Here is a 118364-nt window from a genome sequence, read left to right on the forward strand (position 1 = left end):
GCTTCATATCTGCCACACTGTAGGTGCAATTTGTGTTCACTGGTAATAGCTACCATTTATTTGATACATTTTAGGGCCAAATACCACTTAACTTCCACTGTTTCCTTTAAACAAATCCTCACAATCACCCTCTGAGGGGATTTTCCTCCTTTAAAGAATGGCCTCATTGTATTTTTTTTTTTAATGACACCTGATCATCATCAAAATCAAGCCAGACAGAAAATTAGAGAACTCACCCAGGATGTACGTGAAATTGGAGCGATCCCAACAATACACGGATGCAGGAATAAGGATGAAGAGACAGCAGGGAAAGAACGATTCCGTGCGTTCCTTTGTTAAAGCGAAGTTTAACATTTTCTTTGCGATGAACCAAGAGAGAAGAATCTCAAGTGAAGCCATAGGGATTGCTGAAGTTGAATTAAAAATTTTCTTTCCACAAGAGGGACTAATGCTTTAAAGCACTGGTACTCAGAGTGCAGTTCCTGGACTGCCAGCATCTGCATTTCTTGACGAATCAGAAACTCTAGGTGGGACCCTGCAATCTGCTTTAACAGGCCTTCCAGGCAATTCTGATGTCCAGTCAGGTTTGCCACCAAGGCTCTGGAGGATGTGACTGAGGGTGTCCTAAGTCTCAGATCATGGATGGGAAGTCAAAAGGGAATGAAGTTAAGTGGGAAACCTTCTCATCCGTCCTTGGTCCACAGCTCCTTAGCCTGCAGGTCAAGGCCACCTCCTGGCTCTCCCTCAAGCTGCAGCCTCTGGCTCCTGTGGCCTCAGGTTCCCCTGTCTCAGGGCCCTGCTGCTTTTGCTGATAAGGTGAGAGGATTCGGTGTCTCAGCCAGCAAACACCTGCTGCCCCTTATCTTAAACTCCTCTCTGAAAAGCCTGAAACCCTATCTTCAGCTGAGACTAATAATAAAACCAAACAGCCACTGTGCAGACTGGCCTTCCTCCCCTGGGATTTTTGGAGGGTGTTGAGGAGGAGAAGTGGCCTTTTCTAGCCAAGGCTGGTCTTTGTGGATGGATCTAGATTCCCCTGGCACTGGAACTAGTCACCAGCCTCTGAGTGAGTTGGAGAAAACGAACCTGGGCTCTGGGATGGGGATGGATATATAACATCCCTTTCTCACTCTGGGCCTGCTTCTCATCTGCAAAATGGGATTTTAGGACTCTGGCCTTTAGGGCCTATAATAAGGAATCCAAATAAAGTTTAGCACCCATAAATAACCAGTGTGTTTGGCCATACCAGTGGGGACCACCTGAATGTTAATCCTTCATATTTTGTGGTGCAACAGTTTGGTACGTGTCCTTCCAACCTTTTCCCCCTGTGCATTCATTACACACACATTTTGCATTATACCTTTTCACAACAGGGCCTCGGAGGCTGCCTTTCTGCCTATGACATACCCAGTTTGGATGTCAGCATTTATTCAATGTCCCCACCATCCATGGACATGAATGATTCTACTTTTTTGCCCTTAACAATGTTGAAATAAACTCCTTGGAGCACCCAACTCTGCAGATGCTTCAAAGCCAGTCCTCCAGTGACTAGGAATGAGTCTCACTAGGGTGAGAGGGGCCTGTGGTTCTGTTTGGGATCAAGGCTGCTTGTTTTCCAAGTGGAGGGTTCAGTCAAGGATGACAGCTTGGTGCTGAAAGGACCCCTTGGGCTCCTTGTTTTAAGTGATTCCCCCCTCACCCTCATCCAGACTTAAAAGCCAAGGTCCCAGATCCCTAATCCAAAAAAGCATGAAGTTGTTGGAGGGGCACCTGGCTGCCTTGGTTGGTGGAGCATGCAACTCTTGATCTCGGGGTTATAAGTTCAAGTCCTATTTTGGGTATAGGGATTGCTTAAAAATCTTACAAAAATGAAATTGTTGGAAATAAGAGTTCAGATGGCCAAGAGACATGCCTGTTTGGCCTCATCTTCCCAGTGTTTCTCCTTAAATCCCCAAATGCAGAGCACTTTGAAAATTGCCCCCAATCCACCCCTGTCATTTTTCAGATAGGAAAAGATACAGGTTCCAGAAGCAAGCACTCCCCCAAGATCATCCAGCAGGGCCGAGATGGGCAGAGCCCAGGCCTCGCTTCACACGGTGCATTTTCCCTTGCTGCTGACCTGAGCTGAGGGGCTGCAGATAGGACCCATCTCCCCAGGTGGGCTTGTCCAGGCCCTTGAAGGGGCCTGAGGAAAATGACTGTCATCCTTGGAAGGTGGGCAAGTAGCTGAGGCCTCAAATTCATGGCCTCCATTGCGAGGCATGGACCTTCCTTAACCACAGGCCCACACAAAGGCACTCCAAGAAAGGTCCAGGCAAGGAAATGCCGAAGGATGGCCAGTCGGGAAGGGGCCCTGAGGTCAGCTTGGTGGCCTGCCATTGAACGGGTGGGGGCAATCACTGGAAAGCCCCTTTTTCAGCCCACAGCCTGTATGTCCAGTTTCAAACTCGCATGGGAACTCCACAGGGCCAACTCTTGGGCTAAAGGTAGAGCTACTTCCCACCTTCCACTAAGGAGCCACGGTTCAGGGCACAGATTCAAATTCTGGCACTTCCAGTGTATGTGCCTTAGACAAACTACTTAGCCTACCTGTGCCTCACTTTTCTCATCTGTAAAATGGTCATAGTAAATAAATTAGTGTCTGTAAAATGTTTACAAGGGTGCCTGGCATACAAAGCTGCGTTAAGTGTGATCTCTACTGTGGTGGTTGTTGAGACTGACAGGGCCAGTTACTGCTCCTTTATCTCCACACCCACAGCCTGAGTGGAAACTGCACTTCCCACCTGGAGAGGGACATTCCCCGACTGCACAAAGTAGTGAGGGCAGCCGTGATTTCTCCGCAAGCCCTTCCCCACATGCCCAGCAGAGGGCACTATTCATCAGAACCGCAGACCGTCCCGAGCGCCTTCCACTCTGGCGACTGAGGGCAAAGTCTACAGGAAGGGAATCTGAGGGCGGAACGGTCTCCCTGGCTGGCACGCACCTTGCAACGGGAGTCTGCCGTGCGCCAGGAAATGCCTTGGACATTTTGGTGACGATAGTGGAGGCAGCGGCAGTCAGTATTGGGCAGTGACTGGCCCTGCCTTTCACGTGGGTGGAGTCAGTTACCTGCATTCTTCCACCAACAGTCCTAACAGGTTTTATGCTTCCCTTTGTAAGAGGAAATTGAGAGTAAAGAGAGTAAAGGCCATATACAGACAATGAATGACCGAGGCAGTTTTGGGGTCCAGGTTTCCTTGATTCCCAGGTATGAGCTCTTTTTACTATTAAGAATAAAAACTCCAAGGCACCTGCCTGGCTGAGTTGGTGAAGCTTGCAACTTTTTTTTTAAATTGCTTTTAATGTTTTTATTTATTTTTGAGAGACAGAATGAGAAGGGGTAGGGCAGAGGGAGAGGGAGACACAGAATCTGAAGCAGTCTTCAGTCTCTGAGCTGTCAGCACAGAGCCCAACGTGGGCCCTAACTCATGAACTGGGAAATCGTGACCCGAGCTGACGCTCAACTGACTGAGCCACCCAGGCCCCTGGAGCTCGCAACTTTTGATCTTGGGGTTGTAAGTTCAGGCCCTGCTTTGGATGTAGAGATTACTTAAAATCTTTATTTCTTTCGAGAGAGAGCTCACATGCAAGCTGGGAAGGAGCAGAGCGAGAAGGAGAGAGAATCCCAAGTAGGCTCCATGCTGTCCACACAGAGACCAATGCAGGGCTCAACCTCAAGAACAGTGAGATCATGACCTGAACAGAAATGAAGAGTCAGATGCCTAACAGACTGAGCCATCCAGGTGCCCCTAAAATCTTAATTAAAAAAAAAAAAAAGGAATAAAAATTCCAGCTATGATGGGAGTGTGGGTGCTGACAGGTAGTGAGAGAGGGACTTCATATAAGGCATAGGGTCCCCCATGCAAGGCAGAGTTGACCCTACCTGACCCTGAGATTCTGAGGCCCTGACACTGAAAAGCCACAGCATTTCCAACCACTTCTGGGGTCCCCCTGATTATGTGGGGCATTGCCCTATATCTTTTTCATTGGTTCACTTAACTATTTATTGAACATGTATTCTGTACCAGGCACTGTTCTAGGTGCTGGAGATACAGAAATGCAGAAAATATTCACAATCCCAGCCCTTAATATACTGGGGACTTTGGGTGAAATTGTGGATAAGGCTCACATACCATATGAGTTGACTCAAACTGTTAAAAGATATTCTATCTTCGTGCTGGAACAAGCATGGCTTCACAGCTATCTGGAAGGCCAGGTTTTAATCTGGTTCTTCACACATCCAGAGTACTGGGCCAGAATGTGGCTTCACAGGCAGAGTTAGCCCCCAGCCCAGGAGCAAAGGTCAATCTACTTTTCTACCCACCTCATGCTCCATCCACACCATGACATTCCTGTGTGTGTACCGCAGCCCATGCATCCAAGCTTTGTCTACTGATCCCCCACAGACAGCCTTCCATCCCCTGAGCCTGGGAATATGTACCTGGGCTATGCTGGCTGCCCTCTGGACAGACCTGGTGAAGGCCTAGGGCTATTTGGTCAGGGAAAGGTCCCGATGGCAAGGGAGGGGACCCGGGTGCTAGCAGTCACAACTCCTTGGCCTCATGGAAGGAGCTGGAGGGCCAGAGCAGGGCCTTCTAGAGCACAGTGCAGAGGCCCTTTCTGCCCAGTCTAGGGGCAATCCTGCCAACATTCAATGGGAGACATACCATAAATAAGATAAATCAGTAAAATACATGGTACAATGAAAGGTGAAGCTATAGAAGAGAAAGCTGGGATCGGGTGCAGGAGGGATGGGGCTGGGGGCGGGGCTCAGTTCTAATAGTCCGGGAAGTCCTCGCTGAGAAGGGAGCATTTGAGCAGAGTGGAGGGTACTGGGGAGCAAGTATGCAGGTATGTTTGGATAAAAGGAACAACAAATGCAGTGGCCCTGAGGCAGGAGTGTGCTGGGTGGGATTCAGCAGGGAGGCCAGTGTGCCTGGAGCAGAGCAGGAGTCAAAGGGCAGTGGGAGGTGAGGTCAGATGCGTGGCCCAGGGTTCCCAGTTCTGGACCGCTGCCTCTACTCCAGGGCTGGAGGCTAAGTCTAAGAAGCCCTGGAAAAAGGCCTGACTCAGCAACCCGGGTTCTCTCCCAGAGCTGGTGAAACCTGATTCCTCCTCTGCTCCATCCACAGCCGCTGAGGAGGCAGCAGCCAGGACCTGTCCAGGCCTGCGGGCAGCTGCAGAGCTGGCAGGCAGGAGCTGCGAGATTCTTCTCTCAGTGGGTGGGGGAGCCTGTCAGAAAGGGTCCTCAAAGTCCAGTGGGGCAGAGTCCTGGTGAAGAGTGAAGCCCCTAGAGGGCACAGAATGGGTGTGAGTCACCTGAGGGTGTGACCTCTCTAGGCCTCAGGTTCCTCAGACGGCCCTCTCTCTCAGGGCTGAAAAGAGGCTGCTGGGAGGTAACACTTGGAAAGCACTCAGCGCTCTGCCTCGTGTTCAGTTAGCGTTCAGTAAGTGGTGACTGCTGTTATTGTTGTTGCTGCTTGTTATTTGGCCTTCAAGTTAGGCCCAACCCTCAGCTGCCTCAGCATTCCTGTGCCCACTGCCCAGCAAGCTGCAGGGGTGTGGCGGGCCTGGGGAGGAATCTGAGAGGGGATGGGTGGGCCAGGAATGCTTGGGCTGGGTTCCATCCGTTCTGTGCCCCCTGCCTTCCAGTAAACCAGGGCCGGCCGGCTGATAGGACAGGGCAGGCCTCTGTGTGTCACCCTGGAACCTGACGACCAAGACATTGTGGGGAGACAGTGCTAAGTGATTACAGGAATTATTATCGTTAAAGCTCGTGTGAATTAGATACTTACCATGTACCAGGCAATATGCTAAAGTTTCACTCCAAATCAAAAACAGAGTTATGTCTACAGGATCTGACCCCTTTGCCTCTGGGACGTCACCTCCTACTGCTCTTTTTCTTCATTCACACTGTTGTTATGACTACATCAGCCTCCTGTTTGTCCTGAAAAATTCTAGGCTGGCTCCCACCTCAGGGCCTTTGCATTTGCTGTGCCCTCTGCCTGGTTTGCCGTTCCCCTCGATATCTCAGGACTCCCTCACCTCCTTCAGACATCATCCAGATGTCAGTCTGTCAGAGATTCAACCCCTGGATTACCCAGTTTAGAACTGGCAACACTGCCCCCTCACCACACTTTATTTTTCCATAGTGCTTATTGTTCCCCACCATACTAATACTTTATATTTTATCTATTGTCCTATTTAGTTTTTCTCCTCCCCGTACCCTTTGAAGGTTAGCTCTGTGAGGGCAGGGATTTTTGTCCCTTTTCTTCACTGCTACATCCTCAACCCACAAAATAGTGATAGGAACATAGTAGGTATTCAGTAAATATTTGTTGAATAAAGGTGCTTTAAATTCTCAAGGCAGGTTTTAGAAGTTCCTTTTCGGAAAAGAGGAAACTGAGGCCCAGGGAGGCAGGGCAAGTCACCTGGGGTCATGTACAGACGACAAGCAGCAGAGCTGAGAGAATCCAGGAACAGCATGTGTGACATCTCATTTAACCTTGACAGCAGTCCCAGGAATGGTTATGATCATCCCATTTTACAGAGGAGCAAACCGAGGCCAGAGAGTGGCACAGGTGGGAGATGAAGATGGTTCTGTCCTGACCAAGCCACTGTTTTGTGTAATAAGGGCTTCTTGCCTGTGGCGGGATTTGAGATGACTTTGGCCAATACACCAGGCAGGTATGGAAGTATTAAATGATCCTAACTCACATAGAAAGTTACTCTATTTTCAATTTTCCTGCAATCCTGCTTGCATCAAGGAAAGAGTCCTCCTTTTTTGTCCCTAGCAAGTCTAATGACTTAAGACTTATGGTTCTCTCTCTGGCTAAGAGGGCCTAGGGGGTACCTGGGTGGCTCGGTCGGTTGAGTGTCTGACTTTGGCTCAGTTATGATCTCATGGTTCTTGGGTTCGAGCCCCAGGTTGGGCTCTGTGCTCACAACTCAGAGCCTGAAGCCTACTTCTGATCCTGTGTCTTCCTCTCTCTCTGCTCCCCTCACCTCTCTCTCTCTCAAACATAAATAAACATTAAAAAAAAATTTTTTTTAGAAGGCCTAGAATTTAACAGCATTGTTCTGTCATTATTATATTTATATTTACTTTCTAGTTATGGCAAATGATGCTGGTTTTCCATTTACACTACCGTAAATGTTTTGCGTTCAAAATATATTTCCTTGGGGCACCTGCGTGGCTCACTCGGTTAGGCGACCGACTTCAGCTCAGGTCACAAACTCACAGTTCATGAGTTCAAGCCCTGCATCGGACTCAGTGCTAATGGTGCAGAGCCTGCTTGGGGTTCTCACTCTCCCTCTCTCTGCCCCTTCTGCATTCTCTTTCTCTCTCAAAATAAATGAATGAGGTTTCATGAAATAAAATATATTTTCTTGGGGCACCTGGCTGGCTCAGTTAGAAGAGCACACGGTGACTCTTGATCTTGGTGTTATGGGTTCGAGCCCCATGTTGGGTGTAGAGATTACTTAAATAAAACTTTAAAACAAAATATGTTTCATAAATAAATACATAAATACATAAATAATAGTTCCTTAGATTTTAAATAGTCCATTTAAGGGGCGCCTGGTTGGCTCAGTTGGTTGAGCATCCCATTTCGGCTCAGGTCATGATCTCACGGTTCGTGAGTTTGAGCCCCGCATTGGGCTCTGTGTTGACAGCTCAGAGCCTGGAGCCTGTTTCAGATTCTGTGTCTCCCTCTCTCTCTGCCCCTCCCCCACTCATGCTATGTCTCTCTCTCTGTCTCAGAAATAAATAAACATTAAAAAAATTAAAAGAAAAATAGTCCATTTAAGGGCACCTGCATGGTTCAGTCGGTTAAGCATCTGACTCTTAATTTCAGCTCAGGTCATGATCTCATTTGAGCCCCGTGTTGGGCTCTGCACTGACAGTGCAAAGTCTGCTTGGGATTCTCTCTCTCCCTCTCTCTCTGTCCTTTTCCTGCTCACTTGCACATGCGCGTGAGCACACTCTCTCTCTCTCTCCCCCAAAATAAATATTTTTTAAACAAATAAACAAATAGTGAATCCACTTAAAGAAACAATATTAAGTAAACATTAGTGAAGGTAGAACTCAGGGAAGCCATAAGCAGTGAAGGTGGTATTTCAAAGAATGAAGCTATAAAATTAAAATCCATGCTCTACGTTTTAGATGTTCTTTCAAAGAGTATTCACTTTTTTTGGAGGGGGTGGCAATTTACATCCAGAAAGTAAAAGAAAAATTATGTGCTAATCTGGGTATTAAAAGTTGCCTACAGGGGCGCCTGGGTGGCTCAGTCCAACTTTGGCTTATGTCATGATCTCACAGTCTGTGTGTTTGAGCCTCGCGTCAGGCTCTGTGCTGACAGCTCGGAGCCTGGAGCCTGCTTCGGATTCTGTGTCTCCCTCTCTCTGATCCCCCTCCCCCCTTTTCATGCCCTCTGTCTCAAAAATAAGTAAACATTAAAAAAAATTTTTTTTTAAGTTGCCTACAGTTCAGAGGAGAATGGGAGGGAACTTTAGGGACTGGAGAAATCCAGGAAAGCTTCCTGAAGGAGGAAGCCCTTTGAGTTGGCTTTAAAATATACATAGGAGTTAGGGGCGCCTGGGTGGCTCATTCAGCTAAGGATCTGACTTAGGCCCAGGTCATGATCTCACGGTTCGTGGGTTAGAGCCCCACATCGGGCTCTGTGCTAACAGCTTGGAGCCTGGATCCTGCTTTGGATTCTGTGTCTCCCTCTCTCTCTCTCTGCCCCTCCCCCACTTGTTCTCCCTCTCTCTCTCTCTCTCAAAAGTAAATAAACATTAAAAAAAATTTTTTTTAAATATATATAGGAGTTAGATAAGGGCTGAAAAAAAAAGAAGAGTCCCCTGTTTTCACTTGCCATCAAGTAAGGTAAGAAAACTGAGGCCCAGAGAGTAGTTATAGCTCAAGTCTTGAGGGAACCCAATGAAGTAGAAAATAAACCAAGCCAAGCCAGGGGAGGTAGGACCAGGGGTGGCAGGGAAAGGAGGGACAACAAGGACCAGGGTGGCAGTGGGGGTGGGGAGGAGAGGACAAGAGAAGTTTTGGGCTTGAGGCAGTAAGGAGTCCCAGTGGGCTTTGGAAAAAGGGAGAGGCCCCTAAGAACAGCAAACAGGTAGGCAGAGTGCATAAGAGCATGAGCTCCGGAGCCCCACTGCCTGGGTTCGAGTCACTCTCTGTCATTCACGACGAGTTATCCATTTCTCTACTCATTAAGAAGGGGATGATGAGGGTACATTCCTCACAAGGTTGCTATACCAATTGAATAAGTTGATGCATGTAACAAACTTAGAACAGCACTTAGTATATAGCAAGTCCTCAATAAATATTAATCCTTATAGTTATTATTATTACTAACTATAGGGTGGACTGGAAAAAACAAGACGTTGGAGTCAGGATGCTGATCAAGGGGCGCCTGGGTGGCTTAGTTGGTTGAGTGTCTGGCTCTTGATTTCAGCTCATGTCATGATCTATCAGTTCATGAGTTTAGGCCCCACATTGGGCTCTGAGCTGACAGTGTTGAGCCTGCCTGGGATTTTCTCTCTCCCTCTCTCTCTGCCCCTCCCTCACTCTTGTTCTCTCTCAAGTAAATAAACTTAAAAAAATGTGTTGGGGTGCCTGGGTGGCTCCCCACGTTGGTCTCTCTGCTGTCAGCACAGAGCCCACTTTAGATCCTCTGTCTCCCTCTCTCTCTCTCTGCCCCTCCCCCACTCATTTTCTCTCCCCCTCAAAAATAAATAAACATTTTTTAATATATATTTTTTAATGTTTATTTATTCTTGAGACAGAGACAGAGCGTGAACAGGGGAGAGGCAGAGAGAGAGGGAGACACAGAATCTGAAACAGGCTCCAGGCTCCAAGCTGTCAGCACAGAGCCCGACACGAGGCTCGAACCCATGAACTGTGAGATCATGACCTGAGCCGAAGTCGGATGCTCAACCGACTGAGCCACCCAGGCGCCCCTAAATAAACATTTTTTTTAAAAATTTATTTTTAAAAAAAAGGATGCTGATAAGAAGGCTACCACTTCTGTGTCTCAGTTTCCCATCTGAATCACCTGCTCTCTGGGGGTTCTCCTTTCCAGCTTCGTGAGGTGTGGGAGCCCATGGAGTACAGGGAAGAACAACTACTAGAACTTGGTGCCTGCCTCATCGTTCAGCAAATATTTATTGAGCCGCTGAGTGCCAGGCCCTACGAATATATGGAAAAACATGCCTTCCTCATAAAGCTCCAGGGGGAACCAGGCAATTACAATGCAGACCAGGAGGAACCTAGCCTGACCTGGTGTGGATGGAGTCAGGGAGGGCTTCCTAGAAGAGGTAACACCCAAGCTGAGACCTGAGGTCTGTGTAGAAGTTTGTCAGGAGCTGGAGAAGGAGATCAGGAGGAACAGCATGTGATCAGCAGGGAGAGGGGCATGACCAAATTAGTACTCTAGAATGATCCCTCTAGCATGTGTCCCAGATATACTTGCATATATGCAAAATTCCAGATGGACAAAGCCATTCAATGTTGTTGCATTGTCTGTAAGAACAAAAGATTGGTAACAACCCTTACTTTTGGGGGGGGGTGCTGCTTAAATAAACTGCCACATTCACGGCTTGGGATGGATATTCTGCAACTGAAAGCAAAGAAGGAAGAAGCTCTTTAAGGACTGATGTGGAAAGATCTCTAAGGTATCTGCCAAGTGAGAGAGCAAGTTAGAGAACAATGTGTAAAGTGTGCTACTTTTTGTGTAAAAAAAAGCGGGGGGGGGAATGAGGGTATGAGTTTTTTTGTTTTTGTTTTTGTTTACCTAAACATGCAGAGAGAAACTCTAGGATAGAATAGAATAACCATCCAAAAGAACTTTTTGTGATGACAGAAATGTTTGTATTTGTGCTGACCGACACTGTAGCCACTAGCCACACATAGCACTTGAAATATGGCCAGTGTGACTGAGGAACTGAATGTTTCTTTCGTTTAATTTACCTAATTATTAAATTTAAATCCAAATAGCCACATGTGGAGGGATGCTTGGCTGGCTCAGTCAGAAGAGCATGCAACTCTTGATCTTGGGGTTGTGAGTTCGAGCCCCACATTGGGTGTAGAGATTACTTAAAAATAAGAAAATAAATAAACTTTAAATAGCCACATGTGGAAAGGGGAACTAACCAGCACAGAAACCATTGCTGTGACCCAAGTAGAGGTGATGATGGGTGGGGCAAGAGTGGTAGTGAGGAGTAGACAGAAGTGAGTAGATTCAGGGATATTTGGGAGGATTGGATGGCTGATTGGATGTGGGCTGATAGGTGAGTGAAAGGATGGACTTACAGGGACACCAGTCTGGCTCAGTCAGTAGAGCATGTGATTCTCCATCTTAGGGTTGTGAGTTGGAGCCCCACATGGGGGGTAGATTCACTCAAAAAAGCAGGGAGCATGCCCAGGTGGCTCAGTCGGTTAAGCCTCTGACTTCAGCTCAGGTCATGATCTCGCAGTTGGTGGGTTTGAGCCCCACGTCGGGCTCTGTGCCAACAGCTCAGAGCCTGGATTCTGCTTCTGATTCTGTGTCTCCCTCTCTCTCTGCCCTTCCCCCGCTTGTGCTCTGTCTGTCTGTCTGTCTCTCTCTGTCTCTCAAAAATAAATAAAAATGTTGGCAAAAAAAAGAAAAGAAAAAAGTAATAAGGAAGGTGTTACAGACTAGATGTTCAAGCTTCTGGTTTAGGCAACTAGTTGATAAGGTGCCATTTTCTGAAATGAAGAAGAAAATTAGAGGAACAGGTTGGAGAAGGGCAGTGATGAGTTTGGTTTTGGACATGCCTGTATTTTGAACGCTTTGAGGTGCCTATGGGACATGTCAGTGCAGATGTTCAGATGCAGTGCAGTTATATGAGAATCAGGCTGTGGAGAGAGGTCTGGGCCACACCCAGGCCAGGGGACCTTGGAAGGGGGGGGCACTGGCGCTAGCTTCCCACAGCCTCCATCCTGCTTCCCACTAGAGATGGAAGAAGGAAGTGGCCACCAGATAGAGAGGAAGGAAGAAGACTAAAGGAGAAGTGGGGAGACCCTTCAAGATCTTTATGTCTTAATTCTCATTTCTATGGAGTGGTTTCCTGGGGAAAGAAGTAAAAGCTGAGGGACAAGACCCAAGTATAGGGCATGAAGGAGAGACAGAGCTTCAGGGACCCTGCTCTATCATCTCATGACTTGCCAGGCAATTGGGAGGAACGGGCAGTAAGAGGAACAAGGTACCCAGTCTACCCCTGTGCTTCCTGGCAGCCCAGCAGTGAGAAAGCTTGGGGATGGGGGAAGTAGGATGTCACTGGGCCAACCCCAGTACTGAAAATCTAAGAGAGTACCCCCATCCTGGATGACCCCATGAATCAATGAGTCTATGAAAGTTTCAACAAGAGCAGCTGAAAAGCTGAATAACAAGTAGCCGATGAGAACTTCAAAGGAAATGATAATACAGTAAAGCTATGATAATAATAATAATAACCCCCTTGTCTCAAGAGCTTAAGAAAACTTGTAAAAGCCAAGTAGTTTGCAGAATACTTTTTTTTTCTTTTAACCCATTCCAATCAGGTGGCCAGAGCAATCTAATCTTTTTAAGATATAGATCTGATAACATTCATTGTGCTCTATGATAAGGATATTATGACCCCCATTGGACAGGTAAGAAAATGGGGAGGGGCACCTGGCTGGCTCAGTTGGTTGAGCATCTGACTCTTGATTTTGGCTCAGGTCAGGATCCCAGGGTCATAAGATCGAGCCTCCGTGCTATGCATGAAGCCTGCTTAAGATTCTTTCTCTCCCTCTCCCTTTGCCTCTACCCTGCTCATGCTGTCTCTAAAAAAGTAAATACAAGGATGCCTGGGTGGAGCAGTTGGTTGAGCTTCTGGCTTCAGCTTAGGTCATTATCTCGTAGTTGGTGAGTTCGAGCCTCACATCGGGCTCACTGCTGTCAGCACAGAGCCTGCTTCAGATCCTCTGTCCCCCTCTCTCTGCCCCTCCCTTGCTTGTGCTCTCTCTCAAAAATAAGTAAACACTTAAATAAATAAATATAAAAAAGTAAATACAAGAAAACCTTGGATTGGGAGTAACTTGTTCTGCAAGTGTTCCCCAAGACGGGCCAACGTTTCTAATACATTTTAACTTGATGAACGAGCGACGTCTTACAATAGGAGTAGTATGTGATGCTGAATGTCACATGATCACAACTAAGCCAGAGGTTCTTCTCTCTTTCTCTCTCTTGCTGCGGGATTGTGGGTGATTGTCTGCTGTGCTCCAATGCTCTGTCTCAGCCCGGTGTTTGGCAGAAATCGGTGACTTTTCCAGAACATTAGAAGGTGCCCACAACTGGCACTAGCCTATTTTTTGTCACTTCAAAGCACGTATGGACAGTCCTTTGCTTTTCCAAACAAGAGTAAGCTTAGGAATGCTTTGCTTCATTCTAGGTCAGGCTGCCTGCAGATATAGACCCTGTCTTCTGCTGCCTTATTGGCAGTTACATGAAATACAGTATATGACAAGAGTTTATCAATACTTTACTGTAGTCAACACGCATGTGAGTGTATACAGTGGCCCCCATGCAGAAGAAGATTCCATTGAGCCAATAGATAGCAGTGATTCCATTAGTGATAGGAAAATCTGTCCTACATAATAACCGTCCTCTCTCTTGCTTCCCTCACACGAGCCATGAAGTATTTTAAATGTAAGTGCAGGTTCATTTGTTTATTTTTCTTTATATTTTGTATTTTCTTTGTTATTTTGTATTATATTACAGTATTATAATCATTTTTATATGCATATTTTTGGGTTGTGGAAAGAATCATCTGAGTTTCCATTATTTCTTATGGGGAAATTCATTTTGATATACAAGTGCTTTGGATTACAAGCGTGTTTCCGGAACGAATTATGCTCACAAACCAAGGTTTTACTGTAAATAAAAATTTTAAAAAGCAAATTTAAATTAAAAAATAATAAAAATAAAAAATATCTTTAAAAAATAAGTAAGAAATAAAAAGAAAATGGGGATAAGATAGGTAGGGAAACAGCTGAGATTTGAACTCAGGATTTCCTAGCTCTGAGGTCCTTATGCAGTCCATTTCTAGGCCCAACACATCATCCTCCCTGGCGTGGCATTTTCTCCCTCCCACTGATATTGGCCCTTGGCCAGTGTTTCCCCCTCTTTCTCCTCCTGATACCTCTCCACCCTTCCATCCCTCCCCTCCCTCCCTCCCTCCCTATGTCTCAATGGAAGTGAAGTCAAGATTGTTTTTGGTGGAACGCACTTTATGATCCTTGAGAAATATTTTAAATGTGGATCTCATATATTGTTTCCATTAAGGAAAAAACAATAAAACCAAGTCAATTCATTCTTATACGTCACTCTTTTTTATTTCCGCTAGTAATTCAGTTGACCCACAATTAAAGACGAAAAGTTTCCCTAATGCTAATCAGGTTGCTCTTGCTCCTGCTGGCTGGGGTCAGGAGCAAGTTTATTTTTCCAGAGATATTAGGCATCTTGACTCAGGAGCCACCAGGGAATAACTTCAGGTTTTTCATTTCAAGTGTTTCAGAGGGCTGCTTACAAACACTCTGCCCATCCTCCCTGTACCTACCAGGTTTCTTGCTTAAGACAAATACTGTTGCTTTTGAGTTTCGCTGCCTCCCAAGGATTACCCCTCCCCCCTCTGTGCCAGAGTGACCTTCTCAGAACATAGATCTCATCATGTCCCTTCTTTGCTTAAACACTTCAGTTCCGTTCCCATGACCTACTAGATGAAGTCCAAGTAACATGTCATGTGAAGCCCTCTCAAAACCCTGGCCTGAATTGACCTTACAGGCCTAATGCCTGCCCGCTCATCACCTCTCACCAGGTACAGGCCCCACAAGCCACATTGGGCAGTTCACTCTTCCAGAACATATGCTTTCCTATTCTCTTTTGCTTGTGCTGTTCCCCTGTCTGAGAGTCTTTCCTTCTCACCCCATCTGTCCCTGAATCTGGTAAACTCTTACAAGCATTTCCTCTGCAAAGCCTTCCATATAATCCTAGGAGAGTCAGAATTACCTATTCCCTTGACATTTTGTTCCTTATGCTAGTAGAGCTCATGAGAGCCTAGCTCTCTTTTTTCCTTTAAACATTTTATTTTATTTTAATTTTTTTTAATGTTTGTTTTTGAGAGAGAGACACACACAGAGTGTGAGCGAGGGAGGGAAACACAGAATTTGAAACAGGCTCCAGGCTCTGCGCCACCCAGGTGCCCCCTTTAAGTTTTTTAAAACTTATTTATTTTGAGAGAGAAAGAGAGGGAGAGAGAACGGGAAAGGCAGAGAGAGGGGAAAAGAAAGAGAATCCCAAGCAGGCTCTACACTGTCAGCGCAGAGCTCAATATGGGGCTCAAATTCATGAGCAATGAGATCATGACCTGAGCTGAAACCAAGAGTCCGAGGTTTAACCACCCAGGTGCCCCATGAGAGTCTAACTCTTAGGCGTTTTGTGTCCATCTCCTCTCTGTCTTGAGCTCACTGAGGGCCTCTGCCTTAATATTCCCAGCCCACATTCTTTTTTTCTTTTTTTAAGATTTTTACTTATTTTTAAAGTAACCTCTACACCCAACATGGGGCTCAAACTGACAATCCTGAGATCAAGAGTAACACACTCCACCGACTGAGCCAGCCAGGTGCCCCTCCAGCCCACACTCTGACTGCAGCCCCACGCACTGTACCTGGGACCCAGGCAGGTGCTAAGAAATGCTGAATTGAAATCCAAGACCGAAAACCTTCTCTGAATCCCATCTTCACATTTCCAGTAAAGGGAGTTAATTAACAGCTGGCCTCTCAACTTTCAATACCATTTTGCCCCTCCTTTAGCTTACAGGTGACTTGGCTCCTGCCATAATGTCACTTCACCCAGGAAGTCTTCCAGGTTTGAAGTCTCCCTCCTATGAGCGTTTCCTTAGCACCTGCATTAGCACTTATCACCCTGAATTATAAATGCCTCTTTACCTAACCATCTCCTTCACTAGTCTGAGGATACCTTGAGGGTAAGGGACTATGGGTCTAGCCCAGGGCAGGTACCTGGTGATAGTTAATAATTACAGAGCACTTTCAGCATGCCCAGTGTGTTTTGAGCGCTTAACATATACACTTTATGCATACTCAAAAAAAATTTTTTAAGTACTTTCTACCCCAGGACACCTGGGTGGCTCAGTCGGTTCAGCCTCCTACTTGGGCTCACGTCATGATCTCGCATTTCCTGAGTTCAAGCCCCACGTTGGGCTCTATGCTGGCAGCTCAGAGCCTGGAGACTACTTCAGATTCTGTGTCTCCCTCTCTGTCTCTGCCCCTCCCCAGCTTGTGCTTTCTCTGTCTGTCTGTCTCTCTCTCTCTCAAAAATAAATAAATATTTTCTAAAATTTTTTTTATTTTTATTTTTATTTTTTTAAATTAAAAAAAAATTTTTTTTAACGTTTATTTATTTTTGAGACAGAGAGAGACAGAGCATGAACGGGGGACGATCAAAGAGAGGGAGACACAGAATCTGAAACAGGCTCCAGGCTCTGAGCTGTCAGCACAGAGCCCGACGCGGGGCTCGAACTCACGGACCACGAGATCATGACCTGAGCCAAAGACGGCCGCTTAACCGACTGAGCCACCCAGGCGCTCCTAAAAATTTTTTTAAATAAAATACACTCTCCTCCCAATGTCGGGCTCAAACTCACCACCCCAGGATCAAGAGTCACATGCTGCACTGACTGAGCCAGCCAGGCACCCCTGTATACTAACTCATTTAAATGCCAGAACAATCCCAGGATGTGGGTATCATTAGCCCCATTTTCCAGAAGGGGAAACTCTCTTTAGAGAGATTCTAAACTTTCCCAAAGTCACACGGCCAGGAAGTGGAGGAACAAGGATTTTAATCCAGGCCATCTGGCTCCAGTGCGAACTCTTACCCACTGCATGATAATAACTGCATAGTGATGAACGGAAGTAGGGTTGATGGTAAGGAGCCTGGTACACCCTGAACTCCTGCTCATCTTCTCCTAGGAGACATAGTCCCATGCCAGACTGCAGGGAGTTGCCCAAATGCAAGGCCAAGATCTGTACTAATAAAGCGTTCTTGCTGTATAGCATTTTAATAAAGACTTGTTTTCCTCTGCCAGGGAAGCCACCCCATTTCCTGCTACCCCACAGGGAGGTCCTGGGAATGGTTAATATTGCTTTGCTGATGAATAACCTCTAAAGTAGCTTTAGTAACAAAAGACCTCACAGTACCAGGTCTGCTGCCAGACCTCTTAAAGACAATACCCTCTCTTCTTGCTGGTGGGCACAATATATGGCTCAACCCCCTGAAATATGCACATTATCTTTGACTTGGTAACTCCCCCGGGAAAACCTATCCATGAGATTCATCAAAAGTGTATATATAGGGGCGCCTGGGTGGCTTGGTCTGTTGGGCATCTGACTTTGGCTCAGGTCATGATCTCACGGTCGTGAGTTCGAGCCCCGCGTCGGGCTCTGTGCTGACAGCTCAGAGCCTGGAGCCTGTTTCAGATTCTGTGTCTCCCTCTCTCTCTGCCCTTCCCCTGTTCATGCTCTGTCTCTCTCTGTCTCAAAAATAAATAAACGTTTCAAAAAAAATTAAAAAAAAAAGTGTATATATAAAGGAGTTCCTCATAACATTGTTTATAAGACTAATCACTGGAAAAACCCCCAGAAAGGGAAAAACCCCTTTCTGTCTACCAGAAAAGGGATTCGTTTAATAAATTATAGGCATCGGGGTGCCTGGGTGGCTCAGTCAGTTAGGTGTCCCACTCCTGATTTCAGCTCAGGTCATGATCTCACTGTACATGAGAGTGAGCCCTGCATTGGGATCTGAGCTGATGGCACAGAGCCTACTTGGGATTCTCTCTCTCTCTCTCTCTCTCTCTCTCTCTCTCTCTGTCCCTCCCCTGCTCACACACGTGCACATGCTTGCTCTCTCTCTCAAAATAAATATTAAAAAAAAATAAATTATAGGCATCTAACAGTGGAAAAGTATACAGTCATTAAAATGCTATTGGAAATCTCTATTTATTGATGTGATAGGGTGCTCACGAACTGCTGTTGAGTAAAACACAGGTTACTTTATAGAACAGGTAGAATTAGGTAGTTTATTCCTGAAGGATACATTAAGTACTTGCCTTTGGGGAGAGGAACAGAGTAGCTGGGGAACCAGAGAGGAAGAGTTACTTTTTTTTTTTTTTAAGGTTTTTTTTTTTTTTTTTAAGTAACCTTAAGTAATCTCTACACCTAACATGGGCCTCAAACTCACAACCCTGAGATCAAGAGTTTCATGTTCTACTGACTGACCCAGCCAGGCACTCCAGAAAGTTACTTTTTAATTTGTATTATTATTATTATTTTTAAAGTTTGTTTGTTTGTTTGTTGTAATCTCTACACCCACCATGAGGCTCAAACTCCCGACCCCAAGATCAAGAGTCACATGCTCCAACTAGGGTCATTGATACGGCTATTCTAGTTGCTAAGATACTATATTGAAATTTTTTCATATTAGTTCATAATCAACTGCTTCCCTGAGGCCCTCAAGGACTCCCCACACCTGCTGCCTGCCCCCATAGCCCCCAAACCTCCCTACCACCCGGTAATCAAAAGGGTAAAGGGCCTGGGGTCCCTGTTCTGGTGTTAAGGGCTGGTGTTTATTATTTTTGAGTGGTGCCTAGGTTTGCCAGTTGTTAAATATTACTGATGTCATTCTTGCTTATTGCCCTGGATTGTAAACACCTGGTTATGTTGTCTGTTTATTCCACCAAATGGAAAGCTCCTTGAGGGCAGGAAGCCACCCCCTTCACCAGCAAAACTCTTGGCACATGCTAAGTGCCTGACGTGTGTTTACCAAATGAATGGATGGATGAGTGGGTGAGGAATGAATGCAGCCTGAAAAGTTGGAGAGTCACTCCGGAAAATTACAGGCCTCTCATCTTCCGTCTGGACTCTGGAGTTCCTTCCTGCCATGGAGACCTTGCTCTTTGCCCAGGTTTTATCTCTGTGCTGGTCTCCACCCCTGCAGGAGGCTCCGTCCACTTGCCACAGTCTTTCTCAGCTTCACTTTCCCTTCCTATAAAACATGGACTGTCACTGAGAACTGCTGACCCTGAGAGGACCAAGATGGATCCCTTTCTTTCATGAGCCCATGAATAGACAAGGACACGTGTGTCCATTTACACAGGCAAACACGCACAAGGACAGGAGGGGACAGTCAGCATGCTCACTGACTGTGGTAAGGTGACTAACTGAGCCTGGTTTACCCTGGGCTTTCCTCGTTTTACTTTTTTTGAGAGAGAGAGAGAAAGAGAGAGAGAACACATGGGGCAGAGGGAGAGAGAATCTTAAGCAGGTTCCATGCTCAGCACAGAGCCTGACGCAGGACTCAATTCCACGACCCTGGGATTATGACCTGAGCCCAAATCAAGAGTTGGGCACTCTAGGTGCCTGGGTGGCTCAGTTGGTTAAGTATCCGACTTTGGCTCAGGTCACTATCTCATGGTTTGTGAATTTGAGCCCTCTTTAGATCCTCTTTCTCTGCCCCTCCCCTGCTTGCATGTGAGTGCTCTTTCTCTCAAAAGTTAATAAACATTAAAAAAAAAAAAAAAAAGAGGGGCACCTGTGTGACTCAGTCAGTTAGGCATCCGACTTTCGCTCAGGTCATGATCTCATGGGTTCGTGAGTTCGACCCGTGTGTCGGGCTCTGGGCTGACAGCTCAGAACCTGGAGCCCGCTTCAGATTCCGTGTCTCCCTCTGTCTGCCCCTCCGCTGCTTGCACTCTGTCTCTTGCATTGTCTCGAAAATAAATAAACATTAAAAAAAAATTAAAAAAAAAAAAACAGTCAGGCACTCAACCAGCTGAGCTACCCAGATGCCCCTGGACTTTCCTGGTTTTAACACCAAGGGTCCTATACTCCAGGAACATCCACTATCCCTGGCAAATAGGGATGATTGGTCTCTAGCACTGAAGGTTGGTTGGGTCATTCTTCATGGACAGTGGAGGGGTGATGGCCTTCAGATGGACTTCTGTGTTGCTGGTGCTGAGCCCAGGACCAGGCACGTGGTGGGTTTGCCACAGCTCTGCCACTTACTAGTCTTGGAAAATCACCTCACCTCTTGGCGTCCTCAAGAGGGGACAGCATAGTATCTTCCTCAGAGATGTGCATGAGTCAATAATATGAAAAGTACCTGGTACTAGTACCTGGAACACAATGAGTATTACATAAATGAGGGCCATTTTTGTTGTTGTTGTTACAATTATATATTACATGGATGAAAGGTTTCTGGATTTTTCCATTTGTGAAACAGAAAATGTAGGAGGTATAGGGCTACAAAAGTCACCCCTTGGCTAAGCTTGCTCTTAGCAAGATTCTCCTCCCCACTTAAAAAAGAAAGCTTTCTTCTGATAAAATTCATAAACCGCACAATTCACCCATTTCAAGCATCCAGTTCAGTGGCTTTTAGTGTATTCACAAGGTTGTGCCGTCATCACCGCAATCTAAGTTTAGAACATATACTTCCCTCTCTAAAAGAAGTCCCGTACCTGTTAGCAGTCACTCGCAATTTTCCCTCCAACCCCCCAGTCCTGCCCAGCCCTAGGCAACCCCTAACCTATTCTCTAAAAAAAAAATGGAACCATAAACTATGTGGCTTCTTTGAGCACCGTGTTTCCAAGGTTCATCCATGTCGTAGTGTGTATCAGACCTTCATCCTTTTCATGCTGACACCCCACCGCCCTCCTTCAATCCATTTTAGATATATCTAGAAAGGGTTAGACACTCGGCAAGTCAGAACAAGTTTGAGCTTGTGGAGACAGAGACCAAATAATTTTTTATTTTTGCTATATCTGTTTCTTTTATTCATTATATCTTACATTTTCTTTTGCCCTTCCTTATTGATTTTTAAAATCTTTTTTGTCTTTATTTTGCTTATTTTTTTTAATGTTTATTTTTGAGAGAGAGGGAGGGAGGGGCAGAGGGAGAGGGAGACAGAGAACCCCAAGCAGGCTCTGTGCTGTCAGTGTAGAGCCCCACGTGAGGCTCAGACTCACGAATCGTGAGATCATAAACTGAGCTGAAACCACGAGTCAGTTGCTTAACTGAGCCACCCAGGCACGCCCCCCCCTCAGATTTTATTTTATTTTTTTACTTTTATAATTTTTTTGTAAATTTTTTTAATGTTTATTTTTGAGAGAGAGAGAGAGAGAGAGAGAGAGAGAGAGAGAGACAGAACGCAAGCAGGGAAGGGGCAGAGAGAGAGAGGGAGCAGAATCTGAAGCAGGCTCCAGGCTCTGAGCTGTCAGCACAAACCGTGAGATCATGACTTGAGCCGAAGTCAGATGCTTAACCGACTGAACCACCAGGTGCCCCAGATGAACTTATGACCCCAAGATCGAGAGTCACATTCTCTATCAATGGAGCCAGTTGGGTGCCCCTTATATTTTCTTTATCTTTTAAAGAGATAATATTTGATTTTTTTTAGAAGAATAAATATATAAAAAAAAGAAGAAGAAATATATATATGTTACAAAACATAATATAACAGGTAATTGTGCACTCGCCAGTCACCCCAAATTTCCCTCTTCATAGAAATATCTGTGGGAAGATGAGGATTTGGTGTCCTCACAACTGTCCCAGTTTCCCTCTCAAACAACTCCCAATTTTTTTATCCAATTTTGAAAAAAGATTTTAATGTTTATTTTTGAGAGAGAGAGACAGTGCAAGAAGCAGGGGAGGGGCAGAGAGAGAGGGAGACGGCAGCTCCAGGCTCTGAACTATCAGCACAGAGCCCGACATGGGGCTCAGACCCACAGACTGTGAGATCATGACCTGCACCGAAGTCAGACGCCCAACTGACTGAGCCACCCAGGCACGCCAACCCAATTTTTAATAGTTATATATTATTCATAATACTTATATTTTGTTCTGTGACTATAATTAAGTCTTCTGTGCTTTGTCTGGAGGTTAAATCTAAAAACTGAAAGCAAAAGGCAACAGCACCATTCCATAAATGTCACTCACTTGAGAACCCCTGGCCTCCAAAAGAAGGAAACGTGAACCTGGCCCATGACCCAATTTCCTATCTCAAGAAGCTCAAAGTCATTGTTTTTATTATTTTCATTTTTATTTTTTTTAGTGTTTATTTTTTATTTATTTATTTTTTTTTATAAATTTGGTAGTTTTTTTTAAAAATTTTTTTTTTTTTTAACGTTTATTCATTTTTGAGACAGAGAGAGACAGAGCATGAACGGGGGAGGGTCACAGAGAGAGGGAGACACAGAATCTGAAACAGGCTCCAGGCTGTCAGCACAGAGCCCGACGCAGGGCTCGAACCCACGGACCGTGAGATCATGACCTGAGCTGAAGTCGGACACTTAACCGACCGAGCCACCCAGGCGCCCCTATTTTTTTTAGTGTTTATTTTTGAGAAAGAGTGCGAGGGGGGAGGGGCAGAGAGAGAGAGGAGGACAGAGGATCTGAAACGGTGGTTTGAGCTGACAGCAGAGAGCCCAATGCAGGGCTTGAACTCACAAACCTGGAGATCATGACCTGAGCCGAAGCTGAAGTTGGATGCTTAACCGACTGAGCCACCCAGGCACCCCAAAGTCATGGTTTTTAGAGGCAGAAGGAAACTAAAGAATCCTTCCAGGCCAGCTGAGTCATTTTAGAGACAAGATTTCATTGGCAGAGCTGGAGGGTGGCCTTGTCAAAGGTGAAGGTAAGAGTAGGAGGGGATTTCTCTCTCCATCCCCTCTGGGTAGTGTCCTTGGCTCTGAGAGGAGGCGAGGGGCCTTTTCTGCTGGAAGGTGGGAGACAGGTCTTTGGGGCCCGCCTGGACAGCAGTTCTGCAGCAGCTTATCTGTCATTCCTGAGTTACCGGGTAAAAAGACATCGGTGCAAACAGAGGGCACACAGCCAGCTATGGAGCTCCCCCGCTTTCAGCAGGCCTGGGAGAGCGTGAGAGGCTGGAGGGAGCCCGCTGCCCACAGACTGCACTGAGGGAAACCCTGAGCATCGTGAAATGTGGAAATTGTAATAGTTAATGTTCATTTAGTACTTCTTGTCTGCCACATTTACCTAGGTTATTTCACCCAATTCTCAAGACCACCCAACCAGGTAGGTGCTGCTGTTATCCCCATTTGCGCAGATGAGAAAATTGAGAACCAAAGAGAGTTTGACTCCTTCAAAGGCTTATAACTAGCCGGTGGAGGAGCAGGATTCAGGCTCAGGCAGTGAGCACCTATCCATGCCAGTTCCATGCTGGGAACCATTTTGTCATACTGGTGTTGGAGCCCGATCACCAGCCTCAAGCCTACTCTGCTATGACCTGGTTGTTCATCTCTCTGGGCCTCAGTCACCTCTTCTGGAAAATGGGTATAATACATTCTGCTCTGTAGGCAGGTTGGAGAACCACATGACCCCCCCACCCCCACCAGGGCCCACCCCTCTGGTTTTAGCTCTCATCATTACCCCACCCCACCTCTTGATGCACTGAAGCCCCAGCCTGGCTGAACAATCACCAGCTCCAGCCATGCCCTTACCACCTTCTCCCGGCTGCCCTGGGGCCCGGAATTTCAGGTCAACTTGACAGATCAATCCTTGCTCAATTAAGCAAGGTTTGCCTCTCAGTTAAAATGGTACCTATAAATAAAGCCTGCCCTGACCCTAGCAGCGTAGCATGGAGATTAAGAGGCTTTGGAGGCCAGTGGTCCTGGGCTCAGATTCCAGTTCTATCACTTGTACTGTGTAACCCTGGACAAATCTTGTCACTACTCTGAGCTTCTGTTTCCACGTCGGTGAAATGGATGTAGTGGTAACACCCAAAGGGAGGTACGAGGCCCAGTGAGAGAAGGCATGCAGAGTATGCTGAGCTTCAAAACATGGTAGCTATCTTCTTGATGATACCACATATTGCAATTACGGGCATTTAGCACAATGCCTGGTACATAGTTAGCATTCAATAAATATTTAATAAATAAATGGATAATGTTTACCTGTCTGCATCCCTCATTACCTCTGAGCTTCTTAGGGCAAGACACATTTTAAAAAAAATTATTATTATTATTATATTATCGTCTCGGTTCAAGTTTAATAGAAACGGCAAAAGATCCAAAGGGATGCCCCACTACCATACAGATCAGTTGGCCTACCCTCGTAGCACAGCTCAGGCCATTCTCTCCAGAGGAAGAAAGGCGGGCCCCCTCAACCCCTGAAGGAAAGGCCTGTCCTGTCTCCTACCACTTCTGCACTGAGTCTGAAGTCTTGTGTTTTAAGCATGACAATAATACAAAAGAGATTCTGTTTTCATGGCCCCCCACTGCAGCCCGGCCCCAAAATGAGCCAGTGCTCACTTCTGCTTAGAGAAATATTTTTTGCTTTTCTGGACATCAGGCTTGATGCTAGCACTGCCAAGCTTTCAGCCAGCTGGGCGTACTTCCTCATGCTTGTCAGTAAACTGGAAGGCTTGAACCACTCTCAGAGTCTCATCCACAGAAACGCCGATGGGAAGGTCATTCACGGTGATCTGCCGAAGGATACCTTCATCGTCAATGATAAAGAGGCCCCTAAACGAGATGCCTTCGTTAGCCTTTAAGACTCCATAGTCCTGAGCGATGTTACCTTGGGGTCTGATACCAAGGGAATGTTTGTGGGTCCCAGTCCTCCTTATTTCTTGGGTGCATGGCTCCCTTTTAGGTGACAGAAATGAGAATCCACAGAGGCACCAATCACTTGGCAATCAAGTTTCTTACATTCTCCTGCCCTGTCACTGAAAGCAATGGTCTCCTTGGGGCACACAAAGGTGAAGTCAAGAGGGTAAAAGAAGAACAAAATGTATTTTCCTTTGTAGTCAGACGGACTGATGTCTTTGAACTGACCATCTGGCATAACAGCCGTGGCTTTGAAGTTGGGGGCGGGATGCCCAGTTTTGGCATTTCCTCAAGACATCTTGCTGTCAGCAGCTCTGAGACAGAATGCACCAAAGACCAATCAGGAAGAAGATGCCTTAATTTTTTTAAGTAAACTCTACACCACACATGGGGCTTCATCTCACAACCCCAAGATCAAGAGTTGCATGCTCTACCAACTGAGCCAGCCAGGCACCCGAGGGCAGGAAACATATTTATTTGTGTCCCCAGTGCTGAGCAGAGTACCTGGCACATGGGAGTGCTTCATAAATGTTTGTTGTTTGCCCTAATGTTATGGATCTGGGCAGCCGTCATCTACGGTGCTAAAACCACAAGGTAAAAGGCTGCTGGAGAACTTGATAATGGGGGATCGGGTGACACTAACTGTATCTTAGTATTCTAATAGAGCTGACGAATTTCTTGCTTCCAGATATGATGTTGCAGGAAATAGTACCACATATGAAATATTTTGCCTAAAAAAAAAATGAACCTGAATCAAATCAAGCCTCTGGATCTGAGGACTTGTTTGTGTCACATCTAGGATAGAGGTACATGTTACATGACACGGCGAGGATGCATTTGACCAAATACAAAACATAAGACCTCCAACAGGACAAATAATCCAGTGTCTTAAAAAAAATATCAAAATAGAATGGGATTATATCAAATTAGAGAAAAGAGGATCTGTTCATTATCTTGACTGTGTTGATGGTTTCACAGCATATGCCAAAACTCATCATCAAATTGTATACTTTAAATATGTACAGTTAGGGGCGCCTGGGTGGCTCAGTCGGTTAAGCGTCCGACTTCAGCTCAGGTCATGATCTCGTGGTCCATGAGTTCGAGCCCTGTGTCAGGCTCTGGGCTGATGGCTCAGAGCCCGGAGCCTGCTTCTGATTCTGTGTCTCCCTCTCTCTCTGCCCCTCCCCCGTTCATGCTCTCTCTTTGTCTCAAAAATAAATAAACGTTAAATAAATAAATAAATATGTACAGTTCTATTTCAAAGAGCTAAACAAAAAGGGGTGGGGAGACTGTTATGGAGACTTAAGGGACATAACAGCCCAATGTGAACTGTGACTTTTGCCAGGATCCTGATTCAAATGAACTAATTGTAAAAAAGACATTTATTTTTAATGTTTACTTATTTTTGAGAGAGAGAGAGTGCAAGCCAGGGAGGGGCAGAGAGAGGGGGACACACAGAGTCTGAAAAAGGCTCCAGGCTCTGTGCTGTCAGCACAGTTCAGTGGGGCTTGAACTCACGGACCCTGAGATCATGACCTGAGCTGAAGTCCGACGCTTAACCAAATGAGCCACTCCGGTGCCCTGTGTAAAAAAGATATCTTTAAAAATATGGCCTAGCCATTGGATGATATTGAGGAATTATTGTGAATTTTATTAGGCATCATTACATAATGGGATGATAGTCATGTTTTAAAAATGTCTCAGAGATGTAGACTGAAATATTTATAGGAGAAGTGACATGTTATCTGGGATTTAAAAAAATATTCTGCAAAAATAAAAAAATTTAATGCAGAGGTAGGGGTGCCTGGGTGGCTCCGTCAGTTAAGTGTACGACTCTTGGTTTCAGGTCTCAGCTGAGGTCATGATGTCATAGTTCATGAGTTCGAGCCCCCCATTGGGCTCCACGCTGACAGCACAGGAGCCAGCTTGGGATGCTCTCTCTTCCCCCCTCTTTCTGCCTTCCTCCTCTCGTGCTCTCTCTCTCTCTCTCTCTCAAAATAAATAAATAAACTTAGGGGCGCCTGGGTGGCTCAGTCGGTTAAGCGTCCGACTTTGGCTCAGGTCATGATCTCGCGGTTCGTGAGTTCAAGCCCCGCGTCGGGCTCTGTGCTGATGGCTTAGAGCCTGGGGCCTGTTTCAGATTCTGTGTCTCCCTCTCTCTGACCCTCCCCCGTTCATGCTCTGTCTCTCTCTGTCTCAAAAATAAATAAACGTTAAAAAAAAATTTTTTTAAATAAACTTAAAAAATAAAATAAAATGCAGAAGTGCACTTCTGTTAAAATGGCCAAATGACCCCACCACATGCTGGTGACACCCTGGAGCAATAGGAGCCCTTGCTGCTGGTGGCATGCAAGCCAGCTTGACAACTTCTTACAAAACTAAACATACTCTTACCATCCATTCCAGCAACTATGCTCCTTGGTATTTATTTACCCAAAGGGCTTGAAAACTTAAATGTACACAAAAATCTGAACACGAATGGTTATAGCAGCTTTATTCATAATTGCCAACACTTGGAAGCAACTAAAATGCCCTTCAGGGGTGAGTAGATAGTTAGATGATGGTACATCCAGACGGTAGAATAATATTCAGTGCCCCCCCCCAAAAAAAACCAAGCAAACAAGCAAGCCACAAAAAGCCATGGAGAAATCTTAAATTATATTAATAAAAGAAGTCATAAATAAATACATACATACATACATACATACATACATACATACATAAATAAAGCCAACTGAAAAGTCTACAAACCTTATGATTCCAACAGTTGGGGAGGGAAAATTTTTCTTTATTCTTCAGAATTCTTCTAGGTGACTTAAGAATAAAATTGACATGAGTCTGATTAACAGAAGGAAAAAAAAGCTTAATTACATGCACGTGGAGGCCGAATCATAAAATTGAGACCCAAAGAAATGATCAAGGCATGCAGTTTTTATGCATTTTAAAATTTTAATTCCAATATAATTAACATACCGGATTATGTTAGTTTCAGGTGTACAATTAGTGATTCAACAATTCTACACATTACTCAGTGCTGATCATAACAAGTGTACTCTTAATCCCCTCCCCCCCACCTCCCCTCTGGCAACCACTGTTTGTTCTCTGTAGTTCAGAGTCTGGTTTTTTGTTTGTGTCATTTTGTTTGTTTGTTTGTGTTGTTTCTTAAATTCCACATGTGAGTGAAATTATAAGGTAATTGTCTTTCTCTGACTTATTCCATTTAGCATTATGCCCTCCAGATACATGTTGTTGCAAATGAAAAGATTTCATTCTTTTTAATGGCTGGGTAATATTCTGTTGTGCATATATACCACATCTTCTTTATCCATCTATCTATCAGTGGACACTTGGAACACTTACATAATTTGGTTATTGTAGAGCATATATCTTTTTGAATTAATGTTTTCATTTCCTTTGGGTAAATACCCTGGAGTGGAATTACTACATCACATGGTGATTCTATTTTTATTTTTTAAAATGTTTATTTATTTACTTAGAGAGAGAGAGAGCAGGGAAGGGGCAGAGAGAGAGAGAGGGAGAGAGAAAATCCCAAGCAGACTCCATGCTCAGCTCTGAGTCTGATATGGAGCTTGATCTCACAGTCAGGAGACCAGGAAATCATGACTTGAGGTGAAATCAAGAGTCAGATGCTTAACCAACTGAGCCACCCAGGAGCCCCGATTCTATTTTCAATTTTTTGAGGAAACTCCATACTGTTTTCTACAGAGCTTTTTTTTCTAAGCTTTTTTTTTAATGTTTATTGGTTTGTTTGTTTGTTTGAGGGAGAGGGCACAAGAGGGGTGGGGGGTGGGCAGAGAGAGACGGTGACAGAAGATCAGAAGCAGGCTGTGTGCTGACAGCAGAGAACTCAATGCGGGGCTCACACTTGTAAACCGTGAGATCCTGACCTGAGCCAAAGACGAACGCTTAACCTACTGAGCCACTCAGGCACCCCTTTTTAAATTTTACTTATTTATTTTAAGCAATCTTTACACCCAGTGTGGGGCTTGAACTCCCAGAGATCAAGAGTCACATGCTCTTCTGACTGAGCCAGCTGGGCATTCCCCACAGAGCTTTCATACATTTTACATGAAGAAATATAATCTGTGAGGAATTGACAGGATAAAGAAAATTTAGGTTGGGAGCTCCAATTTTTTTTTTAATGTTTATTTATTTTTGAGACAGAGAGAGACAGAGCATGAACAGGGGAGGGGCAGAGAGAGAGGGAGACAGAATCTGAAACGGGCTCCAGGCTCTGAGCTGTCAGCACAGACAGCGGGGCTCGAACCCACGGACCGTGAGATCATGACCTGAGCCGAAGTCAGACGCTCAACCAACTGAACCACCCAGGCGCCCCGGGAGCTCCAATTAATAAGGAATTCTAAACAGAATTTGGGCTGAGGTAGTAAATGAGTACAACTAACAAGGTTTATTTATATAAGCTTCCCTGGCTCTCACTTCTCTGTGTCTCACCATACGGATGGATGTCTATTTACCTCCTGGTACAGGGAGGGTACCTTTCACATGGGAGATTTATTTCCTACTTTCAGGCGGACAAAGGAGGGTCCAAGTGTCTTTTTTGCACTGGCTATTTCTTAAATAATTCAAAATAATCGATATGCCAAAATGGCATATGGGGGGGAGTTGACTTGTGCCCCCAAACACATGACATTCTGGAAAAGGCAAAATTATGGAGACAGTGAAAAGATCAGTGGTTGACAGGAGTTAGCAGTGAGGCAGGGATGAACAGGCAGGCAGAGCACAGAGGATTTTGTTTTGTTTTGTTTTGTTTTGTTTTGAGCACAGCGGATTTTTAGGGCAGTGAAATGACTCTGTGTGACTCTATAATGGGGGATACATGTCGTTATACATTTGTTCAAACTCATAGAATTGTAATGTAAAGTTTGGGTGATTGTAAGTGTCAATGTAGGCTCATCACCTGTAACAAATGTACCACTCTGGTGGGGTGTGTTAGGGGATGCTATGATGTGTCAAGGGGTATTTGGGAAATCTCTGTACTTTGCTGTCAAATCTGCTGTAAGCATAAAACTGCTGTTGGAGCACCTGGGTGGCTCAGTTAGTTAAGCATCCAACTTTAGCTCAGGTTATGTTCTCACGGTTCGTGAGTTCAAGCCCCACTTTGGGCTCTCTGCTGTCAGCATGGAGCCCGCTTCTGATACTCTGTCCCCTTCTCTCTCTGATCCTCCCCCTCTTGTGTTCATTCTCTCTCTCAAAAATAAACAAATATTAAAAAAATTTTTTAATTGTTAAAACTGCTGTAAAACAGTCTTTTTTTTTTTTTTTAAAAGAGGGGTGAAAGGTGCAACAAGACTTGGTACAACTGTAAAGTTTACAAATTAGGAAATTATGAAAATTGCAAAAAATAATGATTGGACCTAGATGATAGATACGTGGTATTTCATTACACTCTACATGGTACGCAGTATACTACCTTCTTTACTTTGTGTTTGAAATAAAAATGTTTTTTGCAGACGTGAGTGGTTGAGCCGCAAAGGGCAAGGGCCGCACCCCTATCGGTTACCATTATTTTAACAGGAGGCTGAAGCTGGATATCCAGTCCCCTCCCATGTGTGCTGGCAGGCAGCCTGGCCCAGCAGAGGTTCCAGGAGCCCCTAAGACAGAGCCTCCTCTCTCCACAGTGCTGGGCGCTTGATCTGGCTGGAATTTCTAGCAATTTCAATTTCCCTGGGATTCCTCTCCAGCCAGCGGGGGGTTAAGCTCCTGTCAGAGAGGCTTGGGGAGGGGGTGCCCCTCTCAGTCTGAGTACCAGTATTACCACCGCTTTGCCAGGAGATGAAAGCAACCAGAGTGCCTGAGGAATTAATCATTAGCCTCCTGGCCGATCAGTGGCGAGGACACCCAGGAAATGAAAGTTCATCGGAGTCACACCCTGCAATAAGGAAACTTTATTGCTGTCCCAGTGATGGATGCCCAGTGAACACCGGCGGTAGGGTCTGTCATCCACCTGGAGCGGCTCCAGCAAGGCCTCTGGTCAACATTTCTTTTCACTGTAGATACTCGAAATTCTACCATTAACAGCGGACTGGCCTTCAGAGAGATCTAACTCCAATTTTGGATTTTTCTTCCCCTCAGTTGAGAAGCTAATGAACGCAGTGGACCTTACCACCTGCACTGACAAGGTTGGATACAATCTCAGAGGGTACATGGCCCTCCCAGAAGCCCATCCACAGACACCAGTTTAAGAACCCTGGGCGGAGTTTACTAGCTCCAAAGTTCTCATTCTTTTGAAAGGAGCACACCCAAGAGCCCTCTTTAAAATGCAAATGATCCCTGGGAAGGTTGAAAAGACTAACCAGCCTGTTTGAAAGAGTTTTTCCAAGCTTGGGCAGAGGTAGCAGAAGAGATTTTAATGGAGGGGTGGGGAGGCTGCACAGGGGCTCACAATTTTGCCTAGCACTGGGAAGGGAATGTAGTGAGCCAAGAGTGCCGATAGCTAACTTTACAGAGCACTTACAACAATCTTGTGAATTAAGTGCTACCAGCATCCCCATTTTATGGATGAGGAAGCCGAGACTAGAAAAGGTCAAGTGACATGCTATGCAGTTAGTGGCAGAGGGGGAATATGAGGCCTCCATCAGCCTAAGATCAAAGGCCATCCTTTTTTGATGGAAGAGGAAACAGGCAATTCACTGAGGGCCACAGTCACTCAGTGCTCCACTTCCACCCCCCGTGTGTCCCCTCCTCACTCCAATAAGCTGAGAGCGGGGCAGTGCTTCATGACTGTTCCCTGGAGCTTGAAGGACTTGCTGAGAAGTCTGAAGAGAGCATCATGCTGACCTGTCTTCACTGCCCCTAATTGTTTTCTAAAATCCTTTTTATTGAATTATCAGAGTGTAATGGAAGAGTCGATGAGAGTCGCTTCAGAGTTACAAGGCCAGGGCCTGCTGGGTGGAGAAAAGCAAAGCCCTAAAGGCTCCCTGGGCTGAGCAATGGTATAAAATATGTATTTTTACATAACTGGGAGAAAAAAAAGAAACGGACAAGCCACCCCGTGGGGGAAACGCCTCTTTCCGTATTTCCATTATCTTGTGTAATGCACAGTCGGGCAGGAGCCGCAGTGGGAAAGGAAATACTGGAGCCTTTTCCCTATGAGCCTCCTGGTGGGTTAAGAGGCAGAGAGAGCCAAGATGCAGAAATCCAAATGGCCTGGGCCGGTGCTCAGAAACCCATTAAAACTGTGGGGACAGGTGAGGAAACCCATTACAACTGAGGGGCCGGGTGGGGGAGGGGAGCTGGGCTGATTCCAAAGATCGCCTTGGTTGGCAACAATACCTCTCCTCTGGGCTGAGAAAGTAGCCTTGGTGAGCTCAGATTCACCTTTAGGTCTGCGTGAGGTATTCTAAACGGGGCCTCCCCAGTGAGGAAGGGGGACACGGGGCGATCCCTCCTAAAGAACAACCACCACACCAAACATTTACCGAGCAGTTGCTACCTGGTGCCAAGTATTCCCTAGTGATTTTCCTGCATGGCTTCCATCGACCCATTTATACAGATGAGAGCATCGAGTTGCCCAAAGTCCTACAGCTGGTGAGCGGCTGACTCCACACTGTTTTGTAGTTCTGACCGTGCTTAGGAGGGTGAAGGGAAACATAGTGTCCTTGTCAGGGTAGCCAAAGCATACTGACATGGCTGGCCTCTGGCAGTCGGACAGGGAAGCTATCTGACCTAACGTTTGCATGTCTGTTCTTTTTTTTACCCTAAAATTATTTCACTAAGGACAGAATTCTCTAGAGAAGGCAGTGGTGGCAAGAGCGTGGTGTTAAGAGCCCCAATCTAGGGATCTGGAGATCTCAGGTTCTAGTCTTGGCTTTGATGTTAACTTGCTATGGGACATTGAAAGTTATTTGCAGAGGTGCCTGGGTGGCTCAGTTGCTTGTGTCCAACTACGGCTCAAGTCATGATCTTGAAGTTCACGAGCCAGAGCCCTGCCTTGGGCTTTGTGCTGACAGCTCTGAGCCTGGAGCCTGCTTTGGATTCTGTCTCTCTCTCTGTCTCTCTGCCCCTCCCCGGCTCACACTTTTGTCTCTCTCTCTCAAAAATAAATAAATATTAAAAAAAAAAAGAAAGTTATTTGCAAATAACAGGCTTGGATAATCTTTAAAGGGTCTCTTCCAGGTCAACATTGAAAGACAGATTGAGGGGCACCTGAGTGGCTCACTTGGTTAGGCATCCGACTCTTGATTTTGGCTCAGGTCAGGATCTCCAGCTTTGTGAGAGCACATAGGGCTATGTGCTGACAGCTCAGAGCCTGCTTAGGATTCTCTGTCCCTCTCTCTCTGCCTCCAACCACTCACACTCTCTCTTTCTTTACCTCTCTCAAAATAAACTTTAAAAAAAAAAAAAAGAGGACAGGTTGAAAACTCCAGCTCTAGCTCCTAGACAATCTGGGGTCTACACGCGGTGAAGCTGATAGAAAGAAGGGTCCTGGAATCAGAGCACCTCCCTCACCTCCTTGCCTCTAAATGTTTATGCCTCAGTTGCTTAGCAAATGAGAATAATAAAAGCTCTTGGGCTGTTTTGGAGATGATATTAAGCGAGAGGGTCAATGTTAAATGCTTGGCATAGAGCCTGGCTCAGTACCTTTCAATGCTCTGCACCTATTGTTGCTATTGTTATCCTTATCCTTCACATCTGTATAGAGCTTTTATGGTGCAGGAAACATTGGTCTTATTTATTTGTTTGTTTGTTTATTTATTTGCGAGAGAGACAGACAGCACGACTTGGGGAGGGGCAGAGAGAGAGAGAGGGAGAGAGAGAGAATCCCAAGCAGGCTCAGCACTGTCAGGGCAGAACCCCATGCGGGGCTGGAACTCACAAAACTGTGAGATCATGACCCGAGCCCAAACTAAGAGCCGACAGAGCTACCCAGTTGCCCCTTATTTATTTATTTTCATTTATTTATTTTTTTTTAAGTAGGCTCCATGCCCAATGTGGGATTTGAGCGCACGACCTTGAGATCAAGATGTTCTACCGAGGGAGCCAGCCAGGCGCCCCAAAACATTGGTCTTATTAATTGGTTGGCAACCTCACAACAACATAGGGAGGATTTTGTGATTAGTATTCCCATTTGGAGGGTGGAGAAACTGAGACTTAAAAGGTAGGTCCTGCCCAGTGGATTGATTTGTACACTCACGAACCTGTGGAGATCTGCAGTTAAGAAGACAGGCCCCGATAAAGAGAGAAGTCCTTTCTGCCCCCAGGTGTTAGTGAGCCACCGCGCGGCTGGGAGGGAACTTGGAGGAAACAGGAATCCTGGAGCCCCTATTCCCTCCCCGGACTAGCAATCCATCGCTGGTCGGCCGGTCACCCGGTCGGCTGGAGGCTGTGAGGCGGGGTCAGGGGCGGGCCTACCGCCCCCAGCCCGCGGGGAAAGCCGAGACCCAGCCGCGCCGCTCATTGGCTGCGGTTCGCAGGTGTACCCTCAGCCAATCAGCGCTGTGGGGGGCGGCGCCTTCCAGGCTCACCTGGCGGCCGCGACGCTGCCCGGCTCAGTGGCGTCGGGAACCGCAGAGCACCTGTGGGTTCGCGGAAGTCCTGCCGTACTCTAGCCCGGCCAAGCTCCGCGGGACCCAGCCCGACCCGACCTCTGCCCGGCCCGCCATGGGCCCTCCGTCCCGTAGCGTCTCCGCGCTCCTGCTGCTGCTACAGGTACGTCGCGTCCCTTGGTTTTGCGGGGGACGCCTTCCGGCCCCACCATCACGCGCCCGGCCCCGTTCCTCTCTCTCCTCTCGTCCCCTCTTCTTCCAAGAAAGTTTAGGTCCAGGAATGGCCTGGAAGCTGCGCCGCGCTCTGGGCTCCACGGAGATGGGAGTGGGAGCGGGTGCGGGTGGAGAGCGCGTGGCTTTGCCCACTCCCTCGCGCAAATACTAGAGGTGGGGGGCGAGCCTCGCTGCGGCTCTGGGGACTCCGAGCTGGCGGCGGTAGAGGCTGGGGGCGGGCAGTGGGGGGCGTGGGGCAGGGTGGGGGCCGGGGTACAGAAAAGGGGAGTCCCGCTGCAAGTCGGGGGAGCCAGGAGTAGTGGAGATGACCCCTGAGGTAAGGAAAGGGAAATCAACAGAAATAAAAGCACTTGCCTATAAAGAAAGGCTCGTAAACAGGTTTGGGGCGCCGTGGGTTAATAAAGGGCTCAAAAGGTGTTGGGGCGCCCCTCGGTGTGAGGAACTAGACTTAGGAGTGGGAGTGTTCCCAGCATAAGGAAAGTGAAGTGGGGAACAGTAAAGTTGCGTCTAGTGAAATTAAAAAGGAGAATGCAAAGAAAGGAGTGGTTGGTCGGGAGGAGGTTGACCCAGCAGCCCCCCTCTCCCGGGAGTACCTGGGAGCTTGGCGGCAGCAAGTTTCGGAATGAAAGAGTTTGGCGTGGCTGCCTGCCCTGGGGGTTGGGGGTGAGGGTGGATCCCTCCCACAGGCCGACGCTGGGAGCAAGGGAGGGGCGGCGCGGTTGGTTTCGGTGTGGGCAGGAGGCGACCCCTCCTCGCCGGGGGGAACCCCCCTCCCCCGATCACCCTGGTTCCATACCTTTCCCCTACTCCAGGTCACATCAGGGCTCTGCCAGGAGCCCGAGCCCTGCCGTCCTGGCTTTGGCGCCGACAGCTACACGTTCACCGTGCCCCGTCGACATTTGGAGAGAGGCCGAGTCCTGGGCAGAGGTGAGGACGTACTGCTGGGGTCCCGAGCTGGGTGCGGTGGGAGTGGGAAGGGTCCGAGAAATTGGTCCCACGGCTCTGGGCTGGACTGCGCAAACCCTTTTTTCCTGGCTCAAATGGCACCCCTTTGGAATTTACACAGATGTAACGATCTAAACTTTTACTGTGGTTGAGAGAGCTATGGTATTGGTAATTATGTGGGGGGGGGGGCATTTTTTTAGAGGCCTTTAATGTGTCTCAAATTGTCCTGACCACTTGAGAGTCTGTCATTTCAGGCTGCTAAAACCTGATGTGTGGGGTGAGGGGCGGCAGTAATTCCCGTTTTGCAGATGAGCAAACGGAGGCTCAGAGGGTGGAGTCCACTTGCCCCAGGTCTGCCAAGCAGGAATTTGAACTAGGACTGATTCCCAGGCCCCGTTCTGCACCATCTCTGGGATGACTGAGGTGCCAAGGGTTGTGGCATTTGCTCAAAGAGATGAAAACATTTTGATACACTTACTATTCCCCCAATGAATAATGGTTTAAAAAAAAAAAAACAAAAAACCAGTAGCTGTGACTCAGGAATGAAAACACACACAATGTACTTCTGGGCCTTATCACTGTGATAATCAGGATTCTAGAGTTAGCTTTATTTCACTGTTGCCCAGAAATGAGAGAGCAAGGGAAGCTTGGTTTCTCTTCTGGTTTCATTGATTCCCAGATGCTTATTTCCTACCAAACGATTTCTTCCTCTTGATTTCAGTTGATTGGGCAAGTATCATAAGTATAAAAGAGACACTTTTTAAAATGAGAAATCACCCACAATTCCCCTGAGGAAATTCACTGCGTTTATTCTTCCAGTCTTTGGCCACATGAAAACTTGAGCAATCACGCTGTTGTGTGAAAATTGTTTGAATTTTGGAAGTTGTTCCAATAGTGGGCGGCATTCCCTCCCGCCCCCCCCCACCCCCACCCAAACAGAGAAACTGCAGCTCCATTGATTAAACATACTTGGTTTTCTGAGGCCTGCCTGTGTTGTGTGGAGCTTTCTATGAAGTGAGAAAGGAAGTGTCTGATTTTGCAGTGGGTCCACCATTAGTCGATGGTTGACAGCTTGCCCAGCCCTGTGCTGGGTAACTCAGGAATGAATTGAAGAGATATGGAGACACTCCAGCCTGCTGTTGGTATTTCACGTTCCAGCAGATTATGGAGAATGCCCCAGGACCCGCTTAGAGGGCACTGTGGGACATGGGCATTCAGGTGCCAAAGAATGTGGGTGGTGTGGGATGTTTTGATGAGTATCAGTTGGCAGTGAGGGCTGCTGGCTTCTTGGAGGAGGCAAAGTTGACCCAGCCTTGAAGATTGGGGCAGGAGTTAGAAATTGGGGGTGTGCCTGTGTATATGGGGGTGTTCCAAGACAAGCGCCGGTCACTTTGTTTTCCCGTACCAAGGCTTTTGGTAAGTCCAGATGTGAGTTAGTCTGCTTTTATCACTCCTGCACCCCTCTTCCCCAGACAAGCTCTTGGTCTGACCAAGAATATTATTGCATAATAATATAAATATTACCATTATTATTAATAGCAGCCTATTCCTTTTGAACCAGACTCTGGGGCAAGTGCTCGATTTTATCCCACTTAATATTCCCAAGAACTGGGGCACCTAGGTGGTTCAGTCGGTTAAGCGTCTGACTTTGGCTCAGGTCATGATTCCCTAGTTTGTGGGTTTGAGCCTCCCATCCAGCTCTGTGCTGTCAGTGTGGAGCCTGCTCTCCCTCTCTGCCCCTCCCCCACTTGCACTCTTGCTCTCAAAAATAAACATTAAAAAATATGTATATCTATTCCCAAGAATCTTATGAGGGTAGGCACTGTTATTTTTATTTTGCAGGGGAGGAAATTGAAACGTAAAGCAATTTAGTAATCTGTTCAGAGATCCACAGCTGGTCTTTGTCCTGTTCTCTCCCCCTCTCAATCATTTCAAAAAAAGAGGTGTTTGGAGAATTTGTGTCCATTGTGCAGTAAACGTTGTCTTCCCTGTGTGCCTGAGAGAGCAGAGGTGTTGATATAGCAGGACCCTGAGAACAGGAGGAGGTGGTGATGGAGGTGGGTCACAACAGGTGGAAAGTGGAGAGAGGCCTGTGGTGGTGAGCTTGGTGGGAGAGGCAGCAGCCTGTGTGGCTGGGTTCAGTGTCCTTTATGTCCAAGACCCGTCCATCAGCAGATTTGCTGACATTTCACCGTTTAGACCTTCCTCCGAGTCCAGTGTGGAATTACCCCAGGACGGAAGTGCCCTTCTGGTAAAATCACACATGTGACCTTAGAAGACTGGCTTTGTGACTTAAAAAGGCAGTTAGGATTTAGGGGGGTGGCCTCACTCTCTTTGGACCCTCCAGGGAAGTGGAAGGATGTGACATTAGCACCAGGTTTAAATATTCGCTTCACGGGAGTTTGAAAAGAAGGAACCTGTTGCTTTTTGTCCACCGTTTGCCATAGGGTGTCACGAATAGGGTTTGACCGAACTCAGGGGACCCTGGAGTGGTTTGCTGGGGCGATTGTTGTGCTCTGTGAGATGGACGACCCCACGGCCTCGGCCTTGAATTTATGTCTTTGGTAACTCTCCAGGTTCTAGAATAGAGAATGTTTTAAAAAACAAACGACTTTAAACCGGTTCTCTAGAGTTTGAGAATTTTTCTTTTTCTGGCATAAACTGGTTTGAGAAACCCCGGCTATTTCATATTGCCTTCAGCTTTAAGTTGATTGAGGGGTGAGCTGCAAAAAGCAGACAGGCTTGGAAACCTATGGCTTCTTGCTTTGCTTCACCACCTGGTTTCAGGTGTACAGGGCTTCTGTTTTGGGTTTGAGCTCTGGCTCCTTGATGGATTGACCTAGCTCACAAGCACCCACTTGTGTGGATTAAATACATCCATTTCCCCCTTTCTAAAAGATGTGCTGAAAGGTGGTAGAAACAGGGTGCAGGCCTCCTAATTAAACTGGGCTTAAAAAAAAACAAATACGGAAACCTGCTTTGGGAATCTCCTTACAGCATCAGACACCCACTCCCCTGTCCCTCAAACTCACTCAGTTCATGATGACTCACATCTGTGACAAAGGTTAATGTCAAGCTCACCGGGGAAGGAGATCTGGGTCCTCCCAGGTCCTGGGCCCTGCAAGGCGATGTAAGGAAGTCTGGCTGCCTCTCCCCCTGGGGCCTGCCTGCCGGACCTGTCCTGCCTCTGCCAGATGGTTATGGAAATCCCTGTTTGCTCTCTGGAGCTTTTTATTGGGTGAGACTTTTCTTCCGAAATGCTCACCTTGGTGTCTGTTACACATTCCCTTCCAAGTGTAACCCCAGATAAGCCAGACGCTGAAGCAATCACCTCTCACATCTCCCCGGAGCTGCCAAAATCCTAAAATCCCCGAGAGGCACCTGTCACAATTCAGACTTTGAGTTTCTACTCTGCCTCAACTCCCATCTCTTTTTAGGGCTTTAGGCCTTCAAGGAGGGGAATGAAGTCTGTATGGCTGGTCAGGAGAGTTTGTGAGTAAGCACATCAAAGGTCCACGTTTGTCTTTCAGCTCCTAGCTATGTGACATTGGGTAAAACACTTTATTTGATTGGGTCTCGGTTTCTCCACCTGTGAAATGGGGGAGGGGGGTAGTAGTACTTAGCGGTTTGTTGTGAGGATTAAAAGGCATGTTTGTTTTAATTTGGCTAGCCAACAAGTAAGAGTGCCAGCACTGGGCTAGACTCTGGGGTTACAGTAATTAATAAAGCAGATCTGGGCTGAACATAAAGAAGAGAGATGATGTAAAGAAACAGGAAATATTAAATGGTGCCTCATATTCTTAGCACAGAGTAGGCACTCAAATATTATTTTGAAGAAATGAATGAATGTTTATTACCCCTCATATATTGGCTTATTTTTCCCCCTCTCAAATTCTTTGGCCTCAGGCCCGTCCTAGATCTAAATGGACCAGAAGAGTTGTCAGTTAGAACGTTCTAAGATGCACGTGAGCACTGCACGCCCAGTCTGTGCTTCTAGAAGCTGGGCTACCCCATAAGTGTGTCCCAGGATTACAGCGTGCTGAGTGCTTCCTTCTGAATGCCAGAGGGCAGAGGCGGGAGCCCTCAAACCTGAATCTGGAAGGGGAAAGGCAGCCATTTTTAAGTGTTTTTCATCTTTGGTCAATTGAAAGAAATTCCTGTGGTGGCCTTTCGTCCTTTCTCTGCCTCTCTCTCTTGCTACTTCAACTTTATCTTTCATACACTTGAGCTCATGCTTGCTGCTGTCCAGAGGGCTTTAGCCACCTTGTTTTTACACATTTCCTCTTCTCCTTCCTTCCTCTTCTCTGCATCTAATCCTCCACCCGCCCTGCCAAGGCTCTGGTGGCATATTTCCATCATTTAGAAGGTTCTTGAGTCACACTGCCTAGATTGAAACCCAGGGAATGTCCCTTGCCACCTGAGGGGAGGTCGGCCAAGGAACTTATCCTCTAAGCCTTAGTTTCCTCATCTGTAAAGTGGGCCTAACAGTACCAGATGCTCAATGAATATTAAATATTAAAGCCCCGAAGTATTTGGTGCCTTCAGCTTGTGTCTCTCCCATGTGTTTTACCTGTGGTTCAGAACTTTTCCCTGTGCTCCTTCCCACCCCGTAAACCAGCCAAACCAGTTTCCTCACTCTCCCCGCTTCTGTGTTAAAGCAAACACTGCTCTGCAAACAGTGACAGACCAAAGTGCCCTTTGCTAGGAGAGGGAATTTGGTGACAGTCTTCTTGTTTGCCTCTGCCTGCGGACTCCGCGGTGGGGCTGCCTGTGGACCTGCTTGTGAATATTGTTTGCAGATGGAGTGGGAGGGGTGGGGCAAGGAGTAGCTGGGGGTGGGACAACAAGATGACCCTGAACTTGTCAGCTTCTGCCTGGTTTTTAAAATTATTTCATGGGACACCCGGCTGGCTCAATCAGTAGAGTACGGAGGTAGACTTTTGATCTCGGGGTTGTAAGTGGGTTTTTGTTTGTTTATTTATTTATTTTGAGAGAGAGAGAGAGGAGAGAGAGAGAAAGAGGAAGAGAGAAGAGAGACAGGAGAGAGAGAGAGAGAATATGAGCAAGCACTCTCACCATCGGGAGATCACAACCTGAGCTGAAACCAAGAGTCAAATGCTTGTTTGACAAAGGTGCCCTTTTGGGTTGTAAGTTTGAGCCCCACGTTGGGTGTAAAGATTACTTAAAATCTTTAAAAAATTTAAATTATTTTATAATACACATGCTGTAGGATACTGTGTGTTTTCCCATTGCCAGAAATGCTCCGCCCTAGCTCCTGAGAGTATGGGTTACCTGCATAGCTTCGTGTGGGATCACCTGGAACACTTCAAAGATGCACATTTGCCCTCCTGCACATCACTGAACTACAGTTTCTGAGAGTGGAGATCTGGACATGGTAGTTTTTAAAGCTCCCCAGGTGTCTGCTGCCACCAGATTTGTTGTCCTGGACAACTCCAGTAGCTAGGTCACAATGTTTGATGAGTAAATACCTGGTGCCAGTGGGGTATGAACATCTCGTTCAGCCTGAGGCCAGGGATCCAAGGGCACCCTTGATCTGGAAGGGATAAGGCTGGTCCTTCTGCCATGCTGGCAAAGGAGTGCTCTGTGGGTGTGGGTGGGGCACATGGGGTGGGAATGGGGGACCCAGAGAAGTAGCTGCCTCCCCACCATACACCTATTGCTTGGGGCACTGACTTAACACCCAGCCTTCGATCTCAGGGAGATTCCAGAAATCTCTGAGACCCTTGCAGGGGGTAATTTCTGTACATTCTGAGAAGGGCTCTGTGGTGGGAAAATGTTCAGAGGATTCAATGAGCGCTCAGTTTTACCTGCTGGGCTTTGGTGAGTGATAAGGCTCCAGCCAGCCAGAGGTGAACAGACTCTCCAGGTATGGGAAACGGGGTGCCCAAAGGCATGGCGGGGCATGAAGGAGTCAGGCTGGAGCTGTGCTTGCAGGAGATGGTCCCAGGAAGAGAGTGCCTAGGTGTAGACCACAACCAGGCTATCGCAGGGCCTTGGACTTTAGTCTGCAGGTAATAGAGGGTTTACTTTGTTGTTTAAGAAATCTCTATGCCCAGTGTGGGGCTTGGGTGCATGACTGTGAGATCAAGAGTCGCAAGCTCCACCAACGGAGCCAGCCAGGGGCCCCGGGTTTTCTCTTTCTATTCTTTTTTTTTTTTTCCTTTCATTCCTTCCTTTTCTTTTAGTAGAAATCATTCACTTGGTTAAAAATATATAGTAAAAATATATATGTGTGTGTGTGTGTGTGTGTGTGTGTGTGTGTGTATTGCCGACAGTGAAAAAGTCTCCTTCCCACCCCGACCCAGGAAGTGGCAGAGCTGGGGCTCCAATCCTGCACTTGAATCTTCTAAGACTTGTGCCCTCATTGTGCCCCTCATCTGCCTTGTTGCCAAACTGCATCTCCAGTGGAAGCTGAGTCCCCTTTCTGAGGGAAAGGAATTCCCGCCTTCTCCTTGGAAAAGATGTCTTTATACCTTTTGTGTCTCACTGATTTTAACTGTGATGCTGGAATTCATCCTCTTTTGCTTTTGAAGGGCCTCTTTTGTCTTATATGGGTGGGTAACTTCCAGCCTGTTTGCCTGTTACCTTCACTTCCAAATAAATGCTAGCTGAACCACACTTCTTTCTTTCTTTTTCTATCTATCTATCTATCTATCTATCTATCTATCTATCTAATCTGTGAGAGACAGAGTGTGAGCAGGGAAGGAGCAGAGAGAGAGGGAGACACAGAATCTGAAGCAGGATCCGGGCTCTGAGCTGTTAGCACAGAGCCCGATGGGGGGCTCAAATCCACGAACGATGAGATCATGACCTGAGCTAAAGTCAGACCCTTAACTGAGCCACCCAGGCATCCATGAACCTCACTTCTTTTACTCTCTGTCTTCAACTTTCTGGGTCCCTGAAAATGCAATTCTATTGGCATTGAGAATTAGAGCTTGGGAGGGAAACTGTAGTATAATGAGGTTCCAACTGGGACTTAAAAAAAATATTTTTTTAATGTTTATTTTTGAGAGAGAGAGAAACAGAATGTGACTGGGAGAGGGGCAGAGAGAGAGGGAGACACAGAATCTGAAGCAGGCTCCAGGCTCTGAGCTGTCAGCACAGAGCCCGATGTGGGGCTCGAATCCACTAATCCCAAGATCACAACATGAGCTGAAGTCAGAATGCTTAACCAACTGAGCCACCCAAGTGTTCCCTCCCCCACCAAACTGGGACTTTTTCAAGGTGCGGGAGAGATCTGGGCCTGGATCCCTGTGAGCTCAGGCATTACTGCTGAAATCTAATGGGGCCTGTCTGGAAAGGTTGAACCTGTTCACCATGAGCAAAATCATAAACGGTGGCCAGCACAGGCCCCCGTGGGATAATTGGCCAAGGCCTAGATAATAATTAGTGGGCCTTGTAATTAGGAAAACGTGTAACAAGCTGAAATCCTTTCAGATTTATGGTACCTGGGCAAGTTGAAGGCTACGGAGAACACCTGTTTCTGTGGTTTGGCATTCAGACACACTTCTACACCTTCTCTGTTCCCAGGAGAGTTCTCCTGAAGGCTGTTGTAGAGCATCTTAGGTCATTCTCCTCTACCCCTACCCCAGCAGTCTTTTCTCCATCCAGCAGCCACCAGTGATGGTTTTTAAAATTTGAGGAGTTCCTGGGTAGCTCTGTCAGTTACGTGTTCAACTCTTGATCTCAGCTCAGGTCTTGATCTCAGGATTATGAGTTCAAGCCCTTTGTTGGGCTCTGTGCTGGGCATGAAGCCTACTGAAAGGAAGAAAGAAAGAAAATTTAAGTTAATACAAATAGTGAATAGTGTATTGCATGCCTGAAATCAATAAAATGTCTGTCAAATATACTTAGGAAAAATTAACTTAAAAATCAGAGTTGGCCAGTGGTTCCTCATTTCACAGAGAATGTAAGTCAAAGTCCTTTCTATGACATGTAAGGCCTCCGTGATCTGCCCCCCACCCCCAAACACTTCCCCTACCCCTTACTTCTTCTATCAATTCTTCCTGACTCTACCTAGAAACACACCAGACACACTTGTACCCCTGGGCCTTTGCACTGGCTATTGCTGCTGTCAATAATACTTTTCTGATATCTGCATGGCTCACTCACTTTCTTTATTTTTAAGTAAGTTGTATGCCTGACGTAGGGCTTGAACTCACGACCCCAAGATCAAGAGTCACATACTCTACTGATTGAGCCATCCAGGTGTCTCTCTCATGGCTCACTCATTTAGGTCCATGTTTTTGCTTACATGTCACCCTCTCAGTGAACCCTTTCTTGAGCCCCTATTTAAGATAGTTACTCCTTCTTGCACTCCCCTTCCTCTTTTGCCTTATTTTCCTCTGTAGCACTTTTCACCATCTGGCATGCTATGTATTCCACTTATTTCTCCTGTCCATTTTCTTAAAAAAAATTTTTTTTAATGTTTGTTAGTTTTTAGGGAGAGAAAGAATATTAGTGGGGGAGGGGCAGAGAGAGAGGGAGACACAGAATCTGAAGCAGGCTGCAGGCTCCAAGCTGTCAGCACAGAGCTTGACATGGGGCTTGAACTCACCAACTGTGAGATCATGACCTGAGCTGAAGGTGGACACTTAACCAACTGAGCCACCCAGGAGGCCAGGGAATTTCATCTTGTATATTTTACTGGCTGTATTGTGTCTAGAGCAGTGCCTGGCATATAATAGGTGCTTAACAGGTATTTGTTGAATGAATAAATGCGGTTTCAGAGTGTGTGTGTGTGTGTGTGTGTGTGTGTGTGTGTGTGTGTAGACCTATATATTTTTTGTATTTAGGAGATATCCCAGGGTGGTTTTTGTATTTAAGAAAAGCTAGAACTTTGTCAGTGTGAGCCATAGAAGGACATGAGGAGGAGGGGACGTTCACAGGGCATGTGTCTCAACTTGGCCCTCTCCAGCTTCTCGGAGCCCTGCACACCTCTGGTGTAACCTTACCTAATTGTCTTGTCACAAAACAGCTTGCAGTCTAGAGTCTAAAGGTCAGAGGAGCCATTTCTGCCCACACTTCTTGGTGTAAGGAAGCACCAGATCAAAATCTAAACAGATACCTGAGCCAGCCAGGGCCATCTGTTGGGTTTCCTATTGTCTGGGTAACACCTTCCTTGAGCAAGACTCCCAGACGCACCCAACACCTTCCTGGGTATCTGCAGCATCCTTCAAGGCCATTAATTGTTCAAGACCTGGTATCCATTCTTCCAGATGTTGGCAATGCACAGAAGCCTGGAAGGAATTTGCTGTGAGATGCAAAAAACTCCCAAGACAAAAATTTAAAGCCGACTTAATTAGCAGCTCATGGCCAAGAGAGAAATCTCACAACTCCAAAGTCCATCTGATTGATGAGTATTGAGAAGGTACTATATGGCAATTTATGTAAGATACATTACCCTGCCTTCAGGAAGTACTTAGGGTTTGCCTAATGGGCAAAGTTGCCAGATTTAGCAAATAAAAATACAGACACTTATTTATATTTGAATTTCAGATACACAGTGATTAATTTTTTATTAGTATGTCCCATGCAATAGTTGAGACATACTTACCAAAAAATCATTATTGGAGCACCTAGGTGGCTCACTCGGTCAGTTAAGTGACCGACTCTTGATTTCGGCTCAGGTCACGATCTCCTGGATCTCATCTGGCCCCGAGTTTGGCTCTGCACTGTCAGCATGAAGCTCGCTTGGGATTCTCTCTCTTTCTCTCTCTATGCCCTTCCACCACTTGCACGCACACGCCTGCTCTCTGTCTTTCAGAAAGAATCATTATTGTTTCAACCTGCATTCCCGTAAACAGCATTGCTTCCATATGCTGTCTCTCCCCTTCAGACCTCACAACAACCAGTGAGAAGTGACTGTCGTGGCTCTGAGAGGCTGTAAGATAGTGCAGCTCATGCCGACAGGAAACTGGAGACCCTGGAGGTATGTTCTGGTGGCTTTTGGACTCCAGAGCACAGCAAAGCCCGTGCCCCTCACGGCAGGAAAAGACAGCCAACCAGATGGTCTGCGATTGACCAAGTGAAGGGGCTGGGTAACTCCTGCTCTCAAGGTCTCAGGGGGAGGGAAATCCTTCTAGATGAGCATCCTCTGTCTGATCACTGAACACATTTGTGTGGACCACCTGCCAACACGAGTACTGTGCTTTCTAGGCACCGAGGCTATAACGGGACAAAACAGACAAAAATCCTTGCCCCCTTGCCCCTTCCCTTCTAATCAGAGGAGGCGGGAGAAGGCAACGTGGTGATCTGCGGAAGGAGAAAAATACAGCAGGAAAGGGGATAGAAAGAACTGTGTGTGGTGGAGTGGAGGCATTTGGGGGAATCATCACTAAGAACCGTATTTACTTAAAGACCTGAGGAGGTGAGGTGCTCAATAGATGTTAGAATTGGACTGTGTCTTTGAGGGGATTGGACTTGCCACATTCTTTTAAGCCCAAATTGGTGCCATTTAAAGACTATTCTCTTAAAAATAAAATAGAGATTATTCTCTTTATAAGGTACAAACTCCCAATTATTAAGACACGGGATACACTGTATAGCATAGGGAATACAGTTAACAGTAGCGAACAACTTTATGTGGTGGCAGATGGTAGCTGGATTTATCTGGTGATCTCTTTGTAATGTGTATAAACGTGGATCACTATGTTGTACACCTGAAATTAATACATTGTAGGCTGGCTACACCTCAGAGGAGGAAAAAAGGCTATTCTTTGGGCAGGTATTTTTTTTTAGAGGAATGATCCTGAGAGCTACCGTCTCCTTTAAAAGGTATCAGATTCAAACCAGGATCTAATGTGCTTTCCAAGCCACCCGCCCCTTGGCGTGTTGCCCAAGAGGCATATGGGTTTAAGTCTGGTTTTCTTAACCTTCTCATGGAGGAGGGATGGGATTGTCCTGTAAGCATCATGATTCTTGGGCATATTTGGGTGTGTTGGGGGGTGGGGGGTTGAGTTACATGTATCCTGGTGTCCCAGGACCTCTTTGGTCAGAATGAAGTATGAGGACTTTCAAAGACTGCAAACTTCCTCCTCCTCACATTCTTCATCACAGTTGTGTGGGAGTGTTTGAAAAGGGAACAAGATGACCAAGTTGTTTGTGGGAAAAGTTGTGCCTTTTTTGTAGGAAACGTCATCCCTTGAGTCAGCCATGGGACAATAGCCTGAGCTCTTATTGACAGGTGGGGTGGAGCGCTGAATCACCAGCTGAGAGGCCTCCCCTGGTGAGGTTATCAGGATCAGGTTGAATCCACTCTGACCTCATATTCACAGTAACAGGTACTTTAGGTGACTGCTCTTAGTCATAAGTCCCAGGATGCTGGCCCTAAGATCTCTTTCCTCTTCGCCAGAAGCCTGGAGTTTGCAGAAATGACAGGGCTCAGCAGCTGCTTGGTGGAGTTCACGTGGCCGATTTCATTAGCACCTCCGCTCCTGGGCTTATAATGACTAAACTTTCTGGAGAAATTAGAATTTGTGGGTGTACTTCCTGTACCTTCTGATTTAAGTCTGCGTCGGTAAAGAAATGCTCTTGTATGCCTTGCAGATGGATGTTTCAGAGCTTGTCATTAAAATCTTTGAATTGGAAACTTTTCATGTAAATTGTGCTGATTTTTCTTGGGACTTTAGTTGTAATTTCTCTCTCTCTTTTTTTCCTTCCTCCTTTCTGCTAATCCTCTCACCCAAACCATGGGAGTACTTAAAAACTTCAGGAATGAAATACCTGGGAGGTGGTTCAGCTCAGGAAACTTTACCAGGTGTGAGGTTGCACTCCCAATTTCAACAGATTTGATGTCAACGTTGTGCCTTTAATCTTTAGCGCTTATTTATTTCTTTTTTATCCTGTGAAGTGAAGGAAAGAGTCTCCTTGAGCTCCCTCAGAGAGTAAAGATGAATTGGGGAGGGCAGTAGGAGGAGCAGAATTGTCTGGCTTCAAATTCCGACTCTTACTTGCCATGTGACCTTGGGCAATTTACTTAACCTTTCTGTGCCTAGTCCTCTCCCCTTTAAAAAGGGGATAAATTGTAGTTCCTGCCTTACAGGGTTGAGAGAGGATTCAGTGAGTTAGCATGTCTAAAGTGATTTCAGTGCCTGGCACATAACAAACACTTTTAAGTATTGAGGTGTTTTTTTTTGTTTGTTTTGTTTTTAATTTTTTTCAATGTTTATTTCTGAGAGACAGAGACAGAGCATGAACAGGGGAGGGGCAGAGAGAGAGGGAGACACAGAATCCAAAGCAGGCTCCAGGCTCTGAGCTGTTGGTACAGAGCCCAATGTGGGGCTTGAATCCATGAACTGTGAGATCATGACCTGAGCCAAAGTCGGAGACTTAACTTTACCCAGGTGCCCCTTAAGTATTGAGTTTTTATTACGAGATGTTTCTGCTTTAGATTTGTGTCAAGGGGGTGAAACAAATAGTTAGATATTAGAGACCAAAGGAGCCAGAGAGGAGGATTACGGATGAGGAAGGGCTCCATCCCCTGTGTCTTTGCTCCTTGACCTCCCCAAATCTAAGATGCGCTCTACCCAACACCCATTCAAGTTCACGTTGTTTGTCCATATGTCAACCACTGCCAACCAGGTACACTGTCATGAAGCCACTTTATGCTAATTTGTAGTCAAACCTATCGGTTCAACAGTCCTATGAACCTGACAGTAATATTGTCTCCATTTTACAGAGGAGGAAACAGACCCAGAGTTAGTGACTTGTCCAAGGCCACAGAGCTAGGAAATGGCAGTGATTTGAACCCTGGGCTGCTAAACCAAAGCTTATGCCACCACCTCCATGTGCTACCTTTACCTGGCTGGTGCTGTTCTGTGAACTCCAACTGCTCAGGTCCCTTTCAACCTGCTGTTACTATTTAATATAATTCCCCAGTGTTTCTTGAATTAAGTATATTTAGATACTTATTGCTGCCCCCCACCCACCGTTAACATGAAGATAGCATATTATATATACATTGTTCTGTACTGTGTTTTCTTTACTTGATATTTCTTAAAGATTGTCCTCATTTTTTTTTTAAGTTTATTTATTTTGAAAGTGGGAGAGAAAATCCCAAGCAGCCTCCAGGCTTGTCAGCAGGAGGCCCACGGTAGAGCTCAAACCCGTGACACTTAACTGATTGAACCACCAAGGCACCCCTGTCTTCTCTTGATGGATATTGACTGCTTCTGGTCTTTTACAAGTAATGTCAAGAGCCTTCCATTTATTTATTTGTTTGTAACCTCTATGCCCAATGTGGAGCTCAAACTCACGACTCTGAGATCAAGAGTAGCATGCTCTACTGGCTGAGCCAGCCAGGCACCCCTGTTAAGAGCATTCTAGATGCTGTGTGCAGGATGCTTGTGATATGGAGGTATTTGTGGCCCCTGGGATGGTCATGGATCATAGGAGACAGATTCCTCCCCACGCCAGTCCTGTCATGGGAGAAGTACTGGGTTTTCAGGATTTCCTGATGATGCATGAAATAGGGTTGTTCTTAGTATTGAGCCAAGGGCAGATTCTCTCATCGAAACTGAGGACTTTAGTCTTGCCAGGGGTTCTTGCCCAGTCTCCCACGGTGCCTATCAGTAGTTCAGTAACACTGTTTTTACCCCGTGCCCAGGATCGTTAAGCCTCCCTGAGTGGGAAGTTTTATGGATGACTAACTACCATGGTCTCTACTGCTGGCCTTTTGAGAAAGCAGAGAACCAATTAATCTGCTTTGAAATACTTGTAAAGGCTATCCTCCAGTGGCCCCATGGAGAATGGGCTGAATGGCAATGGGGCAGAAATGCAGCCAGGAGGGAGACTTCTGAGATTGGTTTGAAGCACTGGAAATGTATGTTCTATGTTCTGTGTACTGATAGCTCCTTTTCCAGTTGTGCCCCTGAAAACATCTGTGGTTAACCCCAGCATCACCCTGCATCTGTAGCCCTGTTCCAGACCGTGAACTGCAAGGTCTCCGTAGCCCTCAGACCCTCCCTCCAGAGAAAGATTCAGAATTGTTCAATATTAAATTCAAAGAGCATGTTTTTAAAAAATCCGTTCTTTGGGAGCAAAATTAGAAGGGGCCTTAAGAATGACTTCGTTTTTCTTTTTCTTTTTTTAATTTTTAAGTAATCTCTATACCCGACATGGGGCTCAAACTCACAACCCCAAGATCAAGAGTTGCATACTCTACAAACTGAGCAGCCAGGCACCCCAAGAATCATCTAGTTTCTGTGGTGCCTGGGTGGCTCAGTTGGTTAAGTGTCTGGCTCTTGTGAGATCAAGCCCCACTTAGGGCTCCACACTGAGTGTGGAGCCTACTTGGGATTCTCTCCCTCTCTCTGCTGCTCCCCTGCTCCTGCTCTCTCCCTCTCTCAAAATAAATCTGGTTTCTTAGTTTATACATGAATTGGCTCGTTCACTGAGGTTAGGTGAGTGGGCCAGAGTCACACAACTGGTAGATGTTAGAATAAGAATATTGTTAGGGGCGCCTGGGTGGCTCAGTTGGTTAAGTGTCCGACTTCAGCTCAGGTCATGATCTCACGGTCCGTGAGTTCGAGCCCCGCGTCGGGCTCTGTGCTGATGGCTCGGAGCCTGGAGCCTGTTTCGGATTCTGTGTCTCCCTCTCTCTCTGACCCTCTCCCGTTCATGCTCTGTCTCTCTCTGTCTCAAAAATAAATAAACGCTAAAAAAATTTTTTTTAAAAAAAGAATATTGTTAAACTGCACCATAGTAATCATTGTACCCGTTTATTGATTGAGTACTCGACTGTTCATATAGGATCTCATTTTTTAATTCTGGCACTAACCTTTGAGGTAGTATGACAGTTCAATTTTCAGAATAAGATGGAAGCTTCTAGAGGTTATTGACCAACCCAGGATCCCACACCTAGAGGCACATCTCTCTGCCTCGCCTGGTTTTTTTACCATCCCTGTGCTCAGCAGCTCCATTTCTGGGAATATCTGTATTCCAGATTCTTCACTTTGGCTTAGAAAGGGGGCTTAAGGTCCACCCAATACAGCCTTCGAAGTCCTTGACCAGTTTTGGCCCTTGGGGTAAATGGGGCTTCAAGATGGCCTGCCCCTTTGAAAACCCAGAATGAAAGGGGTGGTACTGGTGCCCTTGAGCTCCACCCCCCTTCTTTTTTTATTTTATTTTATTTTTTTTTTTTATTTTTTTTTCAACGTTTTTTTTTTATTTATTTTTGGGACAGAGAGAGACAGAGCATGAACGGGGGAGGGGCAGAGAGAGAGAGGGAGACACAGAATCGGAAACAGGCTCCAGGCTCCGAGCCATCAGCCCAGAGCCTGACGCGGGGATCGAACTCACTATTTTTTAAAAAGTTTATTTATTTTGAGACAGTGAGTGAGCAGGGGAGGGGGAAAGAGAGAATCCCAAGCAGGCTCTTAGCCCTCAGCACAGAGCCCCATGGAGGGCTCCAACCCACGAACCATGAGATCATGACCTGAGCTGAAACCAAGAGTGGGACGCTAAACCAACTGAACCACCCAGGTACCCCTTATTATTAGTATTTAAAAAATTTTTTTGTTTTTGTCAGAGAGCTCACGCACACTAGTGGGGGGTAGGAGCAGAGAGAGAGAGAGAGAGAGAGAGAGAGAGAGAGAGAGAGAGAGTCTTAAGCATGTTCTACGCTCAGCACAGAGCCCAAAGTGTGGCTTGATCCCGCAACCCTGGGATCATGACCCGAGCCAAAATCTAGAGTTGGACGCTTCACTGACTCAGCTGTCCAGGCGCCCCCAAGCTCCTTTTAAATCTGAATGGTGAAGTGTGGCAAGAGACAAAAGTTTGCAAGCCGCCATTTCAGAGCTTCATAGTCTCCTTTAATTATTATATTTTTCTTTTCTAAACTAACACTTAAAGTTTGTTCTTAATCACTTGGGGGTGGAGGTTTTAAACTATTTAACTGTGTGAATGCCTCAGCTTACTTGATCTCCCTCACAAGCAGGATCAGAGGGAACATACTTTGTTTTTAAAAAAATTTAATAGTAGTAGTGGATTAGGATTATTTAAAAAAAATTTTTTTTATCTTTATTCATTTTTGAAAGACAGAGAGAGACAGAGCACCAGCAGGGGTAGGGTGGAGAGAGAGGGGGACACAGAATCTGAAGCAGGCCCCAGGCTCTGAGCTGTCAGCACACAGCCCGATGCATGCGGGACTCAGACTCACAAACCGTGAGATCATGACCTGAGCCGAAGTCGGTCACTCAACCGACTGAGCCACCCGGGCGCCCCGGATTAGGGTTATTTTTTAAGTGGGGGACTGGTCTTAATCCTCTGAAGGTTGACACTGACATGTTTACAGATGGAAGGAGGCGCCTGGGATGGGTAGGGAGACGGGTTGTGATTTCATCGATGAAATCACAAGTTCGATATTGTCGGTACTGCGTGATGGATATGTGGGGCTCATTACACAGTTTCCTCTACTTTTGGACATGTTTGATATTCTCCATTATAAAGCTTAAATTCTAGAAAGAAAACCTGAATATAATAGAAAGTTTAAACATCCTCCAAAATTCTCTCCCCTTCTCAGGTGGCTGCTGTTAACGGTTTGGCATGTATCCTCCCAGACTTTTTTCTAAGCATTTTTAGAACATGTGTGTCCATATTTGTGGTTTTCTTTTGCTAAATTGGAGTCTTCTGTAAATGGAAGTATGAATTGTTCTGCAAAATGTAACCATCTCCTGCCCCTCCTTTATAATATGTCCTGGGCAGTTTTGCACATCAGTGGTTGAACTTTTCCCCCTCATTCTCTTTAACCTGAGGAAGGTGTTTTTAATATCCTAGAAGCCGATTGAGTTCCCCTCAGTACAGTGTTTTGAGTGCCTACTGTGTGCTCTGTGTCAGTCACAAAGTTTCTCCTGTCTTGTGGGGTTTGGCGACGGGTCGGAGCTTTGGAAAACGCTGAGATGCCAGGTTTTCAGACAATGGGCGCATTCAGAATCCAGGTGGGGTAAGACCTGTGTGGGCTGGAGCAGCTGGAGAAGCTTCTTCCAGGGGGAGTCAGGTGGAGGCTGGCCTGCAGTATTGGGTAGCATGTGAGCAGGAAGGTGGGGAGGAGTCTGTTGTTGGCTGAGAGGAGGTTGCTGTTAGCCAGTGGGTGTGGAGGAGACCACCCGTGGGGATTCTGAGGGTAGGAACATGACAAAGGGGATGTTTGGATGGTGTCTCAGGAAGCTGAAGTGAAACTGAGCTCCCAGCTCCGGAGTCACAGCAGGACGGTGTGGGGCTAAGAGGAAAGTCCCTCGCCCCCCCCCCCCCTTTGGCCCTTCCAGCTGGCCTCTAGGGCTGATGGGGCCTAACAGGACCATAGAAGGACAGTAATGTGGCTGCTGCTGGCTGACCGGGTGGGGCCCTGTTGGCAGAGACCGGGGCAAGCTGGGAGAACAGGAGCAGCAGGTTGCCTGCCCTGGGGCTAGTGGGCTGAGTCAGTCCCAGGCTCTGCTGGAGTAATCTGGAATGGGCCATAGCATGAACCACAGGCCCTCAGAGGCGGGCATGGTCTGGCCTGGGGCATCATATCTAGGGCATTCACCCAGCTGTCCCACAGCCACCTGAATGCTTATCTAAAATCCACCTCTGTCCCCTGCCTTGCTTCCAGGTGCCCATCTCAGCAAATGGCACCACCCATCCTATCTATTCATTTGTTCATTACTCATTCATTCATTTGGTAAATAGTGATTAAGAGCTATTCTGTGTCAAGCACTGTTCTAGGACTGGGATACAGCAGAAAACCAGACATGTACACCTCACCCAGGTGGAGTTTGTGTTCTAGTATGTTGATGGGAATAGGCTGTAAACATAATAAACACGTAAAACATTTAGGGGCTTGGGATGGTGACAAATGTTGAGGAAAGGTGAATCTGAGCGAAGAATTGCTGGGAAGCAGTGGGTTGGTTTGAGAAGGCCTCACTGAAGAAGGTCATTTAAGCATAGATCCAAGAGAGGTGATGGAATAGGCTATGTGGGGAAGGGTGTTCTAGACTAAGGGAACAGCAGGGCAGAGGGCTTGAGGTGGAATGGAAGAGCAAGAAGGCCAATGTGCATGGATTTGAATGACCAAAGTGGAGGGGGCGATAGAAGGGCAGAGGGGGATGACCCAGGGTCAAGGGGCTTGTAAGGACTTTGTCTTTAACTCCTGGCTCCTCTCTCCCGTTGACTTCACAATTTCTTTTTTATAAAGTAGGCTACATGCCTAAAGTGGGGCTGGAACTCAGAGCCCTGAGGTCAAAAGTTGCATCCTCTACTGACTAAGCCAGCCAGGTGCCCCTTCTTTCCCTGCTTTAGTCCAGATTCCATCCCCGCCCCCCCACACCAGTCCTTGTCTCTTTGCCTTATCTCTTCCCTTCTCCATTCTAGGCAGTGGAAGATTCATAAGTACTTGTTTGACGAGAAAGGCTCTTCAATGGGCGAGTATCATGCTGGTGGTTAAGAGCTTGGGTCCTGGCCCCTGATTGCTCAAGTTTAAGACCCTGGTCCAGAGTAAGGCCCATGCATTCACATTTCTGATGCTGCTGGTGGTCCATCCCCAGGGTAGCCAGACCCTATACCCTCCACCAGCAGCACTTCTGTGCTTTCTGCCAGGCTAACTCATCTCTCAGGGCTAGCTCAGTTGGTGCTTCTTCCAGGAAGGCTTCCTGACCTTCTGCTCTCAAGGCCTTGGTCAGGACATCTACCCTCCAGCCCCTTCTCAGGTTTGGGATCCCCTGAATTCTCTCTTCCCAGCAGGTCGGGTGCCTGTGAAGGTCCCCGGCACAGCACCTAAAATGTAGTTGGCACTCAATTGAGTAGTGTTTGAGGAGAGGCTATTCACTGGGGAGAATTAGGCTATGGGTCTAGGGTCCCTGGAACTTGGGGTGACCTGTTTCCATCTGTTGAGGGCTTAGGGGGAAGTGTATTATAATGTAGAGGAGAAAGTCAGATTCCTAGACCTCTTATTTTTTAAGTCACATTTTGCTCTTCCTCTTCTGAAAAACAACAAAAAACCACTTATAGCTGAGCTTGGATGGGATTCCTCTGGCCATTCTTTTAATCAGTACAGTAGAACCTTGGTTTGCGAGCATAATTCATTCTGGAAACATGCTTGTAATCCAAAGCACTCAAGTACCATGCGAATTTCAAGAACCATTGGTTCAGTTGTGATCTTGTGACGTTCGGCCTCACGTACTACTTCTATTGCAAGATGTCGCTCCTTTCTCAAGTTAACATTTATGAGAAATGTTTGCTCATCTTGCAGAACAAGTTATCGCAATCCAAGGTTTTACTATCATAGGAAATTTAAAAAGTTGTATCTGCCCCTCCACTCATGGCTATTTGTTTCCTAAAGATAAGTCAGGTGTAAAAAGCAGCTTAATTTAAAGTATTCATCTTCTCTGCTTTTTACATTGGAGGGAAATTAGGGTGATGGCTACTTACTTTTTAGAGTGTTTAGTGTCAGCCAGCCACTTAGCTCAGAACTTTAAGTCACTCTTTAACCTACTGAGCCTGCCCTTTACCAGACACTCCTGGGAGGTCAGGGCTGCTGGTGAAAATCACCACCCCCTCTGCAGAATTTCCATTCTAGAAGTGGGAGGGACAACTAACTAAGTACAATGTTATTAGGAAGTTGGGGGAAAAAAGACCCGTGTAAAGCAGGGTGTGTGTGTGGGGGTAGGGGTTGCATCTGTAATCTCATCATTGCCACCACCACGTCCTTGGTGTCCTAGGCCATTCCCATTCCCATTACACAGATGATGAGTTTAGAGAGGGAAACTACTGGCAGTCCTGAGGGTGGAGGGTGTGGAGACAGTTGAGGAAGTGGCTGGGAGGGTGAGGAAAGGAAGGACCTGGAAGTGAAGGAGGGAAGTTAATATTCATGGGGGGGGATGTCTCAGGCTCCTGTCCCCACTCCTTGGAAGGTGGACACCCTGAATGCTCTGCCATTTGAAATGGTGATTAGTTAATTAGCAATTGTTTACAGCTCTTCAGCCGTAATTCTGGGAAATAGCTTAGTCTTTATTGTGCTTCAAAACCACCAGTGTAACTAATTAAAAATGCAGACTACTGGGCCCTACACCTCAGAGATCCCCATTTATAAATCTGGGAGGGGTTCGGGAATCTGCATTTTTTTTTTTCAACGTTTATTTATTTTTGGGACAGAGACAGACAGAGCATGAACGGGGGAGGGGCAGAGAGAGAGGGAGACACAGAATCCGAAACAGGCTCCAGGCTCTGAGCCATCAGCCCAGAGCCTGACGCGGGGCTCGAACTCACGGACCGCGAGATCGTGACCTGGCTGAAGTCGGACGCTTAACCGACTGCGCCACCCAGGCGCCCCCGGGAATCTGCATTTTTAAATAAACCCCACTCTGTGCTTAGATGGAGGTTCTGGGATTGCACTTCAAAGGAAGCTGGTGCACAGCTTTGGTTCCCAAACCTGGGCTACAGTTTGTCTCACCCAAACCTGGGTTACAGCTTAAAGCGCAGACTTGGAGGAACCTCCCCGTGAGACATCCAGAGTCTAGAGATCGGCAGGGGAACTGGCGCATTTAAAAACACATGTACTCTCTTCTGGTGATTTTTGATTGGGCTTAGTTGGGGTGGGGAATCCATGAACCCACCTGAATGTAAACCAAGTGGGTTTGTGTGCACAAGTGCACTTAGAAGCCTTTGATGGGTTCGGTGGGTCCACAGCTTTTATCAGACTTTGAGACATCCAACTACCCTGAAAAGAGACTTAAGGCTTGGCTCTGTGCAGCAGAGCAGAGTGGGAACCCACCCCAGTGTCTATCAAGTCAGAGGTGAAGAGAAATTACATTGAGGACTGTGAACTTGCATGTTTTCTTGGAGAAGCAGATATGAACAAAATAGGCAAATCATGCGGCCTAATGACAAAAATTGAGGTGGAGGAAGAATTCTATTGTGTTTGGAAAGGAGAGCTTAGATGGCCAATGGGCTTTTCCTCTCTTTGGTCCTTTCTTCCCTCCTCCCTTCCCTCCCTCCCCTCCCTCCCTCCTCCCTCCCCTCCCTCCCTGCCTCTCTCCTCCCTCTCTCCTTCCCTCCGTCCTTCTTTCCTCCATTATTCATCTTCCATTCAGGTAGTCTTTGGGCGTCTGCCATCTCCAGGATCCTCAGTGATCCAGGCTGTTAGTACAGGAAGGGCAACATGGATGATTCAAGACAAGTGGATGATTTGAACTTACTTGGTTTTGGACTGAGGTGTTAGGAGTTGCCCAGTCAACATTAAAATGCATCACCAAGCCCTGCCGCTGTCCTGGAGAAGCCAGCATGAAACTCAAGCTAAGCAGAAAACAGATTCAACATGGAGATAAGGCAGCTGCAGTTTCAGTTGTAAGGTTGGGCCAAGTAAGAATTTTAGGGACTTTCCTCCCTGTGAACAGGGACTACAGTTGCTTTTCTACTTTTCTGGGTGGGGGGACAGGGGGTGGGATTCGGTTATGAGTAATCCACCTGGAGTCTGATAACAGAATCAGCGAATGTGTAAGGCATTTTGGAAATGTGATTCCAAATGCGCTTTTGAGATTTTAGAGGGCTACTAATCATGAACCTGAGGACTCATGGGTTATTAAAAAGATTTGCTCTGAGACAGGTGATTTATCTCCCCCCCCCATTTTTTCCCCCAGTGTTTATTCACTTTTGAGAGAGAGAGAGAGAGAGAGACACACACACACACACACACACACACACACACAAAAGCATTAGTGGGGAGGGGTAGAGCCAGGGAGACACAGAATCTGAAGCAGGGTCCAGGCTCTGGGCTGTCAGCACCGTGAGATCATGACTGAGCTGAAGTTGGACACTTAACCAACTGAGCCACCCTGGCACCCCTGAGTTATCTCCTTAAAAAAAGACATTATATATATATATTTTCTTTTTTTTCTTCTTTTTTTTTTTTTTCTGGACATGTCATGGCTTTCAAACACTTAACATTTGTTAAAAGATTTATTTTTCCTTCATGGGGAAGTTCACTATTATAGTTGGATCTGGTTTCTCCTTCTATTTTGTGACTTGTTCTCAACTAATCATCCTTAGTATAAGTGTCAAATAATTGAAGGCCATTTCTTTTTTTTTTTTTTTTTCAACGTTTATTTATTTTTGGGACAGAGAGAGACAGAGCATGAACGGGGGAGGGGCAGAGAGAGAGGGAGACACAGAATCGGAAACAGGCTCCAGGCTCCGAGCCATCAGCCCAGAGCCTGACGCGGGGCTCGAACTCCCGGACCGCGAGATCGTGACCTGGCTGAAGTCGGACGCTTAACCGACTGCGCCACCCAGGCGCCCCTTGAAGGCCATTTCTAAGAACCTTTCAGTTATTGTTACTTTTTATTTTATTTTATTTTATTTTATTTTATTTTATTTTATTTTATTTTATTTTATTTTATTTTATTTTATTTTATTTTTTTGTTTTTTGAGAGAGAGAGAGAGGGCATACATGAGTGAGAGGCAGAGAGAGAGAGAGAGAGAACTGAAGCAGGTCTTGAGCTCACCCAATGTGAAACTCAAACTCCTGAACCGTGAGAACATAACCTGGGCATGAAGTCAGATGCTTAAACTACTGAGCTGCCCAGGTGCCCCAAGAATCTTTCAGTCACTGAGAGGCACTGGCTTTACATTTGTAAGCTCATTTAGTTTGCACACCAACCCCATGATGATCATTTCCATTTTAGAGATGAGAATGAGGCTCTAGGGGGTCTCCTTGGCTACTTTGTGGCAGGGTGAGGACTTACAGTTGGATCTAAGTGCTAGGACGCACAGCTGCCCTTCACTGAGGTAACTAACTCAGGCTGTCCAAGGTCTCAGGAGTCCAGTCCTGGGACATTCCTAAAAGGATTTGTTTTCAAGGATGTCCTGTCTTTCTGTTTTCTTCCTCTGCAAAATGGGATTAGTAGTACCTATTTATAAGGTTATTGGGGAGATTAAATGAGATGAACAATAAAGAATGTCAGGCATGCATTGGGCATTCTGAAATAGTAGTAGTTATTGCTGTTGCTGATTAACTGTAAAACATAATCACTATTTTTATTATTATTTTATTTATTTTTGAGAGACAGAGTGTCAGGCGAGGGAGGGGCAGAGAGAGAGAGAGGGAGACACAGAATCCGAAGCAGGCTCCAGGCTCCCAGCTGTCAGCTCAGAGCCCATCGTGGGGCTCGAACCCACGAACCATGAGATCATGACCTGAGTGAAAGTCAGATGCTCAACCAACTGAGACAGCCAGGTGCCCCTATTTTTATTATTACAGTGATAAAGCTCTTAACATACGCCAGGCATTGTGCTGAGCATTTGTATAGTAACATAGAACTTCCCCAATCACTCTGTGGGAGTAGTAGGTTCTCCACCGATTTCACATGAGGAAATAGAGGCCCAGAGAGGTTCATTTATTTATTTATTTAAAAAAAATTTTTAATGTTTATTTTTGAGAGAAAGAGAGTACCAGCAGGGGAGGAGCAGAGAGAGAAGGAGATACAGAATCCGAAGCAGGCTCCAAGCTCTGAGCTGTCAGCACAGAGCCTGGCGTGGGGCTCAAACCCATGAACCATGAGATCATGACCTAAGCCATTGTCAGACACTTAACCAACTGGGCCACCCAGGCGCCCCCAGAAAGGTTCATTTAGATTGTGGTTCACCATGACATGTAGATCTGTTGCTTAGAAGGTCTTAAGGTCATTTTTGACCTCTTCATGGTAGGATACGATGAACTGGATCATCCCTTCCAAATTTTATTTTATTTATTATTAAAAAAATTTTTTTTAAATGTTGTTTTGTTTTGTTCTTAGAGAAACAGAGAGAGAGGGAGACACAGAATCCAGAGCAGGCTGCAGGCTCTGAGCTGTCAGCACAGAGCCTGACGTGGGGCTCGAACTCACGAACCACCAGTTTATGACCTGAGCTGAAGTTGGACACTTAACTGACTGAGCCACTCAGGCACCCCCTTATTTATTTATTTATTTATTTATTTATTTATTTATTTATTAAAAAAATTTTTTTAATGTTTATTTACTTCTGAGACAGAGACAGAGCACAAGTGGGGAAGAGGCAGAGAGAGAGGGAGACACAGAATCTGAAGCAGGCTCCAGGCTCTGAGCTGTCAGCACAGAGCCCAACACAGGGCTTGAACCCACAAACCGTGAGATCATGACCTGAGCCGAAGTTGGTCGCTCAACCGACTGAGCCATCCAGGCACCCCATTTTATTTATTTTTTAAAAGTGTATTACTTATTTAAAATTTAAAAGTTTATTTATTTAGAGAGAGCGAGGGAGAGAGAGAATCCCAAGCAGCCTCCTGGCTGTCAGCACAGAGCCTGACGCAGGGCTAGATCTCATGAAGCGTGAAATCATGACCTGAGCTGAAACCAAGAGTCAGACACAACCAACTGAGCCACTCAAGTGCCCCTTTATTTATTTATTTTTAAGTAAGTTTTACAAATATTCTGGGGGTCAAACTCATGACCCTGAGATCAAGAGTCGCAGGCTCCACTGTCTGAACCACCCCCCTTCCACATTTTAGACAATGATATTCCAATAATGGGGAAGTTGGGATCCCCCAGATGATGGGGTTTCTTTTTCCTATGGTGCCAAGACTTCTTGAAACAATGTTCTTTCCTTTAAGACTTCATTAAGAACCTCCTCTTTCTGTTGGTCTATTTCTTCACTTTATTGAAGAATTTGAAGGCATGGGTTACCTAGATAACATAATATCTCCTGTCTCAGATAGGGATTAGGAAATGAACAGAGGAAAATTCAGGATAAAAGATGAAGATAGGAGGAGGGTTGAGTAGCCACATGCTTTCTCTAAAGGCTGTATCCCTGCTAAAAGGCTACACATTTGGCTTTGAGTTTCCTACCAAAGTAAAGAGGGAAATAAGATCCCTTGTTTGGTTGGTGTTTTGTATATTAAGCATAAATCAGTCCCTTAGTGGGGAACTCAGATGCTCTGGAGAGCTCATTCTCCTGCACTTCTAGCAACACCCCTTATACCTCAGACTTCCCATTTGTGATTGTCTTTCTTATACAACTGATACTTGTTTGTTGTCAGGAAAATAATAAAAGATGTGGACAACTAAGAAGAGAGAAAAGATTTAAATTGTGCATACTATCCCTGCTTAGATATTAGAATGGGAAATATTTTGGTGTGTATCCTCCTAGAAGTAAGATCCCTATTATTATATCTCTTAGGCAGTAATAAATTTAAATGCATACTATAGCAATAATAATGTAACGGTAGAGATTTTACTCTTGCATGTTTCTCTAGCACTCTGCTGCCAGAGGGCGATTGTGTCTGCTGTTCCTTGAGCCTGGGACACCCTTCCACCACGTTTTTCACGGCTCTCACCTTCACTCCTTCCAGGTCCCTGCTCCAATTTCACCCCCATCAGAGTCTGTCTTGTATAATGGTGCATGCCTGTACCCTGTCACTGTACCCCGCTACCCTGTGTTGTTTCTCATGGCCCTCAATACTGTCAACTTTATATTGTATGTTATTTCCTTGTCTCCTTTTCTTAGAATGTGAGCCCCTTGAGGGTGGGACTTAGTTTGTTTTATCCATACCTCTAGGGCTCAGAACACCACCCTGCACATAGTAGGTCTTCAGGTATTTGAATGAATTCCTATACATAGCTCTTATTTCTGTGTTTATTACATATGTGATCTATATCAAAAATTATAGAAGCGGGGCGCCTGGGTGGCGCAGTCGGTTAAGCGTCCGACTTCAGCCAGGTCACGATCTCGCGGTCCCGGGGTTCGAGCCCCGCGTCAGGCTCTGGGCTGATGGCTCAGAGCCTGGAGCCTGTTTCTGATTCTGTGTCTCCCTCTCTCTCTGCCCCTCCCCCGTTCATGCTCTGTCTCTCTCTGTCCCAAAAATAAATAAACGTTGAAAAAAAAAATTACAGAAGCTATGTAAATGTTTTATAGAGATGTATGTACATATGTACAGTTGAAAACCATGATCTTGCTATGTTATACCTACTTAACATATTTATACATAGTTAACATCTGTTTGCTGCTTTCTTCCCCCCCCCCCTTTTTGTGTTTTGTTTTGTCTTTTAATTTTTCAGCGTTTATTTATTTTTGGGACAGAGAGAGTCAGAGTATGAACGGGGGAGGGGCAGAGAGAGAGGGAGACACAGAATCGGAAACAGGCTCCAGGCTCTGAGCCATCAGCCCAGAGCCCGACGCGGGGCTCGAACTCACGGACCGCGAGATCGTGACCTGGCTGAAGTCGGACGCCCAACCGACTGCGCCACCCAGGCGCCCCTTGTCTTTTAATTTTTGAGAGAGAGAGAGAGAGAGAGAGAGAGAGAGAGAGTGTGTGTGTGTGTGTGTGTGTGTGTAAGCAGAGAAGGGGCAGAGAGAGAAGGCAGAGGATCTGAAGTGAGCCCTGTGCTGACAGCAGAAAGCCTGACATGGGGCTCAAACTCACAAACTGTAAGATTATGACCTGAGCCAAAGTCCGATGCTTAACTGACTGAGCCACCCAGGTGCCCCTGTTGGCAAGGAGCACTGTTGTACACCTGGCTTTTTTCGAGTCTTAGTCCATCTTGGAGACCTTTCCTCCCAGTCAGTTCCATGTCCTGTCTTGGCTGCTATTTTATTTTTTATTTTTATTACTTGTTTTTTATTAAAAAACATTTTTTTAATGTTTATTTATTTTTGAGACAGAGACACAGCATGAGTGGGGGAGGGACAGAGAGAGGAAGACACAGAATCCGAGGCAGTGTTCAGGCTTTGCTCTGTCAGCACAGAGCCTGATGCGGGGCTTGAACTCATCAACTACGAGATCATGACCTGAGCTGAATTCGGACGCGCAACCAACTGAGCCACCCAGGTGCCCCTGTTTTTATTATTTTTTAAATTCAAGTGTAATTAACATACAGCATTATATTATTTCCAGGTGTACAACATAATGATTTAACAATTCTATACACAGTGCTCATTATGATAAGTATACTCTCTTTTAAAATTATTTTTAAAACTTTTTTAAAGTTAATTTTGAGAGAGGGAAAGTGTGAGTGGGGGGAGGTGGGGGGGGGAGGGAGAGAATCCCAAGCAGGCTCCATACTGTCAACACAGCGTGACACTGGGCTTGAGCCCATGAACCAAGGATCATGACCTGAGCCAAAGTTGGATGCCTAACTGACTGAGCTACCCAGGTGCCTCATGATAAGTATACTCTTAATTCCCTTCACCTATGTCACCCATCTTACCCCCCCACCATCCCTCCATCTGGCAACTATCAGTTTGTTCTCTGTATTTAAGAGTCTTTTTTTGTTTGTCTTTTTTCTTGTTCATTTGTTTGGTTTCTTAAATTCTAGTATGAGTGAAATCCTATGGTGTTTGTCTGACTTATTTCACTTAGAATTACACCCTTTAGTTCCATCCATATTGTAAATAGCAAGATTTCATTCTTTTTTTATGGCTGAGTAATATTCCATATGTATACATACCACATTTCTTCATCCATTCACCTATGGATGGACACTTGCATTGCTATGTAAATTTGTATTGTATCTTGGCTATTGGAAATAACCCAATAAACATAGAAGTGCATATATATTTTCAAAGTAGCGTTTTTGTAATCTTTGAAATATCCAATAGTGGAATTACTGGATCATATGGCAATTACAGTTTTAATGTTTTGAAGGACCTCCATACTGTTTTCCACAGTGGCTGCACCAGTTTGCATCCCCACCAACAGTGCCCAAGGGTTCCTTTTTCTCTGCCTCCTTGCTAACACTTATTGTTTCTTAGGTTTCTGATTTTACCCATTCTGACAGATGTGAGGTGATAGCTCATTGTGGGGTTTTTTTAAGATTTAATTTAATTACAGAGAGTGTGAGTAAACATTTTGAAAGTTTATTTTATTTAATATTTGTTTTTGATGGAGAGTGCGCATGCACAAACAGGGGAGGGGCAGAGAGAGAGGGAGACACAGAATCCCTAGGAGGCTCCAGGCTCCAAGCTGTCAGCACAGAGCCCATCGTGGGGCTCGAGCCCACGAACCACAAGATCATGACCTGAGCCAAAACCAAGAGTTGTATGTTCCACTAACTGAGCCAGCCAGGTGCCCCTCATTGTGGTTTTGATTTGCATTCCGCTAATGATGAGTAATGTTGAGCACGTTTCATGTATCTGTTGGCCATCTGTATGTCTTTTTTGGAGAGATACCTGTTTGTGTCCTCTCCCCTTTTTTAAATTAGATAATTGGGTTTTTTTGGTGTTCAGTTATAGAAGTTCTTTATATATTTTGGATGTTATTATTTTTTTAATGTTTATTTTGGAGAGTGAGAGAATGCAATGAATCGGGGAGGGGCAGAGAGAGAGAGAGAGAAAGAAAATCCCAAGCAGGTTCTGCACTGTTGGTGCAGAGCCTGATGCGGGGCCTAAACTCACAAACCACAAGATGATGACCTGAGCCGAAGTCAGATTCTCAAACGACTGAGCCACCCAGGTGCCTCTGTGTAGAAGCTTTTTATTTTGGTGTTGTCTCAATAATTTTGTTTACCTTGCCAAAGGAGACATACCTAGAAAAATGTTTCTACAAATGATGTCAAAGAGATTACCGCCTGTGTTGTCTTTCAGGAATTTTGTGGTTTCAGGTCTTTAATCCGTGTTGAGTTTATTTTTGTATATGGTGTGAGAAAGTAGTCCAGTTTTCTCAATGCCATTGGTTGAAGAGACTGTCTTTTTCTCATTGTATATTCTTTTTTTTTTTTTTAAGTTTTTTTTAACGTTTATTCATTTTTGAGAGACACAGAGAGACAAAGCATGAATGGGGAAAGGGAAGAGAGAGAGGGAGACACAGAATCCAAAGCAGGATCCAGGCTCTGAGCTGTCAGCACAGAGCCCAACATGAGGGTCGAACTCAACAACTGTGAGATCATGACCTGAGCTGATGTCAGACGCTTAACCGACTCTCTATTCTGTTCCATTGAGCTATATGTCTGTTTTTGTGCCGGTACTTTTTTGATTACTGTTGCTTTCTGTATATCTCAAAATCTGGCATTGTGATACCTCCAGTTTTATTCTTCATTTTCAACATTGCTTCGGCTATTTGGGTTCTTTTGTGGTTCCACACAAATTTTAGGACTGTCTTCGCCACTATTATGTTTTCTTCACCTTTGTCTGAGAATCAGTAGTTGGAGGGGCTCCTGGAGGACACTTGTTCCACCCCTTTCTCTGGCCTAGATGGTCAAGCTTAGCTTCCTACCTGCCATCCTGAGAGTCTTGCTCACCACCACCTGGTATGAGCTCCAGGGAGCTCTGCCTCACATGCTCAAAATGTCACCTTCTGGACTCAGGCCTCTTTCCCATGGATGCCAACCCTGGCCAGGTCCCCTCTGCCTCCATTCTCCCCCTGGGACTGGAAGCATCCCACAGGTAAGAATTTGGATCTCTTTTCTATCCTACCCTGACCCCAGCCCCAAACATAGAATTTGGCACTGAGTAGGCACTCAAGGAATGTGTATGGATGGATGAATGACTCCTCATGTTCTGTCAAGCAGACATCAGTCAATCTATGTTTTTCGGGGCCTGCCTTTTGCTGGCACCAGGGTACTGCAGAAAGGGCAACGTGCCAGACCCGTGCCTTCAGGGAACTTCCGTTCTAGTGTCTGAATAGACATTAACATGTAAATGAATAGGATTTCAGGGAGTGGCACATTCTATGAAGGGAATAAAGCAGAGAAATGGGGTAGAGAGTAAATGGAGTGAGGAGGGGACCTCATGTAGGGAAGAGTGGGTCAGGCAAGTTTTAGGAAGGGAGTGTGTGTTATGTGTAGTGATGGAGGGGAGGATGCGAGAAAAAGAACTGTCAGAAGCAGAGAAAAGCCAAGACCCAGAGCCCAAGACAGCAAAGAGCACAGTGTATGGGGGGAAGAAGAAGCCCTTGTGGCAAGGGCCTGGTGGATGTGGTGTGGTAACAGGTAGGAGACTGCATTGGAGGGGTAGGCAGAGGCCAGATCCTGTCTCTGGGTTAGATGGTCCCTTCATTTATGTTTATATTTATATTTATATTTATATTTATATTTATATTTATATTTATATACAGATATTTAAATCCCATGTTTTTGCAAATGGCAAGATTTTTTTTTTTTTTAAATTGAGTAATCTCTATACCCAACATGGGCCTCAAACTCACAACCTCAAGATCAGGAGTCACACTCTCTTCCCACTGAGCCAGCCAGGTGCCCCAAGATTTCATGCTTTTTTATGGCTGTGTAAAGATAGTCTTTTCTGAAAGATAGGTAAATACCTCCAGCTTCCACCCTGATGAAATGATAGAACCATTCCATTCGGCTGATTTATCCTTCTGGTAAATCAGGGAACCACCTTTGCCCTCAACTGGAGGCGGTTCTTTCTGTTTGTTTAAGAAACCAGAACATGAAGTTTATTCAATGAATATAGGTAGCTAAGTGGAGGCTATGTGTGTCAGAGGATTTGGAGTGGATGGTTGAAAATGAGCTCCTACCCCCTGTATCCTGTCTCTCAGTTCCAGCTAGATCTACCCTCCCCTGACTGCTGTACATATGTGCGGTTTCCCGCTCCAGCTCTGTTGCAGGTAGCATGTGGTTTTCTCTTCCAGGCCTGAAATAGCAGCTAATGTTCACTGAACTTCTCTTGTGTCTGACCCTGCGCTAAGGGCTTTACATGGATTAACCTGTTGAATCATCTCACCCCTTGAGGAAACAGGGACCATTGTGATCTTTGCTCTACAGATAAGCAAAGTACCGTGGGAGGAGGTGGTTGCTAAGTGATGGAGCCAGGGTTTGAACTTAGTCATTTGACCTCTCGCATGGGCTCTTAACCACTTAATAGTATACTGTGGGGCTTCCTGTAGGACTCTAGGATACTTGTCTCACAGTCGACCTCATACTGCCACATGATGGCCAAGAGTTTATGTCCTGGACTCCTTGCAGACAGGATCATTGTCTTCATGACTCTTGTCCTCTGGCCAGGCATGGAAGGGAAGGGCCCCATTAGTTCTGTGATGCCTCCTCTCTAATTTATGGCTTGACAGATACTACTGCTCCCAACCTCTTGGGAGAGAAGGATAAGTCTCTTTAATTAGTCCACTGAGGTTAATAAACCATAGACCTTTCAGGGAAAGTTCAATAAGCGTTCTCAGAGCATCTTTTGTGCGCCAGGCTCTGCATTCAGAACGAGAGATCGATGTTAGCCAACATTTATTGAGTACTTACAGTGTGCCCAGCACTGGACTCACCTCTCCCTCCATGTGTCATTTTTTTTTTTAAGTTTTTCCCTTTCTGAAAGTTTATTTATGTATTTAAGTAATCTCTACACCCAACGTGGGGCTCGAACTCACAACCTCAAGATCAAGAGCCGCATGCTCCACCCACGGAGCCAGCCTGCCTGCATGTACTTACCTTGCATGTATCTTCCCACACTCTGTGAGGTAGCAACTATTGTTACTACTACATTGTAACAGGACAGAGGCCTTCCTAAAAATCACCACACTGCAAAATCACCCAATAAGAACCACAGGATTTAAAGGGAAATGGCTAGGGGCACAGCACTCAAATACTTCATTGTGATACATTAAAAAAAAAGTTTGCCTGTGGGAGTAGGTGTGATGGGGCTGCGTCTTGTGAGTTCTTGTGGAAGGAGGATAATCGGAAGTCGGATGGAAAGTGGTAACACCAGATGCAGATGGGTGTGGCTGGAAGATCTGTGTGTTTTGTGCATTCCTACCCTTCAGAGTATACTGCTCCGTATTCACCTATGTTTCTCACAGACAAAATTACACACATGAGCAAACTTGAAATTGGAGTTATGCTCAAATTTTTCCCTAATAAGTCATTCATGTTGGAACACATTTGCATTTTTGAAACAAGTATAATAGACCTGACTGTATTATCTGTATCTTGCAGTGAAGTAAAACTGAGTCTTAGAGAAGCAAAGTGACTGGCCAGGCTTATGCAGCTAGGAGATGGCACAGCTAGGGTTTAAACTCAAGTTCTCCTGAATGCTCAATGCCACAGGGCTCCTCCTGTTCTCATTCGGGGGAAGCAAGTTATGCTAGCAGAGCTGGCCAAGAGCAGAGACTCTGGGACATACCTAAGAAGAAAGAAGGGTTTTGGCAAATGGCCAGGAGTTACCAATATTCAGAAGTAGATGTTATTAAAATGTCCAGTCTAGCATGGACCCTTTGCAATCAAAGTGTGGATGCCTGGCATCAAGTGCTCAAACAGATCCTGAGGTCCTGAGCAGCAGCTGGCGGGGGAGGGTTGTGGGCATGGGGGAAGCCCTCCCCACCCCACCCCACCCCACCCCACCCCACCCCACCCCACCCCACATCACCTCGTGGTTCCGGGAGGAGGCCGCTCACCCGCTGACAGGGGACTTGTTCAGTGGATCAGCCATTGGTGCAGCTGTCTGTGCCTCCAAGCTGAGCTGAACGTCAGTCATCACTGCATCCTCAGTAAGTACGTGGTTGGTTAGTTTGGTTAGTTCTTCCCCCATTCACACAACTTCTCATTACGAAAAACTTAGAACATACATAAAGTTAAGAAATAGTCCAGTGAACACTTGAATACTTTTCATTTTACAATCAGCACCGTCAGATTTACCGTCTGTGTATTTATGTTTGCTCTGTGAGCCATTTGAAAGCATGTTACAGATGTATCACCTCTACATATTTTAGCCTGTAGCTTAGGAGCAAGGGCATTCTCCTTTTGAATCACAACTAAAAATCACCATTGTCCCAACAAAGAAAATTTACAGTCTCCTCCGACAGCCATTCCATGTTCAAAATATCCCCAACTCTCCCAGGAATGTCTTTTATTGATTATAGAATCTTGCAAGCCATTTATAAAATGTTGGCTTCTCTGATCACCATGTAGACGGTAGGGGACATGAGAAGTGGTGGCATTCTTCCCTTCTGATCAGAGCCGCTGGCCTTCTGTTCTCCCGTTTTGGGGATAGAACTTAGAGCATCTGTTGGTTGCAAGGAGGCGATGGAAGTTTCTGTTTTTGTGTTTGTAAGCACGTGAGTTTCATGTAAGCTGTATCCATGTACATATCAGCCGCACATGGAACTCAAGTTTGTAATTTTAAAAGACTTTTTCTGTTTCCTTCCCCTGTAATAAAGCATAGCTGGGACTTCTAGATCTGAAGCTTCGGGAAGTAAACAGAGCTGGTGGAGTCAGCATGTTGCTTTCAAAAGGAATAAAAGGTTATGATTTAATAGGCCCTGAAGTTAGACCTCAAGGTCAAGACAGTATAAACTCTGGTGTAAAGCATTTTCCAGAACACTGACTTATGATGCTTGGGTGTTCAGCGTGAGCTGAATACCCCATTTCCACTTTTTATCTATATTCCACAGACTCCCCAAAGAGAGGAAATTTAGCAGTGAAAGTCATAAAGTCCCCAAAGACAGCTATTTTGGATTTCTTTTAATGTAGTAGCAGGTAACAAGGACAGTTCCTGTAATTTTGCTATTTTGGAAAATTATGTTCTCTACAAACACAAAAAGTGCTTAGTGTTATGCCTGATGTGCACTGAGTTCAGTGTTAGCCACCCTACCGTGTATTCACATGTGGATTTGACTCACTCAGACTTGAACTTGCCTATAAATGTTTTACATAGTAAAGTCTCATTTTGTTTGCAACCTTTTTTTTTTTTTTAAGTTTACTTATTTATTTTGAGAGACAGAAAGAGTGCAACCGGGAGGGGCGGGGTGGGGGGAGGACAGAGGATCTGAAGTGGGCTCTGTGCTGTCAGGAAACTCAAACTCTTGAACTGTGAGATGATGACCTGAGCTGAAGTCGGACACTTAACTGCTTAAGTGACTGAGTCACCCAGGTGCCCCTTGTTTGCAGCTTTTAAAGAACAGGAATCCTTTACATCTACTTTTACAGGAAAACTTAACACGTTTTGATTTATGCAGTATTTTTTCATGTCCTTTTTTTCTTTAGTGTTTATTTTTGAGAGTGCGTGTGTGAGTGAGCCGGGAAGGGGCGGAGAGGGGGGCAGACAGAAGTTCCAGAGCAGGCTCAGCACTGACAGCAGTGAGAATGATCCTGGGCTCGAACTCACAAACCACGAGGTCATGACCTGAGCTGAAGTCTGACGCTCATAACCAACTGAGCCACCCAGGCGCCCCCAATTTACGCACCATTTTTAGCAAAACAACCTGTGTGTAAAATGCAAGTGTGACGGACTTGTAGGTCCGCTAGAGTCTTTTTCTGTCTGCACTTTCTCATTTAATCGTCTCTGCAGTCCTCAGATTAAGAGGTTGCCATTAGACCCATCTCTTAGATGAGGAAACTGAGGGCTGGCAGAGGACAAATGAGTTAACTTGAACTGGAGGTCTGTGTGTGTGTGATTAATTACTACCAGGCGGTCCCACCTCCTATGGATAGCCCTGTCACAGATGTGATATTGGTGTTGATAAGCCTTATAGAGCGTGGTGTTCAGGTATGTCACCTTCCTGTGCCACCTCCAGGGTTTCTCCACAAACTCTGTGTGCTCAGAAACCATCTGTGAAAGCATAGTGGTCAAGAGCGCTGGGGCCACACAGCCTGTGCTCAGATTCCAGTTTCATGTCAGTAACTTATAAGCTGTGGGACATTGAGCAAGTTACTCAACTCCTCTGCACCTCAATTTTCCCATCTGGTAAATGGAGATAATACTAGCATTTCTTATAGTTACTGTGAAGATCAGATGTCTGATATCGTGAGCCTGCCCCATAGTACGCGCTATACAAAGTGTTAGTGGCAATAATAGTATGTGCATAGAAAAGGTCAGTGGGAGAAATAGTAGTTGTTGTAATTACCACCACCAAAAGGCTTCAGCCGGGGCTGCCTTCAAAGCAACTCTGTGTCTCAAGTGGTGATTTTCTAGGGGCGGTGACATGTTTCCTTAAAAGATGATTAGCAAAGCCACAATAAGATAGCACTTCGCACCCCCTCGCTGGGATGGCTGTCATATGAAAAACAGAGGGGCAAGTGGCTGACTCACTGGGTAGAGCGTGTGAGTGTTGATCTCGGGTTTGTAAGTTCAAGCCCCACAGTGGGTGTAGAAGTTACTTAAAAAATAAAGTCTTCAGAAAAGAAATAAGTAAATAAAAATCAAGTCTTCAGGAGCACTTGGGTGTCTCATTCAGTTAAGTGTCTGACTTAGGCTTAGGCCATGATCTCCTTTTTTGTGGAATCCCCACATTGGGCTCTATGCTGACAGTGCGGAGCCTGTTTCGGATTCTCTGTCTCCCTCTCTCTCTGCCCCTCCCCTGTTCATGCTCTCTTGCTCTCTCTCCAAAATAAATAACTAAATAAACATTAAATAAATAAGATCTTTGAAAACCAAAGAAACAGAAAATGACAAATGTTGGCAAGGATGTGGAGGAGTTCGTTCACATGCTACTGGTGGGAATGTAAAGATGTGGAAAACGGTCTGGCATTTCCTCAAAAAGTTGAGCGTAATTGCTATGTGGGCCAGCAATTCCACTCCTGGGTATATACCCAAGAGACTTGAAAACATATGTCTACACAAACACTTGTACGTGAATGTTCACAGCGTTATTTCTATTAGTCAAAAACCGAACAAACAAAAACAACAACCTAAGTGTTCATCAGTTGATGAATGGGTAAGCAAAATATGGTCTGCCCATATAATGGGATGAGATTCAATCATTAAAAAGAACAGGGTGCTGATACATGGTACAACATGGATGTCTTTGAAAACAGGCTAAGCAAAAGAAGCCAGACTCAAAAGGCCACATAATGTGTAATTCCATTTATGTGAAATGTCCAGAATAGGCCAATCCATATGGACAGGAAACAGATGAGTGACTGCTGGGGGGGAGGGGGGAGAGGGAAGGAGAGGAATTGGGCTGCTGATGGGTATGGTTTTCTTTTTGGGGTGATGGAAATTTTCTGGAATTGGATTGTGGTGACGGCTGCACAACATAGGGAATAACTTAAAAATCACTGAAATTATGCACTTTGAATTGGTGGATTTTATGTTATGTGAATTATGTCTTGATTTTTAAAAATGCCAAGGGCTAGAAAATACGTTATTAGTGAAACAGTTCCTGTTTGGAGTAGTAGAGCTTTATCTGAGCTTTCAGGAAACAACCTTGAAATGTAGGTGATTCCGCACGGCCCCACTCCCTGAAGAACCCTGAAGGGATTCTGGGAAACCACAGCTACCTACCTGCTGAAGAAAATGAACACCCAAGATAAGTTTGATGTATTGTGTAATGCAAAGGCAGGCAGGCTCTCCAGATGAGCCTAAGCTAATGGCTTAAAAGGGTGTTTTAAAGGAGAACATTGCATCCTGATTGGTCTGAACTCCTGCCCAGTCAGCAGAAATGGAACATTGAGACTAAGAGGGGAAAGTATTTAAAACTGGGATCGTTGGCAGGTCTTTGCCTTGTTGTATGGAGTTTGGTTAGTGCACTGTTTTCCCATTTAACTGATGGACAGAAGGTTTTCCTTCTCTCCCTGCCTCCTCTGGCATGCCTCCTTTGTCAGAAGGCAGGAAGTTCTCTGGGAATTAACACCCAAAAGTTGCACCCTTATCTAAGCAAGTAAGGCCTTTGGGGATGGTCAGGTCGCCACTCCGGTTTCACTAGGGTCAGTGAGGTCCAGTATCAGCCAAAGTGTTGAGCCAACTTTACTTATAGCTCTTAGAGCTAGTTCTTGTGCTGTTGAAAATCTCCAAAGATCTCCTCTAAATGGACCTTGTCAGATGTCAACACACTGCCTGCCCCCTCAGCACTTAGCTTTCTACCTGGAGTGCCAAACTTTAATGAAATGCCCCAGTGGCTTCTCTGAGAAAAAAAACCTCTCCTGTCTGGAACCTGACACTCCCATTAGGTGATCTTGTGCAGGAAGAGTAAAATGATAGAACCAGGGAAGAGAGTCTACACAACAGATGAGAGAGGTAGGGCAAAGTGGAGACTATAAAGGCTTTGGGGTCAGGCTGGCCTGAGTTCAGTTTTCATCTCTGCATGTTTGCTAGCTGTGTGACCATGGGGAAGTCACTTCACTTCTATCAGTCTTGGTTTCTTCACCTGTAAAATGGGACCACAGTACCTACCTCCTAGGATTGTGAGGGTTAATTAAGAATCTGCAAGGTGCTTGTGATGGTTAATACTTGAACACTTAACTAGTAATCATAGGTGTGAGATCATTATAACATAGCGTACTAGCCTGTTTGAAAAGACTCATGAAGTTAAGATGGGTACTCCTGACTCATGAGTATCCTTGTCCCCCTTCTGTTGGGGCTGACCCCAAGTCCCTTAGTCACTGTCTAAAACTGGGGATTTGGAGCCTTCAATTCCTTGTCATTTCCAGGCTCCACCATGGTCTCCGGAAAGTATGTTCACCTCTGTTGGTCTACTTGTTCAGGGTTTATTTGCTCTTGGATTGACTTTGGGGCCGTCTGGCCCATAATATCTTACCAATGTTTAGGGAAGACAAAGGCACCATTTATTCACTTGACAAATGTTTATTGAGTACCTATTAAATGCTTGGCAGTGTTGAGTCTGCTGTGGATATATAGTAATAAACACAACATTTCAGGGACCGGCAAAACTTCTGCTCTCATGGAACTTAGGAATAGTAGGTAAATAGTAAGTAAATAGGTCTGGTAAATCTATAATGAGGTGGTAAATGCCATAAAGAAAAAACAGAAGAAGCATGAGGAGGGAATACTAGAGACAGTGGGGTGCCGTTTTAACTAGAACGTTCAGGAACTGCATCGAAAGTAACATTCACCTTGACCTTTGAGTGGAGGAAAGGAGAGAAGAAGCCATGAAGAGCTTGGTCCTCTGGGTAAAGGGAACAACAAATATGGATGACTTAGGAGCATTTCTAGCATGTTGGTTTTAAACAGTGAGTGAGGTTGGGATGGTTGGTGACAGGTCAGAGAAGTAGCTGGGGCCTGACAATAGGGAGTTGGGCATTTATTCGGGAAGAAATGGGGATCCTTGGAGGACTTTGAGTGGATCACAGGCAGATCCTCATCTGACTGGTTGTACCAGGCCATTGTGTGGAGCAGAGGCTCAGGGGACCTGGGTCAGGGTTAGGAAGACCTTTAGGAGGCTACTGCAATGATCTGAGCATCAAGAGATGAGTTGGGTGGGTCTGGGGAAATAAGTGTCCAGTGCTTAACTGTCACCATGTTCTTCGCTTCCCGTTTTCATTTCCCTGCCCCAACCCCTTACCTGTGCTTTGTTTTTTATTATTCATAGCCCTCAAAACACGCCAGCAGGAGGTTTGGAGTTACTTCTCTGCTTGCTGGTGCTCGAAGGTTGGGGTGGCATTGGAAGCAACCAATCTTTGTGGCATCATTTGAGCCCCTTCATTCTCATTCTCCCTCCCAGCAGTCACACGCTCAGTGTGTCTTTAAGCCAGAGCTCTGCTTTGGGAATCTCTGGCCCCTTCAGGAAATTCTCAAAGGCCATGGAGCTTCCTACTAGTGTCTACATCTTTACTGGTAATTCCATGGACTCCCCCATAGACCTTGAATTGGTTCCGAGGTTCTCACTGCTAATAAGTTCTCAGGAGGGACACAGAAAAGGAAAAGAGTAATGGGAAACTTCGTTTCACAGGCATGGAGTTATTTCCAGGTGGCCTGAGAAGGGAGGACACTGTTCCCTGTGTTGCCTTCACTTTGATCTGAAGAAGTGGGAAAGCATTGACTTCCTCACATTTAGATCTTGCCCATAGGCAAGGGGCCACCACACCCAAAGTAGGAGTGGCAAGTCCTGAGGGGTATGGGTGAGTCCAGAGGGAGGCACTGATGGGATTTTAGTCTACTGGAGGGCCATAGAGCCTGTATCACCTTCGTGGCCCTGCCTCTCCTGCAGGGTGGCCTCAGAGGCAGCTGCACAAGTTTCCAGTTCCGAATGTCTATAATGTGACAGTAACTGCAGCACAGTTTACAGGGTCCGCCACATGGGATGCTCTGGCTGAGTGCTTGATGAGAATTCTTATCTTACCAACAGATTTCCATGGTGTGTAGGGACCATTCTTTCTAAAATGGACGAAACTGAGACTTAAGGGTTGATGTTGATCATACAGCTGGTTAGAGGCATAGTTGAGATTAGAATCCAGATCTATCTGGACTCCCAAGTTTATGCACCTACAAGTTTATGCAGCTCAGCTGTATGGGGGCTACACCTGCTGAAGCCATCTGAGCGAGTGAGGGGTGTTGGGGAGGCCTGGCAGCCCAGTTCCATTTGAGGGTAGATCTTAGCTTAAGACATTTCTTTTCCTTCCCAAGTGGTCTCACTATTTCGATTCCCCCCCTGACCTTTATCTTGCCCTCTGGTGCCATCGTTACCAATGTTTCTAGGCATCAGCCCTGTACAGTCTGTCTCTTCTCCCAGCCTGTCCCTCATTCTGTAGAGGGCAGTGTGCCATTCTTGCCCCTCTGCCTCTGGACTAGTTCCAGGGGTCAATGTCCCTCTTAAAGCATGACTTTGGGAAAGAAAAAAGCATTCATCCTTTAGCTCGTTAGACTGTGACCCTGAGAATGTACTTCTCAAGCCGCAGATGGAATTGGATAGAACAGGACCAGATAGCCTCTCATATCCTAAGTGTCTTGTTTCTGATAATGCAACTGACGTCTGCGTTAGGGGTTTTTGGAAGCCTGCATGCAGGGCTTTCCTATTGGAATTAGTTGGCTAAACACTATCCCTCCTTCAGTTTAACTCTGTCATTAAAGAAAAAACTGTCAGTTTATGTGAAGATAGAAAGCAAACATGAACCAGTTCAAATGGTACAAAAGGATATAAAAGCAAGTCTCCCTCCCACTTTTCCCATCAGCACTTTGCCTCTAGAGACAACCCAAGTTACCAGTCTCTTGTATCTTTCTGAATGTTGTTTTTTTAAAGATTAATTTATTCACTTAAGCAATCTCTACACCCAACGTGGGGCTCAAACTCAACTCCGAGATCAAGGGTCACCTGCTCTACTGACTGAGCCAGCCAGGTGCCCCTCTTTCTGAAGATATTCTAAGTGTGTTCTTCATCCCATTTTGCTTTTTGATTTTATTTAAAGACAAGTTCCTCCATATTATTACACATAGATTTACTTGATTCTTTTTTTTAAATTTTATTTTAGAGAGGGTGCCTGGGAGTGAGCAGAGAAGGGGTGGGGGGGGAAGAGAGAGAGAGAGAAAGAATGAATCTTTTTTTTTTTTAATGTTTATTTTTGAGAAAGAGAAACAGAGCACAAGTGGGGGAGGGGTGGGGGGGGAGGAGTCACAGAATCCAAAGCAGTCTCCAGGCTCCTAGCTGTCAGCACAGAGACTGATGTGGGGCTCGAACTCACCACAAACCGTGAGATCATGACCCGAGCCGAAGTCGGACACCTAACCGACTGAGCCACCCAGACGCCCCTATGTGATTCTTTTTCACAAACATTTCATTCTTTGTAATTTCTGCACTATTTTCTGTTGAGTGGATGCTTATTGTTTATTTAACCAGTCTTCTGTCGATGCCGTTTCTGTCTTTTGCCACTTCCCCACGCCTGCAGTGACTCTCCTTAAATACGTATCCTCCTTTACCTGTGTGAGTCTGGCTGTGGGATGAGGTTGTAGACGTGGGCTTTGCTGGACAAGAGGTGGTAAGAATGGAAAATCTCTAAATGTGGTCAGAATGCCGTCCAAAAAAAGTGTACTGGTTCCACTTGCCATGATGTCCAGGAAGACCCCTGAGCCCACATCTTTGCTGATACAGTTCAGATGGTGTGTGTCATTGATGAGAAAACTAACCCAGGAATAATGAAAGGACTTGACTACTCATCTTCCTGACAAACCCCTGAGAGAATCTGGTCACCTAACTCGGCATCCAGCATTTTTCTTACTAGACCGGCAGACTAGAGTCCTCCCCAGCAGCACCCCTTCCTTGTCTGGTCATGTGTGGATCATCCCCTTCCTTCATGCCACCCATGTGGACCCCCTCCCTATGATCTCCTGCATCCTGGGTTGCTGAGATTCTCAGAGGGGTCCTGGTCCCCTGGGGACAAGTCTTCTGAGCTTTTGCAAAAATATAAATTCTTCTCCTGTAGAATGAACAGAAAACACCTTATATGTGGTCCCCTACGATTCTTTTTTTTCTTTTTTCTAACCTAGGAATGAGCAATATGTTCACATGGCTGAAAAAGTGACCGGTACAAACAGCATACACAACGAAAAGTTGAGTCCCACACTGTCCTTTTTTTGGTCCAATAACAGCCCTACCCCCACCCTGTAATCTTGCTTAATGGTTTCTTCCAAATTTGTATATGCAAACATAAGCAAGTATGAATATATATTATCCTGTGTACTGCTTTGTGCCTTTTACCACTTGACAATATGTCTTAAGTTTCGTTCCTTGGTAGTGCATAAAGAGCTTTCTTGTTCGTTTTGTAGCCACAATAGTATTTTTTTGGAAACTAAAGAAATTCCATAGTTTATAACTGACCTCTCTTTTTTTTTTTTTTTCATTTTTTTAAGTGTTTGCTTATTTTTGAGAGAGAGCGAGCGAGGGAGGGGCAGAGAGAGAGCGAGACATAGAAACCGAAGCAGGTTCCAGGCTATGTCAGCCCAGAGTCGGACGCAGGGCTTGAACTCACGAACTGTGAGATCATGACCTGAACTGAAGTAGGACACTTAACCGACTGAGCCACTCAGGCGCCCCCTGACCTTCTCTTGATAGATGCTTGAATTGTCTCCCATATTTTGCTACTACAAACTGCCTTAATGGATAACGTTGTACATAGTTCATTTCGCATGGTGCAATATTCCAGTTTTGATCCCATGGGAAAATGGTAAGAGTCTGGGTAAAAGGACCGTGGAGTCTTGTCAGAGTTGAAACCAGGAAAATGAGAAGTTGGGGAGCCGCTGCTGGGACAGGGGCCACAGATACTGTGGTGGCAGCAAACATACAGTTGCATCTTGCAACAGTGGCCATGTGGCCTGTGGCTCTGCCCCAGCATATGGCACAGTCCCTGTCTCCAAACCTTGACCTGGTCTTCATGTCATTTTTTTTTTTTTTTTCATCCTACTTGGAATTCTTGGAGTGAGCACCCTAATCTGAGATATTTCTCCTTTTTCCTGGTACTTGGAGGGATGTAGGATTGGTTGCAGGGTTCATTTCTCAGGAGCCTGTGCAAGGGCACACGTGGGGTCTGAGGGTTTACCTTTAGAGCCAGCTGAGTGGATTTAGCAAACGCTCTTGGAAGCAACTCACTTTCGCATCAATGCTTATTTGTTCTTGATAATGAAAAATGATGCTAGCATCTATTAAAGAAGAGAAAGCCTCCTCTTGTAAGCTCTATTGGACAAGTGAGCACTTGTTTCGGAGTCATCTGCAAATGCATGTGACCCAGAGACTCTGTGGGAAATGCCTCACTTCTGCAGCCTTGGCTTCCAGCTGTTCTTTGGAGCCGTTTTAGGAGTTTTGTTGCAAATGTCAGAGGCAGGAGCCCCCAAGCTTTTCCAGCACAACCCACACTTGGAAAAGGTGCAAGCCTTCTTTGTGTTGCAAAAGAGGTTTCCAGACCTTGCTCCTGAGTTTACTGAATGATTCCAAATTCCGAACTCTGCAGATTTCCGTGTTTCCGCAGCCAACGTCGGCACATTTCTGTGTGAGCCAGGGCTTGGGAACTGCTGCCCCCAGATCGGCGCATATTTCTATCTGGATTGTGTTCTTTTTTTTTTTTAATTTTTTTTTCAACGTTTTTATTTATTTTTGGGACAGAGAGAGACAGAGCATGAACGGGGGAGGGGCAGAGAGAGAGGGAGACACAGAATCGGAAACAGGCTCCAGGCTCTGAGCCATCAGCCCAGAGCCCGACGCGGGGCTCGAACTCACGGACCGCGAGATCGTGACCTGGCTGAAGTCGGACGCTTAACCGACTGTGCCACCCAGGCGCCCCTGGGTTGTGTTCTTTATAGAGAATTGGTCTGGCTTTGGTGGTCTGTCTTTGTGGCCAGGATGGGTCTGCCTCCGTTTCACATTGCTCTTACCTCTCTTTGGAGCTTCTCTCCTTCCTCAAGTCAGAGCCTGTGGTGGCAGGTCCTGGGTGTGAATGCTGCTTCAGAGAACGACTAGCTCTGTGACCTTGAGCAAAGGACTTAGGCTTTTCTGGGCCTCTGGCTCATCAGCATCCAGGGTTTAAAGAGCACCACCTGCTTTATACCAGCTTGGGAGTCCAGGTTTTCACGCGCTCAGCACAAAGCTTACGCATAATGAGTATCCTTATATTGGATATTTATTCTTCTAATTGCTGCTAATTAGGAATTATTTATCGCCTCTCTTCTCCCTCCCCACTTTAACACCCTAACCTTGGCATTATGGGGTGCATGGATTGTATCTTTTCTGAACCATGGGACTTTGACTCAGAGGAGACCCAAGTAACTTATTTTTGTTACAGGTTCATCCAGATGTGAGTTACATACCACACAATTTACTCACAGCAAGAATACAGAGAGATAATTTTTATAAATGTACGCAGCTGTGTGGCATCCCCACAATCCACTTTTAGAGTGCTTTCGTTCCTCAAATCCCCTCCTGCCTACTGGCAATCAAGCCTCATGCCTACCCCACCCCCAGCTCCAGCCTGCCGCTGCTACTTTCTGTCTCTAGTTTTCTAGAATTTTTACATAAATAAGAAGGTACTCTTTACTGCACTGGTAAAAAATAAAATAAAATAAAATAACCAAGCCTGGGCCATGCCACAGACTAACTGAATCTGATCTTCCAGAGCTGGCAATCTTTTCCAGTCTTTGTCCTTTTCTTCCACTGAGCATAATGTTCATCAGTGCTATTGCCCTTAGGGGGGGGTGTGTTGTTTCCTTTTGTTGCAGAGTAGTTTAGTTATATTATATCTATCCTAATAACTGCATAGGTTAATGTTTTTGTTTTGTTTTGTTTTGTTTTTTGTGAGAAAGAGAGCACACTCATGAAAGCTGGGGGCGCGCAGAGCAAGAGAGAGAATCTTAAGCGAGACTTAATCTCACTGTGAGATCAGGACCTGAGCCCAAATCAAGAGTCAAGAGTTGGATGCCCAACCAAGTCACCCAGGCATCCCTAAGTTTGTTTTTTAATGGGTAAATGGAGAGAAAGAAGAAACTTAGGAAAGAAGGTTCTTAAGAGTATTATAGTGTCCATACCCTAATCTTATTTTTATTTTTTTAAGTTTTTTTTTAACGTGTTTGTTTATTTTTGAGACAGAGAGACAGAGCATGAGTGGGGGAGGGGCAGAGAGAGAGGGAGACACAGAATCTGAAGCAGGCTCCAGGCTCTGAGCTGTCAGCCCAGAGCCCCATGTGGGGTTCAAACTCATGGACTATGAGATCATGACCTGAGTTCAAGTCGGACACTTAACCGACTGAGCCACCCAGGCACCCCCCCACCCCTGCCTTTTTTTAAAGTAATTTCTACACCCAAGGTGGGGCTCCAACTCATGACCCTGAGATCGAGAGTCACACGCTCTTACGACTAAGCCAGCCAGGTGCCCCCATGCCCTAATTTTAGAAAAACAGGCTATCGGGGGCATCTTGGGTGGCTCAGTCAGTTAAGCGTGGGACTCTTGATTCGGCTCAGGTCATGATCTCATGGTTCATGAATTCGAGCCCTGCATCAGGCTCCGTGCTGACAGTGCAGAGCCTGCTTGAGATTCTCTCTTTCTTGCCCTCTCTCTGCCCCTCCTCCCCTGCTTGTGCTCTCTCAAAAATAAATAAACTTTAAGAAAAAAAAGAAAAACAGGCTATCAAGGGATTGTAGGACAGGGGAAATCAGTGAATTAGGAGAGGGCTATAGAAATCTGGGGGAACAAATTACAGGCATAGACAGTGGCTTTTCTGTATGAATGGGAACTTGAGGACATTGTGCTTTTGGCTTGTTCTTTTATTTTTTATTTTTGGTTAATTAAATGCTTATATTGAGATATGCTTCTCACATCAGATATTTCACCCATTTAAAGTGTAGGATTCACGGGCGCTTGGGTGGCTCAGTCAGTTGAATGTCAGACTCTTGATTTTGGGTCAGGTCATGGTCAGGTCATGGTCTCACAGTTTGTGGATTGAGCCCCATGTTGGGCTGTAGCAGAGTCTGCTTGGGATTCTCTCTTCCTCTTTCTGCCCCTTCCCTGCTTGGTCTTTCTCTCTCTCTCAAAAGTAAATAAATAAACTTAAAAGTGTAGGATTCAAAGAAAAAATAAAGTGTTGGAGTCAGTGGCTTTTCAATACATTTACAGTTGTGCAAACACAGACAGTTTTAAAACATTTTCATCATCCCAAAATGAAATCCCTCACTCCATTGCTGTCACTCCTCAGCTCTCCCCACCCCAAACCCCGCCAGTCTTAGGCAGCCACTAATTGTTTTTTTGTCTGTAGGTTTACCTATTCTGGACATTTCATATAAATTGAACCATAAAAAGCAATCTTTTATGATTGGCTTCTTTCGCTTAGGGAAATGTTTTCAGGATTCATCCATGGTCTGGGGCGCCTGGGTGGCTCAGTTGGTTGAGCGTCCAACTTCACCTCAGGTCATGATCTCATGGTCTGTGAGTTCCCCACGTCGGGCTCTGTGCTGACAGCTCAGAGCCTGGAGCCTGCTCTGGACTCTGTGTCTCCCTCTCTCATCCCTCTCCACCTCATGCTCTGTCTCTTTCTCTTTAAATAAATAAATAAATAAACAAACAAACAATCATTAAAAAAATTTTTTTTTAAAAAAGATTCATGCATGGTCTAGCATGTATCAGCAATTAATTTCCTCTTATTGGTGAATAATAATCTCTTACATGGATAGACTGCATTTTGTTCATTTACCAGTTGAGGGACACTTAAGTTTCCACTTTTTGGCTGCTATGCATCTGTGTTTTCTTACATTTTTCCTTTGATGGATACACGGTGCTGCTTTATGAAATTAAAAACAAAAAACTAGGGTTTGGTAGGGAGTTGGTGTGGGTAACAAAGCACCCTCATAAAAAGTGACTCAGAAAATGTGAGGTGTGTGTTTTTCCCATCGTGTCAGCATTCATTGGCCCAGGGTAAATTGGAAGGGAAATCACTGGGTATGCTCATCTTTCTGCCAGACAGTGGTGGAGAAAAGAGGGGGTCCCAAAAGAAGTCAGGCTGTGGAGAAGATAGCGTATGTAGGGGTTAAGACTATGGATTTCGGGGTTCAGTTAGACCTATATTAGAATTCCAGCCCTGCTGTTCATTGGTGTGTGACCCTGGGAGAGTCACTTAACATCAGTCACTTAACTGATAAAATTGAGAGTGATCCTTCCCTTAGTGGTTGTGATAATATAAAGTACTTACTCTACCTCTGGCCTTGCACAAAGGGAGCCCTTGAAGAGCCATTCTCCACCCTACTGGGTGCTCTAAGCACCTGGGGCAGATTTAAAATAGGCTCAGGCCTGGGTATTTTTAAAAAGCATCCCAGAGAATCCATGTGCAGAACATGTTATACCCTGGTTGGAGATGATGTTAGAGATATTTTGGTCAAGGTGCTTTATTGCACACTTGAGCCCTTCCTGTTGCATTAGCTGCCAGGATCTAGTCCCCTACCCCAGGCCTGTGAGCTGCCTTTACCTGTGAGGTGTCCGCAGGAGCTGGAGGGAGGAGGGGTTCAGCTGCCTTGGAATTTGGAACAGAGTGCCCTTCCTGGCCGCAGGCAAACCAATAGAAAGGAAAAGTGGGCAGAAACTGTGGTGTGAGGGGGAGCCTTTTCTTTCTAATCAATAAGCAAACAGTTCCTGGAGTTGCCCAACCTGGCCACAGGAATGTTTCCTGGATTGCAGCCTGTGGGAATGATCAATTATCGCCTCTGTATTTAGTCAGGCGGTCGGTGTTTGTGTACTTAACATGCAGCCAGATGCGGGGACAGTAAAGCTCCCAATTTAATGTGGAAGCCAGAGGGTCTGCCTCCCCATTCTCTCTGTTCTTTTTGAGGAAACCAAACAAGTTTCCCTCCCTCTGTTGGGGAAGAAGTCCCTGCTCCACCTCTGCAACAAGCAGGGTGCCAACTCCTGTTAGAGTGAAGTTCAGTGTTTGCCCACTTCCCTTTTTTAAATGAATTGAGATGGGATTCCTTTTTGCCTGGTAGTGTCCACCCTGGAAAATGGAATCCAAGTCCTCGGGCTTCTCAAGCTGAGCCACTGCAGCCCCACTAAGGCAGGAATATTGAGGTTAAACTGTGTGAGGTTTTATCAGTGGGTGCTGGCTCGTTGCTGAACTGTCCAGTGGAGGCCTGGAAAGGCAAAGGATTTAAAGCAGTTGTTTTCTGGCCTTGATATCAAAAGGACGAGGGGGATGGGGAGGCACTCTGGCCCTTCTGGACTGGAGGAAGCAGGAGCCATTGCTGCCCGTGTGGGATCCACATGCTAATGTCACTTTCTTTGCACTGGAAAGTCAGCCCCAGGAGGGCAGGGATTGTTTCCCTGTCGTGTTCATGGCTGCGTCTTCAGTACTAGAACAGTAGGTGTTTGGTGGGTGTGCAGGGCTTGAGTAGCCCTGGAACTGTCCCCCACACTGCCAAATGGCTCGCTACCTTGCTTTGGTATGCAGCCGGAAGCTGGGAGAAGCTTCTCAAATGCCCCTTCTGGAGGCCTTCCCAGATGCCCTTTATTAAATTGTCCCCTCCACCCTGGCTGTTGCATAAAGCCTTGGAACCCCCTTACCTGCCTATTTTTCTCTCTCAACACTTTTCATTCATGACATTTGTTAACTGAATTGTTAATGATCTGTTCTCCACCAGAATGTAAGCCCCATGAGGGCAGGAGCCTTACTTTGTCTACTTGCTGTATTTCCCAGTCTTTAGAGTGTATTTCCCAGTCTTTAGATTTCCCAGGCAAAGAGGAAGGGCTCAGTAAATACTTGTTGAACAAAGAATCCTTAAAACAGTCCCTCCAAGGAGATAGATGGACATCTCCATTTAGAGAACAGGAAAACCGGTGCTCAAGGGTGGGGGGGTCAAAGTAACTTGCCTACAGTGGCACATATGAAGCAAAGTGGGGATTTGAACCTGACTCAGTTTGACCTCCTTCACACAATGTACAACTATAAAACTGTGTGTAATTGGTTTTTACCACTTCCACAGTTGGAGTTGGTTTTAAAAAAAGAAAAAAGTGCCGTTGATGATACTTTTTTATTCTGCTGATTCTGATCAGCATCCTTGGTGTTTGCTCTCCAGAGAACGAACAGGGCATTAGCCTATGAAGAAACACAACTGGGAAGCAAAAATCCACCACCAGAGTGACCCAGCCAGCATGAGTAACCTTAAAGCAGGGGAATCGAGGGTGCTGGGTCACCCCTTTATCCTTGCTGGCTCCCGTTTGGAGAGGAGGGGCCTGGGCTAATTGTTCCTTGATCTGTAACCTCACTGTTTTTTGTCCGTGCAATGATACCCTGCTCTCCACCTCAGTCTGTTTTATGGTTTTTATATTTTTAAGATTTAACTTTTAATCTCTATACCCAATGTGGAGTTTGAACTTACAACTTTGAGATAATAGTCATACACTCGACTGACTGAACCAGGCAGGCACCCCATTCCTCAATATGTTTTGATGGAAACAGATGTGAAAGAGCCTGCTCCTTAATTCCTACCCAGGCCAGGATCATTGTTGACGTCTGTTTTTAGGGTGTTAGTTAAATGAAGACACAGTCGGCGCTTGGCGGCTGAGTCAGTTAAGCGTCTGACTTTTGCTCAGGTCATGATCTCTCAGTTTGTGAGTTTGAGCCCCACATTGGGCTCCACACTGGCCATGTGGAGCAGCTTGGAATCCTCTCTGTCTCTTCCTTTATCTCTCTCTCTCAAAATAAATAAATAACTTTCAAAATTTTATAAAAAATAAGAGGGGCGCTTGGGTGGCTCAGTCGGTTAAGCATCTGACTTCTGCTCAGGTCATGATCTTACAGTTCATGGGTTCAAGCCCCGCATCAGGCTTTGCACTGACAGCAAGGAGTCTGCTTGGGATTCTCTCTGCCTCTCTCTCTGCCCCTTCCCTGTTCATGCTCTCTCTCTCTCAAAAATAGATAAATAAACATTAAAAAAAAACAACGCTTCATTAAAAAATTTTTTTCAATGTTTGTTTATTTTTGAGAGACAGAGACAGAATGCAAGCAGGGGAGGGGAGGAGAGAGAGGGAGACACAGAATCCAAAGCAGGCTTCAGGTTCTGAGCTGTCAGCACAGAGCCCAACATGGGGCTTGAACCCATGGACTGGGGGATCATGACCTGAGCCGAAGTCAGCAGCTTAACCGACTGAGCCACTCAGGTGCCCCTGCCCCCCTAAACCTGCACTTTAAAAATAAATAAATAAATAAAGACAGAGTCCACTTATTTATTACTTAGTTTTGCAGTTTGTATGTATGTTTGTATTTTGTTTCAAGTTTTTATTTACATTGTAGTTAGTTAACATATAGTGTAATACTGGTTTTAGGAGTAGAATTTAGTGATTAATCACTTGAATGTAACACCCAGTGCTCACCACAAGTGCCCTTCTTAATCCCCACCCCCCACCCACCTCCCTCCATCAACCCTCACTTCTCTATCATTGACAGTCTCTTGTGGTTTGCCTTCTCTCTCTTTTCTTTCTCCCTTCCCCTATGTTCATCTGTTTCATTTCTTAAATTCCACATGAGTTAAATCATGTGGTATTTCTTTCTCTGACTTACTTCACTTCGCATAATACACTCTAACTCCATACACATTGTTGCAAATGGCAAGATTTCTTTTGATGGCTGAGTAATATTCCACGGTATGTGTACGCATGTGTGTGTATGTGTGTATATGTGTGTGCGTGCGCGTGTCTGTGTGTGTGTATGTATATGTACACACACCACATCTGAGACTATAATTTGTTCCAGGCAAGGTCGTGTCGAGAGGCCGGTAGCAAGAACGTGGTAGATTTCATGAAAGTACACTTCCCACCCCTGAGATTCCATGGGAGCTGCCTGTTAGCACGGGAGGTTGGGCGGGTGCAGGCACCCCAGCCGACAGCTCTCATGGAGCATTGCCACTCAGGTTTTATGGGCACAGGCTGTAAGTCATGCTGGTCCACCGGGAGTCCACGCTGTTTATCTTCCCCAGAAGAATGTTTGAGGTGTAAGCTAACCGATGAGAGGAACTTCAACTTATTTTAGCTCTGTAATGGTGTGACCCACAGCAGCACATTCTTGGATCTGAAATTTAAAACTTCCTCTTTCACTTGGCTGTCTGACTGTCCCTATGTTTTTCTGTGGCGCTGGGGCTGAATTTCCAAGGCACAGCATTCCTTCAAGGAGAGAGAGGGAGTATATGTGTATAAGGGGAAGATGGAGACAGGGGACACTTTCCTGTTCTTACTGTTACTCTACCTGTCCTGTTCTCCATTCAGCTAGGAACTAGTTGACGCATAGCTTACTGATACTAAGGTGGTTAAGTCCTGAAGCTGCCTCAGACCACAGGTTCTGCCACTTCTTCTGCTATGTGGCTTAGCCAGGTGTCTCCACTGAGACTTCAGTTTCCTCATTTATTAGCCAGGCTGCTAAATTCCTACCACCCACGGCCAGTGTGTCAAGTAAGGCTATCGGGTTGCTCGTTCTTTTATAGCAAATGGACACATACAGAGATGTCTAGGGGTTAAGAAGATCGTCTTCTTGGTACAACTTGAATCTCAAATAGAGGCCTGATAGTCCTTTCCTTCCCATTATTTATTTTTTTATTTATTTAATGTTTATTTTATTTTTGAGGGAGAGACAGCCAGACACAGAATCCAAAGTGGGCTCCAGGCTCTGAGCTGTCAGCACAGAGCCTGACGTGGAGCTTGAACCCACAAACTATGAGGTCATGACCTGAACCGAAGTCAGACCCTCAACCGTCAGAGGCACGCAGGTGCCCCTTCTTCCCATTTTTTAAACGTGCATTTTTTTTTTTCTTGCTGAGCGTGGGTGCTTAGTAAACCCATAATGTTGAGTAATTTTATGGACACCCATCAAAGGAAAGTGTTCCAGTATCACCCAGTGCATCAAAGAAAATGGAACCTAGAAAGAAATTTTATAGGCGGTGGTGTCCGTGGAGAATTACGGCTTTGTGATTGGAGTTAGAAACACCATGCCTAACCAGCAAAAAGAGGCTCCTACCTAGCGAAGTGGTAATATGTCTCTCTCCCTAGGATTTCTTTCATCCATCAGGTTAAACTTTTTGTCTTGTATCTTCAGTATTTAAGGTAGAAACCACAGTCCTTGGTTTGGAGATATGCAATGGCAACATGACCCCGCCCCGGCAGCTCCAGGGGCCTCAGGAGGCTCTTGATCTTGTGTGTGTGACTTTGTCTTCCTAAGGCTGAGTGCTCAAGTTCAAATGGTCCTTGAAATACATCTAAATGCAGGGTTCTATGATGTTGGCTGTGGGAAATGGGTTCCAATGAGAGAGAAACAATCCATAATGCATGCCTTTGTGTATAGTGTGGGGAAAACACTGTTTTCAAGTAGTTGCCGCTGAGAGATTGGGTTATCCCACTAGTTAGCAAATAACTCAACTATGGTTAGCTGGCTTTGATTGTAGGTCCCTGTCCTTACATCTCAACATCTCCCAGAAATACATGAAGGCTTCTGAGACTGTCTGGTTCCACCCACTCACATTCCAGCTGTGGGGCTGGGTGGGGGTGGAAGAAGAAACGGAATCCTTAAAGCAGGACTGTTTGAGCCACAGTGGCAATTCCAAGCAAAGAATGTTGCTCAGTGCTCAAAGCCCTGCCCTGGACCAGAAGCTTTTCATGAACTTGGGTTTAATTTTTATTTGAACCTCAGTCACTTCTTCCAGGGTCCTCTGATTAAAACTACTACTTGGTGCCACGTGAGGTAGAAAATAGGGCCCTTTTAGGATAAATAGCCCGCAAAAGTCACGATGTGTTAAAAATGCTTTTTAGGGGCGCCTGGGTGGCGCAGTCGGTTGAGCGTCCGACTTCAGCCAGGTCACGATCTCGAGGTCCGTGAGTTCGAGCCCGGCGTCAGGCTCTGGGCTGATGGCTCAGAGCCTGGAGCCTGTTTCCGATTCTGTGTCTCCCTCTCTCTCTGCCCCTCCCCCGTTCATGCTCTGTCTCTCTCTGTCCCCCCCAAAAATAAATAAACGTTGAAAAAAAAATGCTTTTTAAAAGTCACTTTTCTTTTCGTCATTTTAAAAGGAATTCATTGTAATTCTGATGCACCATATAATATGTACAAAGATATAGAAGGAAAATATGTTTAAAAAACCAGAATCGGGGCTCCTGGGTGGCTCGGTCGGTTGAGCATCCGACTTCGGCTCAGGTCGTGATCTCGCAGTCTGTGAGTTCGAGCCCCGCGTCCGGCTCTGTGCTGACAGCTCAGACCCTGGAGCCTGTGCCTGTTTCAGATTCTGTGTCTCCCTCTCTCTCTGCCCTTCCCCCGCTCATGCTCTGTCTCTCTCCCTGTCAAAAATGAATAAACATTAAAAAAAAAAAATCAGAATCGCCCCCTGCCCCCACTTCAACCACACTTTGAATCTGCCCCTCCCACCCAACAATTACCATTAGGCTCCTGGTGGGTAGAGTTGCCTACTGTTGGGGGATGTTTAAAGACTTTTTCTCCTTAATATGTATTCCTTTTTATTATTGCTAGATAAGCATGTCCCCATTTTGCAAATGGAAACAGTGGTGAAGAATGCTCACTTTGGAGCCAGACAGCTCAGCTCCTCCAGTCACAAGCATATAATTGAGGACAAAGAAAGCAGAGGTAGTGGTCCCTACCCCAAAGGGTGGCAGAAGGTGAGGAGGAATTACAACACAAAGAGCACAGTGCAAGGGTCTGGCTTGTAGAGAACACCATGAGGCCGAGCGGTTAGGAGCAAGAACTCTCAGACGGCCTGGGTTCCAGTCCCAGCTCTGGGCCTCACGGCCTGCCTCGGTTTGTTCCCCACATGTGAAAAGGAAACACTGGTAGTACCACCCTCAGAGTTCCGGAATGGAGTGAGTTAATATTTGTAAAGTGGTTAGAATGGAGCCTGACACTTAGTGTTCTACAAGTGTGTAAAAATATTAAGAGAATAGTAGATAAAAGGTAGTTGAAGCTATTAGTCGAGGCTGTGGTTTTTGGTGGTGGTGGGGATGATGTTATTGCAGTGAAAAGCTGTCCACGTCTACAGATGGCCACCTGGGTTCTTGGCTCTTGTCACTGGGATTTTGGTTTCTAGACCAAATCACCAAATGACCAAATGACCAGTTTTAGGAAAGGAGGTCATCCTGACTTAAAGAACACTTACTTAATCCCTTGCTGGCTTTATGTTTATTTTTGTTTAATTTTTTATCATGGAAACGTTCAAATATACCCTGTCCTCATGGACTGATTCTCTTTTTCTTGTTTGAGTCCCCCATGCTGCCATTAGTGGTCACTGTGGCTCTGAGACATGGCCTGGTCCTTGTCAAGGTTGAAGCAAGGAGCCTTCTGAAGCTGGAGATTCCCTCATCTTTCTTGTAATTTCTGGTTTCTCAGCCCAGAGGATCAGATTGCACAGAAAGATAATGGGCCTTAATGAGCACCTGGAAATTCAGGTTGGGGCAGCGCACACTTCTTTGTCACTTCTCAAGGGGTGGGGCTTAGCCACCATTAAGACAAGATGACCCAAGCTGGTTAAGCTCCTTGGCTCAAAGTTATTTGCAGAACCATTTAAAAATGTTCAGGCTGCCGCCCTTGGCAAGTCCAGTCCTGCTTGTCCCAACTTTCACTACCCAGATTTGGGCCAGCTGGGGAAAGGAATTAAATCCATGCATAAACCAGAGCAGCTCTTGTCCTTGTTTCTGTGAAAGCCCCCCCCCCCCTTAGATCACCCCATTACTTCTGCTGGGATGGGTTCAGGGGAGGTTATTTGAAAAACATCTAGTTTGAGATGGAGATCCTATTTTAGACTTAAAAGGCAGTGTCTGCCCATCCTTCAAGGACTTTGCCTTTGTTCTTCTCATTTTTGATTCCCCTGTTCATGTAGCACATACTTGGCTTCTAGCAAATACTTCTAGCTTGTCTACCCAAATGCACAGAAAAAATATTCATTATCTACTGCTCGCACTGCTCTTTCACTTGCAAAATGTGATCACATTTGCTGTCTTGGTTGATATTCACAAAAACCCTGAAGAGGTAGGCTCCGTCAATGGTGGTATCCTTCATGTCCCAGTAGAGAAAACGGAGGCCCAGGGGGGTTAAGCATATTGTTTAAGGCCACTCAGCAAGAACATGGTGGAATCTGGGTTTATTATCTGGTCACAGATAGTAGATATAGAGCCAGCCTATAAGGCGAGGGTAGAGGTGGGACCATGGCTGTGATTTTTTTTTTTTTTTTTTGTATAAATCTGGAGGACGGGGGGTGGGTGGGTGATTATTTGAAGGACCCTGTTCCCTTCCTGTGAACTATCTTTTTGTTTGGCTGGATAGCGACTCCCAGTTACTTGTACAAGGTGGCCCCAGATTTCTGTCATCCCTGGATTCTAGCTAGGGGGCAAAATAAACCAGGGCCTTAACAGTCTCTTCAGGGCAAGGGAACGCGGTCATGAGACTAAGTAACTCAGGGTAAGGGCCAGTCCCAGCTCTGCTTTCACTAAGGATAGGATGTCAAGCAATTTTCTTAAGCTCTCCAACCCTGGATTTCTTCATCTTCTGAATATCTTCATCTTCAAAATGGAAATGATCATGGTGTTCACCCACCCACACCAGTCAGGTCTTATTTTCTCTGGAAAGGGTGTGGCTGTTGGCTTCAGAAACATTTGCAAGGGTGGCCCCTGGTGGAAGAAAGTGAAAACTGCAGCCCAGGAATTAGGGGTGGCTTTAGGACTTTGTGGCAGAGACGTGATCCTCATAAATGTAGAGGTGTCTAGCCTTGCAAAATAGGCTCAAGAGCAGGAGTTTTTATAAAAGATCTATTTGGAAAAAGTAAAAATTACACTAGAGAAATTAAGGGCGAGTATTTGAAAGGGATGCAAACAGGCCACCTTGAGAAGTTCCCAGAATGAGCTGCTTTATCAGCTGTTCCCTGTGTCTAGCTGGCTCTTGAGACAGGTTTCTGCAAGACTGTCTCCTTCAGGTCTCTGCTCAGCCACCTCCACCTCAAGACGCTTGCTCTCATCATCCAGTAATAGTTACACCTTTCTGAATCCCCCTCTCCTCTGATCACTCTTGTATTACTCTCTTTAATTCCTTTCTGTCTAGCATTTATCACTTCCTGAGATGATTGATTTCTGTATTTGTCCATGTTTTCCACAACAGTGTAAGCTCAGTGAGGAGCAGTGCCTTGTCTGTCTTGTCTACAAGTTTGTCCTTAGAGCTCAGCACAGCTTCTGGCATAGAGCTTGGTGGAAACCTGTAGAATGAGCCCTTTAGGACATTTTTCACCACCAGCGTCACCATCTTTGGGTATTGGTGGTCTTTAAGTTTTAATACCTTAATAGCTATGAAGTTTTAAGTAGAGTTTGGAAGTCATTGGTCATAACATTCCCCCACCCAAGTAGTCCTTCCCTGTCTTTTGCATTTGTCTTGCTGCCCTGTATGATCAGGTTGAAGACTTTCCTGTACAACTTTCATTATCTCCCCTGACAATGATCAGTTTCTCTTCTGCATCAGATTGAAAGCAGGTATTACCTCTCTATGCCTGAGATAAGAAAAATAGAATTAGCACTCAACAAGTATTTACAGTTATCAATGTCTTCTGTGGGATACTCATGAGGGTTGAATAAATGATTAACCAAAGTCACATTTGTTTTCAAAAACTTAATTGGACAGACGTTAATATAGTGCTTGTTATGTGCCAAGCACATAGAGATGTAATTTAAGTCAACCCTAGGGGCACCTGGGTGGCTCAGTCAGTTGTCAGTCAGTTGGGCATCCAACTTCGGCTCAGGTCGTGATCTTGCGGTCTGTGAGTTCGAGCCCTGCGTCGGGCTCTGTGCTTGGAGCCTGGAGCCTGCTTTGGATTCTGTGTCTCCCTCTCTCTCTGACCCTCCCCCGTTCATGCTCTGTCTCTCTCTGTCTCATAAATAAATAAATAAACAAACAAACGTTAAAAAAAAAAAAAACTTAAATCAACCCTAGTGGGTAGTTGCTTTTATTGCCTTCATTCTACAGATGGGTAGACTGAGGCACAGGGAGATTAATTTGCCCAAGGTCACAGAGCTGATAATAAGCAGAGCTGGGACTTGAACCAGGTAGCCTGTTTCAGAGTCCATATTCTTTAGAGAGAGTGAGTGTGAACGAGGGAGAGGGATAGAGATAGAGGGAGGGAGAGTCTCAAGCAGGCTCCACGCACAGCTCAGAGCCTGACCCAGAGCTTGATGCCATGACCCTGGGATGACGACCTGAGTCAAAATTAAGAGTAGGATGCTTAACCAGCTGAGCCACCCAGGGGGCCACCCCCAGAGTCCGTACTCGTTATCATCATGCCATGTCCCTCTCTCATTGTCTGCCACTGGTTTTGAAATGTCAACATTTATGTATTTATTTAAAATGTTTATTTTGAGAGGAGAGAGAGAGAGAGAGAATGAATGAATGAATGAATGAATGAATCCCAAGCAGCCTTCATGCTGTCAGTGCAGAGCCCAACTCAAGGCCCAATCCCACGAACTGTGAGAGCATGACCTGAGCTGAAGTTAAGAGTCAGATGCTTAACCAACTGAGCCACCCAGGCTCAGTTACCCCACCTGCTACTTAAATGTAGACTCTGCAATGTCTCACTGTACCTTAGTCTCTAACTTTTGGATTTAGCAAGCATTCTGTCTCAGTAATCTTAGCAGTCTGTTTTTATATTGTCAACAGCCAACTGAAGGAGAGGTCCCTTTTGTTATTGAAAAGAAGTTACTTTCTAGACAGGTCACTGTTTGTAGTTTACAAGTAGATAAGAAAGAAAATCAGGGGCGCCTGGATGGCTCAGTCAGTTGGGCGGCCGACTTCGGCTCAGGTCATGATCTCGCAGTCCGTGAGTTCGAGCCCCGCATCAGGCTCTGTGCTGACAGCTCGGAGCCTGTGCCTGTTTCAGATTCTGTGTTTCCCTCTCTCTGACCCTCCCCCATTCATGCTCTGTCTCTCTCTGTCTCAAAAATAAATAAACGTTAAAAAAAAATTTAGAAAAAAAGAAAGAAAATCAGACCACAATGAACAGTCTTCCTGTAATTGTGAAGAACATGATGATAATTTTGACTGCTTTGGTATCTTTGCTGTTCTATCTCCAGACGATGGCTTGTTTTGCGTGAGTCAGGCTTTTGGTGGGTGAACCACGTTTGCTTTTTAGAGAAGGAACACTCATGTCTTTAATCTGCCCCATTTCCTAATCGCTGTGACGTGTGCCCTGCAGTGAGTTTTGAAGGATGCACCGGTCAACCAAGGACAGCCTATTTTTCTGATGACACGCGAATCAAAGTGGGCAGCGATGGTGTGGTTAGCGTCAGACGGCCTCTGCAGCTTCATAAACCAGAGATGAGTTTTCTCGTCCACGCCTGGGACTCCAGCCGCAGGAAGCTGTCCACCAAAGTTACGCTGAAGGCAGCAGTGCGCCATCACCGCCGCCATCACGTACGTTGTAGCGTTTCTTGGAAGTTCACCATTGTTTTAGTCCTCTGGCTAATGCAGGTTCCCTACCCTTGGCACCATTCACATTTGGGGCTGGATGGTTTTCTGTTGTGATGTTTAGCAGCATCCCTGGCTGTAGCCCACCAGATAGATACCAGCAGCATGCCCCTAGCTGTCATAACCAAAAATGTCTCCAGACAGCCAATGCCCCCCGGGTTGGAGAATCACCTCTAGTTGAGAACCATTGGTCTAACTGAACTAATCGTTGGGAATTTTTTTGAGTAGGTGGGGGGAGGGATCAGCCGGAATGATGGCGCAGTGTGAATATCTGTATTTTCTGTGGGAAGTGTAGAATAGTGGGTAAGAGCATGGACACTATCTGGGACTGAATCATAGCCCTGCCACTTACTGCCTGAATAGATATAGGAGAGTTACTTAACCCCTCTGTGCTTGAAATTCCTTATCTGTAAATGCAGATAATAATGAGTGCCTGAATTAATACATGTGAAATGATATAACTGTGCTAGGCATACAGTAAGTACTCAGTAATTATTAACTGTCTTTTTCTTGGAGGGAGAATGAGCAGGAGATCAATCCTCTGATCATTTTATTTTACTCTTTGTGTTTCTAGTGGGGAGAGTCTTGGGAGGGGAAGAGAAGACTCAATGGGAAACATTTTTTTTAAGTTTTATTTATTTATTTTGAGAGAGAGACAGCGTGAGCAGGGGCAGGGCAGAGAAGGAGGGAGGGAGGGAAAGAGAGAGTGTGTGTGTGTGTTATTGGGTATGTGAGTAACTAATATGTAGGAATGCAGTACTGGGAAGGATTTCTTATCTCATGTCTGTCTTGTGCATTTTGAAACAAATTTGAAAAGCCAGGAAATGGTTCTTAAATCACATTTGGCAAACAGTGATCAGTGATTATGTGGGGAGTGGGAGATGGAATTGTCCTCTGGAACCTTTACAGTATTATGGTTAATCACTTTAAAGCACTTAAACAATTTGGAAGAAACTTTGCTTCCATCTTCAACTATCTTATTTCCCTGTGTGTGCATAAAGCTATCTTTATCACACATGAAAACTGTTCAATACAAGTCTCAAAGGGCGTTTTTGGTTCCCATCCCAACAGCTTTAGTTAGAACAAATGGAAACTCAATAGATAAAACAACACAATGAGGTTAAAGAATTTGTATTGATCACAAAGTAGTTCTTAGCACCAATTCCTAAAACTTACCTCATCTTGGCTGATAACTCCACTTTGGAGGCCTATACCCCAAGGAAAAACATAAAAGAAAATTGAAACACTTGAATATCCAGTTGTTGAATAAGCTCTGATATTACATCATCAGAGTGTAATGTTCTTTTAAAAACAACAGGTATAATATTTATAGGCTTGAAATAACTTGCAAAATAATATCAAACTCTCAAATGTATAGTTGTGTATGCATACTGATTACTTGAACTCTGGACATTAGAAGGATCAAAAGAGAATGCCATCTTTATTATATGGCAGAGAGGTTCATTGGGTTGTGTTTTGTTATTAGGTTAAAGTCATCGACTGCCCTCAGAATGCTGGAGATGCTGGCTGGGTAGGTGGAACTGTTGGGCCTGTATTATTTCTCCTGAATTACCTGATTTTGTTCTTCATCTCCTTTCCTTTTAGGACACTCTCTCCGAAACCCAGACAGAAGTGCTCACATTTCCCAACTCCCAGCATGGTCTTAGAAGACAGAAGAGAGACTGGGTTATCCCTCCTATCAGCTGCCCAGAAAATGAGAAAGGCCCATTTCCTAAAAATCTGGTTCAGGTAGAGAGCAGGAAGTTCTTTACTTCTCTGGAAGCAATTTGTCAGAGAAGGACTAAGAAGAAAAAGGGATAATGCTGTTTCTTTCTGTTTGGTCTTCAGATCAAATCTAACAGGGACAAAGAAATCAAGGTTTTCTATAGCATCACTGGCCAAGGGGCTGACACACCTCCTGTTGGTGTGTTTATTATTGAAAGAGAAACAGGATGGCTGAAGGTGACGGAGCCTCTGGATAGAGAACAAATTGCCAAGTACATTGTGAGTATCTCTCAGAAGCCTGTTAATAATGGGGTCCTATCCTCCCAAAATTTTTTGGTCAACCCATGTTGGATCCCTAGATTGGGTGCTCTGGACATGTGAGGCTTAATTTGATAGCTCTGTACCTGTTAATAAAGGGAGATGACAGGAGAGCTGGGGAAAAATTGGGGGGGTGGGGGAGGGGAGCATTAGTATTTTCTTTGTTAGGAATAAAGAGAGGAGAGTCCTTATGCATGAGTTAAGACCCAAGGTAGCAATTTACTCGTGGGGCCAAAAGTCCCTGACCCAGAGGAAGAGGCCAGTGATGACATTGGGGAGCAAAAGCCATTCTTAGACCTTGGTATCAGAGTAAGCTTGGAGAGCTGAAGGGTAATGCATTGAGGCCAAATGTAGAAAAATCTGGGGAGACACTAGACTGGAGCAGTCAGAGCAAACATTAGCCTGCTGGGAATGAATCAGAGTGTTTTAGGGTTCTACTGTTTTCTCCTAGGCCTAGTTCCCTAGCCCTCCTATGGGAAATGGGAGCTCTGACCTGGTAGCTGTGTTCTCCAGCCCATGAATCTTTACATATCATGACCTCAAACATTGTCATGACACCACTGAAGCAGCAGCACATGTCCGAGAAAAGTTCTCTGCTAGGGTGTCCTTCCTTGGGTCTTGGAGAGTGGGGGGGCGGGGTGTGGAGGCCGGTCACATGACTCCTTCCCTTTCTTCCCCCTGGTTGGGACCCATGTAACCTTCACTTGGCTGTTTCAGCTGTACTCTCATGCTGTGTCTTCAAATGGGCATGCAGTCGAAGACCCAATGGAGATTGTGATTACGGTGACAGATCAGAATGACAACAAGCCCGAGTTCACCCAGCAGGTTTTTGAAGGTTCTGTCATGGAAAGTGCTCTTCCAGGTATGGCCAATACATAAGGCGTGTAGTTCCCAGAAAGACACTTAGATTCTTTGGACTTAAAAGTGTTGGGGCTGGTGTTTGGGGTCAGGCCCTTCATAGCGATAGAACTTCTTTAGAAGCTTGCACCATGTGTGTAAAACATCCTTTCTACAGAAATGTGTATTATAAAATAGGAGCAGTTTAAGAACCTTTCCCGATTAAGAAACAGATGCATGCCATTCATGACCACATTCTTTTCTGTCCCCTGTAAAGGTAACCGCTGCCCTGACTTTTGTGGTAATCATTCCTTTGCTTTCATTTGTCTATTTCACTGTGTGTATATTTATCTCTATATGAGCTCTTGTTTGTTTTGCATGTTTTCAAACTTTATGTACAGGGAACCACACTCTACATGTATTTCTGTGGCATGCTTCTCTCGTTTAGCTTTATGTACATACGGTTCTTTGTGTTGGTGCCTATAGCAGTCCAAGGCCATTCATTCTCATTGTCATGTAGTATTTCTTTGCATATATCTCCTGATGGAAACATGCAAGACTTTCTCTAGGGTATAAATCCATAATGGTAGATGGCTCAGTTATATTGTATGTGCCTGTTCAGTGTGATACTTGCTGACAAGCTGTTTTCCAAAGGGGTTGAACCAGTTTACAGTCCCACCAGCAACATATATATCCTGGAATTTTAGACTTTTCAGCTCTGTTGACTGTGTGGTGGTATCTCCATACAATTTTAAATTGCATTTCTCTGCTTTATTAATGGGCTAAGCATTTTCTGTGTTTGCCGGCCCTTTGGGTTTCTTATGACTTCTTTCTTTGTCTTTTGCTCTTTTTTTTCACCCTTGGGCCATTTTTTTCCTTTTCCTAGTGATCCCTAAAGAATTTTTTTTGACGTGATCAGCACTAGTCCTTTGTCAGTCACAGGTGCTATAAGTATTCTCTTCTACCTTGAAGGCAGTGATCTCAAGTGACCATCCTCTCTGGTGAAGCCGTGACTTACAAGCCACGTCAGAATCCGTGGGATTGTGGGATTTTTCCTAGTTTTCACCTCATTCACTCTGTTTGAGAGACACGGCACTGTTTCAGTTTAAGGTTACTTATTCCCCGTAGTCCTCCCCTCCAGCCCAATCCACAGTATCTTGTGGCAAAGCTGAGTCCTTGGAACACTGCTCATTTGGTGGAATGCTGTCAACCCTCCCCCCCCGCACTGGTAAGAATTTTGGAAATTAGAAAATGGAGAGCCATGACACGGTACCAACCCTAGGCTTCTCCTGGATCATTCTGGACAGAATTGAGCTGAGCAATGTTGACCAAAATCCAAAGTGCAGCTTAACTGAATCTTCCTCTCCTTTGGCACTCCCAGGAACTTCTGTGATGCAGGTCACCGCCACAGATGCAGATGACGACGAGAATACCTACAATGCTGCCATCGCGTACACCATCCTCTCCCAAGAGCCCCCGCTGCCTCAGAGCACAATGTTCACCATCAATAGGGACACAGGAGTCATCAGTGTGGTCACCACCGGGCTGGACCGGGAGGTCAGGGGTCAAGAGGATATAGAGGGGGTTGAGGGCAAATAGACATCAGCTAGATCACGTGGACCGTGCAAAACTCGGCAGAGGCCAGTTGCCACGTAGCATGTTATGGTCTGAGCTTTGCATCTAAACATCTGTCTAGAGGTTTTATACCTAGAAGGCAGGCTAGCATTCAAGCAAATGATAAAGTGTTTTGATGCTCTGGGCTGGGCTGGGCCTGATGTGGTTCTGGGTCCTGACTCCACTGTGTTTGATCTCTGCAGAGTGTCCCCATGTACACCCTGGTGGTTCAGGCTGCTGACCTGCAAGGCGAAGGTTTAAGTACAACCGCAACAGCCGTGATCACGGTCACTGACATCAACGATAACCCTCCCATCTTTGAACCAACCACGGTAATTTTGCAGCCCCTCGGTTTTCAAAGAAAGGTCCTCTCTTGTTTCACATTGCTCATGGGTGAAGCCTTTGACAGCTTTCCCTAGACTACTGAACTTCAGAAAGCAAGCAGATTGGGGTGGCAGTTGTCCCTGCCATCATCAGCCTGGGCCCTATTGGCACACATTTGTGAAATTATAAATGGCACCTGAGGTGCCTGGCTGGCACAGTCAGTGGAGAATGTGACTCTTTTATAATTTTTTCAATATTTTTTGATGCTTTTATTTATTTTTGAGAGAGAGAGAGAGAGATGACAGAGCATGGCTGGGGGGGGGGCGGCGGCGGGGGGAGCAGAGAGAGAGGAAGACAAAGAATCCAAAGCAGGCTCCAGGCCCTGAGCTGTCAGCACAGAGCCCCACGTGGGGCTTGAACTTCACTGTGAAATCATGACCTGAGCCGAAGTTGGAAGCTTAACTGACTCAGTCACCCAGGCACCACAGAGCATGTGACTCTTGATCTGAGGGTTGTGAGTTTGATCCCCATGTTGGGTATAGAGATTACTTTAAAAAAGAAAAAGGGGGGGGGCACCTGTTGAATTCATGTTTTCATTTTGGGTATCTTGGTCACAAGTCCTACCAGGTTTTGTTTATTCATTGAACAAATATTTTCTTTCTATTCTTTTCTTTTTTTAATCTTTATTTATTTTTGAGAGAGAGAGAGAGTATGAGTGGGGAGGAACAGAGAGAGAGGGAGACACAGAATCCAAAGCAGGTTCCAGGCTCTGAGCTGTCAGCACAGAAGCCCGACATGGGGTTTGAACTCATGAACCACAGTATCATGACCTGAGCCCAAGTCGGATGCTTAACTGACTGAGCCACCCAGACACCCCAGAACCTTAAATCTTAATACATTAATTAGAAATCAGCTCAGTGGTTAATAACAGAGACTTGACTCTTATGTCCTAAACAAATAGGGTAAACTTTCTAGTGTCACAAAAAGCCCAGAGCTAGATTATCTGTGCTGTCAATGAAACCTCTTTTGCCTTACTTTGCCACCATCCTTGGTGCATAGCTTCCATCCTTGGTGTCCCCTTATGGCCCCAGATGGCTGCTAGCCCTCCAGCTATGTCTGTGCTTCGTTCAGGAAGGAAGCAAGGCCACGGGGAGCACAAGGCATTGCTGCTAAGTGAAGTCCTCTTATTTCTGTGCAGACCCATACAAGTTCCATTTACCTCTTAGCAACTGCAGTCTTCGAGGATGACTGGAAGTAAAATACATTGTCTGGGCACTTTGCTGCCTCCAACAATATCTTTCGCGAAGAAGGGGTGAATGGATATTAGTATTCAATTAGCAGTGTCTGCCACCCTAACCTAGGCATTGTGAGTAACACTTATAGTAAGATTTGACAGGAGGTTGGCCAACGCGGGACAGGGGACAATGGAAGAGTGCTCCAGGCAGAGGGAGCAGCATATGCAACATGCTCTGAATCAGTGAAAAGCTTGATGCATAGCAAGAACTGAAAACCAGTCAGTGTAGTGAACTAAATGAGCTTGGGTCCTGCACGACCTTGTAGACTGAGGTAAGAATGTTAGAATTTATCCTGAGTGCAAGGGGATGTCATCAAAGGTTTTAAGCAGAGGACTCTACTGACCAGACTTTTGTTGTAAGAAAATTATTGGTACCACTGGGAATGATAGGAAGAGGAGAGTAATGGATAAGCCACAGTGTCTTGAATTTGATTAAGACCATAGTCATCAACTGGGTCAGAGTGTGCTGTGAGGGGCTCAGGTAGCCAGGTCCTTAAAAAGCTTCTTCAGGTAGTCATGAAGGATGATGTTCCTTGAGTAGTATTGGCTGCTCCACCAATAAGAAATAGAGGCTCTACTGATGGAGTGGGCATTTCCTCCAAGATTCTTCTCCTTGAATCTTGGGCTCAGAAAGTACTCCTTTAGCCCTCTAGGCCCTGGCTCATCTATTGGGTCTCAGGATGTCATAAGTGGTCCATTTTCTCCTTTGCTCTGTAGTACCAGGGGCAGGTGCCTGAGAACGAAGCTAATGTTGAAATCACCGTACTCAAAGTGACTGACGCCGATGTCCCAAATACCCCAGCGTGGCAGGCCGTGTACACCATATTGAACAATAAGGATGACCAATTTGTTGTCACCACAGACCCAGTAACCAACGATGGCATTTTGAAAACAGCTAAGGTTTGTATGGTGCCTGGCAAGATGCAGAAACTGACATCTTGGAAACTCCCCTGTCCACTGGTGTCTTCTCAGAAGTAGAAGTAGCATGGCATTGGTGGGGTAAGGGTGGGAGGCTTTCCCAGGATCTGTTGCACCATTTGGGATTTGCAGTGACTATTCCAGCACATGTGAGACTCAGGAAGCTCCTTGAGGTTGAAGAGAAAGAAAATACCATGTGTTTTAAAAGGCTTGCTCCCTTAAACATTTATCTACTCCTCCCCTCCATATCCATTTTGCAAATAAAAGGGAAAATAGTTTACTGGTCTCTGCCATTTTGCTGGATTATTTTAGAAGTGGGACAAATGACTTTTTGAGAAATGTTTTGGAAACCTGAAGACTTAGGAAGTTGGGTGATTTACTTGTTGAGGTTACTCAGAGTTAATGGATCCCTGAATCAGCCCCAAGGCTTTGACTTCCTCTTGAGAGCAGACCATTCTGCATTATTACTTTATGCATTACTTACTACATAATCTTATCTCCCCCTAACCATCCAACGTCAACATTGTCTATGCTACCAACAAAAGAAAGAAGCTAGTAAAATGAGTCCCTACCATACACAAAGTCCTTCATCAAAGTTCCCAGTTTTTTCCTTATGGCAACTCCATGAAGTATTCCTTTTCCTACATATTTAGATGTAGAAACAGATCCAGAAGTTAAGTTGCCTGGATCACACAGCTAGGATATGACCCAGCTGGGCTTTGACCTTGTTGCTGACTGATCTGAACTGCATGTTGACAGTAAACTTAATTGAGGTCATTGAGGTGGACAAGCAGGGTCTTCTGTCCGTCTGCTGTCACATGGATGGCATGTCACATGGGATGTGAACATTCTTACTGGCCTTGAATAATGAATGACTTAATGTGCTAGTGTTTGTTCACTGGGGTTTGCTGTTTGACGTGTCCCGTAGTTTGTTTTTATTCTTCTCCTAGGGTTCTCATCTTTATTATGATTGCATGGTAGTCATTGGGAGCTTTGTAAAACTACGCATGTCTGGGCCCCACCCTCAGAGACTGCTATTTACTGGGTTAGAGTGCAGGCCTCCATTTTCTTCAAAAGTTCTCAAGTTAATTCTTCCTAATTAACTAGATTAGCTAGATTTGAGAACCCCTAGGATATTGCTAACCAAAAGCAATAGTTAAGGACTTAATTTTATTTATTTTTTTAACTAACATAAAATGTATTTTTGAATTCTTTTTTTTTTTTTTTTGCTCCTTAGGGCTTGGATTTTGAGACCAAGCGACAATACATTCTGTATGTGGCCGTGGAGAATGTGTCCCCGTTTGAGGTTATTCTCTCCACCTCCACAGCCACAGTCACCGTGGACGTGGAGGATGTGAACGAAGCCCCCATCTTTGTGCCTCTCCAAAAGGAAGTGCACATACCTGAAGACTTTGGTGTGGGCCTGGAAATCACATCCTACACTGCTGAGGATCCGGACCAGTTTATGGAACAGAGGATAACGTAAGTGTGAGGATTTTTTAACAGACTTGCAACAATTGAGTATGAGTGTATGTGTGTGTATAAAATACTTTGTTCATAGCATTTTACCATCATCGGTCTGTGCAAGTCCCCCACCCCCCCCGCTTTTTTCTAATTCCATTTTACTCTCATTCTCCACACTTTTTCCGTTCCCTCCATAGCCAGCCATTCCCGATTTACTGTTGCTTCCTGTTTGCAAGTTCATGCAGTGTACTAAGAATGTGGTTTTAATTTACATACATGATGTTGTGTTAGAAGTAGCTCAGTATTTCTTCTCCTTTTAAACTTGAAGTCATCCCATAATCTAAATCACACCCACAGATGTTGAAACCACACCTGCCAACCAACTACAACACCCCACAACCATGTATGATAAAGAATGTTCTTAATTTTTTGAGGGCTGGATTTGACTAGGAAAAAACTATGAGAATACAAATCCAAAGAGGACACATGTGTCTTGTTAGTAATACCATGATTTCCAAGAAGTAACGGGCCTCCGCCAATGCGCCCACTTCCTCTTCTTGGAGAGGTAGGTTCCTACCTGTTAACATGTACTGTAGGGGAAACTGTCACGACACCTGAACTATCTTCTTTTAAAGTTTATTTAAGTGATCTCTACCCTCAATCTTGAACTTATGACTCGGAGATCAAGAGTCACATGGTCTTTCAATTGAGCCAGGCAGGTGCCCCAGGCTCTCAACTATTTAGAGAAAAACATACAAATCCAGAATAGCGTCTTGCATAGTAATTGAGTGTGTTCTTGTTTGGTGGGGTGTTTGTGTTTTAGCATCAGTGCTTTTGACTGGTTCAAGTTGAAGTTCAAACAGAGTTTAAGTGTGATTTCGGCCTCAGTGGTTAGTTTGGGAAGTGCTGATTCTGTCCTAAGTGAAAGGGCTCCTGAATACCTTTGGACCACACATGTGCCCTGTATCGGAGGAGCTATATAAAAGGTGCAGGTAGAGATCTTAAAGGCTGCTAGCACTGAGTCATTAGGTCACGGGTGATGGGGAATTTTTAAATGAAGGAACCAGGCTGATAACACCCAAACCTTCTGATTGTATTTAACATTTACTTAAAAAAAAAAAAAAAAAGTAAGGACAGTATAACATAATGTACCACTTGATATGTATGATTTAGTAGCATGCACACAACGTCACTATGGAAATATTTTTTTTTGGAGTAAACCAAAGTTGAGGCAGAACCTAGTTAAGCGTTAGAATCTGATTTTGCAGAAATGCAGAGAATGAAGAAACAAATGCCACAAATCTGGCCAAATGCAGAATGTGGGAACTATATGACAAATGACACTGGAATAAGTGGCAAAAGGGCAGGGAGGACTGCTTTAGATCAAAAGACTATTAAGAGGCAAATGAACCAATTGTAATATGTAGACTACAACTTGAAGATAGATTCAACACTCCAACTATAAAAGATAAAAGATACCTTTGAGTCAGTTAGAGAAATTTGAGCATGGACGTGGCATTAGATGACAGTAAGTAATTATTACTGTTTTTGTTAGATGTGTTGGTGGCATTATGATTATGTTTTGTTTTATTTTTTTCTAATTTCCTTATTTATATGGGGCACCTGGCTGGCTCAGTTGGGTAAGTGGCTGACTTCAGTTCAGGTCATGATCTCATGGTTCATGAGTTAGACTCCTGCATTGGATCTCTCTGCTGTTGGTACAGAACTTGCTTTGGATCCTCTGTCCCCATCCCTTTCTGCCCCTCTCCCACTGGTTCTCTCTCTCTCTCAAAAATAAACATTAAATTAAATATTTTTTAAAACCTTATCTATATAAGATATATGCTAAGATATTTACAGGAAAAATCTTTTGACATTTGAGATTTGCTTTAAAATAATCTTAATTTCAGGGCACCTGGTTGGCTCAGTCGGTAGAACATATGACTTTTCATCTTGGAGGTCACGAGGTCAAGCCCTATGTGAAGTGTACAGATTACTTAAAATCTTAAAATACTTCAAATGTGTTGAATTTGTACATGTATCCAATGTACTGCTCATAATCCAAGGAGTCCTCTAGGTGGTCCAAACTATTAGGGCTAGTAAGAAGTGTTTTTAATAAAGGTTGAAAACTATAGTGGGAAACCAAAGACCTCTTGTATGGTTTTCGTTGAATGATGAAGCCTTGGACTGTATGGTTTCCGGGCCAGTTGATGCCTTAGCTTGCAGTAGTGTAAGGGTCATTTAAAGCTTCTCTTTGGGCAAGTACGGGGACCAAGTCTGTGTGTAGAGCCCCTTACTCCTGGAACAAAGACCGCTTGCTAAGTTCATGGCTTTGTACTCCTAAGGAAGTGGGGATATGCCTGGAGGTATCCAGGGCTCTTTTATCCTTAGCTTTTTTGCTTCTTTTTCTGAGCCTTGCCATGACCCTAGCAGATAGCTGGGCAGTATATCTCTCTTTTTCATGCCTTTGTTTTCTCTGATTGACTGCTTCTGGTACTCCTAAGTAGGTATAGCTTAACGGATCATTCTGGCATTTTGAATAAAACTTTTCTTTCCCTTTGTAAGGCCAGAAGCAACTTGAGCTTCTCTGGCACCTGCCATGAAAGGCCAGTAGTACAGCGCATCCTCCAGTCACTGTGTCAACACGAGTTTCCAAGTGTTTGTGGTGGGGGTTTTGAGTGGCATATTGCCACCATTTGAGTACTGTACCCTTTGGGGAGCTGGCCTATAAGACTCTGCTTTACCTGTGTGGGTCAGTTGGTTGTGTCCGACTCTTGATTTCAGCTCAGGTCACGATGTCACGGTTTGTGGGATCAAGCCCAGAGCCTGCTTGGGATTCTGTCTCTCCCTTTTTCTCTGCTCCTCCCCTGCACATTCTGCTTCTCCCTCTCAAAATAAATAAATAAACTTAAAAAAAAAAAAAACAAAACCTTAAAGTTCATAGTACTCCTTGCTTCAGGCAAAAATTACCCATAGATACTAAATCTATTGGGTGAAAGTTAGTTGGTGAACAGGATATTGTCACATTTTCTCCCCTCAGACCATAGACTAATGGTCTTTTTTCCCCTTAGGAAAAAAGTACCTTTAATGGGAAGAAATCAGGTGCCCTATCCCTTATCCAAGTGATCAAAGTTAACCAAGAAAAGAACAGATGTCATGTGCCTCCTAATGTCCTCCTGAGAAGGACAGTCGCCACTTACCAGTGCTCTTGCCTCCCTTTCCCTCACATGAATTGAGTTTACTTAGAAGGGAATAATCAGACCAGCCCAGATTGAGGAGCTTTCTCCAAAACAATTGGCCTGCACGTTTCAAAAATACCAGTGTTGAGAAAGAATGGAAAGGCTAAGGAATGTTTCCAAATTCAGGAAACGTGACATCTAAATGTCATGCGTAGATGGATCCTGAATCGGGGCAGGGATGCTCCAGAGGACAGTTTTGGGGAAATGGACAATTTAAATATGTACCATATATTAAATGTTACATTTCCTGAAATTAAAAATCCGATTGTGATTATATAATAGAATGCCTCTGTTCTGAGGGGATAATAAGCCGAAGTATGTATGAGTAAGAGAACATGATGGCTGCAACTTCTTCTCAAATGGTTCAACAATGGGTGAATCCAGGTGAAGGGGACATGGATGGTCACACTTTCCTGTGGATGTGAACGACGAACAAAGAGGAGCCTTAGCCTTCTTAACTATGTGCCGTTCACTCTTGTATTGTAAGCCAGAGCTTGTGCCTTTTCAGGTATCGGATTTGGAGGGATGCCGCCAACTGGCTGAGGATTGATCCAGACACTGGTGCCATTTTCACTCGGGCTGAATTAGACAGAGAGGACTTTGAGCATGTGAAGAACAGCACGTACACGGCCCTCATTATCGCCACCGACAACGGTAAGGATGTTCTTAGGGTTTGGCCTTGGCCGCCTCACCCTCCCGGCTCGTTTGCTTCTTTGCCCCCCACCTTTCTTTTAGAGGCAAGAGTTCGTTCTTCCTCTTTTATCCTTAAACAAAAAACATACGATTTTCAAGGGTACAAATAATTTAGGTCAAGTAGAAGTGCTTTTCACCATTTCCTCTTTATACCTGAACCCACTCCTTCCCCACAGGAGCCAGACTGCCTGGGTCTAGAGCCTAGGACATAATACCTATGTGACTTTGGACTTACAAGCTTATTTCTATGTCCCTCAGTTCCTCTATCTGACAAAATGATAATACCCCATCTAGATTTTTAATGAATTCATTTATGTAAACATGCCTAGAAGAGTGTCTGCTACATAGTACTACTCTATAAGGACTATCATTATTTTTATCATCATCATTATTAGTGAAATGTGACTCCCTCCGGGCTGTTTCTGTGTGTTTGAATTCATTTTTCTGCTTATGAATTATAGTTTATTATAAAGCCACTATCTAGTTTATAGCCTGGTTTTATTGTAAAAACCATTATTTTATACATGTTGATTTCTATTAAATTTTTCATTTACTTGATATGTAATTTATTATTATTTACAATATGTCTTTAAGACACAGATTTACTTTGGCACTTTATAGACTTACCTCTTGGTAATAAAGAAATGTTACCTAGGGCTGCCTGGGTAGCTCAGTATGTTAAGCATCCAACTCTTGATTTCGGCTCAGGTCATGATCTCATGGTTCGTGAGTTTGAGCCCCACAATGAGCTCTGCCCTGACAATGTGGACCCTGCTTGGGATATTTTCTCTCTCTCTCTCTCTCTCTCTCTCTCTCTCTCTCTCTCTCTCTCTCTCTCCCCCCTCTCTCCCCTCTCTCCCTCTCTCTCCCTCTCTCTCCCTCTCTCCCTCTGCCCCTCTCCTGTACATGCATGCTCTCACTCGCTCTCTCTGTCTCAAAAATAAATTTAAAAAATTAAAAAATAATAAACTGTTACCTGGATCTAGCATAATTTAATTATTCACACATTAAAGAACACTGGGATGGTTTCTACTTGGTCATCATTTCCAAGACTTTCATACGTAAACATCCTTGTACATGCCTCTATGTGCAAGTATTTCCCCTGGCTAGATATTTAGAAATAGAATTATTGTTAGAACCTACTCACTTCCTGACATTGTGAATGAGTCTCTTTCCCTCACTAACTTACCAGCTTTCTGAAGTAGTTGACAATCTAGAAAACACAGCAAAGCGAGTAAGGCCATGATGGGGCTGGGCGGATGGCTGTTGAATGATGCAGCCTCCATCACATTGTGAATGTGCTGGCGAAAGATAAACCTGTTAGAATTTAAAGCCTGTCCCTGGAGCTGTCATTTGGGAGTTAGTGAGGAAGGCAAGTTAGACCTTGACTGGGTCCCATTTGCAGACTGAAGCAGACTCCAGCCTCTGAGCTGTCAGCACAGAGCCCGACGTGGAGCTGGAACCCACAAACCGAGAGATCATGACCTAAGCTAGAGTCAGATGCTTAACTGACTGAGCCACCCAGGCGGCCCATGTTTATTTATTTTTGAGAGAGAGAGAGAGAGAGAAAGAGAGAGAGAGAGAGAGAGCGTGCACAAGCTGGGGAGGGACAGAGAGAGGGGGACAGAGGATCTGAAGTGAGCTCTGCACTGACAATAGAGAGCCCGAAGCGGGGCTTGAACTCATGAACCGTGAGATCATGACCTGAGCCAAAGTTGGGTACTTAACCAACTGAGCCACCCAGGTGCCCCTAATTAGAAAAAATTTTAAATGGCCCCTGCTGGGTTTTTGGTTTCTTTTTTCCTCTCCCATAAGGTAAAAGGATTCATCCATGGATGAATGCATAAATAAAATATGGTATATGTATACAATGGAATATTAAAACATGGATAAATCTTGGGGGCATTATGCTAAGTAAAAGCCATGTCACAAAAAGATAAATACTGTATAGTTTCACTTAAGGTGTGAAAGTGGTCAAATTCATAGAAACAAAGTACAATGGTGGTAAGGGGCGGGGAGGGGGCTGGGGAGAGAAGGAAAGCAGGGAGTTGTTTAATGGTTACAGAGTTTCAGTCTTGCAAGATGACACTGTTCTGGAGATCAATGTGAATATACTTATACTGTTGAGCCTAAAATGTAAAATGAACTTTAAAATGGTTAACATGGTAAATTTTATGCTATGTGGGGTTTTTTTTAAAGCCATCATTTTTTTAAGGGTAAAAAGAAAAAATAATCACCACATTCTTGCCACCCAAGCATGATTATAGGTTTGAGATAATAGTCCTGTGCATTTTTTTTCTATAGTAAACTAATATTGGGGCACCTAAGTGGCTCACTTGGTTAAGTGCCCAACTCTTGATCTCAGCTCAGGGTTGTGAGTTGGAGCCCCACGTTGGGCTCCATGGTGGGCATGGAACCTACTTAAGAAAAAAAAAAAACCCACACTAATATTAATGATGATGCTTGAGTGTCTACTCTTTCTACCATTTTATGCTAGATGCTAGCATAAAATGGTAGAATACGTATGTCAGAATGTAAAAGAAATGCACACAGAAGTGTCCAAGTCTTTTTTTCCCCAAGTCTACTTTGAAAATCAACTTGCAACTTGTAGCCATTTCAAAAGCTCAACCCTTTGATAATGACCTTAAAGCCAGAGAAGTTCGGAAAGGGAGAACTGGTAGGGGGACAAAGAGGAATTCTTGGAGTGGTTCAAGTTTAATGGATGCATAAAGGTACGTGCAAAAGAGTAGGGAGCCTGTCCTTGGTGTGAGGAATAACTTGAGTAATTGTTGTTAAAGTGGGGAATAGCGTGTTGGAGAGCTGCCTGACCAGAAGTGAAGATGCCCTGAGATGGGGAGGGTGGGGCCTGGTGATGAGTCTCTGAAGAGCCAAGCCAGGATTGGGATTTGGTCTGATTCGAGGCAGTAGAGCTTCATGAATGTTCCTGAGCTGTGGTATTTCCTACATATTTTCTCTTAGGTTCTCCACTTGCTACTGGAACGGGAACCCTTCTCCTGATCCTCTCTGATGTGAATGACAATGGCCCCGTACCAGAACCTCGAAGTATGGATTTCTGCCAGAAAAATCCACAGCCTCATATCATCAACATCTTTGATCCAGATCTTCCCCCCAACACATCTCCCTTCACGGCAGAACTAACGCACGGGGCGAGTGTCAACTGGACCATTGACTACAGTGACCAAGGTGGGAACTGGAGTCTTACTCTGACCCCATGCTTTTCCCTGCTCCTGCCCCCCACCCACTTCTGAAAGTCCCTTCTCAGCTTCTCAGATGTCACCTCTTTTGTCTGACGCTTGTTTATTTGCCCCATCTGCATTTGAGGCATTCCCCCAAAGGTCCCTTTCCTTTCCTGGTATCTGACTCTGTAACATACTGCACAGTGATCTTCCACCCAAGCAGCTCCATTTTCTTTACCCTAATAATTCTAGAATGAGGTCGTTTTGTTTGTTTGTTCTTTTTCTCCTGGTCCCATCGTTTATTTTTGTTGCTTCCTCCAGCCCGTGAATCTCTAATTTTGAAGCCAAAGAAAACCTTAGAGTTGGGCGACTACAAGATAAATCTCAAACTCGTGGATAACCAGAACAAGGACCAGGTGACCACCCTAGATGTGTACGTTTGTGACTGCGAAGGGGTCGTCAACAACTGCAAGAGGACCATGCCTTACGCTGAAGCGGGGTTGCAAGTTCCTGCCATTCTGGGCATTCTCGGAGGAATCCTCGCCTTACTAAGTAAGTATGCCTGGCAAGCGTTTCAGTCTTTGGCTTCTAAACTGGGGGAGGTTTATCTGTTACTGAGCATTTTAAAGTTGAGTTCTCCAGGACTGGAAGGGAGCACTGTTCCGTTAAATCAACAGGAGCCCAGTCCGTCTATTTTGTTGTTCTTTGAATCCTTCAGGGCAGTGCATACAAATCGCCTGCATGAGAATTCTGATCTGGGGTGGGACCTCACATTCCACCTTTGTCACCAGCTCCCAGGGGATGCAAATGTTGGAGGTTCTTAGAGCAACCTGGAACAGCAAGGCTTTAGGGTACTATTCTCATCGGCATGGTCAGAGCTACCAGCTCACCACCCCCACCTTCCGTCCTGGAGAAGAGATGAGAGAGGAAGTGGAAGGCACATATCTGGAAAGTGCACCTTCACTCCCATTCCAATAGCTCAAACACAGCCACACTTAGAATGTCCCACCCTAACTGAGTGGCCATGTGCCCATTTAACACTTGGCAGAGAGTGGGGGTGGAGTGTAGGGTGAATAGTGAGTATCAATGACTATCAGGACAGAGTGGGGGAAAGACCGTGTGTAATTAGGGGCTGAAAAGGGCGGTCCAGGTCATGAATGCCTTTGCATTCAGAAGAGGAGGCTGTTAATTGAGCCTCAAGGAAGGTTTGGTGGAAGATGTAGGATGGTTGGGACAGGGACTGGTGGCATCCAGATGGACAGAGGGGCATCCGTGACGGTTCCCACACTAGTGAAGGCACAGAGAGGAAGGGGAGGCAGGGAGGAGACCAACGTGGCTGGAGTAGAAGAAAGTTCTTAGAGGGAGCAGTGGGGCCACCTCTGGGGTTTCAAGTCGACTCAGCACAGGTGTTCTTTCCCCTGCCGCTTGCTGCTTCAACAGATTCATTTGCTCCTGCCCTTTGCTGCTTGTGTCGTCTCCAAACTCAGAAGGAAGGAGAGTGTTGTTTAGAATTCAGTGAGCTTTCTGGACTTGTGTTCCTCAGAATTCACATGGCTTTATTGCCACCGTGGGATGAGGTTAAATCACCTTCCTGTGTCATCAGCACAGGCGTGACAGTACAAGCCCTGCCTGCCCACTTACTTCCCACTCCAATTACATTTGAACGGGCCAGTCTGCTCTGGGGACAGCAGTTACAAACTAGTACTTTCTTTTTTTTTTTTTTTTTTTTTTTTTTTTTAAAGATTTTTTTTTTTTTTTTTTAACGTTTATTTATTTTTGGGACAGAGAGAGACAGAGCATGAATGGGGGAGGGGCAGAGAGAGAGGGAGACACAGAACCGGAAGCAGGCTCCAGGCTCTGAGCCATCAGCCCAGAGCCTGATGCGGGGCTCGAACTCACGGACCGCGAGATCGTGACCTGAGCTGAAGTCGGACGCTCAACCGACTGAGCCACCCAGGCGCCCCATAAACTAGTACTTTCATTCTGAGGAAAATGTTCAAGACTGCAGTTTACCCTTAAAATACCAATTTTTTAGTAATAGCCTTACCTCAATTTGTTTGGGGCATATTTTATTAGACACAGAGGCCAAGGACAACATGGCAGAAAGCTTAAATGTGGAACAACATTGAAAGCAGAAGCAGTGCCAGGATCCACACTTCTAGCTTCTTGTTCCTTGTGGGCAAGCATAGAACTTAGCCTTCTAAAGGTGATTCTATAAAGATGCCGGGACATGTGGATGTTCATGTAATCCCTCAATATTTGATTGCTTGCTTTGTGCCAGGCTTTTTGAGGATCCCACTGGGATTACTGAGGTTTTGGTACAGTGTATGGGGTGGTACTTCCTGAAGCAGTAAAAATATGTAGTTACTTTTCTAAAGGTATAACATTTGAGTAACGTTTGATCAGTAACATCTTCTTGGAGATGATAACCTGCTCCTTGCTTTTACTTGCTCTACGCTCCAGGTGGATGGTGACTGTTGGCATCTTATATGGTCTTCAGGGCCGTGTCCTCGGTGCCAAGGCAGGTCTAGGCCGACCCAGCAAGTGCTCACTGTTCCTGTTTATGGATTGTGATCAAGGAAGTTTGCTTATCTGAATAAAGTCTTGGAAACTTGCTGATTTCAGAAACAATAGGGAGTTTGGGTACTTCTAAGAAATCTTTTCCCCAAGTCTCTGCAACCTCCTGTTTCAGTCCAATAATACTGTTTCAGTAGGATGTCCTTTCCCTCCTCCCTCCCCCTGTAGGGTGTCCTTTAGAGGTACTTGGGCACAAGCATCTATGAAGAAAACACATTGAATCATAATTTTTTCATTCACAATAAGTAGTTTAAAAGTTTTTAACAGCTGTTAATCATATATACCCTAGAAACATCCCATGATCAGATGAAAACTTTGGAAATTAAACAGATCGTAGAGCTTGCCCACATGATTTTTATCTTAAGATAAGGGAATATACCAGGCGATTTTATGGTCTGTGTCCCATTCCTCTGAACTGATTAAAAATAATGTGCACCTGTCAATCACATTTAGGGTGACTCAGCCCTGTTCACAAACCTCTAATGGTTCCAACTCAGAATCAAAGCCAAAGTCCTTCTAGCAGTTGACATATCCCTGCCACCCCTCTGTTTGCTTCTTTCCCCCTCACTCACCCTGCTGTGGCCACGCTGACTTCACTTTTCTTAATCATGCCAATCATGCTTCTGCCTCAGGTCCTTTGTCCTTACCACCATTTCCTCTGCCTGGAGCATTTTAACTCAGATTCTGAGAAATGACTGACTGGTTTAATAAGTCCAGTTAGGGGCGCCTGGGTGGCTCAGTCAGTTAAGCATCCTATTTCGTCTCGGGTCATAATCTCCCAGTTTGTGAGTTTGAGCCCTGAGTCTAGCTCTGTGCTGACAACTCAGAGCCTGGGGCCTGCTTCGGATTCTGTGTCTCCTCCTCTTTCTGCCCCTCCCCCACTCATGCTCTGTCTCTACCAAAATTAAATAAACATTAAAAAAGATAAATAGTCCAGTTGAAGACACGCTTGAATTCCCATGTAATTGTCCACTATGTTATACTGTATACGTTAACTTCAGGTATGTGAGCATCGCCATGTGGGTTGTCTGACAGCCATCTGTCTGGTAGGCGAGGCAGTGGTGCTGTGTGATAGCTGCTTTTTATGGCCTTCCTGACCTGTGGCTCTCCTTGTTCTCTCTTCCCCACACCAGTCCTGATTCTGCTGCTTTTGCTGTTTGTTCGGAGGAGAGGGGTGGTCAAAGAGCCCTTACTACCCCCAGAAGATGACACCAGGGACAATGTTTATTACTATGATGAAGAAGGAGGTGGAGAAGAGGATCAGGTACCTTTTTAAAACTGTGGCAAAAAGCTATGTGGTGATCTCTGTTTGGAAGAAGCAATGATTAGGAGAAGGTAGGCATTTAAAATACCGTTGTTCTGTTCAGCGCCCAGATGAATGGACAGATGCAAAGGGCAGTTAAATAACTTGCCCAAAGTCACACAGGTAGGAAGCAGTCAAACCAAGTAGTCTGACGCAAGCCTGTTCTCCTCATGGCTGTTCTCAGGACATGAACTTCAAATTATTTAGACATAAAGCACTTAATCTGTTGTGATATTTTGTCCCTTGAGTTTATAGGTATGCTAAACTTTTGCTTTTCTTTTTGTAGATGTTAAATCTTCAGGCCTTCTTTATTTTCCCTGATTTTGGAGATGATCTTACCTTGCCCCGGAGTTTTTTTGTTTTGTTTTGTTTTTGTTTTTTTCCAACGTTTATTTATTTTTGGGACAGAGAGAGACAGAGCATGAACGGGCGAGGGGCAGAGAGAGAGGGAGACACAGAATCGGAAACAGGCTCCAGGCTCTGAGCCATCAGCCCAGAGCCTGACGCGGGGCTCGAACTCACGGAACGTGAGATTGTGACCTGGCTGAAGTTGGACGCTCAACCGACTGCGCCACCCAGGCGCCCCTTGTTTTTGTTTTTTAAAGTAACCTTAATGCCCAACCTGAAGCTCAAACTCAGGGACCCGAGATCAAGAGTCGCATGCTCTACTGAGTGAGCCAGCCGGGCACCTTTCTGGAGAGTTTTTGAAAGTGTATTCTATCTAGAAAGGGAACCTTGGGCCCCATCTCGGAGTTCTGCTTTTGAGTCCCGCCATGCATGAGCACATTTGCTGAGCGATGTGGTCTGGAAGAATAGCCTGTTTTGCACAACATATTAAGGGGTACAGAGAAATGTCCTTCAGGCATTTGTGGGACACCTGTTGGCCTCAGCTACTGTCTTAGTCTGTGTGGACTTCTATAACAAGATACCACAGACATTGCTTAAAAGCCACAGAAATTCATCTCTCACAGTTCTGGAGGCTGGGTTGTTTAAAATCAAGGCACCAGCAGATGTGGTGTTTGGTGGTGGCTTGCTTCCTCCTTCATAATCAGCCATAATGTACTCGCACGGCAGAAAGGAATCTCCAGGGTGTCTTTTATTAGGGCACCAGTCCTCTTGCCGACGGCTCCATCTACCCTCCTGACGTAATCACTTCCCAAAAGTCCCACCTTCAAATACCACCACCTTGAGCATTAGGTTTCAATGTATGAATTTTGTGAAGGACACAGGTATTGAGTATATATGGCAGCTAGGCTCACAAGAATCTGTGGATCGGCTAGGACTTAGTTAATAAGGTATAACAGCCTACATCCTTACCACAGGTGCTCCTCATGATCATTTGATGTCTTTCCTTTTTTTTTTTTTTTTTTTAATGTTTATTTTTGAGAAAGAGACAGTGTGAGTGGGGTAGGAGCAGAGAGAGAGGGAGGCACAGAATTCGAAGCAGGCTCCAGGCTCTGAGCTGTCAGCACAGAGCCTGATGTGAGACTTGAACTCACAAACCATTGAGATCATGACCTGAGCTGAAGTCGGACGCTCAACCGACTGAGCCACCCAGGCACCCCTGATGTCTTTCCTTCTAGGGCTATTGTGAAAACTCTTAGGTTGAAAATTGCCATTTTAGTTTACACTGGCAAATGCTTGCAACTATTGACAGGGTATTTTCTGATACCAGAATCTATAATCCAAATATATCCCCTTATTTGTGACTGTTTCTTTTTACTCTGGGGTCTATTTTTACCTTTTTCTCCAAAGGACTTTGACTTGAGCCAGTTGCACAGGGGCCTGGATGCTCGGCCTGAAGTGACTCGCAATGATGTGGCACCAACCCTCCTGAGCATGCCCCAGTACCGGCCCCGCCCTGCCAATCCTGATGAAATTGGAAACTTTATTGATGAAGTAAGTTAGCAAAATCAAAAGCCATGGTGCCATTCATCTCTAAACTCAGGAACAGTTGTGTTGAAAGTCAGGAAAAAGTCTTTAGATTCTTTGCTTTATGTTTTCTCCTTGTCTGATCCCTGACTGCTATTTTTTATTTGTGTCTCATCTGAATTTCAGAACTTAGAGCACTTCAAATCGTTCCTAGCGAATTTGCAAAGTCCATATGGCAAAACCAAGAATGACTTGAAAGGATTTAGTAAAAGTAGCTAAAATGAAGCTAAAGGAATTCAAAGTAGATCCAGTTTGGGTTCACTAATGAGTCTTTTTGCCCCTGCATCCCATTCCTGGTTGGGATGTGATATTAAATGTGTATCATAAGTCTACCTAAGGGCCAGAAAAATAGCATCCCTTTGTATATGTCAGAAATGCATTCAGCTTTAAATTCCAGGAGCTTAAACAGATATAACAGAGGGTACCTTGTTTTTGTGCTTGTTACCTCATGAGCACAAGATGGCTGCCACACTTCCAGGCCTTGGGTCTGTGTTCCAGTCAAGAAGAAGTAGGGAGGGGAGGGTAGAAGCCAAAAATTTTCATTCAAGCAAACTGTTACTGCCAAGTAGGGAGTTTATTCTATATGTTACAATATGACTGTTTTCAGCCTCTGTCCATCCTGACGGGCTTGTTTGTCTCCTGCCTACACGTAACTTATCATTAGTATAGAGGAAAAGATTCTGCAATTTACCTGTAATGTTCTCTTTTCATGAAATATATATTAGATTTGTCTTCCTTGGCTGTTTGTATAAATTTACCTTATTGGTGTCATAGGATGGTTGCATGGTCATGTGTGACTTGTTGCTCGAGACACCTAGAGGAGGCATCTTGCCTCAGATGACCGGTGTGCGATTCCTTGCATTGAAAGATCCTTTCGTCTTCCTTCTTCTTTAGAACCTGAAGGCAGCAGACAGTGACCCCACTGCTCCTCCTTACGACTCTCTGCTTGTGTTTGACTATGAAGGAAGCGGTTCTGAAGCTGCTAGTCTGAGCTCCTTAAACTCCTCGGAATCAGACCAAGATCAGGACTATGACTACCTGAATGAATGGGGCAATCGCTTCAAGAAGCTGGCAGACATGTACGGAGGTGGTGAGGATGACTAGGGGACTCGAGACAAATGGGGAAGGAGATGGGCCCCTACATCGTGTGATAGAAAATGCAGGGCTCATGGTTTCTCAGTTCCCTTCACTTGAGATGACTTTCTGGGGAAGAGAGACTGCTCGGTGATGCAGTTAGGATAGTTGGGATTTCCACTTTATAGATCTAATCTGTGTGTGTTCGAATGATTTCGCCCTAATTTTTGAATCTTTTTTTCTTTCCTCACTCTTTAAGTGGTGATGCTGTCCCAAAGACCCCCATATGTTAATACTTCAGAACAATAGCTTCAGCCTCAAAAGGTTCTGCTAGCAACTTGCAGATTTCCTTAAGGGTTTTCGTCTCATTTTTTAAGGGAAGGGAGGGGTCAACTGCCCTATTATTTTGTGCGTGTATGTATGTATGTATGTGTGTGTGTGTAATTATTTTTAATTTGTGTACTTTTTTCCTCCTATCACTGCACAGTGCCCCTTGTTCTACTATCCACTCTTACTCCTTCTGAACCTACATTGCCCCAGACAGGGGTTCTCTGATGCAGAAATTTGGGGGCCCTTTCAGGATAAGTGTGATCTTAGTCTGGCCATAGTGTGACTGGGTATTATTTACTCTTAAGACCTTTAATCTTCTGAGTATATAACTTGAAATAGGTATCCATCCACTTACTTGTTGTGCATAAGAATGTTTGTTATGTGTATGTCGTTACTGGGGTGATCTGGTTCTAAACAGGAAGCCTTGACCAGAAAGGGTGGTGAGTTTTCAGGTGCCACTCCACATCTAATGTTCATCTAACACTCAAACAAGAGAGTGATCTATTCCAACACTTACGGTAGTGCCTCGAGTGCTGCAGCCAAAGACAGAAGGTGTTTGTCCCAGTGGAGAGCAACATGAAAAATGGGTTTGAAGGTGGCAGGAGACAAGTTGTTGAGCCTGGCAATTTAGGAAACTGAGGCTGAGGATGGTTGAGGTGGCTCTGCCTCTAGTCCTGAAAAAGAATGGAAGAATCTTAACATGTGACTCCAATCACGATCCTGCTACCAGAGTTTCTTCCTGACAGCCCAGAACCCCCCAAGTGCCTGCTGTTGTTGATGTCCACAGGATATGCTGGCTGATCTGGAAACATCTGCCCCAAATTCCAAGCATGCATAGAAAACAATATCAGGAAATCCAATTTATTTTCCTTAGGAGCAGGAAGAAAATACGGCCCTAAAATGTGTTAGTAAGGGGAGTGTGGGGAGAACTCTGATTTGGATCTTCTTTTAGTTGAAATGTGAACTTCAAGAACCTTTTGACAACCATGGAAAATAATCTTATCTAAATTGCTTTACTGTCTGTCAGGTGTTTTTTGAAGAAAAAAAATCATCCCTGCAATCACATCTTGGAATTGTCTTGATTTTTCAACAATTTAAACTCGAATGTAGTCCTGTATAGAGAATGTCACTATAGTTTTGAGTATATATGTGTGTGGGTGTTGATAATTTTGTATTTTCTTTGGGAGTGGAAAAGGAAAACTATTCAAGCCGAGAGAATTCTTAAATATTCATTTTTATAAATTTTATTAAAGAATTTTGTTAAACATTGTCAGACACATGTTTTATTTGGTTAGCCACAATTCCATGCAAGACCAGTGGTACTTGGGCTTACTCAAAACATGGAGAAGGAAGCTTCATGTTGAAATGACTCCTCCAGAACTTTGTGTCCTGCTATTGCGGGCAGAGTGTGGGAAACTGCATTTACAAATTCACTTTACTTGAAAACTATCCATATGGTATGTGGAGAAGCCATTAACATTCTCTTCTTAATGGAAAAACTACTGTGGGCATTGCTGAGGGCTAGTAGAGCTTCAGACAAATTCAGTCAGCCAGCAAAAAGTTTGTGTAGTCCAGTGGTTCACCACTGGGGGAGAGTGTGGCTCCCTCTCCCGGAGGACTTTGTGCAATTTCTGGAGATACTTTGATTGTGATGACATCGAGTCAAGGCCAAGGATGCTGCTGATCATCCAGCAATGCACAGGACAGCCATGTGCAACAAAGAATCATCAGGTTCAAAATGTCAGTAGTGCTGCTCTTACGGTTCTGTCACTTTCCTCTGCTGGAGTGTAGGACTTGAGATAGACATATAAATTGTTTTCAGTGGTGGTCAAATATATATACAGGTCTTGACTTATGTGGTTATATCCCAATAAACCATCATAAGTTGAGAATATGTCAAAAGTGCATTTAATTTGCCTAAGGCACCAGACATGAGATCGTAACCCACTTTAAATGTGCTCAGAATACTTAACATTAGCCTATAGTTTAGTAAAATCATCTCACACAAAACCTGTTTTATTTATTTTTTTAATATTTATTTTGAGAGAGGGGCGCCTGGGTGACTCCGTGGGTTAAGCGTCTGACTTCGGCTCTCGAGTCATGATCTCATGGTTTGTGAGTTCGAGCCCTGCGTCAGGCTCTGTGCTCAGAGCCTGGAGCCTGCTTCGGATTCTGTGTCTCCTTCTCTCTCTGCCCCTCCCCAACTTGTGCTCTGTCTCTCTATGTCTCTCAAAAAATAAATAAATGTAAAAAAAAAATTAATATTTATTTTGAAAGTACATCATGAATGAGGGAGGGGCAGAGAGAGAGAGAGAATCCCAAGCAGGCTCCACATTGTCAGCACAGAGCCCTAGAAGGGGCTCGATCCCATGAACTATGAGACCATGACCTAAGCTGAAATCAATCAAGAGTGTGTATGCTTAACCAACTGAGCCGCGCAAGTGTCCCTCACATTAACCTTTTTTATTTATTTTTTTAATGTTTGTTTATTTTTAAAAAAAAATTTTTTTTTTCAAC

General features: G+C 45.2%; 1 protein-coding gene and 1 pseudogene across 1 annotated transcript; one reads left to right on the forward strand and one right to left on the reverse strand.

The window, feature by feature from the left end:
- Positions 1-24431: 24431 nt before the first annotated feature.
- On the reverse strand, positions 24432-25030 carry LOC124511940 (peroxiredoxin-1-like; annotated as a pseudogene).
- A 9767-nt stretch (positions 25031-34797) lies between these two features.
- On the forward strand, positions 34798-117114 carry CDH1 (cadherin 1). The gene is made up of 16 exons (XM_047077409.1): positions 34798-34809; positions 35306-35420; positions 92737-92954; positions 94614-94757; positions 94857-95012; positions 95769-95913; positions 97270-97445; positions 97706-97834; positions 99838-100020; positions 101276-101520; positions 105250-105395; positions 108414-108638; positions 108953-109183; positions 112342-112472; positions 114267-114410; positions 115338-117114. The coding sequence occupies exons 1-16, from the start codon at positions 34798-34800 to the stop codon at positions 115545-115547; spliced, it is 2610 nt and encodes an 869-aa protein (XP_046933365.1). The 3' UTR covers positions 115548-117114.
- Positions 117115-118364: the final 1250 nt, after the last annotated feature.

This window comes from Lynx rufus, unplaced genomic scaffold (genome assembly GCF_022079265.1).
Source record: "Lynx rufus isolate CCGP_SWC_20201006 ecotype Redwood Valley unplaced genomic scaffold, mLynRuf1.p SCAF_16, whole genome shotgun sequence".
Classification (NCBI taxonomy): Eukaryota; Metazoa; Chordata; class Mammalia; order Carnivora; family Felidae; genus Lynx; species Lynx rufus.

Excerpts from the sequence above, each read along its gene's own strand:
- CDH1 (XM_047077409.1), top strand. Across the intron at positions 95,013-95,768 it reads AACAAATTGCCAAGTACATT|CTGTACTCTCATGCTGTGTC; the intron begins GTGAGTATCTCT and ends TGGCTGTTTCAG. Across the intron at positions 95,914-97,269 it reads CATGGAAAGTGCTCTTCCAG|GAACTTCTGTGATGCAGGTC; the intron begins GTATGGCCAATA and ends TGGCACTCCCAG.